Source organism: Physella acuta, unplaced genomic scaffold (genome assembly GCF_028476545.2).
Source record: "Physella acuta isolate Inbredline_101_S28 unplaced genomic scaffold, ASM2847654v3 ptg000362l, whole genome shotgun sequence".
Classification (NCBI taxonomy): domain Eukaryota; kingdom Metazoa; phylum Mollusca; class Gastropoda; family Physidae; genus Physella; species Physella acuta.
In genome coordinates, this window is record NW_026731881.1 from 734,806 (window position 1) to 860,000 (window position 125,195).

The following is a 125,195-nucleotide window of genomic DNA, read 5'->3' on the forward strand; positions in this document are numbered from 1 at the left end:
AACTCTGGTCTCTGTGGACTGATGTACTTGACGGTTATTCTAACCGTCAGGTCGGCCATTGATTTAGTTAGGTCATACAGGTCGTTGTCTTGGTAACCAGAAGGAAAATTTTCAATGCTCAATTTCTTTACAGGAACAAACCCAGCATGGGATTTCTTGCAGATTTTCTTGTAATTATCTAAATTAGATTCATCGTCCCCTTCAAGACATTCTTGTACCTCATGTGTACCTATACAGGTAAAAACATAACACATTTCATTACATTAAAGAATTGACATAAAACAAAATCAAGCACTCCAGAACCTCCTAATGTCTGAACCTAATGAATCACAGAATCACTGAACACAATGTCCCTTGGTTCCATAGCATTCAACACTCAAGCTAATGCCGATGTAATCAAACATTACCTTTAAAATACTCGGACACGTCTTCTTCACAGGCCATACTTTGGGATCAAACAAACAGCAACTTTACCTTTGGGATCAAACAAACAGCAACTTTACCTTTGGGATCAAACAAACAGCAACTTTACCGTTAGCCACACAATGACCAGCAAGTTCTGTCTAGAAATATAAGGAAAAATTGATGAATCGTTTAATACATGAAAGTGATTATTGGAAGCAATCATCATAGTCTTAATCTCTCATATCCTAGTCCTAATCTGATATATTGTGATGTTGTTTTAATAACTCTGACCCTCTAATTACGTCTTGTATTTTGGTAAATATGTTTGTTTAGAATCTTTGAATTTATAATAGAAAACGAAACAAAATGTGTCCATTTACCTCTTACCTGTTGCCTCTATACAGCTATATCAAAAACAAAATAAAGCGAGAGTCATCTCCTTTAAACTTTCTCGAATATTCTTATATAACACTACGGGGAATGGCAACTTGGGATATAGACATGATTTGTAATTATATTTTAAATATTTTTTTTAACAGATTATCACCAAGGAATTTATTTGATTATCATTTGTTTATGTAAAAACTATTAGGATGCCAATCAGTGCAGGCATGAACAAATTCCAGCTATTAATACAAGATGTTACGTGTAGAGTAGAGGCGTAGCGAGGGCGGGGCGGGGGGGGTGCGGACCGCACCGGGTGACACCATTTAAGGGGGTGACACCATGACAAAAAAATAGCAAAATGTACATAAGAAAAATACCTCTTTGTCAGATCTATTAATTAAAGTTAAATGAATAGTCTTTACAATACAGATCGACAATTGTTACTATAGTATACTTTGTTTCTTTTGTGGGGGGGGGGGGGGGTGACACCACGAAGTGCCGCAGCGACGCCACTGGTGTAGAGTGTAACCTCTCTATTACAACTAGCTTTTACCCAAGTAGCTTGTAACTCTAAACTCCAGACAAAGGACACTAAATCAATATTTCCAGTCAGCTAAATGTAACTTCTTATAAATAAACAGGTCAAGCATCATGTGATTTACAGTGTCCGTCAGATTAACACGAATTAACCATCAGATCATAAACTATAATTAGACTCGCGTGTATGCTGAGTTCAATGAAAAGAATGTACCAAACAGTTCTTTGCTTACATTTCAAAATGGCGCCGCTCAGTTGTTGTTGTGTTTCTATGCGTATCGATGGCGTAACGTTCTATAATTAGAACATTGATTTGTTGATTATTTGGACTAGACAAAAATCAATTCAATACTTTCATAATGGTTCGAGACTGAAGTTATTTTTAAACTACAAGTAGAACTATCAAGGATTAAATTTACCTATATATCTACTACTTGTTCGCAAATTAAAATATCTGATTTAGACATCATAGACTGTACCACACTTGTATATCATATCCCTCTAGATCAAACATCGACCTCTCTTCACGTTATTCTCGCCCAACTCTCGGACCTATGCCAACTTTACAACAGCCAAACGGCAACTACGTTCTTTTTAACATAATTCACTCAGGTAAACACGGCTAAAATCTTAGAACATTACAGGCTTGAAAAGTCTCTGTAATCTTACTAATTGTTTTTTAATCTTTTTAAACAATATGGCAACTGATAAAATTATGGTTACATTTTAAAAATTAAAGTTGTTTGGGAACCATCGATTACACTCATTTTCATAGTGTGTAATAATAATAAGTCATTGAAAAGCATTTTAGAATTATTTTATCAAATCAAATATTTTTTTTTTAAATTCTCAGCCTCAACCACTCCTTAAGGTCAACCGGAGGGGTCAGGGAAAGAAAAACAATGAAAATAATAATAATTGTTTTCTATTAAAAAATACATTATAGCGGTTAGTTAGAGAAAGCCTAGTTGTTTATTTAAATTAAATAATATAACACCCACTATCACCATAACAGACTCTACTAATCTATATATATAATTCTCTTCATGGAGACCATAGAAAACACCACGCAGCTCAGCCACCACCCTCATCCCCACCTGTCAGGTGAGCTGTGGTTCACCCCGAATTTTTACAATATTAGAGCCGGTTCGAATAAGTGACGACTATTAGGGGCAGGTAATTTAGTTTTTAAACGATTTGAAACTAAGGGGAGATAATAAGTTCTGCTTGATATTTTCATTGTCGTTTGTAAACGGCTGCTTTCACTGGGCGGGTTGGGGTGGGGATGGGGGAGGCAGTGGGGTGGGGTAGTGTCGAATTCACAAATTATGAATTGCTGATAACTAGAAAATAAAACAAGTAGATGGCGGCGTATGCTACGTCCCGCGTCAGCTCGTCCAAATTAAAAATGAAAGTGTTTTCTAAATTAATATTATATTACTATAATTATTTACTTGAAGATTTATATTTCTATTCGACAATTGAGACCTAAGCGTCCCATTTTTGATCAAACGTTTCAGGCAGAGAAGGCCTATAGGTGGGTAAAGTTATTCATCGTGAACATTTTTAAACTTAAGAATCCAGGACACTATGTTGACTCTCAGTGTTGAGAATGCAAACAGGCGGTCTAATCCTAACCTCATCAAAGATGGCTACCATATGTTGCTGTTTAAAAACGGGTATTTCCAATTTTTAAATATTCTGTTATTTTACTGAGCAAATAGAATGCTTACGTCATCACGTTGAGTTTAGCGCCATACCTGCGATGTCTTCTGTATTCATTCTTAGGATGTGCCCCATTCTTCGCCATCTTTTTTAATATTACGGAAAAAGATGTCATTTCTCCAAGTAATTTATTATTTGAGATATTTTTGGGTCATTTGTGTGCGTTTTATCCTCCGCAAGCACTTAGGGGGTCATCCATCAATTACGTCACGCTTCTTTTGACGATTTTTACCCCCCCCCCCCCCCTCCCCTCCGTCACACGTCGTCACAAAAAGCCAGACCCCCCCCCCCTCCTCCCCCCTACGAGTATGACGTCATTTATGGACGACCCCCTTAGTTTGGACAGAGTCCAGTGATCTGCTGATGGCGGTTGTTCCAGCATTCGCTGCCATAAAGTAGGACACTAAGTTCATTACTTTTTGGAAAGTCTGCATTTGGTCTTGGGGGAGATTTTCTTCGATGGCCATATATAGACTTACTTGTCCTTTTTTTTTTTTACACCCGCTAATGCATTTCTACGACATCCACCAGTCATGGAAATGTAATTGTTGAGTCTCATGTGTGTAGATAATGCAAGGTACACGTTGTCTTTTTCTTTATAATAGCAGGAAGGATTTTTCAAAATTTGAAATAATGTTAGAAAACGTGTCAATCTATTGACATCGGCCGTAATAAGAAGGGACTCAATTTAAAGCAGAGTTTCTTCCAGGCATCTCTTCGGTGGGGGGGGGGGAGAGAGAATTTTTACCGCCCCCCCCCCCCCCCCCCCCCCGAACGAAATGAAATTTATATAATTTATATAGAAAATATACACTTTTAACAGTGTCCGCCCCCCCCCCCGAAGAAAGTTTACCGCCCCCCCCCCCCCGAAAATTTCAAGTGCCCCCCCCCCCCCCCCAGGAGAAAAAAGTCTGGAAGAAACACTGATTTAAAGTCATCCTGGTACGCATTGATAATGATTGATACATCGATTGTACTAAAGACATTATATTGATTTAGATGAACTACCTCTTGTGAAATATTCAGTCTAAAAGAAATATCAATCTAAATATATTTTTTTTCTGAATAGAAATTGTTTTTCTTCGTTTGTTTAGAGTGCTCGAGGGAATCAGTCAAAGAACTTGAGACTATTTCTATAGTGTGTACCCTGTTCAAACCTTTCTGAATAGATCTTGTAAACAATAAAACACCATCCACCCCACATCAACAACCAAAGATTTAGAAAGCGCCATCTTTATCATAGCTTTAATTCAAAATTATATCAACCTTCTCCTGAACTTTAATTAGTGTTTGTTTTCTTGAAAGTTTTTTTTTTCGATTTAAAAATTGTCCTTGATTCAACAAATCACTCTACACTAATTTAAATAAAACATAAAATTATATTGAAATTTATTGGCTATCAAACAAAAAATAATTTATAAAAGATCATTTGCCTACTTATATTATTCAGATGTACATCTTTATTACATGCTAATAAGACACAAATTAATGAGTTTTTAATTGTATTATTGTAATCGACGGTTGTAGAACGTTGAAATTTTTTTTTCATGCCGCTAAAAACAAGATCTATGAACGTTTGCTTATCTTAACAGAATATGTAAACAACAAACGCCATGTTTGTTTACATTGAGACATGGGCAGACAACTACCAATCAGTGTCACCAGCCAACCCACTGTAATTTAATCCACCAGAGTTGGCGTTAGCTCCACTGTGGGTATGGGCAGACCACCCCCACCCCACCCTGTACACCTGAGCCCCACTGCTACCTGGGCAGGTACAGGCTGTGTACGAGTACCGGATCTGTTTTAGCATGCCCACCTCCTGTCTGTGTACCCAGTGACCCACAGAGACCTGCTTAGAACAGCCATGAGGATGTGACACTATGATGGTCAGCTTGTCCACATCTCTACGACTCTCGTACTTGTCCCGTACTACAGCACACAGATCCTCGTAACGTCCCAGCATCTCATCCAGTTTATCAGCGGTCCTCGTGTCGTGGGTCCAACAAAACATCATGCACAGGTCGCCATCGACGTTTGATCCCGGCACCTCCCGTCCATAAATGTTGACCTTTGGACATCTCTCCCTATCAAACCACAGCCGACAGCTGGACTGTCTCGCCTCACTGGTGTCATACACCACGTGTTTGGCTGTCACCACGTGAACCACCCACCACACCTTGCTGGGCGTGGCCGAGTGCTCACACTCAGGACATGGACAATGTCTGGAGCCGTTCGTACCCTCGGTGTCTTTGATTAGTTCACACACCCTCCCAGTCCCTGTCCGGAGTAAACTGGTGCCCCTGGAGTTGTAGAACGGATATGGGTCTTGAGTGCCTGGAATAAACTCTGGTCTGTCTGGACTGGTGAACTTAACGGCTATCCTGACGGTTAGGTCAGCCACAGCTTTTGTAAACTTATATAGGTCGTTGTCATGGTAACCAGAAGGGAAATGTTCATTAGTTAATCTATTGACAGGTATAAACCCCAGGTGACCAGGAGTTTTCTTGCAATGTGCCATCTGCGTGTGTAGATCTGCCTCACCTTGACCTTCAGCACATTCTTGTACTTCGTGTGTACCTGTACAGGAGAGGAAAACAATTTTAGAACTGTACATCTTTTAGAAGCTATTCAACTTGGACAAAATAGAACATTTTAAAATCCTAACAATTTCCACAACCATCTCAGCCATCACCACCACAAGCCGCTCGTGACGTCAACAAATAAAGTTTCAACACAACAACATCAGCACGTCCTGTCGTCATTGGTTCCCTGGACCAGGATTGTTTTTACTTTCTCGTTTATACGAAGTATAGAGAAAGTATTGTAATCGTGCACAAAAATCACTTGAAATTTTAACAATTTTCACCGTATTACACCTCAGTCCTTCATCACATCCGAAGTATAGAGGACTTATTTTAATCGGGCAAAAAATATCAATCCAGATTTATCAAAATTAAGAGGTTTTATGCGTAATCCAGTCTGAAAAACTGAGCTTTGCAATTCTGTCCGTATGTCTGTGTGTCTGTCTGTGTGTGTGTCTGTGTGTAAACACGATAACTTGAGTACCGTTACAGCTAGGTTGATGAAATTTCATATATAGGTATTTTATCAAAATCGTAGATCCGTATCAACTTTTGAGCGATTTCCGACAACCGGAAGTGGTACTTTTTCTACTTTGAATTTTTCAAAAGCCTATAACTTGAGTACTATTTCAGATAGATAAATGAAATTTCACATGTAAGTAAAAGATCTAATTCTCTACCTTCTATCAAATTTTGAGTAATTTCCGTTGACCGGAAGTACTAATTTACGCTATTTCCGATTTCTCAAAAAACTCATGTAAATTTATAAAGAACTAATAATATTGCGCACTATTATGCGCTTTTTGCTTTGGCGTTCACTTGGTGCGCAATTCTTTTTTCTACTAGATTTTATTCTATTTTTAAAAGTTTAAGTAAACAAAAATCATGTCTATATTCCGAGTTGCCATCCCACGTAGTGTTATATTAGAATATTCGAGAAAGTTTAGGGGAGATCACTCCCGGTTTATTTTATTTAAAGACAAGACAATAAATGGACATTACCTGTAAAATATTTGGATATGTCCTCTTGACTGGCCATACTGTTGTGTTCAGATAGACGACTGAATTTATTTACTGGCAATATAAAACAGCAAAATGTAGGCCTATTTAGTCAAGTAATAACGGTGAGAAAATGTACAAATAAATTATTTTGATAAATCATTAGTGACTTTCGCAGTATCAGCGGTTTACCTTTTAAGTTGATATTCATCAGATTTTAATGGGTGATTGTACGCTACCGTTGGTAACACATTTTTGAGAATGTTAAAAAAACTTTTTAGATGTGCTAAATCTGGGTATTTTCATGAAACGTGTGAGGTTAGTTTTGTTTATCATCTGTACGTCCCAGGGTAAAAATCTATGTAAATTATTTACGGTAGTGTATTAGATTTGTGGACACGTCTGGGTTAGGGTTATATATTTGGACGCAAACATAATCTATAAAACATGATCTATAAAACATGATCTATAAAACATGATCTATAAAACATGATCTACAAAACATGATCTATAAAACATGATCTATAAAACATGATCTATAAAACATGATCTTACTAAACTTTAAAGCGAATGCCTGACAATAATTCAAACAATTATAAATAACATTAATGACAAACTAAAGATAGCAATACACACGATCCCAAGACTAATCATTAACTTTACACGATCCCATTTTTTGAAAAGTTTAACCGACTTCTAGCTACAGCACAAAATAATAAACATGAGCAAATAAATAGGCCTAGCACAAAATATAAACTTAAGTATAATCTTTAACGAAACCTTAAACATAACATTTATCCAACATTACAAATACAGCGTTGTTACCTTCCCCAAATGTAGTAAAATAGAAATATAACTAGTAAAGCCTACCATAGCAGGCTTCATATGAATATGTTTTGTTTGTTGTCAACATATGTCGCCAGTCACGTGATTGGGATAAGCTATGACGTCACATAACGATCGCTGAGCATGTGAGGGTGACTGGAAGGTTGTCAACAGGTGAGGATGTGTGAGGACAAATTGTGTGGGGACAAAATATGTGAGGACATATTGTGTGGGGACAAAACATGTGGGGATAAAACATTTGGGGACAAATTGTGTGGGGACAAATTGTGTGGGGACAAAATGTGTGGGGACAAAATATGTGGGGGGAAATATATGTGGACAAAATATGTGGGAGGAAATATATGTGGGCAAAATATGTGGGGGGAAAAATTTGTGGTGGGACAAAATATGTGGGGATAAAAAAAATTAAATCACCGATACTGGGAAGTGTTAAAAGCGATTAAAAATAAAACTAGTGCAGATTATTATTGTTTTTCCCTTTTTTTTTTGCAACTCTTTTTGACTTGTTCTGTATTCGGTACATCATTGGCTGTTCCCCTGACGAGTTATAGACTAACTTAGCCAATTATTTTATATGATTTATCTAATCGAGATCCACAAGAATATTTTATTTTTATTATGTGCAGACAACTCTGGTTTACTGCTGTAGAAAAATATTTTACCGGTAGCCTCCCTTTGACCGCAAAATCATCAGAATGAAATTATTTGTTAAATAATCACTGACTGAAGGCTACTGGACCTCCAGAAATGTTTACATTATTGTGTTGACATCCCAACAGAGGCGTAGCGAGGGGGGGGGCGGGGGGTGCGGACCGCACCGGGTGACACCATTTAGGGGGGTGACACCAAGGCAAAAAATAGCAAAATACATAGAGAAAAACTTGAGGGAGGGGTGCAAATCGAAAGTTTGAGGGGGAGGGGGGTGCAAATCGAAAACTTGAGGGGGAGGGGTGCTAATCGAAAGTTTGAGGGGGGTGCAAATTGAAAATGTGTCCCCAGGAAGGGTCGCTACGCCTCTGGGGGGTGACACCATTAAGTGCTGCACCGGGTGACACCCGACCTCGCTACGCCACTGCATCCCAAGATTCACTAAAAATAGATTGATCAAAATTATTAAAACTGATCTAAAGATGTGATCATAAAAAACCGATACAGTCACACACACACACACACACACACCACGCACACTGTAAAAAAAAAAGTTAGTAAAACAAGTGAAATATTTGTTTATTTAAAAAAAAACACAAAACAAGGGACACAATTAGAAAGATCACAACTGTTTTACGAGTTAGTGACTATTTCTTGTTTATGTCCCTTGGATAAATGCAATTAACGTCGTATCTGCCTGTGGCATAGCTTTTGTTTCATAACCTCGGTGGGAGGTGGGGGGAAGGGAAGAAGGGGGCAGCTCCCTATTTTTGACACCCTCTGGGGAGGAGGGGTGTAGCTCCCTATTTTTGACACCCCTATATGTCACACGTCACCTATGCCACTGGTGTTTGGAATGTGTTGAGCTCATTATACCATAACAGGTACAATTAACATTGTAACTTTTGATTGCCGGTATGTACAATATTTATCTTTGGTTGTTGATTGCCGGTACAATAACATTTTAACGTGTGCAAATCTGTGATATGTTAACAAATCTGTTAACAAATCTGTTAACAAATCTGGGACATGTTAACAAATCTGTTAACAAATCTGGGACATGTTAACAAATCTGTTAACAAATCTGGGACATGTTAACAAATCTGGGACATGTTAACAAATCTGTTAACAAATCTGGGACATGTTAACAAATCTGTTAACAAATCTGGGACATGTTAACAAATCTGTTAACAAATCAGGGACATGTTAACAAATCTGGGACATGTTAACAAATCTGTTAACAAATCAGGGACATGTTAACAAATCTGTTAACAAATATGGGACATATTAACAAATCTGGGACATGTTAACAAATCTGTTAACAAATCAGGGACATGTTAACAAATCTGTTAACAAATATGGGACATATTAACAAATCTGGGACATGTTAACAAATCTGTTAACAAATCTGGGACATGTTAACAAATCTGGGACATGTTAACAAATCTGGGACATGTTAACAAATCTGTTAACAAATCAGGGACATGTTAACAAATCTGTTAACAAATATGGGACATATTAACAAATCTGGGACATGTTAACAAATCTGTTAACAAATCAGGGACATGTTAACAAATCTGTTAACAAATATGGGACATATTAACAAATCTGGGACATGTTAACAAATCTGTTAACAAATCTGGGACATGTTAACAAATCTGGGACATGTTAACAAATCTGTTAACAAATCTGGGACATGTTAACAAATCTGGGACATGTTAACAAATCTGGGACATGTTAACAAATCTGGGACATGTTAACAAATCTGTTAACAAATCTGGGACATGTTAACAAATCTGTTAACAAATCAGGGACATGTTAACAAATCTGTTAACAAATATGGGACATATTAACAAATCTGGGACATGTTAACAAATCTGTTAACAAATCTGGGACATGTTAACAAATCTGTTAACAAATCTGGGAAATGTTAACAAATCTGGGAAATGTTAACAAATCTGGGAAATGTTAACAAATCTGGGACATGTTAACAAAATTGGGACATGTTAACAAATCTGGGAAATGTTAACAAATCTGGGAAATGTTAACAAATCTGGGAAATGTTAACAAATCTGGGACATGTTAACTCTGAAACGAGGCACGCACGCGCCGTCCGTTGAGTGGCTGAGGTGGGCGGAAGTTGTCCGCCATGAACCCGTCGTCCCCTGGGTGGGGGTGATCGCCCTTGACAAATGTACACAGGCGGCGAAAGTTCTCCATCTGAAATAAAAGGGGAGGTTATTGATGATTTTGGCTGAGTGAGGTTACGGCCCTTGTAAGAGCTATTGGAAGGGACGCAGTTCTCCAGCTTTCTCTCCCTGATCTGAGATAAACTGAGTACTTTCAATTAGAGCAATTGTTGCTGTTGTGATCAGAAGATGAAACTTACCTGTGGTAGTGACGTCATCAGTGGGTACCTAAGGACGATCCACGTGACATTCTCAGAACAAGGGGGCGTGGTCAGTGACCCCTCGTAGGTCCAGAAGTCCCAGAGAGCTGGGTCTGGCGGAGAGTGGAAAGGTCAAGGTCATTACATGGGGTTGTGAGTGGTGGTGCTACACAGACACACACAGACAAACACACAGACAAACACACAGACAAACACACAGACAAACACACAGACACACACAGACAAACACAGACAAACACACAGACAAACACACAGACATGCGCATTAACAAACACACAGACATGCATACACTCAGACACACAGAACCACACAACTCACAGACACACACACACACTGAGAACCACACAACACACACAGACACACACAGACACACACAGACAACTCACCAGGCAGGAATGTTGACGGATTGAATGGACCGTTTAAGGTTTTTTGTCGACCCTGGAATTTATTTCAGATTTTAAAATACATTTTATTAAGTTATCGTTTAAACGACAAAATTTAAAAATAAAAGAATTCACCCACTTGGTTGTACAATTTGTAGACACTGAAACACGTTGTAAAGTTTGACTATACGTGTCAAATTATCTCCCTTTCTAATAGATCAACATTGTGTTACTTCCCTTGTGTGGATGTCGTATGATTTAAGACCACGTGACACCTTCAAATCACGTGGTGTAGTCTACTTGTCACGTTATTTAACTAACGTGATTTTACACTGACCAGGACTTGATGTCAACGTTTGACAACGTCATACAGCCCACTCACTACTGTGACGTCATTGTTCAGGTAAGTGACGTCAGACTCACCTTGTACAAGACGTCCTCCAGAGCATCAGCCACGATTCTCAGACCGTTGTGTTCACGTCCAATCTGGGGACACATTAGGTGGGGGGAGGGGGGGGTACAGCTCTATGAGACACAGAAATATTTTAATGCATTGCAGTCAAAATACATTGTTGAGAAATAAAATGTAGACAAAAGGGCAAATGTAGTTGATTAAAGAAAAATGGTTGGCCATAAATTTGACATCACACCTACGGTCAGAGCTGTGAGTACACGTAGTATCTATACTGACGTCACAGTTAAAACTGACCAGGTGTTGGGTCATGGACAGGTGACCTTGACCTGGATCATTACCTGTCCAAACATGGCGACTATAGCTATCCCATGTCGACTGCCCACAGCGTCCTCAATGCTTGTGTACAGCTTAGAGTTCCAATGGACAAACTGGATCTGCTCATGTGGACAGTAATTAGGTTAATTAGCAATAGGTAAACACTCCTCCGCGATACTAACTAAATTTTTAAAGTTGAGACAATGTTAAGACTAAAGATTTTTTTTACCTAAGTATTAACACACCACCATGTACAAATGGACAAACAACACAATCTAGACAACAATCCCCCACTCCTGCCCCAATGATTGAAACGAGGCTGACCTCCATAGGAAACGCCCCCCCTCCCCCACATGAGACTGACCTCCATAGGAAACGCCTTATGGTTGACCAGGTGCCCTGACCCCCCCCCCACGCCTGCCCCCCCACCCCCCCCCCCACCCCCCACATGAGACTGACCTCCATAGGAAACGCCTTATGGTTGACCAGGTGCTCTGACCCCCCCACCCCCCCACCCCCTGCCCCCCCCCACCCCCCCACCCCCCCCAACCCCCCACATAAGACTGACCTCCATAGGAAACGCCTTGTGGTTGACCAGGTGCTCTGACCCCCTCCCCCACCCCCCCCCACCCCCTGCCCCCACGCCCCACCCCCTGCCCCCACCCCTGCCCCCCCCCCCCCACATGAGACTGACCTCCATAGGAAACGCCTTATGGTTGACCAGGTGCTCTGACCCCCACCCCCACCGCCTGCCTCCCCCCCTGCCCCCCACCCCCTGCCCCCCCCCCCCCCCCCACATGAGACTGACCTCCATAGGAAACGCCTTATGGTTGACCAGGTGCTCTGACCCCCTCCCCCACCCCCCCCCCACCCCCTGCCCCCACGCCCCACCCCCTGCCCCCACCCCTGCCCCCCCCCCCCACATGAGACTGACCTCCATAGGAAACGCCTTATGGTTGACCAGGTGCTCTGACCCCCCCACCCCCCCACCCCCTGCCCCCCACCCCCCACATGAGACTGACCTCCATAGGAAACGCCTTATGGTTGACCAGGTGCTCTGACCCCCCCACCCCCCCACCCCCTGTCCCCCCCCCCCCCCCCCACCCCCCACATAAGACTGACCTCCATAGGAAACGCCTTGTGGTTGACCAGATGCTCTGACCCCCACCCCCTGCCCCCCCCCCACCCCCTGCCCCCACCCCTGCCCCCCCCCCCCCACATGAGACTGACCTCCATAGGAAACGCCTTGTGGTTGACCAGGTGCTCTGACCCCCGGTCACAGTCCTTACCCCAGTGGAACCGGATCTCTGACAGCTCGTACTCGCTGCCGTCTCGTAGTGGGCCGCCGGACAGCACTGTCGGCAAGATAGGCAATACGTTAGGCAAGACAGGAAATACGTTAGACAAGACAGGAAATACGTTAGGCAAGACAGGAAATACGTTAGGCAAGACAGGAAATACGTTAGGCAAGACAGGAAATACGTTAGACAACACAACATTGTAGGCAAGACAGGCAATACGTTAGGCAAGACTGTTGTGACGATCTTTTTATCGGTCACAGTCTTGTCGGGAGAGGACATATTTATTTTTATTTATTTAGAAACCTGTTAACTGTTATGTTGGTAAGTATGTTAAGCCCCGCCCCTCCTTACGACGTGGCTAGCCTATCACAACTATTGATTTCAACAACTAGACAATATTGTCTACTTTGTTTTATTGCCCACACCATCCTAAGATAAATCCTTGCCTTTGTTTCTATAACCCAGCACACACAACTGTGTATTACCACATTAAGTGATGGGTGTTTGTGTGAACTAGCTCGTGTAGATGGTGTTGTGGAGTGCCATATGTAGATTGTGTTGTGTCGTGCCATATGTGGTGTGCCATATGTGGTGTGCCATATGTGGTGTGCCATATGTGGTGTGCCATATGTGGTGTGCCATATGTGGTGTGCCATATGTGGTGTGCCATATGTATATTGTGTTAGGGTGTGCCATATGTAGATTGTGTTGTGGTGTGCTATATGTAGATTGTGTTGTGGTGTGCTATATGTAGATTGTGTTGTGGAGTGCCATGTGGTGTGCCATATGTAGATTGTGTTGTGGTATGCCATATGTAGATGGTGTTGTGGCGTACCATATCTAGACTGTGTTCTGGCGTGCCGTGTCATGTATGATATGCACATCGCTCGACATGTACATGGTAAACTAATCCCAAGCTATTGATTCCCAACTTCTCTCTCGGCTACAACAGTCTAATCGCATCATTTGTTAACTGGTTACCATGGCAACAGGCTTACATCGACCTTTGTTTTATTTATCTCTCACGACATTTGCTGTTGTTGGCGGGGTTGTCAGTTAGGTTGTCAGTTAGGTTGTCAATTGGGTTGTCAGTTAGGTTGTCAATTGGGTTGTCAGTTAGGTTGTCAGTTAGGTTGTCAGTTGGGTTGTCAGTTAGGTTGTCAGTTGGGTTGTCAGTTGGGTTGTCAGTTGGGTTGTCAGTTAGGTTGTCAGTTAGGTTGTCAGTTGGGTTGTCAGTTAGGTTGTCAGTTGGGTTGTCAGTTAGGTTGTCAGTTAGGTTGTCAGTTGGGTTGTCAGTTGGGTTGTCAGTTGGGTTGTCAGTTAGGTTGTCAGGTTGTCAGTTGGATTGTCGCTTGGTAACATTTTTTCTCCTCTACATGAGGTCACTTTCTTGGCCATTTGTTCAGTTTGTATTTGCTAATTGGCTATTTTTTCTTGATTATTTGTTCAGTTTTTATTTTCTAATTGGCTATTTTTTCTTGGCCAACGGATTTATTTGATTAGCAACTGTAATCAAGATTCAAGTAGAGCCGACTATACCACAACCTTTACGTACCCAGCCCAGCCCACCTCCTCCCCCCACCCCCACCCCCACCCCCACCCCACACTAACCGAACCACGTACAAGAACTTCATGTGTTTCACTACGAGCTTATCCCAACGTAATTTAAATGTGAGGAAACGTTTGGAAGAAATACTTCTATCGGTTCTCCCAGGTTTCACGACAAGACGTATTTCATTAAAGTCAACTTTAAAGTTGCAAGTCTAGACAGTTGCATTCAAACAAGTTAAAACCCGTGCCTTCATGTTCACTAACATAGAATAAGAGACAACGTGTCTTGTGATAGTGTACAATATGAAATGTCAAAACAAAGATTGTCATTTGTCAGTTAATTAATTTAAAAAAATGTATCTTCATTACATGGGATCAACTCCACAGAAATATTTTTAACTGGAGTTGAGAAATCAATAAAGTTATGGAGGCTGGTCTGGTTATCTGTTGTTTTACTTTGTTGGTTATAATTATCTACAATTTTCTGTCGTTGTCTTGTGTGGTCTGTACAGTAACCAGGCTAGCTGTTTCATATGTCAAACACATACAACTTACCGCTCCAAATGTCAAACACACACAACTTACCGCTCCAAATGTCAAACACCCACAACTTACCGCTCCAAATGTCAAACACATACAACTTACCGCTCCAAATGTCAAACACACACAACTTACCGCTCCAAATGTCAAACACACACAACTTACCGCTCCAAATGTCAAACACACACAACGTACCGCTCCAAATGTCAAACACACACAACTTACCGCTCCAAATGTCAAACACACACAACTTACCGCTCCAAATGTCAAACACACACAACTTACCGCTCCAAATGTCAAACACATACAACTTACTGCTCCAAATGTCAAACACACACAACTTACCGCTCCAAATGTCAAACACCCACAACTTACCGCTCCAAATGTCAAACACATACAACTTACCGCTCAAAATGTCAAACACACACAACTTACCGCTCCAAATGTCAAACACACACAACTTACCGCTCCAAATGTCAAACACACACAACTTACCGCTCCAAATGTCAAACACACACAACTTACCGCTCCAAATGTCAAACACATACAACTTACCGCTCCAAATGTCAAACACCCACAACTTACCGCTCCAAATGTCAAACACATACAACTTACCGCTCCAAATGTCAAACACACACAACTTACCGCTCCAAATGTCAAACACCCACAACTTACCGCTCCAAATGTCAAACACACAAAACTTACCGCTCCAAATGTCAAACACACACAACTTACCGCTCCAAATGTCAAACACACACAACTTACCGCTCCAAATGTCAAACACACACAACTTACCGCTCCAAATGTCAAACACATACAACTTACCGCTCCAAATGTCAAACACACACAACTTACCGCTCCAAATGTCAAACACCCACAACTTACCGCTCCAAATGTCAAACACACACAACTTACCGCTCCAAATGTCATACACCCACAACTTACCGCTCCAAATGTCAAACACACACAACTTACCGCTCCAAATGTCAAACACCCACAACTTACCGCTCCAAATGTCAAACACCCACAACTTACCGCTCCAAATGTCATACACCCACAACTTACCGCTCCAAATGTCAAACACCCACAACTTACCGCTCCAAATGTCAAACACCCACAACTTACCGCTCCAAATGTCATACACCCACAACTTACCGCTTCAAATGTCAAACACATACAACTTACCGCTCCAAATGTCAAACACACACAACTTACCGCTCCAAATGTCAAACACCCACAACTTACCGCTCCAAATGTCAAACACCCACAACTCACCGCTCCAAATGCCATACACCCACAACTTACCGCTCCAAATGTCAAACACCCACAACTTACCGCTCCAAATGTCAAACACACACAACTTACCGCTCCAAATGTCAAACACACACAACTTACCGCTCCAAATGTCAAACACCCACAACTTACCGCTCCAAATGTCAAACACCCACAACTTACCGCTCCAAATGTCATACACCCACAACTTACCGCTCCAAATGTCAAACACCCACAACTTACCGCTCCAAATGTCAAACACCCACAACTTACCGCTCCAAATGTCAAACACACACAACTTACCGCTGCGTCCGATGGATTCGATCCTAAGTCCCGAGTCGACTGAAACCAAAACCAAAGATCGTGTTAGTTGAGAGATTTGTACATCTGTACGCATGAGGTTATATTTGTTGAGAGGTGTGTGCATCTGTACGCATGAGGTTATATTTGTTGAGAGGTGTGTATATCTGTACACATGAGGTCAAGTTTGGGTCTGTCAGCTGATAAAGTAGAAACAAACTCTTACAGGTTTTGTTAAATATTCGTGTTTTTGGACAGCTGAAGTAGAGTTAGTCCATAACAAACCAATAGTAAATTAAAACTTATATCACTTAGGCAACCTTCTACAGCCATAGTTGATCCCCTCTAAAACAGACCCTACTACAACTGAGCCCCTCTACCACTGACCCCCTCTACCACTGACCCCTCTACCACTGACCCCCTCTACCACTGACCCCCTCTACCACTGACCCCCTCTACCACTGACCCCCTCTACCACTGACCCCTCTACCACTGACCCCCTCTACCACTGACCCCCTCTACCACTGACCCCTCTACCATTGACCCCCTCTACCACTGACCCCCTCTACCATTGACCCCTCTACCACTGACCCCCCCACCACCGACCCCTACTACCACTGACCCCCTCTACTACCGACCCCTCTACCACTGACCCCCTCTACCATTGACCCCTCTACCACTGACCCCCTCTACCACTGACCCCCTCTACCATTGACCCCTCTACCACTGACCCCCCCCCCCACCACCTACCCCTACTACCACTGACCCCCTCTACTACCGACCCCTCTACCACTGACTCCTCTAACACTGACCCCTCTATCACTGACCCCCTCTACCACTAACCCCCTCTACCACTGACCCCCTCTACCACTTACCCCCTCTACCACTGACCCCCTCTACCACTGACCCCCTCTACTACCGACCCCTCTACCACTGACTCCTCTAACACTGACCCCTCTATCACTGACCCCCTCTACCACTAACCCCCTCTACCACTGACCCCCTCTACCACTAACCCCCTCTACCACTGACCCTCTCTACCACTAACCCCCTCTACCACTGACCCCTCTGTTACTGACACCCCTACCACCGACCTCTACTACCACCGACCCCCCCCCCCACCACTGACCCCCCCCCCCACCACAGACCCCCCCCCCCCCACCACAGACCCCTATGACCCACCTTGTTTAGGCCGAGGAAAGACGACCAGCGTATAGCCGTTGTTGAGTACCTCAGTCTCGCGTGACGTGGAGTAGTTAAATTTTAACGGTTTCTCTGCCAGAGTTTTGTCGAAGAGGGCGTCGTTGGAGATGAGGTCAATGGGGGACTGGTTACTTCCGCTGGCCTCTGGGTAATACATGCCCCATTCCGAGCACTCTGTGGAACATGGGGGGGGGTCAAATGTTTATTTCGGTGTCAAGATTTACATTTTCTTGAACTTCTAAGAATAGTTTTTCTAAATTAAAAAATACGTTTTGCATTCATCTAGAAATAATTTGGCCAATATTTTATACATTTGGCCATCATTTTAAAATATTTGGCCAACATTTAGAAACAATGGGCCATTATTTGAAAACGTTTGGCCAATATTTTCAAATATTTAGTCAGCACCCTCTAAGTCAAGATTTAAGAACAATGACTCACACAGAGAACACCAGCATCAACATTTGTCAATCATGACAAAAAAATGTATTGTGTTGAGATGTGGAGACCAAATATGTAAATTAAACTTGGAAAAGCGCGCGTCTACTTTTAAAAATAGATAAGCGGAAAAAAAAAACGTGTCTGTTTATTCAGTCAATTTAATACTTCTATTTGATCAGGAGAAACGACACTAGAGCCTAGATGTAACAACAACAACAGCTTATTGCCCACAAATGTTTAGTGGAATCAAAGGAAAATAAATTGAAATACTTAACCAGACAGGTGTAACTAACGTTCACGTGCATGAAACAGGTAGTTAGGCGATCATGGAACGTCAACACATTGATAAATTAAAAGGTTGGCAATCTGGTAATTAGTAGACCCTGCGGTAGTCAGCTATAGGTCATCACAACACTACCTACACAATATAACTCACACAACACTACCAACACAACCCACACAAGAAAACACACACTACCCACACAAAACTACCCACACAACACAACTCACACACAAAAAAATCAGCAGCTACCTACCCTTATTCTTAGGGTCGTGAAAAACCTTCCTGTTGACCGCTTTATCTGGCCAGTACATGGGGCTGGGGTTGGGACTGGGGTCCCCCTCCCCACTGTCCACGACCCTGCTCCTCTGCAGCAGGCCCCGACCCCGGTGTTTTAACGAATCCATGTTTTAACCTAATTAATCAGCAACCAGCATGTACGTCATCACACACGTGAGCTGTACCTGTTTTTGTGACGTCACATCAGTTCTCTAAACACAACCTCCAGGTTGGGTTAGGTTTTAAACTTCCACAAGCACACGAGAATTCAATAGTGCCTTTAGTTTGGGTTCGTTTATAAATACACTGAGCTAAACCCTAGCTAATACAAATCGCTTAATTTATTTATTTCAGACACGACGCATACATTAGAAACCATGTTAACACTTTACAATCCACACGTATCACTCCAAACTTAGAAATATGGTTCAGACACAGTGGGTTAAAGATCTGCTTACATAGGTCTAGTTCCTGTAAGACAGATCTGCTTACATAGGTCTAGTTCCTGTACAGCTAATGAATGAGACCTGTGATTGAGAGGTGGAGGTCTATTTATAGAACACATTGCGAAATGATGGACATATTGATTACGTCATCCACTTATGCCACGGGTCAATACATGTATCCAGATAGACGCTTGACGGTCACGTTCAACTTGTCACGTCATGACGTCACGCCATGACGTCACAATTCGTAACATCCTGGACGTCCACAAGTATCTGAATGACGTCAAAATGTTGAAAGAAGTGTCTGAATGACGTCACATAAAAAACAGCAGTATTTAAGTGACGTCCCACAAACGACAGCAGTATCAAACAAAACCCAACTCTGGAACTCGCTGCCAGACAGACGAGGCTGGGTGGAGGGTGGAACAACAAATGTCAGCGAGAAGGGTGAGTACAGCAGATATTTGAAGGTTTCCAAAGATAGGAGCTGACACCTTGCTCAATACGACACGATGGATCGATGCCAAATTGTCAGTGACAGACAATGTGGCAAATTGTGAGTGACAGACAATATGGCAAATCAAGGACTCGCCTGGCCAATTTTGTCTTGCTCCAGATAAGAATCCAATAAACACAATCTGGGCGTAAATAACAACCTTGTCAACTCACGCCCAAAACTGCTGAGTTTTAGAATCTTACAGCAAACATTATTTTTTAATTGAAGGTGGGTGTTGGAACTGACCACTAATCCAACAACTAAGAACTGACCACTAATCCAACAACTAAGAACTGACCACTAATCCAGCAACTCAGAACTTACCACTGATACAACAACAAAGAACTGACCACTAATCCAACAACTAAGAACTGACCACTAATCCAACAACTAAGAACTGACCACTAATCCAGCAACTCAGAACTTACCACTGATACAACAACAAAGAACTGACCACTAATCCAACAACTAAGAACTGACCACTAATCCAACAACTAAGAACGGACCACTAATCCAACAACTAAGAACTGACCACTAATCCAGCATTTAACGAGAGGGCACACAGGGTCAGGTAAATCACAATTCTGCTAACCAACAGGTTAGGTAAATCACGATTCATCTAACCAACAGGTCAGGTAAATCACGATTCTGCTAACCATGTTTACCGGCACAAATTTGTCCACAAACTGATTATTGATTTCTTTTCCCATTGGTCGATCATGATAACACACAAGTTACCCCCCTTGTAAAATTAACATCGGTTTATTACATTATTATCTGCCCTTGTAGAACTAACAGCTAAGTTCGTCGAGTTTATTAAGACCTGACTTTGACGAATTAACACTGTCATTTTTATCCTTCAAACATTTGCATTTTGCATGAAAATTAACGTGCTAACAACAATAAATGCATGTATATTTTTAAATACAGTTAGTCAAATTTATTATAATTTATTAAATGCCATATTGCACACGCTAACATAAGGCAACATATGGTATCAGAAACATAAGGCACAAAGTAACGGGGATGACAATAGCCTAGAGGTGCTATGATCATCAAACAGCCTGTCCTAGACTCAAGCATTGAATGTGAACTACATAACACCACTGGAGACACAAACAAGACAAAGTAGATGGATGCCGACAGTGATTAGACCAACACACACGTTTCATAGATTACATGTATAAATATAGATCTGTTATTAAATAGATGTCTCCATGTTCACGAATATCTGTTACCAATTGGTTTCGAGCTTTCAAATGTGTAAGCACCATGAAATAAGTAGTTTTAATATCGTGAGCTATCGTCAGCCAGCATTAATTTGAGAAATTTTTTTTTAGCCTACAAAAACCACTTGCAAATTTAATCAAAATCTTTTTAGTGCTTCAGGGTTTTTTGAGGAAAACAATAGGATGTTTTCTAATCAAAGTCTCATATATATATATATATATATATATATATATATATATATATATATATATATATATATATATATATATATATATATATATATATATATATATATAAGGAGACTAAGTTATTTATTTATTTATTATTATCGGTAGGTTACCGTGAAGGAATGTTAGTTTACAGCGACAGTGGGGTTCCTTCTTTGGGTGCAGCTAGTGCGGTAGTATTATGGGGTGAAGAAATGTACTAAGGACTTGAGGCCTTCCTATCTATGTTCAGAGGCCTCAGGAACCAATTCTTTATCTCGCACTTCTTGGAGTTTATTGTCACAGCTAACAGTTAATTTTAAAAATAAAGCGGGAGTATATCCCCTAAACTTTTTCGAATATTGTTATATATATATTCTTATATAACACTACGGGGGATGGCAACTCGGGATACAGACAATATTTTTAGTTACTTAAACTTTTTAAAATAGAATAGAATCTCGTAGAAAAAAGATTTGCACACCAAAGTGTGTATAATATGTGCGAAATATTATTAGTAAATTCATATGCGTTTTTTGAAAAATCTGAAATAGCGTGAAGTACTAATTAAGGTCAACGGAAATTACTCAGAACTCGATACAGGTAGAAAATTAGATATATTACTTATGTGTGATTTTTTTGTACGATTACAATATTTCCTCTGTACTTCAAGAAAGTTAAAGATATGTCTTCACGTTAAAAGTTAAGGCTGAAATGGATTGGTCTATGTAGGAGACAGAGGCGTCGCAAGGCGGGGATTGCGTACCGCACCAGGTGACACCATTTAGAGGGTGACACCAGGACAAAAAAAAAAGTGCAAAATATATAGAAGAAATATGCTTTTTGCTAAGTCACACACACACACACACACATATATATATATATATATATATATATATATATATATACATATATATATACATATATATATATATATATATATATATATATATATATATATATATATATATATATATATATATATATATATATATATATATATATATATATATATATACTATTTTCCATTTGGTTGGGGGGGGGGGGGGGGTTGTGACACCATGATGTTCCGCACCGGGTGACACTGGACCTAACGACGCCACTACAACGTGGTATGCTAGTTGCTACATTTAACCTAGGAGCTACATTTTGTTAACGGTAAAATAAAGTATATTCGTAGCGTATTAATTGGGATAATCTGTAAAATGCGTGAATTCAACCGGTGGGAGGGTCTGTGCCACTCCTCTACTGGGAATATAAACTCTAGTATAGGATAACTAGACGTACTTTCATTAAGGTCTGATGACTAAGTGTCAATTCAATGCACAAAGTTTACAGCCTTAGTAGACATTTTACCTAAGTGCTACATTTTACCTAGGTGCTACAATTTACCTAGTTTCTTTGAACCCATGCAACCCCCCCTCCCCCCTTACATTCTAGGTTATCGAACAACCATGTGACATTTTGAGCGCGAAATTTTTTTCTTGACATTTACTGTAGCAGTTATCCTGAAAACTAAACATTTCAACATACCAAATATTTCAACATACCAAACATTTGTTAAAATGAGATATTACACTTCAGGAACTAGAGAATTAGTGCATGTAACGGTGTATGATTCACTGTATAAATGTTATGTCAATTTTTGGGTGTAGAGACTATGATACGTGTTTACAATCACCATACACAACAATGTCACCAGTCACCATTGTTGTCATGGTTACCGTCTCTAGTCACCACTCACAACGTTGTCACCATTGTTGCCATGGTTACCGTCTCTAGTCACCACTCACAACGTTGTCACCATTGTTGCCATGGTTACCACCTCCAGTCACCACACACAACACTGTCACCATAGTTGCCATGGTTACCGTCTCCAGTCACCACACACAACACTGTCACCATTGTTGTCATTACCGCCTCCAGTCATTTAGCCACAGTCGTGCACAATTTATCGAACAAAGGGCGGTAACTATGGCAACAAGCTTGATACGGATATGTCGTTCGTCGATACATCAGTTGGTTGTGATGTCGCCATGTTGATGTGATGATGTTGTCATGTAGATGTGATGATGTTGTCATGTAGATGTGGCGATGTCGCTATGTTGATGTGATGATGTCGCCATGTTGATGTGATGATGTCGCCATGTTGATGTGATGATGTCGCCATGTTGATGTGATGATGTCGCCATGTTGATGTGATGATGTCGCCATGTTGATGTGATGATGTTGTCATGTAGATGTGGCGATGTCGCTATGTTGATGTGATGATGTCGCCATGTTGATGTGATGATGTCGCCATGTTGATGTGATGATGTCGCCATGTTGATGTTGTGATATCGCCATGTTGATGTGATGATGTCGCCATGTTGATGTGATGATGTCGCCATGTTGATGTTGTGATGTCGCCATGTTGATGTTGTGATGTCACCATGTTGTAATGTCGCCATGTTGTGATGTCGCTAAGCTGAAGTTGTCAAGTTGTCATGTTGATGTGATGATGTCGCCATGTTGATGTGATGATGTCGCCATGTTGATGTGATGATGTCGCCATGTTGATGTTGTGATATCGCCATGTTGATGTGATGATGTCGCCATGTTGATGTGATGATGTCGCCATGTTGATGTTGTGATGTCGCCATGTTGATGTTGTGATGTCACCATGTTGTAATGTCGCCATGTTGTGATGTCGCTAAGCTGAAGTTGCGATGATGTCATGTAGATGTGGAGATGTCGCTATGTTGTAAGGACAATCGCACCAGATACATGAGTCAGCCGTAGGTTGGTCTCCATCAACGCAATTTATCAATTTAAAATTTAACAACATGTAACCTTTTCACTCTTCACCCACATATAAGTGGCTGGGATAGGTGAGGTAGAGTTTTTCTGGAAGCGTCTGGTATTACACACATTTTCTATATGACAAAAAAAAACCTTGAGCTCTCCAAAAATATCAGCAAACTCGAGTACCCAGGCTTTACGCTTTAAGCCAGATTTAGGACAATGCTAAGGTCTGGTGTAGTGTTTAAATACTGAACTACACACCCTCACACACATACACACCTATAATGCTACACTAAGGTTGCGAAGACAAATCTACATCAACCTCATGTGGAACATTTCTTGCGGAAACTATTTTAGCCTAGTGTGTGTGTGTGTTTCAGGCTGTGTATTTGTGTGTTTGTGTATGTGTGTGTCAGGGTGTGTGTATTAGCGAAGAAGCAAATGTTTTATTCAACGAATCCAACGGCCAAAACTCTACCGACTGTAGAGCCAGTTTATTGTGTAAATTAATTGTTTTATTTACAGCACTGTTAACATGGGGGGAGGGTCTACTTCAGTTGCTAAAGGTCCCGGACAAGTAGCAGACGAGAGGTGAGGGGGCGGGGCTAGCAAGCTGTACGGTCTGGGGTTTATTTGTTTGATTTGACCCAGCAGGAGAGAAATGTCGCGTGGACAAATATTGCGGTAATATCGAGATAAGGGGAACAAAAGCTGGAACAGATTTCAAGCAGGATTTTTTTTTAACTTTCGTTGTTTTTTTTTTTTTACGCCAGCAGGCTCGTATACACGTCTGTCTATTGTTTTAAAAAATGTCAATTAGGCCTATAAAGACATTTTTTCTGTCGCTTGTAAAAACACAAAAGTTTTTAAAAAAGTGTTTATTTATTATTCTATTATATCCGCAACTTAATGCTATTTATAGTTGTGACACAAAGTTAAAAAAAAAATTAATGCCCACCCCCTCCCCCCATCTGACATTAAAATCGTGTTTAAAATCTTTTCAGTGTGGCTTGTAAAATTTGTAATGCATTTTAATAAAGCACGACAAATTAAATTCTAATTAATAATTAAGCCTTTCTTTGTGAGCTAGGAACATCAACAATCAATTATTGCTCTATTATTCTGTTTAATTTTATTCCCGCTATCTGCTAGAAAAACAAATCGATGTCAACAAAGCAACGGAAAAAATGTCAAGAGAAAGCAAGTTTGATTGGCTAATTAACAAAGTACTCACTGTTTCTTGTAGCGGCCAACAAATTCCCGGTAAATTTAATCATGGCGGAACAACTGGCAAGATCTTATCAAAAAGACGAACAGTGGCCAGATAAGCCAAGAATCTCCATGTAAATAACGACAGTGTGAAATTTAACATCAATAGTCGTCGTGGCCACAGTCAACACGCTTTTTTCTTGTAACATTAGCATCGAGCGGGGAGCTCAACTCTATTTTTAGATCCTTGAACAATGACGTAAATTAAAGTTTTATTTTTTTAAGACGGGATAATTGCTGGGCGCTGGTTGAAACTAATCAATAGCGCTAAATTTGTCGAAATGGTTTTGTTGTCTTCGGCGGTAATTAACTGATAATTAACATGTTATTTTGTGTTTTAATTAGATGTTTTACAGTCAGGGTAAACTCAAGGTGATAGAGGCAAAGGTTGCAGGGGGAGGGGTGTGAAGGGGGTGAGTAGAGTTGATACTGGTAGCGTGGGGGAGGGGGTGTGAAGGGGGGGTGAGTAGAGTTGATACTGGTAGGGTGGGGGAGGGGTGTGAAGGGGGGTGAGTAGAGTTGATACTGGTGGGTGGGGGAAGGGGGGTGAAGGGGGGGTGAAGGGGGGGGGGGTGAGTAGAGTTGATACTGGTAGGGTGGGAGAGGGGGTGTGAAGGGGGGTGAGTAGAGTTGATACTGGTAGCGTGGGGGGAGGGGAAAGATGTGAGAATAAATGGGGGGGGGGGATAGGACAGGTAAAGGACTTGGGTAAGACCCTATTGTTGTGATGATTGACTGGGGAAAATTTTCTCTGCCTTACATGTGTGCGCGTGTTAGACATTGATCCAGCGTTTAGCGGGCAGGTGCGACACAGTGCGACACGGTGCGACACACTGATGTATGATAAAGTTATGCGCGTTTGTTTTATCGACAAAACACAATGGTAAAATGTCAGGCCGCGAAAGTAGGACACTATTAGCTTGTGGGTGGGGAGTAATTGGTGGTAGTAGCTGGTTCAAATCATGGTCAGATATATATTTTTGTCGTTATGCTAATTTCTCTTATCGTAATGGATGAGTCTGTCGTAGAGAATGAAGGGGGGGGGGGTGTAAATATTTCTTAAAATACAAATATGCAGTCGCATGAGCCACATATTCTAACAAACTCCACTTGGTGTGGTTTGGTATTAGTATGTGCCTTAATATGGGTCGAAAGTAGGTTAGATGAAATTTCGTCTGTCTGTGTAGAGGTTTAGTGAGATGAAATGTCGTCTGTCTGTGTAGAGGTTTAGTGAGATGAAATGTCGTCTGTCTGTGTAGAGGTTTAGTGAGATGAAATGTCGTCTGTCTGTGTACAGGTTTAGATAGATGAAATGTCGTCTGTGTAGATGTACCCAGCATCCATCTCTCCTTACATGACGCCGAGTGTGTTTCGCTGTGTCAACGGCACGTAGATAGGGGGGGGGGGGGGGTCATGTAACTACTGGCGTGAGGGGAAGCTGGTGGTGAGGCCATATGGCTATAGTGTTAACTAGCAGATGATGGGCGTCATATAGCTGGTGGGGGAGAGGGTCATGTATCTGTGGGGTCAGGTAGAGGTCATGAAGCTGCTGGTGGGGTCTTGTAGCTGGTGGGGTCATGTAGCTGGTGGGGTCATGTAGCTGGTGGGGTCATGTAGGTGGTGGGGTCATGTAGCTGGTGGTGGGGTCATGTAGGTGGTGGGGTCATGTAGCTGGTGGGGTCATGTAGGTGGTGGGGTCATGTAGCTGGTGGGGTCATGTAGCTGGTGGGGTCATGTAGCTGGTGGGGTCATGTAGCTGGTGGGGTCATGTAGCTGGTTGGGTCATGTAGCTGGTGGGGTCATGTAGCTGGTGGGGTCATGTAGGTGGTGGGGTCATGTAGCTGGTGGGGTCATGTAGCTGGTGGGGTCATGTAGCTGGTGGGGTCATGTAGGTGGTGGGGTCATGTAGCTGGTGGGGTCATGTAGGTGGTGGGGTCATGTAGGTGGTGATAGGGGTCATGTAGGTGGTGATAGGGGTCATGTAGCTGGTGGGGTCATGTAGCTGGTGGGGTCATGTAGCTGGTTGGGTCATGTAGCTGCGGGGGTCATGTAGCTGGTGGGGTCATGTAGCTGGTGGGGTCATGTAGCTGGTGGGGTCATGTAGCTGGTTGGGTCATGTAGCTGGTGGGGTCATGTAGCTGGTGGGGTCATGTAGCTGGTTGGGTCATGTAGCTGCGGGGTCATGTAGCTGGTGGGGTCATGTAGGTGGTGGGGTCATGTAGGTGGTGATAGGGGTCATGTAGGTGGTGATAGGGGTCATGTAGCTGGTGGGGTCATGTAGCTGGTGGGGTCATGTAGCTGGTTGGGTCATGTAGCTGCGGGGGTCATGTAGCTGGTGGGGTCATGTAGCTGGTGGGGTCATGTAGCTGGTGGGGTCATGTAGCTGGTTGGGTCATGTAGCTGGTTGGGTCATGTAGCTGGTGGGGTCATGTAGCTGGTGGGGTCATGTAGCTGGTGGTGGGGTCATGTAGCTGGTGGGGTCATGTAGCTGGTGGGGTCATGTAGCTGGTGGGGTCATCTAGCTGGTGGGGTCATCTAGCTGGTTATTGGGGTCATGTAGCTGGTTGGGTCATGTAGGTGGTGGGGTCATGTAGCTGGTGGTGTCATGTAGCTGGTGGGGTCATGTAGCTGGTGGGGTCATCTAGCTGGTGGGGTCATGTAGCTGGTGGGGTCATGTAGCTGGTGGGGTCATGTAGCTGGTGGGGTCATGTAGGTGGTGGGGTCATGTAGGTGGTGATAGGGGTCATGTAGCTGGTGGGGTCATGTAGCTGGTGGGGTCATGTAGCTGGTGGGGTCATGTAGCTGGTGGGGTCATGTAGCTGGTTGGGTCATGTAGCTGCGGGGTCATGTAGCTGGTGGGGTCATGTAGGTGGTGGGGTCATGTAGGTGGTGATAGGGGTCATGTAGGTGGTGATAGGGGTCATGTAGCTGGTGGGGTCATGTAGCTGGTGGGGTCATGTAGCTGGTTGGGTCATGTAGCTGCGGGGGTCATGTAGCTGGTGGGGTCATGTAGCTGGTGGGGTCATGTAGCTGGTGGGGTCATGTAGCTGGTTGGGTCATGTAGCTGGTTGGGTCATGTAGCTGGTGGGGTCATGTAGCTGGTGGGGTCATGTAGCTGGTGGTGGGGTCATGTAGCTGGTGGGGTCATGTAGCTGGTGGGGTCATGTAGCTGGTGGGGTCATCTAGCTGGTGGGGTCATCTAGCTGGTTATTGGGGTCATGTAGCTGGTTGGGTCATGTAGGTGGTGGGGTCATGTAGCTGGTGGTGTCATGTAGCTGGTGGGGTCATGTAGCTGGTGGGGTCATGTAGCTGGTGGGGTCATGTAGCTGGTGGGGTCATGTAGCTGGTGGGGTCATGTAGCTGGTGGTGTCATGTAGCTGGTGGTGTCATGTAGCTGGTGGGGTCATGTAGCTGGTGGGGTCATGTAGCTGGTGGGGGTCATGTAGCTGGTGGGGTCATGGTGGTGTCATGTAGCTGGTTGGGTCATGTAGCTGGTTGGGTCATGTAGGTGGTGGGGTCATGTAGTTGGTGGGGTCATATAGGTGGTGGGGTCATGTAGGTGGTGATAGGGGTCATGTAGCTGGTGGGGTCATGTAGCTGGTGGGGTCAAGTAGCTGGTGGGGTCATGTAGCTGGTTGGGTCATGTAGCTGCGGGGGTCATGTAGCTGGTGGGGTCATGTAGCTGGTGGGGTCATGTAGCTGGTTGGGTCATGTAGCTGGTTGGGTCATGTAGCTGGTGGGGTCATGTAGCTGGTGGGGTCATGTAGCTGGTGGTGGGGTCATGTAGCTGGTGGGGTCATGTAGCTGGTTATTGGGGTCATGTAGCTGGTGGGGTCATCTAGCTGGTGGGGTCATCTAGCTGGTTATTGGGGTCATGTAGCTGGTGGGGTCATGTAGCTGGTTGGGTCATGTAGCTGGTTGGGTCATGTAGCTGGTGGGGTCATGTAGCTGGTGGTGGGGGTCATGTAGCTGTTGGTGGGGGTCATGTAGCTGGTGGTGGGGTCATGTAGCTGGTGGGGTCATGTAGCTGTGGGGTCATGTAGCTGGTGGGGTCATGTAGCTGTTGGGGTCAGGTAGCTGGTGGGGTCATGTAGCTGGTGGGGTCATGTAGCTGATGGGGTCATGTAGCTGGTGGGGTCATGTAGCTGGTGGGGTCATGTAGCTGGTGGTGTCATGTAGCTGGTGGTGTCATGTAGCTGGTGGGGTCATGTAGCTGGTGGGGTCATGTAGCTGGTGGGGGTCATGTAGCTGGTGGGGTCATGGTGGTGTCATGTAGCTGGTTGGGTCATGTAGCTGGTTGGGTCATGTAGGTGGTGGGGTCATGTAGCTGGTGGGGTCATGTAGCTGGTGGGGTCATGTAGCTGGTGGGGTCATGTAGTTGGTGGGGTCATGTAGGTGGTGGGGTCATGTAGGTGGTGATAGGGGTCATGTAGCTGGTGGGGTCATGTAGCTGGTGGGGTCAGGTAGCTGGTGGGGTCATGTAGCTGGTGGGGTCATGTAGCTGGTTGGGTCATGTAGCTGGTGGGGTCATGTAGCTGGTGGGGTCATGTAGGTGGTGGGGTCATGTAGCTGGTGGGGTCATGTAGCTGGTGGGGTCATGTAGCTGGTGGGGTCATGTAGTTGGTGGGGTCATGTAGCTGGTGGGGTCATGTAGCTGGTGGGGTCATGTAGCTGGTGGGGTCATGTAGCTGGTTGGGTCATGTAGCTGCGGGGGTCATGTAGCTGGTGGGGTCATGTAGGTGGTGGGGTCATGTAGGTGGTGATAGGGGTCATGTAGCTGGTGGGGTCATGTAGCTGGTGGGGTCAGGTAGCTGGTGGGGTCATGTAGCTGGTGGGGTCATGTAGCTGAAGGGGTCATGTAGCTGTTGGGGTCAGGTAGCTGGTGGGGTCATGTAGCTGGTGGGGTCATGTAGCTGGTGGGGTCATGTAGATGGGAAATGTCCTTTAGCTGGTTGTGTTGAGCGACATACAACCTGACCCTATCACCACACCTGTCCATGAAGCCAGGTATTGTGGCGTGTACAGCCTATCGCTAGCACCAGCTAACTACTGTTTCACACACGTCTGACGCCCACCTTCACGTCGTAACGGTATTTGATCTAGAGCAAACACCACAAAGGTCAGCCTGTAGACCCAATGTCACGTGACACAGTAACATTTCAGTTTCAATAGGAAGCTTCTAGACAATCTACACCGTGTTGTTGACCCCCCCCCCCCCACCCCACCCCACTGTTAAGCTGCTAACGGACAAATATTGAGAACACTACAAGACACTAATACTTCTAGATTTAAAAAAAAAACAGTAAAATCAAATCCTATGTAAATAATTGATAAAGAAGTCTTTGGGAATTTAGACGTGTACAGCTTTATAACAGACTAGTAACTCCTTTATTCATTGTTATCTCCCTTTATGGACCAGTCCATTAAAGGAGAGACCAATACCCAACAAATAGACCAGCATTTACTTGTTCATGTCAAACAAATAAGTTTAGTTTAATATCAAACATTTCATGTCAAATATTAAATACCAAACATTTATTGAAATTATTTTTTTAATTCATCATCAACAGCATCAACAGCATCAACAGCATCAACAGCATCAACATCATCAACAGCATCAACAGCATCAACAGCATCAACAGCATCAACAGCATCAACAGCATCAACAGCATCAACAGCATCAACAGCATCAACAGCATCAACAGCATCAACAGCATCAACAGCATCAACAGCATCAACAGCATCAACAGCATCAACAGCATCAACAGCATCAACAGCATCATCAACAGCATCATCAACAGCATCATCAACAGCATCATCAACAGCATCATCAACAGCATCATCAACAGCATCATCAACAGCATCATCAACAGCATCATCAACAGCATCATCAACAGCATCATCAACAGCATCATCAACAGCATCATCAACAGCATCATCAACAGCATCATCAACAGCATCATCAACAGCATCATCAACAGCATCATCAACAGCATCATCAACAGCATCATCAACAGCATCATCAACAGCATCATCAACAGCATCATCAACAGCATCATCAACAGCATCATCAACAGCATCATCAACAGCATCATCAACAGCATCATCAACAGCATCATCAACAGCATTATCAACAGCATCATCAACAGCATCATCAACAGCATCATCAACAGCATCATCAACAGCATCATCAACAGCATCATCAACAGCATCATCAACAGCATCATCAACAGCATCATCAACAGCATCATCAACAGCATCATCAACAGCATCATCAACAGCATTATCAACAGCATCATCAACAGCATTATCAACAGCATCATCAACAGCATCATCAACAGCATCATCAACAGCATCATCAACAGCATCATCAACAGCATCATCAACAGCATCATCAACAGCATCATCAACAGCATCATCAACAGCATCATCAACAGCATCATCAACAGCATCATCAACAGCATCATCAACAGCATCATCAACAGCATCATCAACAGCATCATCAACAGCATCATCAACAGCATCATCAACAGCATCATCAACAGCATCATCAACAGCATCATCAACAGCATCATCAACAGCATCATCAACAGCATCATCAACAGCATCATCAACAGCATCATCAACAGCATCATCAACAGCATCATCAACAGCATCATCAACAGCATCATCAACAGCATCATCAACAGCATCATCAACAGCATCATCAACAGCATCATCAACAGCATCATCAACAGCATCATCAACAGCATCATCAACAGCATCATCAACAGCATCATCAACAGCATCATCAACAGCATCATCAACAGCATCATCAACAGCATCATCAACAGCATCATCAACAGCATCATCAACAGCATCATCAACAGCATCATCAACAGCATCATCAACAGCATCATCAACAGCATCACCCTTTCTGGTTTGTGCTCAAGACACATAGGGTAGATGAAGTAGAGTTTTTCTTTTTCAATGACCTCGGGGATAGTGTGGTCAGCACTAAGCCCAGCCGCCTTTGTTTCTCTAACGTGAGTCGGGTACCCATCAAAGCTGAGTTGGCTCATTGACGCCCTAAAGTCTCAAGCCCGGGATCCGAACTCGAAACTTTCGTGTTAGTAGTCTAGAGGCAGTGGCGTAGGCAGGGGGGGGGGGGTTAGGGGGGGTCATAACCCCCCCCCCCCCATAGACCCCTCGGTATATATAAAAAGTATGAGGGGGGGGGTGCAAATCGAAAGTTTGAAGGGGGGGGTGCAAATCGAAAGTTTGAGGGGGGGGGGGGTGCAAATCGAAAGTTTGAGGGGGGGGGTGCAAATCGAAAGTTTGAGGGGGGGTGCAAATCGAAAGTTTGTCCCCTGGTAAAAATTGGAACCCCCCCCTTGAGACGATCCTGGCTACGCCACTGTCTAGAGGTTTTTAAAAAGTTAGTAGTCTAGAGGTTTTTAAAAAGTTAGTAGTCTAGAGGTTTTTAAAAAGTTAGTCTAGAGGTTTTTAAAAAGTTAGTAGTCTAGAGGTTTTTAAAAAGTTAGTAGTCTAGAGGTTTTTAAAAAGTTAGTAGTCTAGAGGTTTTTAAAAAGTTAGTAGTCTAGAGGTTTTTAAAAAGTTAGTAGTCTAGAGGTTTTTAAAAAGTTAGTAGTCTAGAGGTTTTTAAAAAGTTAGTAGTCTAGAGGTTTTTAAAAAGTTAGTAGTCTAGAGGTTTTTAAAAAGTTAGTAGTCTAGAGGTTTTTAAAAAGTTAGTAGTCTAGAGGTTTTTAAAAAGTTAGTAGTCTAGAGGTTTTTAAAAAGTTAGTAGTCTAGAGGTTTTTAAAAAGTTAGTAGTCTAGAGGTTTTTAAAAAGTTAGTAGTCTAGAGGTTTTTAAAAAGTTAGTAGTCTAGAGGTTTTTAAAAAGTTAGTAGTCTAGAGGTTTTTAAAAAGTTAGTAGTCTAGAGGTTTTTAAAAAGTTAGTAGTCTAGAGGTTTTTAAAAAGTTAGTAGTCTAGAGGTTTTTAAAAAGTTAGTAGTCTAGAGGTTTTTAAAAAGTTAGTAGTCTAGAGGTTTTTAAAAAGTTAGTAGTCTAGAGGTTTTTAAAAAGTTAGTAGTCTAGAGGTTTTTAAAAAGTTAGTAGTCTAGAGGTTTTTAAAAAGTTAGTAGTCTAGAGGTTTTTAAAAAGTTAGTAGTCTAGAGGTTTTTAAAAAGTTAGTAGTCTAGAGGTTTTTAAAAAGTTAGTAGTCTAGAGGTTTTTAAAAAGTTAGTAGTCTAGAGGTTTTTAAAAAGTTAGTAGTCTAGAGGTTTTTAAAAAGTTAGTAGTCTAGAGGTTTTTAAAAAGTTAGTAGTCTAGAGGTTTTTAAAAAGTTAGTAGTCTAGAGGTTTTTAAAAAGTTAGTAGTCTAGAGGTTTTTAAAAAGTTAGTAGTCTAGAGGTTTTTAAAAAGTTAGTAGTCTAGAGGTTTTTAAAAAGTTAGTAGTCTAGAGGTTTTTAAAAAGTTAGTAGTCTAGAGGTTTTTAAAAAGTTAGTAGTCTAGAGGTTTTTAAAAAGTTAGTAGTCTAGAGGTTTTTAAAAAGTTAGTAGTCTAGAGGTTTTTAAAAAGTTAGTAGTCTAGAGGTTTTTAAAAAGTTAGTAGTCTAGAGGTTTTTAAAAAGTTAGTAGTCTAGAGGTTTTTAAAAAGTTAGTAGTCTAGAGGTTTTTAAAAAGTTAGTAGTCTAGAGGTTTTTAAAAAGTTAGTAGTCTAGAGGTTTTTAAAAAGTTAGTAGTCTAGAGGTTTTTAAAAAGTTAGTAGTCTAGAGGTTTTTAAAAAGTTAGTAGTCTAGAGGTTTTACAAAAGTTAGTAGTCTAGAGGTTTTACAAAAGTTAGTAGTCTAGAGGTTTTTAAAAAGTTAGTAGTCTAGAGGTTTTTAAAAAGTTAGTAGTCTAGAGGTTTTTAAAAAGTTAGTAGTCTAGAGGTTTTTAAAAAGTTAGTAGTCTAGAGGTTTTTAAAAAGTTAGTAGTCTAGAGGTTTTTAAAAAGTTAGTAGTCTAGAGGTTTTTAAAAAGTTAGTAGTCTAGAGGTTTTTAAAAAGTTAGTAGTCTAGAGGTTTTTAAAAAGTTAGTAGTCTAGAGGTTTTTAAAAAGTTAGTAGTCTAGAGGTTTTTAAAAAGTTAGTAGTCTAGAGGTTTTTAAAAAGTTAGTAGTCTAGAGGTTTTTAAAAAGTTAGTAGTCTAGAGGTTTTTAAAAAGTTAGTAGTCTAGAGGTTTTTAAAAAGTTAGTAGTCTAGAGGTTTTTAAAAAGTTAGTAGTCTAGAGGTTTTTAAAAAGTTAGTAGTCTAGAGGTTTTTAAAAAGTTAGTAGTCTAGAGGTTTTTAAAAAGTTAGTAGTCTAGAGGTTTTTAAAAAGTTAGTAGTCTAGAGGTTTTTAAAAAGTTAGTAGTCTAGAGGTTTTTAAAAAGTTAGTAGTCTAGAGGTTTTTAAAAAGTTAGTAGTCTAGAGGTTTTTAAAAAGTTAGTAGTCTAGAGGTTTTTAAAAAGTTAGTAGTCTAGAGGTTTTTAAAAAGTTAGTAGTCTAGAGGTTTTTAAAAAGTTAGTAGTCTAGAGGTTTTTAAAAAGTTAGTAGTCTAGAGGTTTTTAAAAAGTTAGTAGTCTAGAGGTTTTACAAAAGTTAGTAGTCTAGAGGTTTTACAAAAGTTAGTAGTCTAGAGGTTTTTAAAAAGTTAGTAGTCTAGAGGTTTTTAAAAAGTTAGTAGTCTAGAGGTTTTACAAAAGTTAGTAGTCTAGAGGTTTTACAAAAGTTAGTAGTTTAGAGGTTTTACAAAAGTTAGTAGTCTAGAGGTTTTACAAAAGTTAGTAGTCTAGAGGTTTTTAAAAAGTTAGTAGTCTAGAGGTTTTTTTTAAAAGTTAGTAGTCTAGAGGTTTTTAAAAAGTTAGTAGTCTAGAGGTTTTTAAAAAGTTAGTAGTCTAGAGGTTTTTAAAAAGTTAGTGCTTGAATTATGATGGCTTACACTTGTTCATTAGGCTATCAAGTACGGAGTGCCAATTTATTTGGCATGAACATCCAGTTGACCAACCATGCTGCTAGCCTTATTAGTTCTCGTGCAACAAATACAAAGTAGCAAATGTGTTCCCACGAAGTGGATCTACTTACTCTGGTACATGTTGGACTTGGGTATGATGACGTCATTAATCCGGACCGTCCAAGCACTCCACGGTGAGGACATTACTGGCAGGTTGTCTACCTTTAACTTATTACAGCAACTGGGGTGGTTTCCCTTAAACGTGTTACAGCAGCTAGGTTGTCTCCCTCTAACGTGTTAATCCCTGACTGTCAAGTTGAAACAGATTATCTCCCTCCATCTATCCGCATGTTATCCCGCCACACACTCACTCCTCGCTCACCACAGATTAGATTACACCTTTTATGACTCCCACCCACACACACCACACCCAGCTCCACACACACACACAATCAATAATAAAACTCAAACTCTGCTAAGTTGTCAGAATGTCTGTATAGATCAAAGAAATGTGTCCACATAAAAAACAAAATATACGTATATAAGCAGCAGAGATTCACAGTATAAATATTTGTGTTGGATGGAAACATTGTTAAAAAGGCATAACTTGAAGGCCAAAAACAGTATTAGTTATCTACCCTGAGTGAAGCAATCTTACAGCTAAAACTTCCAGTTTAAGATCAATTCAACCATTTAGGGTCAGAGACCCAGTCAGGTTAGGGGTCAGCGGACCCAGTCTGGTTAGGGGTCAGAGGACCCACTCCGGTTAGGGTCAGAGACCCAGCCTGGTTAGGGGTCAGAGACCCACTCCGGTTAGGGTCAGAGGAGCCACTCCGGTTAGGGTCAGAGACCCAGTCAGGTTAGGGGTCAGAGACCCACTCCGGTTAGGGTCAGAGGAGCCACTCCGGTTAGGGTCAGAGGACCCACTCCGGTCAGCTTTAGCAATTGCTAGATCCCCTGCCAGATAAGTAGGTCATGAAAATTAGATGTCATAAAATATCTGGCCAAGTTAATGACAAAAACAGAAGAATTAACTCCCTTGGCAGGTGGAATCAATAGCAGGCTAGTTTCACCAGCACAATGTAAATTTAAATCAGATACAGCGACTTTCATAGTTATTAAGTGTTCATTTAAAATTATTTTAAAACAAGAAATAAAAAATCATCAAAAGAAATGTAAGAATGAGTAGAGTTAAAACAAGTGTAGACAATCTCATGGATGAGAGCAACTAAAAAACTGAACACTGAAGCAAAAGATGAACATCTCAATACTGGTGCTAACATTGGGTACACTGGGTCAGGTGAACTGACACATCATGGGGGCTTTGTTACAGTTACTGACACTGAGTGAGTGGACTGTCCAGTGTGGGGGTGAGTGAACTGTCCAGTGTGTGGGTGAGTGTACTGTTCAGTGTGTGGGTGAGTGAGTGGACTGTCCAGTGTGTGGGTGAGTGGACTGTCCAGTGTGTGGGTGAGTGGACTGTCCAGTGTGTGGGTGAGTGGACTGTCCAGTGTGTGGGTGAGTGGACTGTCCAGTGTGTGGGTGAGTGGACTGTCCAGTGTGTGGGTGAGTGGACTGTCCAGTGTGTGGGTGAGTGGACTGTCCAGTGTGTGGGTGAGTGGACTGTCCAGTGTGTGGGTGAGTGGACTGTCCAGTGTGTGGGTGAGTGGACTGTCCAGTGTGTGGGTGAGTGGACTGTCCAGTGTGTGGGTGAGTGGACTGTCCAGTGTGTGGGTGAGTGGACTGTCCAGTGTGTGGGTGAGTGGACTGTCCAGTGTGTGGGTGAGTGAGTGGACTGTCCAGTGTGTGGGTGAGTGGACTGTCCAGTGTGTGGGTGAGTGGACTGTCCAGTGTGTGGGTGAGTGAGTGGACTGTCCAGTGTGTGGGTGAGTGGACTGTCCAGTGTGTGGGTGAGTGGACTGTCCAGTGTGTGGATGAGTGGACTGTCTAGTGTGTGGGTGAGTGGACTGTTCAGTGTGTGGGTGAATGGTCAGCATGAGTGCAGGTGATGTGGTGTTGTGGTTTAATTGGTCAATAAGAGAAGCCATGTCAAGGAATGTTTCTTTTTAAAACACAGTTTTACATAAAATATTGCTAGTTGCATCAAATCTTTAAAAAATGTTGAATGTCCATCAAATGTTGAATAAGTCCATCAAATGTTGAATAAGTCCATCAAATGTTGAATAAGTCCATCAAATGTTGAATAAGTCCATCAAATGTTGAATAAGTCCATCAAAATTTGTATCTTTCTTGCTCTAGTCTTCCTTCAGCTCCTCGTGGACAGAATAAAACAACTTCTGAGATAGCTGAGAGAATTTATCTGGAAGAGAAAAATATTTCTGTCATGAAACTTGCGCGGACTGTGACCATCACAACCCACACACCCCAACTCTACCCTCACTCAGAGCAGGGGAGAGAACTAGATCCAGATGTCAAGATTATTCGCATACTCCGTCCACAACTTGCACCAATGACAGAAGGGGACTGAACTTTAAAAAAAAAATTCTACTGTCCAAAAAGCTTGAACCTTCCCCCCTCCCCATCCAATTTTTGTTTATGTGGTAATGAGATTTTGAAAAATCAGTGTGGTTTTATAAGTGATTCCAATATTTTCTTTACACTTCCTTCATTAACTCTTTACAGAGGTCACCCAAAAAATGTGTGTGTGGTACAGTCCAGTGCGCCAGCGGTCACCCTACTATGTATAGTACGTTTATTTACATGTTGTTGCAGAAGTCTCATTGGTGACAAGATTTAGAAGATCCGGTGAAAGCTGGAATAATCTATATATATAATTCTCTTCTTGGATACCATAGAAAACACCAAGCTGTAATGCGCGCCTAGCAGCCCCCTCTCTTCCTTTCTAAGCATATCGCTACAACCCCCACCCCCACATGGTCTGGTGAGCTGTGGTTCACGTTGAATGTTTACAATCGTAGAGCCGGGTTTAGTGACAGCTATTAGGGGCAGATAATTTAGTTTGAAACGATTTTAAACTTAGGGGAGGTAGCTAAGAGGAGGCTGCTTTCACTGGGGTGGGGGGGATGGGGTAGGGGTTGGGGGAAAGTAGGGTTTTAGTGTTTTAAAGCAAATATTTTCAGTGGCATTATGGTACTGTCGAATTCACAAATTATGAATTACTGAAAAGTAGAAAATAAAACAACCAAAAAGCGGCGTATGATACACCGCGGGTCGGCTCGTAAATTTTAATCAAGTTGTTTTCTTGTTGTTCTATCACTAGTGGTCCATTTTCTATGATTTTTCTAAAGTTAAGCTTTTTTTCCTCAAAATTATGGGCAATATGATTAGTGAAATTAAATGTAATTAAAATGCTTCTGCCATTGAATCGGCCTTTATTTATAATTAATTATTAAAAAAGAAAGTAGCTCCAAAGACTACGTTGGATTTTTTTTTATAAGCTGAATAAGCTAAGACTATTTTCCTGATAAAGTTAACGTTTTATGCTGGTAAAGTGTAGGATTACAATGCTACTCTAAACCCTCTTGTTTTCCACTTTCACATTTAATCTCTTAAATTATGTAGCTGGAGCTTTAACATGTAGTTGCAAGGGAGCGAACTTACTAACAGTCTTAAATCTCCCATAAAGTACTATAGAAACAAGGGAGAGAACTTACTAAATGCAATCCTGAATCCTCTTGGTTTCCTCTCCCACATGACCCCCAGCATGTAGATGGGGATGCCCGTGGCTATCATCACCAATCCCATAAGGCACTCCATGGGGCTTGAGGTCAGGGGTGTAATGATTAGAAACACACAGATCACAAAGTAAAACACTGGGAAAAATAAATTCACCTGAGGAGAGAGAGAAAGGTGTAGTCAAGCAATACAATTGTTTGAGTGTAGATTACTTATACAATTTGTATCACTTTCTATTGTTAACTTTCCCCATAGACTAGTTGACAATTTAAAATCATGTTCATTTCCAGTTGCCTATCTTTTTGTCATTGAAACAACTTATTCCTTCCTCTCTTGACTTATGGTAAAACAACATTGAATTTTTTTACTTTTAAAAAATATAATTTTCTGATAGATTTAGTTTTGTTTCTGTTAGTCATTAAGCTTATAGACAATAAACTAACCTTGTTCAAATTTAACTAAGCATTAACTATTTTGAAGCTATATGTTGTGGATGTCAGTATTACAACAGACTAGAATGATGTCAGACTGATGACCTACTTTAATTGGACGTTCTAGATGAGGCTGAGTGACCCTGAGTATGAGTAGCCCAGTGACAGACATCCCAATAAACAAAGTCTCTACAAAACTGGCGTAGTTGATCAGAGCATAGATGTCGTTTGATGACAGCATAATTAGTGAAGTCACACACTGGGAACACATGATATAAGGTAGGAATAGGTTATAAATATTTATGCTGCAGTGAGAGCTATAAATAGAAGGTTATAAACCTACCCTAATAAAAGGCTATAAACCTACCCACATACAAGCTATAAACATACCCAAATAAGAGGTTATAAACCTACCCAAATAGAAGGTTATAAACCTACCTAAATAGAAGGTTATAAACCTACCCAAATAGAAGGTTATAAACCTACCCAAATAGAAGGCTATAAACCTACCCAAATAGAAGGCTATAAACCTACCCAAATAGAAGGTTATAAACCTACCCAAAAAGAATGTTATAAACCTACCCAAATAAAAGGTTATAAACCTACCCAAATAAAAGGTTATAAACCTACCCAAAAAGAATGTTATAAACCTACCCAAATAGAAGGCTGTAAACCTACTCAAATAAAAGCTTATAAACCTACCCAAATAAAAGGTTATAAACCTACCCAAAAAGAATGTTATAAACCTACCCAAATAGAAGGCTGTAAACCTACCCAAATAGAAGGCTATAAACCTACCCAAATAGAAGGCTATAAACCTACCTAAATAGAAGGCTATAAACCTACCCAAATAGAAGGCTATAAACCTACCCCAAAGAGCAGTGCAGGCAGTGGTGTCATGTGCTTCATGGTGATGGTGGCCAAAAAACCTGGCAAGTGGCCATGACGGGCACCAACAAAAAACAGCCTGAAACAAAACAGGAGGCAACTGTGACACCTGACTTATAAATAGAATCTTTTTACTGGGACTCTTCAACTTACACAAAATTAAATGAATTAAAAAATATTTTAACTTAGAAACAATCAAATAAAAATACCAATTAAAATTATCTAATTATACAACTAAATCCTATCATGTGATGAAATAGAAACAACATGAGCCTCATAAACAGAGGGCCTTTAGCAAGCAGGTGAGGGTGACTTGGGTCTCAAAAATTGTAGTATTTAAAGAAAACGTCAGCCACCAAAAATGCTCATACAAAAAAAAAATCATACAGCTGATGCGAATATTTTTCTCAAAAAAAAAAATTCTAATTTTAAAATACTTAAAAATAGGTCAAGTCCCATCTCTTCACCAAACATGAAGGTGACGGTTTCAATAAAAAGTCAATTAACTTTTTCTATGCCTTGTGTTTTACCCAGGGGCGTAGCGAGGGGGGGGGGGGGGGGGGTGCGGACCGCACCGGGTGACACCATTTAGGGGGGAGGGGGGTGACACCAAGGCAAAAAATAGCAAAATGTATAGAGAAAAACTCGAGGGGGGGTGCAAATCGAAAGTTTGAGGGGGGTGCAAATTGAAAAACTTGAGGGTGGGGGGGGGGGGGGGCAAATCGAAAGTTTGTCCCTGGAAAGGGTCTCTATGCCTCTGGGGGGGGGTGACGCCATTAAGTGCCGCACCGGGTGACACCCGACCTCGCTACGCCACTGGTTTTACCAGACTACAAAACTAGTCATTTACCAAACAAAACACCTTTTGACTGAACTAGAGATTTACCAAACAAAACACCCTTTGATTAACCAAACGGCTGATGGTGAACTAACCTGGAGGAAGTGAAGATGGCACCATTGAGTGAGCCAAATGTGGAGCAGGCAACAAACACTGGCATGATCCAGGACATGACCCCAAGTGTTCTGTCAGCAAATGTCTAGTGGCAACAAGAAATACAGTATAAAGTTGTGCGTCTTAAAAATTGTTTTATAAAGGACAGTATAAATTAGTGCTATTTAAAAAATTATTTAATGAAGTATAAGAGTAGTGTATATGAGTATTATCTCCCCTTGTGAACATCTGCCTGAGTAACAGATGGCTACCACCTAATTAATTAATTTTACCTAATTAATTACTCTTTTGTTATTATGTGTAGAGTACTCATTTATTACAATAGATGAAAAAATTTCACAATCCAGGTTTGAAAGAAATCTCGACTGAAAGTGTTTTTATTTCACCACATCCATTTAGCACAGATCAAAAAGTTGTATCAAAAGAATCAACCCCTGACTCACCACAGATCAAAAAGTTGTATCAAAAGAATCAAACCCTCACTCACCACAGCAACAGCATCAGATGCCAACATCTCCGCTGGTGTCATGACAGCAAAGTAGGCCACATTGGCAAGGATATAGATGACAGTGACAAGTGGCAGGGAGATCCAGATGGCACGAGGAAGATTTCTGAAATTTTTAGTTTCATTCATCTCTTAGCGCTTCACAAAAACATATTGTAGATACAATGTTTAAATTAAGTGGTGGTGCTTAAAAATCTAGCATGACTAAACAGGATATTTTGGATGTTTTGTTGAGATGGATAATAGGGGCAGGATGACCTTACCAGCAAATAACATCCTCAATTTGGACTACAAAATTAATAAAAAAATTAATGAAATAAAAGATTTTCTGTTAGTTTAATAAAATGAAACTTACTTGTATGGTTCTTTCATTTCTTCAGTAACAAAGTTTAAATAATTCCTGAAATTGGAGAAGGCAAAATATAGTGCTAATAAGTTAGGCAAGTTGATAATTTAAATACAAGATTAAACTGTTAATTTAACACAGCATATTAAGGTTCCATCAAGAGTTTAGTAAGAACTGTAACCTATGATAGGGCATGATATTAAAATTTATTTGCATTACTTCCCTTGGCTAGCAAAAAAACTAAATTCTATAAGTACAAGTCTGTCAAGCTAGGGTGTAATACAGATGTTAAGTGGGGACCAACAAGGTGAAGGCTGCCAGTGGGAACCAACAAGGTGAAGGCTGCCAGCGGGAACCAACAAGGTGAAGGCTGCCAGTGGGAACCAACAAGGTGAAGGCTGCCAGTGGGGACCAACAAGGTGCAGGCTGCCAGTGGAGTGATATAAGGAGACTCACCAGCCAGAGAATATAAGGAGACTTACCAGCCAGAGTAAGAGAATAAACCGGAATAAAAAGCTAGAGCAATTCTCCCAGGTTGTGTTGTAGAGCCTTCAAAAACATTCTGGAAGTTTTCTGTGGAACCTGGGGGCAAACATGTTTCAGGTCAGAGGTCATGGGATTACTTCAATGCTCAACATTGGAACAACAAAGTATAAACAAATAATCTTTATATACTTTATAAATAATCTTTATAAAATTTATATGGTAAATTAACACAACAATTAGCCCTTTACTTAACAAACAAAATTTCTCTACCTAATCTTCAACACACACAACCTATCCAATCTTGACCACCCACAACCTACCCAATCTTGACCACCCACAACCTACCCATGCCATCTTGACCACACACAACCTACCCAATCTTGACCACACACAACCTACCCAATCTTGACCACACACAATCTAGACAACCCACAACCTACCCAATCTTGACCACACACAATCTAGACAACCCACAACCTACCCAATCTTGACCACACACAATCTAGACAATCCACAACCTACCCATGCCTATCTTGACGATGCCAGTGATGATGATGATGACTAAAGCTAAGATCTTGGTGAATGTGAAAATATCCTGGACTCTGGTCGCCCATGCTACATTGGTACAGTTGATGAAGGTCAGCAAACCTGAGGTCAGAAGGTCAGCACATTAAATTAATGACACAAATATTTGGTACAGTTGATGAAGGTCAGCACATTAAATTAATGACACAAACATTTGGTACAGTTGATGAAGGTCAGCACATTAAATTAATGACACAAATATTTGGTACAGTTAATGAAGGTCAGCACATTAAATTAATGACACAAATATTTGGTACAGTTAATGAAGGTCAGCACATTAAATTAATGACACAAATAATTGGTACAGTTGATGAAGGTCAGCACATTAAATTAATGACACAAATATTTGGTACAGTTGATGAAGGTCAGCACATTAAATTAATGACACAAATATTTGGTACAGTTAATGAAGGTCAGCACATTAAATTAATGACACAAATAATTGGTACAGTTGATGAAGGTCAGCACATTAAATTAATGACACAAATAATTGGTACAGTTAATGAAGGTCAGCACATTAAATTAATGACACAAATATTTGGTACAGTTAATGAAGGTCAGCACATTAAATTAATGACACAAATATTTGGTACAGTTAATGAAGGTCAGCACATTAAATTAATGACACAAATATTTGGTACAGTTGATGAAGGTCAGCAGACCTGTGTAACAGAAGATGGACACATTAAATGATAAAACTACAGATAAAAATGACCAGAACATTCAGTAATACTTTTGTTAATTGAACCAATCTATGCCAATCAGTTTCAAGGTCAGTTGTTATTTGTTCTGTCAGTTTCTAGGATTGTCTCTCTACACACCCAGTAATTTGTACTGTAAATCAGGGGTCCCAAGTCCATAATGTGGTCACAAGTTTGAACATAATGAGAAACCCACCTAAGCACCTAACAAAGTTTGAACATTATGAGAAGCCCACCTATGCACCTAACAAAGTTTTAATGTAATGAGAAGCCCACCTAAGCAAATAACAAAGTTTGAACATTATGATAAGCCCACCTAAGCACCTAACAAAGTTGGATGAGATGGCACATCAAATAAACAGACCTAACTTTTTAGTCTAGGCCAACTTGAGCAAGTCAACAGCTGGATTACATGGGTCCAACCTAATCACTATTACACCACAGGCATATAGCAGGCCCATAAAAGTACACACAAAACACCTAATGACTACCACACCACAGGCATATAGCAGGCCCATACACCACAGGCAGATAGCAGGCCCATACACCACAGGCAGATAGCGGGCCCATACACCACAGGCAGATAGCGGGCCCATAAAAGTGCACACAAAAACAGATGACAGGTACTCCTGCACTTGCAGTCAGATACAACATGGAGATAACCTTTACAGTGCATATGAGGGACTGATTGATAACCTTTACAGTGCATATGAGGGACTGACTGCTAACCTTTACCCTAACTTTACCAATGGACAACTTATTTGATAATACTTGTCTTACAGCCTGTGGGAGATAATGCTTTCTCTTTTAGACTCCATAATGTCACGTCAGTTCCACACAGCTAGTGGAACTCACTGTCATGTAATTCAATAACCTACTTGTATCAATAACCTAAGCTCTCTCACCTTTAACCCTGTGTCCCTATCACCTCTAACCCCATGACCCTGAATGTGCTGAGACATGAACTTTTGCCCATTTCTCTCCCTCCACTGTTCTCACTGTTGTCCAACCCCCATGACCTGGTACCATTTACTGGCCCAGGGAATTCCCCCGGTGGGAACATAACACCAGACATATCCAGTTTCCCAGGCCGCAATTACCCAGAGAAAAGTTTCAAGTCACATGGATCATACACTAGATACCACAATTACCCAGAGTAAAGTTTCAATTCACATGGATCATACACTAGATACCACAATTACCCAGACAAAAGTTTCAAGTCACATGGATCATACACTAGATACCACAATTACCCAGAGTTTCAAGTCACATGGATCATACACTAGACACCACAATTACCCAGACAAAAGTTTCAACTCACATGGATCATACACTAGATACCACAATTACCCGGAGTAAAGTTTCAATTCACATGGATCATACACTAGATACCACAATTACCCGGAGTAAAGTTTCAATTCACATGGATCATACACTAGATACCACAATTACCCAGACAAAAGTTTCAAGTCACATGGCTCATACACTAGATACCACAATTACCCAGAGTTTCAAGTCACATGGCTCATACACTAGATAACTTTTAAAGCATTTGGAGTATAATTAAACTAATTAACAGCTTCAAAGTCCCTTGGGCAGTTACACAAATCACAAACAACCTCCAGCAATTGTTGTGGGGGTGGGGGTCTGACAGTCTACCTCCACCATTTGTTGAGGGGAGTGGGGTGGGGGGCAGTGCTAGATACATCAGTCTACATCTGCTACATGTTAAAGTTTGGTGATGGATGTTTGTGTAAATTAAAGTACATAAACAACCCCCCCCCCCCTGCAGCACAGGATGTATTGCTGTACCAACATAAAGACAAAAGAACAAGTGTTTTCAACACAGGACATGTAACTCCACAAATAAGAGGTCAAGTTCTGAGAACAGGACACCTCTAATTCCACAAATAAAAGGTCAAATTCTGAGAACAGGACACCTAACTCCACAAATAAAAGGTCAAATTCTGAGAACAGGACACCTAATTCCACAAATACAAGGTCAAGTTCTGAGAATGGTAAATTGAGGAGTAGCTGACTAGCTAGGTCAAGTTGCCAAACTTAACATGGGCCGTGGAATGCTAAAAATAAATATGATACAGGCTGAACTCAGACTACTGTCCTTCCTGTCAATATGCAGAAGCTCAGCTCTATAACAGATCATGTGGGTCTTAGCTCAGCTCTATAACAGATCATGTGGGTCTTAGCTCAGCTCTATAACAGATCATGTGGGTCTTAGCTCAGCTTATAACAGATCCTGTGGGTCTTAGCTCAGCTCTATAACAGATCATGTGGGTCTTAGCTCAGCTCTATAACAGATCATGTGGGTCTTAGCTCAGCTCTATAACAGATCATGTGGGTCTTAGCTCAGCTCTGTAACAGATCATGTGGGTCTTAGCTCAGCTCTGTAACACAGCTTGAGTCAACTGGGATATGACTAATTGGGTGGGGTCAAACTAATCAAGCATGACCCCCCCTCCCCGGGGTTGCTTTGGTCATTGACGAGTGGCCATAAAATGCTGCCCTCTAAAGAACGGGCCAAACACGACCCCACCAGCTACAACAATAACAGTTCAACAGCAGAAACTAGGGGAGATAAACGGTGTAAAAGCCTCAACACCGAGTGACGGGTCCTACAGACCGCACTACGGAAGGCAAGAGTCGACGACACGGCCTATTTGTTGAACACAAATACAACGCGAATAGGCACGTCTAGTCGGCCGCGTTATGGACACGTATTCTATGTACACCAGCGACTAAAGCAGATTGCTTCTATTCTAACTGGGGGTATCTTATGGACACGTATTCTATGTACACCAGCGGCTAAAGCAGATTGCCTCCATTCTAACTGGGGATATCAACGACTTGAACACAGTCCAACACACCCACACACTGCATGTGGCTGACATGCTTCACCACACAACACTAAACACGGGAAAGTATTTTCACACGTCGACATCAAGATTTTTCTTTCATACTTTTTCCTCACCGAGGAGAGGGGGTCGGACACTGGTAAGGGCAAGGGTATACATTTTATGTATTAATTCTATTTCTTTCGGTGACCGGTAGGGGTGGGGGATCAAAGAAATGTCTGGAAAAAACTCAGTATAGCATTAACAGACAGGTGTACTTACAGGGGAAAAGGGCAAGACTATCAGGTCTTAAAGGATAACAGGAACATAGATCTATAGGCTACATGAAAAGGGAATTGATCCATCGAACACTAGCAAGGTAATGTTGCTACATGACCACAACACATGTTTAACGCCCCCCCCCCCCCCCAGCTGTGACCAGAGGCAAACGTCTTGTCACTTAAGTGGTGTAACCCGAGCTGTAGAATGAGGTCAAGGCCGTCACTGTCTAACAACATACACTAGCAGCCAACACAAAATGTCGTGCACGGTTTGACCTACTCACAGGGTCACGTGGTTCCCGACATGTGCACACCACGGGGATTATAGGCCGTGTATCTAAATAAGCAAACTAAATCCACGATAGATGAAGGTCTGCTGTAAAAAAAATTAATGAAATGAAACAAAAACGCATGTACGCAGTGACGTAACGTATGACGTCAACTGTGTCCACGTATGTTAATGATAGACTCGGCCACTCCCCGCATCAAAGGAGAAAGTGACGGCCACATTTCGAACAGCTCCAGGCCCTGTTTTAGCCCACACACGAATATGGGTCATTATTCGACCCGATACAGGCACTGTTTTAGCCCACACACGAACATGGGTCATTACTCGACCCGATACAGGCACTGTTTTAGCCCACACACGAATATGGGTCATTATTCGACCCGATACAGGCACTGTTTTAGCCCACACACGAACATGGGTCATTATTCGACCCGATACAGGCACTGTTTTAGCCCACACACGAACATGGGTCATTATTCGACCCGATACAGGCACTGTTTTAGCCCACACACGAACATGGGTCATTATTCGACCCGATACAGGCCCTGTTTTAGCCCACACACGAATATGGGTCATTATTCGACCCGATAAACGTAACGGCCGGCAACCTTACCGGAACAAAAACAACGACTGACCAAATCTTGGCCTATTGTCTGTATGTGATCAACCCCGTAATGAGCCTGACCAGTGGAACAGAAGCGCCGCCCGGCCGTTAATGTGAGAGACCGCTGGCCCAGATAACCCCGTTACACGCTCCGTTACGGCCCTCGGTCGCTCAAACGTCCCGTCAACACAATTTCTCAGCCCCGCCAATTACACCCCCCCCCCCCCACACACACACCGTGGCGTGAGAACGCTGAACTTTATGATCACAGATACAAGTGACCGACCTGTTACGTGATTTGTAAAGGTCGTCTGTGAATGACCTGTGAGCCACGTGAAATCAATGGTGAGTAGGTGCAGGTGAAGTAGATCAATATCTAGAGGTGAACACAGGACTCATGAGAGGACGGTACACCACGTCTACAGTCAACATAGATGTACAGGTGAAGTAGATCAGTACCTAGAGGTGACAGGACGTGTTTAATGAGAGGACAGTACTACCACGTCTACAGGCAACATAGCACGAAATAAACAGGATATTACTTCTATAATCAGCCTTGAGATCTCAAGTAATACGCACGAGAAACCCGACAGAAGTTGTAGGCGGTGTTTGTAGACAATAAACCAATTCAATAGCCGCAGTACACTCCCAACGGAGAATTCGCGGAACGGTGACGTCATTTCCAGGTCATGTGAGGAGTGAGCGGTTAGATAAAACATGTGGAGCAACTAGCAGCTTGTTAGAAAACAAGGGATATATTATATTCACATGTACTACATCTAAAGATGGCTATTTATCGACTCCATCTATTGGAGGAGTTAGTTTGACGTCATATCGCGACAATCTTCTTTTGTATTTACAACACCAGAACAATGACAGTTTGCAGGGCTTCTCTAAGGCTTTGTTTTAGCTGGGAGCTGGGGGTCATGAAGTACTTCTTTATTATATAAAAGATATATATTTTTATATTTTGACTGTGGCGGGGGGGGGGGGGGGGGTCCCCAGAAATGCATGACTAGAACGATGTCAGCCACAGTTGATACTTCCAGCCATCCAACACTAAAACAGAGGTCATACAGTCAACTCCTCACTCACCACTAGGGTTATGAGATATAGACTGCTTCATCTACAAGTACAGGGGTAACAGGGGAACAAACCCACGCAGGCTTTCTGTCAACATTGTCACGTTGTACAGTTAGCCTGTCAGATCAAATCTGCTTCATGGGAACATTTTTAATTAACTGTCAAACTCATTAGTCAAACTCCGCAATAATTCAAAATAATGACATGGTTAAAACAGTGAGGCTTGCATCATTAATTAATTCAGCCAATTACTATACCAACTTTTTAATTAACTTTATTGATTACAAACCTCTTTCATCTTTGGACAGAATAAATAAGAGGATACCAATGATAGATATCACGGATCAAAGGCAACTAGTTTGCCAGACATTAAGACCAGCGCAATTAATTTAAGCATAATCCACTGCTGTCAATGTTGCTACACCATAAATAGTTAGTTTAAAAAAAAATACAAATTTTGAGAGACAGGCATTGATTAATAAAAGACAATGTAAGATAGGAAGACAGACAGGCAAATAAAAATGCAAATGATAATGTAATAAGAAAGCAAGAGTTAGTTAAATAAATGACACAATTATGTAAAGAAAGAAAGACTTAGGCAAATAAATGATAATTTAAGAAGAAAGCTAGAGTTAGTTAATATAAATGACAATAATGTAAGAAAGACTTAGGCAAATAAATGATAATGTAATATAAGAAAGTAAGAGTTAGTTAAATAAATGAGAATAATGTAAGAAAGACTTAGGCAAATAAATGATAATGTAATATAAGAAAGTAAGAGTTAGATAAATAAATGAGAATAATGTAAGAAAGACTTAGGCAAATAAATGATAATGTAATATAAGAAAGTAAGAGTTAGATAAATAAATGAGAATAATGTAAGAAAGACTTAGGCAAATAAATGATAATGTAATATAAGAAAGTAAGAGTTAGATAAATAAATGAGAATAATGTAAGAAAGACTTACACAAACACAGCGCTGCCAACAATGTCACTGCCGCATCTGGCGACCCACAGTTAGGGAAGCCAGGTTGTAAAATGTAATTAGCAAATGTCAAGGCCGTTATGGCATTGCCAGTTGGAACAATGACCGCGAGACAAACCCACAGGTATAAAAACGCAGGTAGATCCCCTATAGACTCCTTGATGTAGCTGTAATCAGCGCCAGACTTTGTAATGCATGTCCCCAACTCTGCATAGCACATGGCTCCTATACCACACACGACGCCAGTGATGGCCCAGATTAGCAGACATGACCCGACTGACCCGGCCTCCAGCAGGACACCTTTAGGTGAGACGAAGATGCCACTGCCCACAATTATACCAACAATCATGGCCACTCCGTTGAACACACCCAACTGTTTCTTTAACCTCACTGGCCCATCATGGGACTCTATGGCGATTTCCTTTTCTTTGGACATGGTGGTGGATGAGATGCCTTGATTCTCAGAGTATTAAGACAAAAGATTTGCCTGATCAGCAGGTTTTGTGGCTGGTACTTGCTTGAACAGTTGCAGTAGAGTTTTTGTTTGCTTGTACACAATACATTTTATATGAGCTTGTCACAAACACCATTCAACGACCCCTAGACCAAAAATATTCAAATAAAACATTGGGTACTGAACTTCAACGACCCTAGACCAAAATATTTAAATAAAACATTGGGTACTGAACTTCAACACAACTATTTCTGTGACTTAGACTAACTCAGATCTACAAAACCTTATATTTCTATACAGTTGATTAGGTGCGTGTTAATTAAAAACCAAAGATGTAGATAGGCCTACGGATCTAATGGTAAATGATAAAAACATTTTGAGTTTTAAAAAATTAGGTAGTTGCTGAAAAAAGCGTAGACACCTACAACAAGCCCTATCTACCTACAACAAGCCCTATCTACTAGTATCTACCCATAACAAGAAATTAGGCCTATAGAAATTGTCATAGTAGGCTGTACTATTATACTAATTATACTATATTAGGCCTAACTATATTAGTAACTTTTAATATGGTACAAAATTCTAGAACTAGATTCACCTCCTCTAAATTATGTAACATTAGACAATAATACATTTTAAAAATTAGGCCCTAAATAAAAGTAAATATGCTTGCCTTAGAATTTAAATCGTGGGTCTAATTAGTTAGAATATATCGGATTATTTAGGCCTATCTATAGGCTAATAAAATTAAAGTTTAATAAATTATGCTATGGATTTTTCTACTTTCTAGCTTAAGGTTTAAAGTTTAAGGCTTAAGGTACAACTACAGACAAGTGCTGTGAAAAGTGACTAACATCTAAACTCAAAAGTCTAAACAAACTGGTCTAAGAAACTTTGACATTTTTAATAGGGGGCCTACTTAATGTCACTTATCATCACTCAGAGTCAGATAAATAACTGATTTTTACCTACAACTACAACGACCACTGTACACTACTACACAGTAGTGTAGTACACAGTATCTAAATCTAGATCTAGCTAGAGAAGTTGCTGAACAGAACACTCGTTATCACTTAGATCTAGATTCTAGATCTAGATCTAGATGAAATCTAGAATAGATCTATCACAATATGTGTAAGTTAAAAAACTATAACTGCTAAGACTAGTTAGATTCTAGTTACCAAGTAGTTTACTATGACACATGATTTCATCATACACGAAAACCTGTTTAACGCGAATCAGAAGTTCAGGTGTATTAGAAAAACCAGCAACGGTCCAACAATGTGCTAGTGAGCGGTTCTTAACATCCCAAGAACAGCTGACAAAATGTTGCGACAGAAAGTTTGGAATTTGTCAGCGAGAACATGAGGCGTCGCAGTATCACTACACTAATGGTACACGCGCGTTTCTTCGTATCTGTTGTCAACTGGGAAAACGTGCCAGATAAATTTTCCTGTTACTATTTTCGCTTACTAATTTATAATGGTGCGTTCTATCATGGTGATTTAAAGCGTACAGGATGAAATTACTTGTGTTTAAAAAAATATTCTAAATTATTTTAAACATTTGTACCATTACACTTTGATTGTTTTTAATAATTGAAAATTTTCTTCTAAAATATATGAACTTAGCTGCCACCAGAGAAACGGCTTGCCGCTGTCATATTTTGTTAGTGTTTTTACATTTTATCTACAACAACTTGACAAAGCGTGATCTACTATATCCCTCTTACATTCCACAGCGATTAACTGTTATTGCATTAATTATTTTCAAACGGTTCTTTTTTTTTAAGTACCTGATATGCAATAATTTCTATTCAAATTGCCCAGACAAATATTTAACCAACTTTTAAAGATTCAGTGAAACTAACTTTGTTTAGATTATTAAAACATAAAGATCTAGAAATCTAGGTATGGTTTATAAAATCTTCACAACGAAAAGCTTTAAAAAGCACTGAAGTAAGAAAATTAAACACGCTTTTGATTTAGTTTAGAAATAAAAGTCAAAGCGTTTGGTAAGTAAAAAGATAACAGTGATCGGTATTTTACTTTTCATAACAATTAGTAGGTCGACAATAGATTTATTTATCATTATAATTCAGTTGTACTAATGAGGTCGACACCTAACACGCACACAAATATTTGTATTAGAATCATATCATTAGAGAAATTTTGTTATCCCTAAATAAAATAACAATTATCTGCTCATTATGGTAGCGTAGGCCTACCGTCTCGAAAATACGATTAATATACATTGCGGCTTAAAAAATGGGGATAAATAGGGATAGTGTCATGGGGGGGGGGGGGGGTAAGTGGGGGGTAAATTGGGATAGTGTCGTGGGGGGGGGGATGAGGATAGTTTGACATAAGGTGGGATAAATGGGGATGCTAAAACCACTTGGAATAAATCGAAATGTGTATACTTGTTTTAAAGATACATAACATTAAATCGGTGACTGCATATTTGGATTGATTAACCTTGAATGACACAAATTATTGTCTGGTGTGGGACGGGGGGGGGGGGGGTGATTGATTAAGGTCATTCGCGGAGTGACAGAATCCTAAGTACACATATTTGGGTCAAAACTTTCTTATATGAAGGGTTAAATAATCCACCGTCGTTTTGTTCTTAAATTGTAGATGATCTTATTAAATGAATACAACAGATTTTAATGCGAGTACAAGTGGTCAATAGTTCAGTCGCTAGGTCGGACATTCTTGCAAGTATAGTGATGTACAACAATTACACGAAATCTGTAATAAGCATACAGTATACTAGACACTGACAGAGATCCCAGTAGATATTACAACTACTGACAGACGTGAGTACTGACAGAGGTGGTGATACATGATACAACTACTGACAGAAGTGGAAGCTCATGATATGACTAGTGACAGAGGCGGAACTACATGACACAACTACTGACAGACGTGAGTACTGACAGATACATGACACAACTACTGACAGAGGTGGTGATACATGATACAACTACTGACAGACGTGAGTACTGACAGAGGTGGTAATACATGATACAACTACTGACAGAAGTGGAAGCTCATGATATGACTAGTGACAGAGGCGGAACTACATGACACAACTACTGACAGGCGGTGATACATGATACAACTACTGACAGAGGTGGTGATACATGATACAACTACTGACAGAGGTGGTGATACATGCTACAACTACTGACAGAGGTGGTGATACATGATACAACTACTGACAGGCGGTGATACATGATACAACTACTCACAGAGGTGGTAATACATGACACAACTACTGACAGGCGGTGATACATGATACAACTACTCACAGAGGTGGTAATACATGATACAACTACTGACAGGCGGTGATACATGATACAACTACTGACAGAGGTGGTGATACATGCTACAACTACTGACAGAGGTGGTGATACATGATACAACTACTGACAGGCGGTGATACATGATACAACTACTCACAGAGGTGGTAATACATGATACAACTACTGACAGGCGGTGATACATGATACAACTACTCACAGAGGTGGTAATACATGATACAACTACTGACAGGCGGTGATACATGATACAACTACTGACAGAGGTGGTGATACATGTTACAACTACTGACAGAGGTGGAAATACGATGCAAGCAACTACTCACACAGACAAAGGGCCGCGGTCAGGCTGATCAAATTGTCCGGTGGTCCACAGTCAGTGAACAATGGCTGGAGGACGTAGTTGGCGAAGGTCAAGGCCGTGATGGCGTTTCCTGTCGGCAGGATGATGACCACAGCCACCCACAAGTAAAGGAATGCCGGGAAGTTGCCAAAAGCTTCGTTAATGTAGGCATAGTCGGCACCCGATCTGAAATATGGACACACTATTTTATGTAGGCATAGTCGGCACCCGATCTGAAATATGGACACAGTATTTTATGTAGGCATAGTCGGCACCCGATCTGAAATATGGACAAAGTATTTTATGTAGGCATAGTCGGCACCCGATCTGAAATATAGACACAGTATTTTATGTAGGCATAGTCGGCATCCGATGTGGACACAGTATTTTATGTAGGCATAGTCGGCACCCGATCTGAAATATGGACACAGTATTTTATGTAGGCATAGTCGGCACCCGATCTGAAATATGGACACAGTATTTTATGTAGGCATAGTCGGCACCCGATCTGAAATAAAGACACAGTATTTTATGTAGGCATAGTCGGCACACGATCTGAAATATGGACACAGTATTTTATGTAGGCATAGTCGGCACCCGATCTGAAATATGGACACAGTATTTTATGTAGGCATAGTCGGCACACGATCTGAAATATGGACACAGTATTTTATGTAGGCATAGTCGGCACACGATCTGAAATAAAGACACAGTATTTTATGTAGGCATAGTCGGCACCCGATCTGAAATAAAGACACAGTATTTTATGTAGGCATAGTCGGCACCCGATCTGAAATAAAGACACAGTATTTTATGTAGGCATAGTCGGCACACGATCTGAAATATGGACACAGTATTTTATGTAGGCATAGTCGGCACCCGATCTGAAATAAAGACACAGTATTTTATGTAGGCATAGTCGGCACCCGATCTGAAATAAAGACACAGTATTTTATGTAGGCATAGTCGGCACCCGATCTGAAATATGGACACAGTATTTTATGTAGGCATAGTCGGCACCCGATCTGAAATATGGACACAGTATTTTATGTAGGCATAGTCGGCACCCGATCTGAAATATGGACACAGTATTTTATGTAGGCATAGTCGGCACCCGATCTGAAATAAAGACACAGTATTTTATGTAGGCATAGTCGGCACCCGATCTGAAATATAGACACAGTATGTTATGTAGGGATAGTCGGCATTGCGGCAACCGATGTAAAATGTGGGCATGTTGTTGACTGAACAAACAGCTGAAGCTAAAACATTGTATGTACTACATTTGTTAGGTAACAAAAGCCGAGCAACATTTACAACTATATTTAGCCGTCCCGTGGTGTTCCATGTTCCTAGCGTGTGTCCACCTCCCTCTAAAAGCCAAAAACCTAGGGTTAACTGCAAAACCATATTCACTGGTAGGTGTTCTGAGGTTGTACCTGTACCAAACATTGTGACACACTTTACAAAAACCTAGGGTCAACTGTAACCCATATTCGCTGGTAGATGTTCTGAGATTGTACCTGTACCAAACATTGTGTCACACTATGAACGGTACATGAGTAGAATGAAAGAAAAGTTAATTAATTATGCAAGCTACCCAAATATAGCGGGTGTGTATGTACATGTGTACGTGCACACTGCTTTGTTCGCTCCTCTCTAAGACAGCTATGATGAAGTTTAGATCTTTATGATTACAGCTGTTTGAAAGGAAAGAATGTTTCATTTATTGTGTCTCATTTTACTCTTATAATATTTATATTCTTCTTTGATCCCACTTTTATTTCAGCTCTAGGTATAAGCCAATACCCCTTCAATCCACTGCAGCAAAAAAATAATTGCCCTTTTACTTTATTTTTCTTTTGGTACTTTTAATTAATTAATTTATATTTTATTTTTATGTTTTAATTTTCTTCTTTTTTAAAGAGAACATTGAATCCCCATTAGAATTTGCATTTTAGGTTTGAAAATACAATTGTATTTTTCTTTTTTTTGCCTCAAACAAGTTATTTACAGCGTCAGTTTGACTGGCTATGTTCGCTTTAGTATTACAGTTTTTAACATCGGTTTAAGAGGACTGATACAGATTTATAATGGTAATACTTCTTTCTTACATGTAGCATACTTTCATTCGTTAGACGGTTTACTTATACATAGATCTAATACAAAACGTCTAATAGCAATTATATTATTAAACCTGAAAATGCAGATGTGTATTTAAAAGATAAATCGAGGGATTTTTTCTCGGCTTGTATGTGGTATCCGGCTAATATAATACATATTTTTTTTTTTTACTGAAAGACTTTGAGTGCAGTTTAATACATTTCATCAGCACATTTTGTTTAAATAATTATTTAATTTATAAAAATGGTATTGTGTTTCTGTTTAAATTGCGTCAGTTTTTCATTATTATTTTTAAAAATATAAAGAATAAAGAAATTACTGATGATGTATAATATTTTTAGTAATTAAATTTAATAAAAATAAAACTAGTCATTTTTTTAATTTAATGTTATTGAATCACTATTTAGTTTTATATATTTTTAGGAAAACAACAGTAAGTTGTATCCCTTGGTTAAGTAAATTTCTATAAATGGGGAGTAATAGAATTTAATATTCAATGTAAAACATTTCTATACAAATTTGTAGTAGTTTTAGGATATTGTTAAGGTCTACGTATTAATTATATATATATTTACTTTTAATATTTCACTTTTTTTTCGGCGATGATAGTTTTCGAATACTGCTGGTACGGGTGCTGGAACAATCTAAAACTTACTTGAGTATCGCAGTCCCTAGTTCAGCGTAACACATGGCGCCTAGCAAACACACCATTCCACACAGGCCCCAGATGATGAGGGAGAACCCCACTCCCCCGGAGTACAAGATGACGCCCTTGGGGGAGATGAAGATGCCGCTGCCCACGATGATACCGACGATGATGGCGACGCCGTTAGAGAGACCCAGATGTTTACGTAGACGAATCTCTTCAACGATGCTGACAGACGACTGGGTAGATAAAGAAGCGGAAGACGACGATGATGATATGGAGAACTTTTCTGGGGTTGGTTGGCCACCCCCGGTCTGCAGGGCGTCCATCTTGAGGCCGCCCTCGGCTTGTGGGGCGTCCATCTTGAGGCTGGTCTGGCGTCCTAGCGGCGACAGTGAAATGTATTCCCTGTAGTCACTGCGCATCAAGGCAGGTGATCGCCGCAGCTAAGGGAAACAACTGAAATCAACAGTGAGTAATGGTTATTGTTGGTGTACAATGATGACCCCAAAAGGTCAGTAGACAGAAGTAGTGTAAATAGGTTTGTACTGTGTACAGTCAACAAAGTTTGTACACACGTTAGGCTACTAGTTCTGTCGACGGTGGGTGTGTGAGGGGTCTACATCACGGGCCTTAGGTCGAGGTCACGTGAACGTCGTGCTCGTGTCAGACTGACATAACGCAAAGACTGGCGCATAGTAAAAAGTCGCCAGAGTAGTACAACGTAGAATCATCGCCATACTGGCGTGTGGCAAACAGTCGCCAGACTGGCATAACGTATAACACTCGCCAAGCTAACATGACGGCGAACATGACACCACCAGTGAACCAAGAAGAAGAACTCCAGGTGTGAGTTACCTGACTTTTGGTTACTGTGACGCTGGAGAGGTCAGAGTGGGGGGTGGTGTACTATATCCGGTTAATCTTTAATCATGTGAATTATCGCTAAGACAGTAAGAATAAGACGGGAAGGTTAACATACATTACCCTGCTATCACACTCTATATCCTCTAAGTCACGTGAGGAAAAATGGCTTGTTTTGATTGGCCGATTTATTTATTTATTTGTTTGTTGAATTGATTTAATTTAATTCAGCCGTCAAGTCAAAGATAATAATTTGCGTCGAACCTGACTCTATTCACGTTGTTTGCTGGATTTCGACTCGAGTATTTTTTTAAAGAGCCTCCCCCCTTTCCCTCCCCCCCCCCTTCTCCCACCCTAACACTCACTCGGTCACAATATCCACGGTTTCTAATGACATTAGTCGTAATGTCAGTCTTCATAGATTCGGTAAATGGAGTAAATGGCTAGGTGGCGGGTTGATGTATGGACACATAGCGTATTACAGGATAACTCTGTCGGAACTGATGATGTTGTCAGTGGTTCTACGTAGGTATACACACACAGTAGATCTAGAGCTGTGGAGCTGTAGAGCCGGATCTGACAGCTGTAGAGCCGGATCTGGCAGCTGTAGAGCCGGATCTGGCAGCTGTAGAGCCGGATCTGGCAGCTGTAGAGCCGGATCTGGCAGCTGTAGAGCCGGATCTGGCAGCTGTAGAGCCGGATCTGGCAGCTGTAGAGCCGGATCTGACAGGTCAGGGTATACAACTATAACGTGACGTACACAACTGATGCTGTAGTTCAGGAACCAGACCTTGTGATCAGTTTCTTTCAGGCCTCTTTTTGCGCCCCAACCCTCAGAAGCAGATCTACACCCATCTCTCTCTCCCCCCACCCGAAAGTTTCAACTGCTCCCCAGTAAAAAAAAAAAGTCTGAAAGAAACACTGCATGAGACTAATAATGTAAAACCTGAAAATCTAAAGCCACTCATTACCAATGATGAATAAAACAAATCGATAATCTATTTAGTGTAAGTTCGTTGTTGGCGGCATTCGACCTGGTGCGAACATTTCATCATGACTCGTCCCTCAATTGGTTTATAACTTGCAATTTTAAACATAAGTTTGTCAAGAAATAAAATTCTTAAGTCTAGAGAACTAAAACGATAAAGGAACAGTCAGGAAATGGGGGGGGGGGGGGGGCGATGAGCAAGTCGTTGTATGGCCTAACTTTGAATCCTGATTTCCAGAAATCTTCGAGTTGAGCTGGAATCATGCCAGCAGTTTCAGTGTGCTGTTAATCAGAGAGATAAATTAGTCAATTAAACTCTCACTTATTACACGTGTACGAACAAGACGTTGTACCACGTGACTATCCCCGTCCGTGGGGCATTAACCTCCCCAGCCAGAAAGACAACTAAGCTTTGACTGATCTCCCGATGTATCGTGTCCAGTTCCGGTGTTTAGACCGCTACCTGCGCGACAAATTACTGGCTGAATTCCCCGGCGTCGAAAAGGTCAAACCTCTTCATTTCACTTAGCCTGACGTAAGAAAGTCGGGATGGCGAGTTCTCTGTGACGTTCGCTAGACTGAGCCCAGAAAGTCTGGAACTAAATTTGGAGACAAAAGCCGCACTAATCGGGTCAAGTGCTGTTGCCGAGGGTGTCACGTGGGTAATCTGATTGGCCGCTGGAGGGGGAGGAAAACTACGGGTGTCACGTGATACAGCTGTCATGCGCGACGGCTGTGCGTCACAGTTATACGGGTGTCACGTGCTAACGACTGGCGGTAGGTGTAGATAAAACTCCTGTATATTTTGTAAGTCTCCCCCCCCCCCCCCATTCGGTGGAGGCAGATTGTTGGTGATTTTTACTTTGAAAAAAAAACATGAGCGAGTTGGTTTTTATTGTTTTTAGCCTAATTCATGAGTGTAAATGTACTACAATCAAATATATATATATATATATATATATATATATATATATATATATATATATATATATATATATATATATATATATATATATATAGGAATATCAGTGTGAATAATTAAAAAAAAAGCTAAAACTGCTTCCCGTTCACAACATACCAAGGACTTTACATTAAATATGTGTAACCCTAAATTTAGTATTTAGACCGAAAATGTGCCTGTTTACCCACCATGTTATTGATTAAACCACGGTTGAATCAACCGCATGTAAAATGTTTCGCTGACCAGATTGATTAAGATTACAAACTGAATCAAGCTGATCCCCCCCCCCTTCGTCTTTTAAAGGAACGCAACTCAGGCAGACAAGCAAATTACTTCCCCTTACACTGGATCTAATGGAGCTCAATAGCCTCTTGCAGCTCATTGTGGCGTGTTATGTCAAACAGTTAGGGGTTTGGGGGGGGGGGGGGAGAGAGAGTTGCGGAATAAACTGTGACGTTCTGTGACGCAGAGAGGGGTGTGTGGGGGTATGTAACAATCAAGCCGAGTTTTTGTGGTTCCAATATGAAACTTTGAAACTTCCTGCAGTTGGGAACTTAAGGATCATCAATAAGTGACGTCACACCGCTAGGGGTGGGGGATTGTATGGGGTTTAATGATACCTGGCGATGGGAAAGGTCAATAAGTGTAACGTTAAATGTTTTCGTTTTTTAACTTAAACATTTGAAACTCAATTTTAGAAAGGCTTTTTTCCCCCGTATTTTTTTCTATGAATTGTTTCTAAAATTGATCACAATAGCTAATGTTGAAATAGTTCAGTTAATGTATTGGAAACAATTTTATGTGTACAAAAAATTCCAACTGGTGAGGTGTCTGACTTTTTGTGCCGATGTGGCGGGGAATAAAGTGTGACGTAGTTTGTAGATGACGTCAGACTGTAGCTCACTGCGACTAGTGAGAAACAGAACAGCTCCGCCCCTAGCCCTACAGTGACCAGTGAGAAACAGAACAGCTCCGCCCCTAGACCTACAATGACCAATGAGAAACAGAAGAGTTCACCCCCTATCCCTACAGTGACCAATGAGAAACAGAACAGCTCCGCCCCTAGACCTACAATGACCAATGAGAAACAGAAGAGTTCCGCCCCTAGCCCTACAGTGACCAATGAGAAACAGAAGAGTTCACCCCCTAGCCCTACAGTTACCACCCTTGAGCTACAAACAATGGTTTGTTTAGCAAACATTACAACCAGAAGGATGAGACGTTGTGGTCGGGTGTTAGAGTGCTCGACTGCTAGCCCGAAGGTCCGGGCTCTAGACTGCAGAAAGTCCCAGAGTCAACCCAGCTTTGATGGGTACCCGACTCACGCTTGGGAAAGTAAAGTCGGCTGCAGTGTTTCTTCCAGACTTTTTTCTCCGGGGGAGCACTTGAAATTTTCGGGGGGGGGGGGGGGGGGGGGGGCGGTAGACTTTCTTCGGGGGGGGGGGGGGGCGAACACTGTTAAAAGTATATATTTTCTATATAAATTATATAAATTTCATTTCGTTCGGGGGGGGGGGGGTCGGTAGAATTTGTTCGGGGGGGGGGGGGCATAGCACATTCTTGTGTGTTTGTGTAGGTGTATGTGAGTGAGTGAGGGAGATATAGAGGGGGGGGGTAGATGAATGTGACACTTAGAGTAGTGGTGTCTGACAAAATGTGACAGCGTGACATCAGAGAACGTGACACCGTTCACGAAAGTTGATCTTTGATGTCGCTCAACTCCGTCAACTATTTCTCATGAAAAAAAACCTTAAACAAACAAAACTACGTGATGTAATACGCAATGTAATATGAGTTGGTTGGAGTTGTATTCGATCCCTAGACTCTAGACAATGTAAAGTAGTTATCATGAGTAGAGCATTAGTTGACCAAAAGATTTAAACACGTTAAATCGAGGTTACAAGTACTCACTGTGTTTTGTTGAACCGCCCAAATCTCGCGTGAAACCAACGTGATGTCACGGCTGCTGTGACGTCACAAGCCTGGGATTCCCCTAACGACGACAACAAATGTGTTGACGTCAACTTTAGTACCCCGACCTGCAGCAGGCAAATAAACCTCGACCAATCAAAACGCTTCGGGGTGTCTCACTCGTCCAATCAAATCTCTTCAGGGTGTTCCAAACCAGCCAATGAAATTCGTCCAGGGTGTTTCTGCCCTTGCCCATTAGAATAGAACCTAATCTACCGTGGCCGCTCAAATGGCGATTGAGTTACCCATCTTGCATGCGGATGAAGGCTACTTAGCATAGCCCCCTCTCTGCCAGCCCCTGTTGACCACAAGCATTTAACTTGTCCAGTAATGTGAGCCACGGTCTCATGACTCAGGCCTCACCTGGAACCAGATAGCCACTAGCCTGGCCTATGATAGCCACTAGCCTGGCCTATGATAGCCACTAGCCTGGCCTATGATAGCCACTAGCCTGGCCTATGGTAGCCACTAGCCTGGCCTATGATAGCCTGTAGCCTGGCCTATGTATTTCACTGCATGATGAAACCAGGCAAGGACATGGGGGTGGGGGGTAGAGCTTTGATTTGAAAGAATGCAAAATGTATAACAGCTACAGGACAATAACACGATTCTACGTTGTTTTTTACTTTCTCGTATATACGAAGTATAAAGAAAGTATTGTAATCGTGCAAAAAAAAAAAAATCGAGAATTTTACAAATCTCGACGTTTTACACCTCACTGATACGGAAAAACATAATTTTGCAATCTTGTCCGTATGTCTGTGTGTGTGTGTATTTTATCAAAATCGTAGATCCGTATCAACTTTTGAGCGATTTCCGATAGCCGGAAGTGGTACTTTTTCTACTTTGAAATTTTAAAAAGCCTATATCTTGAGTACTATTTCACATGTAAGTAAAAGATCTAATTCTCTACCTTCTGTCAAATTTTGAGTAATTTCCGTTGACCGGAAGTACTAATTTACGCTATTTCCGATTTCTCAAAAAACGCATGTAAATTTAAAAAGTATTAATAATATTGTGCACTATTATGCACATTTTGTTTTGGCGTTCGCTTGGTGCGCAATTCTTTTTTCTACGAGATTCTATTCTATTTTCAAAAGTTTAAGTAATTAAAAATTAAGTCTATATTCCGAGTTATATAAGAATATTCGAGAAAGTTTAGGAGGGATCACTCCCGGTTTATTTTTATTCAGCTTTTGTTCCTAAATCAGTTTGATTCAAACAATAAACAAATAGTTTTCTACTGCACTCAGTAAAATATTGGTAGCCTGCACAAACAGTTACTAATAAAATACAACAGAAATGTCTTAACCCTATCCCTACAAGGCGGGTCAAATTGACCCGACACTGCTACATTTTAGTTAATTACTGGTCAACCACTGGACCAATTGTTTTGAGCTTCTAGATATGCTACCTACACATACAATGCTTGATTTCAGCATAAAAATGAATGTTTAATTTTGCACGTGTGCATGAGGGTGAGCAGGTTTAGGTTCACTATTCCTCTCCCTACTAACATGGGTCAAATTGACCCGTATACTTTTATATAGAGAAAAACTCTACTAGAGCAGGGGAAAGTGGTATAAATCTATAGAAGTTTCAAACAACTTCCCTTGGAGCTAGACCTTTTGGGCTCATAAGTTTGTATCCCTTCCTGCCTTACTGAAGACAGCAATAAGAAACATTTTTTTCAGCGCCGAAGCGCAACAATCCTTTGTTCAACATTGTTGATAGCATGTTTTTAGACTCAACCTTGTTGTTACAAATGAAACTAGTGGATTGCTAGGTTTGGGCCTACTCATTGAGAAGTTGTAAGGAAAGATGTACCAACTGATGACTGCATGGGTTCATTGGCTACTGTATAATTTCAAAAGCGATGAATCAGACCTGAACTTATTTTTGCTGCTGAATTTGGAAATTAGGGCCATACTGTCAATAAAGTATTTAGGATATAATCAAGATACAGCAGGAAGCCAATATTGATTTGTATCTATGCAGTCTTTTGCGACAAAAGCCATCTGATGAGGTCAGTTTTCTGGTCCATAGATGTTAGACCATGTCACCTCAGACAGTCCAACCATAGTTGGGTAAAATAGGACCAACTCCTTGACCAGCTTTCACATGGAAAGTACATGGAACCATATTTCGATAAATCAATGGATATTGATATAGAGATAACTAATGTATAAATCTCTGGTAACTTTGTACTTTACATTGAACTAAGTTTGGCTACTAATCTGTGTCAAGCATGCATATTGATGCAAAAATGATGACATCAAAATGGAAAGACTGCATAAAATCATCCATGTATGGCTCTAGCAACATGCCCCAATGGGCAAACTAAGTGGTAGCTAATGACCATATTTTTCAATTTCCAACTAATGTCTCCAATAAGTTGAAATACAAAGTGACAGCTATTACAAATAGACAGCAGCAGATTTACAAAATTTGTATATTGTCAAAAAAGTTGGTTCTGCCCCAAGTTGAGCATTGAGTATAGAGAACTATGTCCAAGCTACTGCAATTCACATTAGATCAAATAAGAAGCCTTCTGAAACCACCCACTGATTGTTGGGCCCAATAGCGTCATCCAAAAGTTATTATGCAAGATACATGTTAGATGGGAAAATAACTATTTGTTAAATATATAGATTCTATCTCTAGTCTATATAGCTTTACTGTGCAAACTGATAATAATTGTGATTAAGTTTTCTTGCATATGAAAAATAAATTGATAGTAAAGGTATACAATTTTATATTTAGTAACGTCTAGTTTTATTTATGCCTAAAAAGTATAATAATAAATTACCTAAAACTAAAATTTAGTGTAGAAATGTATAAACTATAATTTTAGTGTCCATCTATCATTGAAATAATAGTTATGCTATAAAAAATATACATATGCAATAATAGATTCTTATATAAAAAGTATACGGGTCAAAATGACCCGCCTTGTAGTCGAATACAGTGAAATAGGGTTGTAGGGATAGGGTTAATAAAAAAAATTAAATCCTTCTATATCGATCACACACGACCGTGATTTTAGAAGTCTTGAGCTCAGTTTCCAGAACGTGATTTTAAAAGTCTTGAGCTCAGTTTCCAGAACGTGATTTTAAAAGTCTTGAGCTCAGTTTACGGACTTGAGTTAAGTACTTGTTAACCAATGAGCCCACTAATAGATTAAATTGTTACGCATCCCCCCCCCCCACACACACATAGGTATTGCTGCTGGGGCACGTGAGTAAGGCTTGACACAAATTCTTCTAGTCCAATCAAACATGGCCAACTTCGCCTTCTATCTTAGGTAATGTTTCAGTGTTTGTTTTTTATTTTGGTGCTTTTCCATGCTTCTACCAATCTTGTGGTTTCTTGGACTCATTTCAACGATCACAAACATCTTTTGATTAACTGGCAAGTCAGGAAGTAAACAAGGCATCTCATCATGTATAGATTAATTTAATCCTAGCTTTTTCCCATCAATCATATAGTACATAACAATAACATACAGCTGACATACATTTCTAACTACACACATAGAACTATGATAACAGATAACTAGCATCCACTAACATGACACTGAACTAACGATAACAATTACATACCAGCAGTTATATTCTATATACACCTGTAAATAGATCAATTTGTTCTGAAATTAAAACATACACAAATATAAAAAACAAACAAACATGGTCTAGCAGTGTGTTAACTAGTGGTATGGACAGTCACACCATAGGTGGAGTAGAGTGGACAGCCACAATGTAGGTGGAGTAGAGTGGACAGCCACAATGTAGGTGGAGTAGAGTGGACAGCCACAATGTAGGTGGAGTAGAGTGGACAGCCACACCATAGGTGGAGTAGAGTGGACAGCCACAATGTAGGTGGAGTAGAGTGGACAGCCACAATGTAGGTGGAGTAGAGTGGACAGCCACAATGTAGATGGAGTCGAGTGGACAGCCACAATGTAGGTGGAGTAGAGTGGACAGCCACAATGAAGAGTGGACAGCCACAATGTAGGTGGAGTAGAGCAGACAGCCACAATGTAGGTGGAGTAAAGTGGACAGCCACAATGTAGGTGGAGTAGAGTGGACAGCCACAATGTAGATGGAGTAGAGTGGACAGCCACAATGTAGGTGGAGTAGAGTGGACAGCCACAATGTAGGTGGAGTAGAGTGGACAGCCACAATGAAGAGTGGACAGCCACAATGTAGGTGGAGTAGAGCAGACAGCCACAATGTAGGTGGAGTAGAGTGGAATGCCACAATGTAGGTGGAGTAGAGTGGAATGCCACAATGTAGGTGGAGTAGAGTGGACAGTCACAATGTAGTTGGAGTAGAGTGGTGTGGCTAGCAGTTGAGTGGTGTGGCTGCAGGCTAATTTATTCACCAACCAAGTGGAATGGTGATGGCAAAAGTTAGGATTTATAAATCTTCATTTACTGGCCTAGATAAGTAGGTCACTGGCCTCATTCTGGCACTAGAGTGCAAGATAAACAACAGTACAAGCTGTTACTGAGTCACTCAAACACTGACAGATAACAGACTACAAGATATGACTGACATCACTGACAAATACAGATATGACTGACATCACTGACAAATACAGATATGACTGACACTCATCTATATACTTTTCTTTGATTACATAAAAAATACATGATGGTTATTTAAAAAATGGTAAAAAACGTGCATTCTGGGATGTAGATTTATAAAAAGCACTAATGGTGCAGATTTGTATATAAAGTTCTATGGCTTATTAAGGGTTAGTAAAGATTCATATTGTTAGTTTTGTTCTGTTTACAGATGCCACAACATACATCAAAGGAGCCATGCCATGTAAGATAAAAGTCTCACACCTTATAAAGTAAGGGCCTTAATCCAAAAAAAGTAAGGGCCTTAATCCAAAAATAGTAAGGGCCTCATATAAGGTCTCGCATCTTATAAGGAAGGGGCATCGCCTAGAATTAGGTAATGGCATCTGACTATCTAAAGTTGAACGTCTGACCCCAGCTACTTGTAAGCATGGGCAGACCTAAGCTAACTACACAGGGGTATAGGGGACATCAGGGGACCTGGCGCCATGAAGGACCAGGACATTACAGGACCAGTGGGTAACATAACCTGATGGCAGGGTTACATCAGGGTTGAGAAAATATTGCATATTACAGACAGTACCATCATGTGGTACACCAACTGTTATTCATCATGTGTTAAACATTCTATGTTAAACATGATGTTAAACACCATGCTAAATATGTTATATTAAATAAAATGTACAGTTCAGTCAGTACAACCTAGCTAAGGCCCATCAATAAAAACTATGTATAAAAAACCACCTGAAGTACAGCTGGACCAGAATAAAACAACCAAAGTATTTCTGTATCCAACAAGGTACACAACTCTTTTAAAGACCAACAGAAATGTTTCTTTCATCTTGTAAACAGCTGTAAAGTATTACCTCTAAAACAAATTCATGTTGTAATTAATAAAAAAAATAAATAAGAAATTACATTTGGTTTCACTAACAAAAAAATCTGGCCATGTCTGAAGTAAATAAAGAACTCTTCTGTATAAAAAAAAATTAAAAAATATAAAACAATGGCAAAGGAATGATTTTTAACATAAATTCAGAACTACAAAGATGAGTCATGGAATGTAAAGAATTTTTTTTAAAAGTTGAGCTAGTGTTCTACAGCTATGTACAATAAATTAACCTGACCAGAAAGTCAGGGGTACAAGTGTATGTTGACATCCACTGTTACTGGTACAATATCAAAGTACACTTAAAGAAGAATCTCTTCATACACAACATAACCACATCCAAATAATTATGGTACAATTTAAAATAAATAAGCATGCAAGAAACAAAATTGAGCTGAGACATACCATCTTACAATTTAAAATACTTGAAAAAAATTGTATAATTATGTAAAAAAATGTATATGGCAGGGAGTGTTTCTACAAGTCTAGTTGCTAAAGAATCAGTACAAACACTGTAAACTTGTAATATCTCTTAAAGAGGAAAGCAAGGGCATCTACATTTTACAAAACAATTTGAAAGATTTCACTGAGAGACTACAGGGAAGAACTAAACTTACGCGAAACAATTACTTTCACCCAAGCTGAGCCTATTTTAAATAATTACTTTCACCCAAGCTGAAGCTATTTTAAATTACATATACAAACCAAGAACTGATTTCCCGGGCTGATAATTTTTTTGTACTTTCATTAAAAAGCTACAAGTGTAATTTGGTGAGAAATGTTTCTCAGGGACTGGTAGCCAGATCAATTAAGTATGGTGGAAACAAGCTAAACTTAAATACATTTCAGGGATATCAAATTCCATTAAAATAATATTAAAATAAAACACAACAAAATCTTCTAGAATAGGAATGTGTAGGGGTAAATAACTCTAAAACAATGCATGGGAATGAAAGAAGCAGCCAAAAAAAAATAATTAAAATGAGCCAAGGGGCTTTGAACTGGAATGTCTAGGGGCAAACAATACCAGAAGACCATGCATGGCATAGTAACCAGAAGAAATCTTTCTGAATGTTTGGCCTCTAAAAGATTTTATGAGATTCTATACCCCGAATGCCACACACAAAAAACTTAATTGTAGCAGAAATGGAACTGGCTTTCACAAAAAACAAAACAGGATGCTAGAAATGGGTGCACATTTTCCCTAACCATTTCGACCAAGGTCCTGGGGGTGGGAAGTGGAAATGTTTGTATAAAACAATACAACCATAGCTTGAGCATAGTGTGCTCATTGGCTAAAGAGGGGGTCACATGGTGTAAACTTCTTTCAAACAGGAACACCAAAATTGTAGGAACAAATCTTTTTACCAAATCCATCAAACAAATCACAACACACAAAGTTTGGTAAATTACAACATGACCCTTGATACAACTACAACATACAAATTTTGGTAAATTACAACTACTGCCATTCCTATGAACTAAGTTACTTCTTATCTAGAGACACATACACTTGCTGAACTACTCCAGTATTTAATGAATGCCACTGATCAAAGTATCATCCACTACATCCGTCACAAACAATTGCATGACTTAATGGACTGACACACTACCTACACACAGCTAGTGCTGGGTGGGTCTACTGCCTGACACCTATGTACAACTGTACAACAAAACATTGGACAAATTTAAAGCTTTTACATCACCACCTCCAAACATCAGAGAAAAAAAGGTCAGCAGTTATGGCATCATTGAGGATAGTTCAAGGTCATTATTGCTTGTCAGAATAACTTTGGCACCCAAGACGGTTGTGTCTGCTAGAACTAGAAACATGGGGTGGCAATACAGAGGTTCAGACAGTTTTTTCTGTAGACAGGTCGTGTGAGGTATTTAGCAGGATTATGCTAATTAAGATATTTTCTTTAAAAAAAAATCATGTTAGCTGAAGTCAAACAGACTTATATTGGCATTGTAAGTATGAAGTTGTGCTGAAGTGTCCCTATACTAGGACAGACATGAGTGAAGTTTGTGCAGGAGCTGATGTATCGAGCATAATTTCTCAATAATCAATGTATAATAATAGCCAGGAGAAAGCATCAAGGCAGGGGAATTGCAGGTGTGCTATGAAATGAAATGCCGTCAAACTGTAGACTCCATGCCGTAGGCAGCGTCGCTATGGTTACTGTAGAGGGAAGGCTGAGATGAGTACAAGCTGTCTTTCTGCTTGAGTGGCTCGGCCTCCGGCACTTCCTCGTCTTCAGTTGTGTCCATCTCCTCAGGGTCAGTGACCAGGTGGTCAAAGTAGTGGCGGAACACAAAGTTGTGGTCAGAGTGGGTCAGAGAGTTTCTATCACAGTTGGGGAGGGGCGGGACCTTGGAGTCCTCGTCTATGACGTGTGAGCTTTCTGCTTCTGACGTGGTGCACATCTTCTTCAGCTGGTGGCCCGTCTTCTCCCGGCGCCAGATGTAGATGCTGATGATCAGCAGGACGATGGCGAAACCCATGCACGAAGCAACTATGGCGCCTTGAGTGCTTGCAGGTAAAGCGGAGGAGCTGGCCTGTTGGCATACTAGCAGGTCAGTGTCTTTCAACTCTGAGATTTGAACGTTGGGTAACGTTGGCGCCACACAGTGGAACTGCTGGCAGTCTTGTTGGCTGCTAGATGTGCAGCTGAGTTTCTCTAGGCTGCTGGCTTTTGTCAGCCAGTCCCTCAAGTATTTTATTTTACAGTCACACACCCACTGGTTGGACTGCAGGTAAAGCTTCTTCAGCACATTCAACACACTAAACAGGTCCTCCGGCAGGTAATGGAGGGTATTTTGGGACAAGTCCAACTCTTTCAACTCAGTCAGACTATTGAAGGCATCAAACCGTACCTCCAGTAGGGAGCACCCTGATAAATTTAAAATTCTCATTTGTTTCAAGTCTGAAAATGTGCCGGGGAGTAGATGTCTGAGTGGGTTGCCAGCCAAGTTCAGGTTCTCCAACTCTCCAGCCAAAGGTTTCAGCGTGCCTTCTTCTATCTTTAAAATCAAATTAAACGAGAGGTCAACGGTCCTGATAGAAGCTGCGACCAAGGCCGAGGCATCAATTTTGCTGATGCGGTTGTATGAAAGGTCCAGGGTCTGGAGGTGGGTTTCTGGAAAACTTTTCTCCGGGATGACCTGGATCTCGTTGTTGTCCAGGTAAATGACCTTCAGGTACATGAGCTTAGACAGGGCGTCAGGGGAGGGGAGGGAGCTCAAGCGGTTGTGACCTAGATCTATGAGAGAGAGCAGCACCATGGAGTGGAAGACATCTGGGTCAACCTGCACCAGGCTACAGTCCCTGGCACGCAGCTCCTTCAGCTTGTTCAGGCCCTTGAAGGAGTCGCCAGATAAACTTCTCAGGGGGTTGCGGTCAAGCCTGAGTGATGTCAGGGAGTTCTGGGTACTGAACACATTGGCTGATAGCTCCTGTATAACAAATGTCAAAGGTTATTCCCATTATAGTTATCAAAAAACATCAAAAGAATATAGTCTATTACAGTATTAAACAGCACATACTTATTCTACATTTGGTAAAAATATCTGTTTTTAACTATTTAAAAAAGAAAAGTAAAATTTGATTGATCAAATTTCTAATGCGGAAATTCTGAACTGAAGAAGTTTGTGTTCAGGTAAAGTGGTCCAAACCATTTGAAAAATGTTTTAGGGTCCTATCTTACTTTAAGTAAAATATTTCTGTTAAGATCTAGCTATCTTTACTCCTAAGTAAGTGTTAAGGTCTAATTGTCCCACATTAAAAAACAATTCATGGTTGAGACCTAATTGTCCCGAGGGTCCCTACCTTCAAGAAGTTAGTGTTGAAATCTAATTGTCCCTACCTTCAAGAAGTTAGTGTTGAGGTCCAGACTACGAAGCTGCCCCAGGGGGGTGAAGATGCCGTCCAGCCTGGAGAGCTGGTTGTGGGACAGGTTGAGGTACAGCAGGTGCCCCAGGCTGGAGAAGGCGCTGGGGTTGATGGTGGTCACCTCGTTCTGGCTCAGGTCGAGGTACTCCAGGTTAGGGAATTTGTGGAAAGCTTCCGCCCCAATGTCCTGCAACACATCAGCTGGAGTTAACCATCACTGAACATACAACCAATGTGGAGTTAACCATCACTGAACATACAGCCAATGTGCACTGAATACATCAGCTGGAGTTAACCATCACTGAACATACAGCCAATGTGCACTGAATACATCAGCTGGAGTTAACCATCACTGAACATACAGCCAATGTGGAGTTAACCATCACTGAACATACAGCCAATGTGCACTGAATACATCAGCTGGAGTTAACCATCACTGAACATACAACCAATTTTATTAACACAAATAGCTTACAATGAAGAATGACTCGCTACGGCTGTTTATAATATTTCTCAAAGCATTATTTGTTACATAAAACAATAACATATTTTGAGAATAAGAATCATGCATAACTGATGTCAAGCTTTATTACACTTTTTACCCAACAGCCCATATCATCACATGACATGCTAAAAAAACCAGACCACCAAACACCTAGAATGATGATTATCTCCCATATTCAAGCATAGTAGCTAAAATTTACAAACACTTATTTGTAAATTGTTATTGTTTTAAGTAACATATAATGCTTTGAGAAATATTAAGAAATAGCTGTAGCCATTTAAATGTTAAGTACAATAAATTGAACTTAGTATGGAGCCTGATTGTACAGGGTTGAGGACAACATTTTCAGCACTTGCCTTTACAGAACAGGAAACTATGGTCATTTCTATCAGAGTGGTTCCATTTGTGTGCATGTCAGACATGCGGGCTGCATCCAATCTCTGCAGGCTGGTTATGCTATCCAGGGTCAAGGTCACCAGGTCTGGCTTCATCCGTGTGAAAATGTCCAGCACTTGTCCATCTTTGCATTTGACGTCCACCGGGGGTAAGGAGCAGGCGCAAGAAGGGGGACATCCCTGAGCGTGTGACTGCCAGGGTGCCAGCAGGCCCACCAGGACCAACACTACAGCTGCACTGTCTCTTCTCACCAACAAGGCAGCACTGATCTTTCTTGAAGGTGCTTTTCTTCTCCGCAACATGAGTGATGGGATTATCTTCCTCTTGGCTTACAACTTTTTACAAGTTAAAATTCTGACATGGTACCTGACACTGGCATGACCAAAAGACTGTGGGAATAAAAAAAATTTCTGTCTGTGACAAATTGTAATAGTGTCACTTTAACTTTAAATCATGGCACAATTATTCCCAAATGCCACAATCAGTCAAGTAATAAATGTATTTTTCAAAAGGATGATGGACAGAAAGGAGTCTGACAGTACTTTTATAACTATTAACTAAACTAATATCAAAGTATCACATATATTGTATTGGTGCACACAAATTTTATATTGTTAGTAAATTACCGCCGGCTACATTTCATCATATAAATATTAATTTGTGAAGATTTTAAAAATGTTTATAATTAATCTAATATATAAAGCTCAATTCTGTATGTAAAAATACATATGTTTGTTGTTGACATACTTCGATGGATTAAAGTGTTAGATAATTAAAGTCCTTATGGTCTAAAATTATGAGTTAAAAAATTAATATTGAAAGTTTTGGGAAATAATTTTCATTTATCAAACTGAAAGTAATAATTTTCGGCATGTTCATTAAACACAAGTTTTAAAAAAAATATCATCTTTTACAAAAATTCTAATTATGTCTTTATTTAGTCCTATAACACTTACTTCCCTTTGATAAATTAGGAAAACACAATTACTTCCCTTTATAAAACCATTGCATTAGTGGAAAATAATTTACTTTTTATTACTTTGTTTTGGTGTTGGGAAAAAAAATAATTACATAATTAGCGGGGATTGATCAAGTGCAAATGTTGTAGGTATTTTACGGATAAGCTTGGAGTATTATAATTGTTCATTAAATTGAAACAGGTGCGTTCGTTTAAGTGAATGCAAAAGACTATGAATAAGTTGGGGTACTATAGTCGTTCATTAAGCTAAAACAGGTGATTCCGCCCCGGGCGTTTATGTTCGCGTTAGTGTTTTCTTTGTGTTTAGGTGGGTTTGCGTTAGTGGTTGCGTTTTGATTTGGTTCGTTTTTGTTCTTTCTTTTTTCGTTTTTGTTTGTGTTTTTTTCTTTGGGTTTGTATTTGTGTTTTTGGTTGGTTTTGCGTTTGGATTTGGTTTGTTTTTGTTTGCTTTTTCGTTGTTTTTTTTGTGTTGGTATTGGTGTTTATGGTTGTGGTTGGGTTTGTTGTTAGGTTTTTGTTTTCATTTGCTTTTTTTTTTGCTTTTTTGTTTGTTTTTTCTTTGTGTTTGTATTGGTGTTTGTGGTTGTGGTTGGGTTTGTTGTTAGGTTTTTGTTTTCATTTGCTTTTTTTTTGCTTTTTTGTTTGTTTTTTCTTTGTGTTTGTATTGGTGTTTGTGGTTGTGGTTGGGTTTGTTGTTAGGTTTTTGTTTTCGTTTGTATTTGTAATTGTATTAGCGTTATGTTTGCGTTTTGTTGTTTTGGTTTTGGTTGGTTGTGGTTTGGGTGGGCAATGCCGGGTTTATGATGATTACTAAACACACAGGTAATGGTCTTTAACAGAAAGGTTTTTCACAGAAGCCAGAGCAGGGCCTGGCCGGGATGGCTAGTATTATTTAACCATTAATGTCCCGTAACGCCCGCTGCCGCCCGCTTACAATACGCATAGAAAAATTAAATTTGTTTCATTAAAATTTGGCCTACAAATCCTAATTTTTAACTAAACAGGAAGTCGGATAGTTCCAGCATCCTTTTCCGGTCTTCTAATTTCAATGGCGCATTTGAAAGTTAAAAAATAATAGTTTCTTTCTATCTCGAAATTCTATAACTAGATCTATATATTCTATTTAATACTGTTGGAAAGCCAGGTTTATTCCCAACATTAAGCAGTAGTTTTTATCTTAATTTTCAATTTCATTTAGACAAAAACAAATATTTTGTGAAACTATTCACTTGATCATACAGAGTTATGCTCCTTACATTGGGCCATCATGGGTGGAGTTTTGGTAGACTGAATGGGACATTAATGGTTAAATTTAATAAAAAATGAAATTATACTTTTGAAATTGTTTTTTTTTATACTTCTAAGCTTATCACTAGTTCAACAGTACAAAGTGCTAAAGGTCAGAAGGCATTGCCCTTACATTAACAATGTGGCTGAATATTTCTCTCACTGACAAGTTTAAATGCCCCAAGCATGTGTGTGTCATATTGCTATTGCAATATGCTATAACATATGTTAAAGTTTTATATGCACTGACTGTGACCCCTCAAACTGTAGTATTCTTCTCACTGACAAGAAAATGTGAAAGTGAACAGGAGAGAAGCAGGCAACAATGTTAAGAATTTTAAATATGGATCTAGATATTGATTTAAAAAAAATATGATCTAAAATAATATTCTCTTTACGGTTACGAACTCATAGTGACCAGTTGAAAGAGATGACATTTATTGCAGCAGTCTAGATTTCAGTACCCCGCCTGTTTAATAGTCATCACATGAACTGTAATGTGACATATATCACACACACCACCGCCAGCCAAGCAGTAACAACTACATACTTTGGGTCATGGTGAGTTCACTGTCAGTCACGTAACAAAATATCTCTTCCCTCCCCCTTCAAATGATGTAGTAACTGAGGAAACTGGTTTATTCTGCAAAACAGCTATAAAACAGCACAACACATTACAGTGTAAACTGTAAACCCAATATAGCATGGATAGTGCAGGGGGCAAAATAGAGTAAATTCACAAAGTAAGTAGTCTAAGTAGGCCTATCTACTATAGGCTTTTAGTTAGTCGGAAAATATGGACTTCGTGGAAAAGTTTTGTTTTAAAAACTAGATTCCAAAATTTGTCCAGATTTCTAAAACCTCCAGCCCAAAAACTAGTGATTTTACAGACTTTTTAAGTCTGAAATTCACTTTTCTAAATTCAAGACTTTTTCCAGACTGAGTACTAACCCCTGCCCTAACGCCTAACGGTGACGGTAACCCTGTACTCAGTAGTCGTCAGTCACTAAACTAATGGGCTATTAGTACTATTAGTATCTATTAGTAATAGTAATAGCTAATCTAACTTAAAACTTATTTAATTTTATTTAGTTAGGGCTAGAGATCCAGTATTCTTAGTTAATTTTAGTAATTTTAATAGTAAGTAGGCTTTTTGATGAGAATTACAAAATAATTTTTTATTAAAAATGTATCAATAATAGCTAGAACACTAGTAAACTAAGCTAATTTAGCATATTTTAACTTTCTGTTCAAACTCATTATTACTGAAAAAAATTCCAAAGTCAGGTCAGCCTGTGGCACCCTCCACTGAACTTGACAGAAGGAAAAAAAAACTTGACCCGTGACCTTCATTAAAACAGAATTTGCTTTGTTTTCTTTTTATTTTTAGTAAACATGTGCTTAATCTTACCCAATATGTGATAAAAATTTGAAAATTTATTTTAATTACTGTTGTAAAGTGAGATAAACAGCTTAATAAACACGTGTTTTCTTGAGGGGGTGTGACCCGGATGTGGCACATCGCAATTGGAACTTTATATTTCTGTGTTTTATGACTATATTTGTTTACAATCAGCATGCTATGCTTTTAAAATTGATAAAGGGTAAGTATACCAAGTTACAAAATCTGCAATCTAACTAATAATTCACACTTTCAGTTTAAAAAATAATAAAAACGATCATCAATGAAGAAAGCGTAAATATTCTATTTTTAGGTGTGACATAAAAAAAACAGTCATAAATCTAGCCAAATGATTGGATTCTTGCGCGGCACACATTTTCCCGCGTCTCGTTTTCACCAAACAAGATTATAATAAAATGGCATTATTGGGGGGTGATCGTATTCCCACGAACACATCTCATAAACCCAAGAAATTATTACCAGTTAATTGTAATGTGAGTTATTTGATTTAAAAGACAAGAATTCATAGAGCTATTTTCACTTACGCGCCGCTTGCGAGACAAACAAAGAAATTAGGTCAAAAGTACATCTGAGAATTCTTAAATAACAGACTGAAATAGAAACGGATAGTTCAGTTTTCTAAAATGAACTATGGCATCGTAATCAATAGTTTTATCCCTCTACCGTTTAGTGAAAGCGAAACTGGTTGCCATTTTAGTAAGCGCATGAGCCGTGAGATGCCACGAAAATGACAAACCCGGAAGTGTTGAACCGAACGGCCTATAGTCCCTATAATAAGTAATAGAATCTAGCTCTAGATCTAGTAGACTCTAGATCTAGATGTAGAATGAAATAGTATTCCGGTCTAGAATCTAGATCTAGATCTAATTTACTACTAATTTAGTCTAATATTGATATTCTAGTAGTAGGCCTAATAATTGAAAGGCAGATGCTAGCCGGAATAAGATACGCATGCGATACTCATGCGCAATGGAGAGAAACTGCGACTTGCCTTCGCGGCGATGTTTTCGATGGTACTGCGCATGCATGTGTTTACAACCGCAGAACCCTAACACCAACCCTAATCCTAACCCTAACCCTAATCCTACCCCTAACCCTAGCCATCTTTTGCCGACTAAGTGAAGACGTTAGGGAGAAAAATCTTCTTCCGAGTAGACACTTCGTAATTGAAATTGCCTGCCAGTGCAATTAATTGGGATTGGCCAGGGTAGTCTATAAGGTAAACGGAAAAAAAGTCACAGGAAAAAAAACACAGAAAAAAAGTCACAGTTTTTGCTAGGAAAAAAAGTCACAGAAAAAAAGTCACAGTGGAAAAATTTTATCGGAAAAAAAGTCACAGAAATAAAGTCACAGAAAATAAGTCACAAAAATCTTTTTAGAAATATTTTTATTAATTTGTTAAGAATTGTAAAATTTTGTATGTTTATTGTTGTGGGTTGTATTTTTTGATAGCATAAATTATTTATAGACGTTAAAAGCATTATGATTTATAACAATTGTAAGTAAAAATACTCTAAGATAATTAACATAACAATCTCAACTTTTGTTACGTATTTAGTTAAATATGTGGTAGAAAAGTTAATTATAAAAGAAATTTAGGCACATTTTGCTGTAGGCTATTCTCTGGTCGGCCTCTCCTCAGTAGGCATTGTCCGAACATATTTGTGTTGTTGACGTTATGCGTCAATGACAGCCTTTGAACCTTGTCGGCTTTCTGTTTTGATCCTAAGTTTTGTTATGTAATGAGCGTGATAAATGTGGGCAGTAAAGGTGGTTGAACTAAACATAACTATTGTTGCCATGAGTTGAGGGCAGCAAGTCCGACGAACTTACCATTTCACGGTAATTTAATATTGGTATTTAAAAAAAAAAACACGATGAAAAACGTGGACTTTGGAGCATTCTATTAAATGCTACTAATCTTAAGTTTAAAATAATTACAATCTACATACTTCATAATAAATATTTTTAGATGAATTATAAAAATTCCTATGCGTATACAGTAGTATTTCTCGCTAACCCGGAGGCGTGGCAGGTTGCTAACAACAACATGGCGTACGGACCGGATGCATGACTTCCGACGATTTTTCGTCTTAGTTCCAGAGACCTTCTTAGAATTACTTTTAAAAATGTTTATCACGAGTAAAATGGCGGGTTTTCACGCTATAAAAACATGCTAAAGGTGGCAAGGCTAAATATGCCAGAAAAGCATTTTAAAATTTGCTTTGGAGAATGAAGGCTAAATTTAAAAGTCGGTCTCATTAAAATTAATAGAACTTCTAAAATATCAGCCTGGAGGTCACAAAAATGAATTGGAGGTTGTAGAACTATTAGGTTTATCATTATATGAAGAAATAAATCAAATATTGCATGCGCTTTTTAAAATAAGACACGACTTTTGAATGACAACCAAATTTATTTATTTTTTTAAACCACGTGACCGCTATTTGATGATCACTAGTGGGGAACTTCCGGTACATAGCTAGGCCAATGCCGCTGCCGAGAAAATCGGACAAATCGGCTTTTCCCTACCCCCTGCATGTTCAACTCTATTTTTTGCATGCTTTTATTGTGTTTATATTAACATGTTATACACCATTCTGTTCGTAATTGAATAACCTTTTAAACTGTATACGTTTGATTTTAATATGATTTCAAACGTTGAAGAAATCGCCGATTGAATCGCATTTTTTACCCCCCGCGGCGACGTGCCGATTAAGGGGGAGGCTTTTTCACTTTTTTAAAACAGGGGTGTTACTTTGAGTCTATAGACTCTTCGAGTTTTCGCCCTTCAACAGTGAAACTTAGCAGATATACAGATTAGATGCAGACGTATACAGCGCAGGGTTCGTCGTTAAAATATATTAAATACTTTCAGAGATATCGTACAGCAAAGTTGAACCAAGTTTCCCGCGTTATTTATAGACCGATTTTTAATTTGAACCCTGCGCTGTATTGCTGAAATCTGGACGTTTATTAATATGTATGATTTGTACTATAATGCCCTAAGATAGAGACGTCTATAGACTTTGAAGTGGACCGAAAATCAAAACATAACGCGCCGACCGCTGTCCGACTGAACCGCTCGGCTGTGCTTCGAATCGCCGTCTTTAAACAGACGACGCGTTACAAAATTTTTATACACGAATCGAGTTTACATACTACAACAGTGAAACTTGGCAGAAATACATATTAGATGTAGAGGTATACAGCGCAGGGTTCGTCGTCATAATATATTAAATACTTTCGGAGATATCGTACAGCAAAGTTGAACCAAGTTTCCCGGGTTAGTTACAGACCAATTTTTAATTTGAACCCTGCGCTGCATTGCTTAAATCTGGAAGTTTATTTATATGTATGATTTTTTCTACAATACCCCCAAATAAAACCGCCCATACATTTTAAAATGGAGCAAAAATTAAAATTAACGCGCCGACCGCTGTCCGACTGCTTGCTCTGCTGTGTCGATCCACACACCGTGTGGCACATCCGAATGCCTGGTCACGTGACGCTAGGCGGTCGATCCGATTGGATGATACTGTAAACAATTTCTAAAGATAGATAGGCCTGCATGTGTTCCCGTGTTAGACTCGACGGCTATTTCTATTTTATATGGATTAGATCTATAAGCCGACAGGCATGTTTCATAATTTTGTCCTTACCCATTTAAACGGGAAAAAAAGTCTTATTAATATTTACGGCTCAGGATTAAAATTTATCTTGTTTTTTAAATTAATCCAGATGGTTACTGTCCGATTATAACAATTGTGCGTTTCGCGCACCCTAATTTCATTTAAAATTAGAGCATTTCTTTTTCATAAAAACGGCTTTAAATTTTTTTCCCGGTCCCCCTTTTTTTCACTACACATTTAAATACGCTTAACAACGTGGAGGATACTAGCCTGCCAAATTGACCAAAAAGGGGTGGGGTGGGTGTGGGTGGGCATTCTGTATAACACCCAATGTAACACCCATAGCCTACGTAAGCCTCACCCCGCCCCCACTAGTCCGTGACGCGACGAGCCGACGGTTGTAGCCTTTGATGTTGTACAACACCCGTACGGTACCTACTCAGTTCGTGGTGGTTTCATACTCCACCTCCCTCCCCTTTCACTTTGTGGAGTTGATGTTACTAACCCTCGGGCAAAGATCAAGAAATCTTGCCAGACTTTTGTCTCTGAAATTACATAATATTCGTCTGACACGTTCATCGGGTTGGCCGACTAGCCTATCCAGCGGTCGTGTTTACGTAATAGGGCAATAAAATTCGTTGGTCAGAAGATCTGGCTAGTCAGAGTAAACAAAATCTAGGCAAAAGCTTGTGGTGGTATACGTGTCTGTGTATAGGCAAACACGGTAATCTTACACAATTTCTAGAATCTACAAGATCTACACAGTCAAGCACTCAAACACGTGCTTTTTTTTAAAGAAAATTTTTAATTGTAAAAGGCCTACTGGTAGGCCTACAAAATACAAAAGCCTACTTACTACTAGCATAAACATTGGGCTTAAATAAAATTTATGTTATAGACCTATAACTTACACTAGATCTATACCTTGTGCAAGTTTTAAAAAAAATATTTTCCTCCAAAAATTATTTTATTGAAATTGTAAAAATTATTAATTTTAATATGGGTAATAATATTACGTAATTATCATAAAGCACACTCTGATTCCGATCTGACACATTTGTAACTAGACTAATTCTATAGAAAAAAGTTGTATGATATTTAAAATAAGAAATAAAATTATAATGAAATAGGCCTACATTTTTGGAATAGAGTAGGCCTTTAGTATTGGACATAGATTACATAACATCTTTTAAGAAGTTACATAATCACAAATTTACTATTGTAATAGCATTCTTCTCTTTGTATTGTAAAACTTGATTAGTTATATTTTCTTTTAGTAGGCTATTAACTTGAAGTTAACTGACAAAAGTGATTTCAAAACTAATTCATGGTATATTTTGAGCAAAGGGTGGTATTACATAACCTTAACATTTGATAGTTATGTAACAATGTTGGACCATTTTAAATACTACCATTATCTTCAGCATATATAAATATCATATTATAGATTAAAACAGTGTTACATTTAAACAATGACTTCTTATCACATTGATTATTAGATGTTTTAAAAAAATTTAAAGGGGGGTATTACATAATCTATGAGATTAGTCAATTATGTAATTGAAGGACACTTTTTAAAATAGCGTCATTGGATTCGGCATACAAAAATCTATAAAATATCCTAAAATGATATCAATTGGTGAAGTCTACTTGCTTTTATACCACTTTTAGTGAAAAACTCTTAAAAATTTGGTCCATACCCTCCCAGTATTTTTCCTCTTTCAGGGTCTACCCCGGTTGTCTGAAAAAATGACTGTTTTTTAATGACAAAAAAATTCATAACTTTTTTGTTTATGGTCAGATTTTGAAAATTCAAACTGATCTGTAATCAGATTGACAGCCCCTATCCAAATATGTAACTATTATATTGTTTTACTGAAATTAAATTTTTGCATTGGCCTAGCTACGGTACATGGCCACTTTAAAAGTCTAACCTATTTGTGGTTTTCTTTAGCTTCAAGCGTAAGAAGAGTTGTCATGGAGAGGTGTGTTGTGCATTTTTGTGAGTGTCAATAAATATTAAATTAAGTAATTTCGTTTAAAACGAACTAAAACGTCAAATTAGTGCCTAATGGATTGAATATGGATGTCTATCATTCAGGAGTCATGTTTAATTTGAAATTTGGGTAAATTCTAGATTTAGTAAGAAAAACTAGTATACAGCCTACACACATATTACATTACATTTAATTAATCCTAAGTTAATTTGCACTCTCTATATATTTAATACATAAAAGTATTAACAAATATCATGCAAATATATAGATCTATTTGTGACTTTTTTTCTGTGTTTTTTTTTCCTGTGTTTTTTTTTCCTGTGACTTTTTTTCCTACAATCGTCTCTATAAAACAGGGCCAATCCCTGTTAAATTATTGAGTAACTAGATCGACTTAGATATAGATTCTAAATATACCTTACAACTAGATCTAATATAGATCTAGATCCAGATTCGAGACCAAGTCTAGATTTATAGTTTAATGTTTTTTTAAGGCTACTTCACTTGACACAAAATGATTCCTCAAAATAGTAATATTAAGAAGTACATAATAACGATAAAGCAGTATGGTTTAAAATTACTTTTTTCTCAGAAAAGATCCTGTAATTAAGTCCCTTTGGTCTTGAATCAATGTTTTATTTTTAATCGGATGCCACATTATTTAAAAAGCGAAGCACAGTAGATCTACAACTGATGGGGAATAAAAATTAAAAGCATTTCATTATTTTCATTTCATTACATAACAAATCAGAAATATTAAAAAGAAAATCATCTGAGGGGGGGGGGTGCGCTTAAATTTACCGGGGGCGGAGGGATGGATTTTCTTATTTGCTCATATTTCGTTGTGTGCATATTTCTGTTTGCGCTTTTTCTTTTGCGCTATTTTTCCGATGCGCTTTTTTTTGTTCGTTGTGTGCATTCCACTGTTGCGCCTTTTTTTGGTACGCATGTTCCTGCTGCGCTTTTTTTTTGGGGTACCGTTTAAATTATATTTTGTAAATAAATTGTATAGCCTAGTTTTTATATTTTGTCTGGGGGGATATAGACGTTCTCCGTGGGTAAGGGGATGGGTGGGGTGAAGAGTTGCCTTAAAGAAAAAGTAGGCGTTAAGCTACGTCAAATATATTTTATCGCCATCCCCACGTTACAAATATCAGAACGACCCGCTTTCATTACAGAGATGCATTATAAAAAAAATACAGGCTATAGGCCTAATGTTTTACTAGCCACTAGATTGTGACTAGATCTAGATCTATATCTAAAACTATAATGTAGCCTGATTTAAAAATTATTTTAGAGGATATTAAAAGACGAGTCATTATCAAGTTAAAATTATGAATATTATGTACTTGCAGTGTGTATATTACGGTTTAGCCTATGTCTTGATAAAAACAAGCTGCAGTCAGCCATAAAATGTCCTGATGTGTTTATTTCACTTTCATTAAATTTTTCCATATTCTCTCAGTGTATCTGAAGATTAAGGTATCAATGTTGATTCTAGAATAATATTGTTAACTAGATCTAGATCTAAGTAATAGATTCAGATTAGAATTTTTGGTAATCTATCGTTTTGGGTACGTAAAATCGCCCGCGATTTGTAATGTGAAAAACAGGTGACTCCTTAAATTTTAATAATTATTTCACATTTTGAGGAGGATTTATGTTTTAAAAAATTCAAAAATGTTTCCTTGATTCATTTATGTACCTGTTTTTAAACAATTGAATAAAAACTTTTCCGTAATAAATAAAGACTAGCGATGTTTCCAACAGATGCAATCATGCTCATTTACTATAGCAGCCATCTTGTCTAAGTTTTATTTTTATAAGCTTTTAGCGCCAGATTCAGGGGGAAGTCACTCTATTTTACAAATGGCTGCTGTTTATATAGCAAATCTTGCTCTCAGACACTGCTGTTTAAAGTTAATTTCTGGCCTATTTCGATATATTTAGCCATTGATTTATGTTTTTTATTCATTTATCTATAATATTTGACACAAAAGTATGACAATATACTTCTATTAAAGCCTTCACAATGAGGTAACGTTTTCGTACATAAATAGCCGCGGGCGATTTTACGTACCCAAAACGATAGATTACCGAATTTTTATGTGACTTGTTTGAGTAATCAATTGTTTTAGAATCTAGGAAGTGGCTATTATTCGGACCAGGGTCCCAATAGCCACGGCCGCTATTGGGATCCGGGTCCTAATAGCCTCGGCAGCTATTGGGACCCGGCATTAAGTTCGTTAAGCACTTATACAATCTGTTTTAAAATTATACCTTTTATATTTATTTGATTTTTTCGTGTGGATTTGTTTGTATTTTGTTGTCTTTTATTGTAATTAGTTATGCGGATTAGCTAGCGTTAGTTCTTGTATTGCTATTTCTAAATACCCTATATATAGCTCTATATACAAAATAATTAAATATTTAGTAAATGTCGTAAGACGTCGTGGTCGAGTGGAGAACGCAGATCATCCCGATTCTCGATCAGTTACGGGATCGGAACCTATCAAAGTTCTCGTTTTAGTGTGAAGTGAAGTGTATTTATCTAAGTTTAACATTCCATTGATTTGTTTGTTAAGTGTCTTTTTTAAATTGTTTTTTTTAAATAGATTATATTTTTTTTTCTACATTTAGGTTTTTAAACACGCCAATTATAAAAACATCGTTGCTTCATTGATCGCCTCTCGCGACATGGTGTAGCCAGGGTCACTGAGTTCACTTTGGTTTAGATGAGAACAGTGTAGGGGTATAGCATACGTCATAGTAAGACCATTGCTATGAGCTTTTCGTAGTCGTAGTCCCTTCCCCCCCCCCCCCCTCCCAACCCAGCAAGAGGGAAAAACGGATTTGGGGTCATTGTGAGGTCAAATGTTACATATTGCTTCTATTAAAGCGTACTACAACACATGCGAGATATTCGTGTTCAAGAAAACTGACCCGGGAGCTGTAGTCTGCAGCCTATAGAGCTTTTTTTATACACTTATATATATATATATATATATATATATATATATATATATATATATATATATATATATATATATATATATATATATATATATATATATATATATATATATATATATATATATATTTGGACAGATAAACCTATGAGATCAAATTACGTTCAACAGAAGAAAAAAAAACACATTTTAACATGCGCGCTCAACATTCGCTCGGCCCCAGAAGTTCATACCATAGGCCATAATTATGTTATAGACCTAACGACTCCCGCTCATCATAACATTTGTTAGTAATAATATCGGGTATTTAAAGCAAGATCTCAATATATCATTTAGAATTACAAGGAAAAAAAATCACAACAGAAAAGCAATATTCTGCATCTTAAAAGAATTTTTGTATAACTAAATCTAAACAATTCTATTGGCTGTTCCCAATAGAGGCAGAGGCTATTAGGACCCGGGTCCGAATAGATGCATCCATTGTTTTAGGTAGACCTACGTTATGTAAAATCGCCCGCGACTAGATCTAGTAATGTGAAAAACAGGTGACTCCTTAAATTTTAATAATTATTTCACATTTTGAGGAGGATTTATGTTTTGAAAAATACAAAAATGTTTCCTTGTTTCATTTGTGTAGGCCTACCTGTGTTTTTAAACAACTGAATAAAAAAATTTCAGTAATAAATGAAGACTAGCGATGTTTCCAACAGATGCAACCATGCTTATTTACTATAGCAGCCATCTTGTTTATTTTTTTTTATTGTCAACTTATAGCACAAGATTCAGGGGAAGCCACTCTAACTTACAGATGGCCGCTTTTTATATAGCAAATCCTGCTCGCAAACACTGCTGTTTAAAGTTAATTTCTTGCCTATATTGATATATTTAACCATTGATTTAGCTTTATTATATATTTATCTATAATATTTGACACAAATATATCACAATATACTTCTATTAAAGCCTTGACAATGAGGTAACTTTTTCCGGACATTACTAGCCGGGGACGATTTTACGTACCTAAAACGATAGATTACCCCATGTTTGAAATATTCAGATCGGTAGGCCCTAAAAGGAAAAACGGCCTAAGGCCTTATCTATTGTTATAGCGTAAACTGGCCAAGACTAGTAATGTGAAAAAAGGTGACTCCTTAAATTTTAGTAGTTATTTCACATTTATAGGAGGATTTATGTCTAAAATCACGATATAGCGTTGGAAAGTTTCTGGTAATGTTTGTTGAGTTTCTGTAACATTCGTTTCTGTAAATCATAGGTTTTTTTACCGTTGAAATAAAAATAGATTCAAGTGCATTAAATTAATGATTTAATTTAATGTTTAATTGACAGAAAATTAGCAGCAATTAGTAAATCTAATTATTATTAATAGTCGAGTGTAGTAGGCCTAATTAATGTTTTAATACAAAATAATTAGCAAAACAGTATTTAAAATGCAACTAAAATCAATCGTTGCACATTTTAAAACATTATTTATTAAAAATAATATGGCGGCAAATAAATGATTTTTTACAGTATTTCTGGTGGTTTCCAGAACGGCTCAACAGACTACGCCATTGTTTTACTGTTTTTTACTGCTGTACAGTTCCGGAATAATAACAGACGCTATATCGTGATTTTACCACTTAAAAATGGTTCAAAGATTAACAATAAAGACTAGCGATGCTTTTATCAGATGCAACCAAGCTCATTTACTTAGGCAGCCATCTTGTTTAATTTTTTTTTGTAAACTTATAGTGGGAGATAAGGGGAAGCCACTCTATTTTACAAATGGTTGCTGTTTATGTAGCAAATATTGCTATCAAACACTGCTGTTTAAAGTTAATTTCTGGCCTATATTGAATATATTAAGCCATTGATTTTGGCTTATTTTTCAATTATCTATGATATTTGACACAAATATATCACAATATAATATACTTCTATTAAAGCCTTAACAATAAGGCAACTTTGTCGCACATTACTAGCCTCGGACGATTTTATGTACCTGAAACAATAGATTACTGAAATTTAAACTATTTCAATTTGACTATTTATATTTTCATTAGGCCTAATCATGTTCTAATGATTAGTCAATCATTAATTAATGATTAATGAATCTATCCTAATGAAATATTATTTAATTTAATAGAACTAGATCTAGTTTGGTTCAGTATTAAAATTTATTTAGGCCTATAATTTGATATTTATTATTATCTTTGTGTTGCGGTTAGTCTGCTTGAGTTGTTGCTGTTGGTTGAGTACTGTTAAAGTTGAGGTACCTTTAATGATGATAATGGATCCGCAAATATCATAATAATATTATTACATTTTGATTGAAGTGGAGCATTATACAGGTTACAAGATTCATGCTGAAAAATAACAGCAGAGTCATAATGATAATTTATCTCACTGAACTTATACTTCTATTATTTCATTTAAACCGATTTTCAGAAATTGTATGTTTGAATAAAGTCAATTTTTTGTCTTTTTAAAGGTAAGTAAAATGGTGTCCAGGTACAGCCACCAAGAGCCCAGTGAAATTAACCGTAAAGTCTCTTACTCAACCGAGAAGTACATTGTGACCAAACTAATAGATGAACAGATCAGGTCCAGCCACTACCTCGCAGAGACTGAATACACTGGGGATTTGTTTGAACCTCTGGTCATTTTAGAATTTAATGAATCCACTAACCAGGCCGCACAGGAATGGCTGACTGCCAAACTGCAGGCACAAAAGTCACAAGGAGGAGCGGAGCTTATAGTGAAGACAAATTACAGGGATGACAATAAGGTACATTCCACTTCATACCATTTTTATTCTGTACAGCTTAAACTTCTTTTTGAGACTTCTTAATGTGCAGACTTATCAACAGTATATCAAATATTGAACAGACTAGTCAACTGTATTTTAGATAATGTTCACATTTGTAAACAGTATATCAAATAATGAACAGACTTAGTAGTCAACTGGGCACCCCGTCAAAAGAGCGCACGACAAAAGAGCGCCGACATAAGAGCGCAGACAAAAGAGTGCCGACATAAGAGCGCCGACATAAGAGCGCACTAATTTCCCGACAAAAGAGTGCCAACATAAGAGCGCCGACATAAGAGCGCACTAATTTCCCGACAAAAGAGCGCCGACATAAGAGCGCAAACTGAAGATTGAAAAACCATATTTAATAAATAGGAACAAGAAAATTAACTCAGATCAGAAGGCATCGTTTGATGTTAACTCTTTATTGTTTCATTAAAAAACTAATTGTTCAGTTTCTTAAACTAAAAAAGTGATAAAATCAACGTGAAGTCCAATGATTCAAAACGCAATCTAATAACACATAAAAAGATTTTAAATGTTAGGCCTAAATTTAGAATATTAACTGAAATGAAATGTAACAAAATGAAAATATATTTCAAATGAATAAAACGTTTCTTTATAGTTTCATTTATATTGCTTCCACCAGCATTTGCTCTGTCCTTTCCACATCTGTAGCCTTCGACCAATATAATAACTTTCCCTTTCTGTGATTCGATCTTCTCCATGTTACTTGAGTTAGAAATATTGTCAAACTGCATTAAAACATATTAAACATAATATATAAATAAGCACGTCGTTTTATCGTACCGCCGATTGTTTAATTAAAACAAGTGTTAAACATGTCATATTCGTTTAGCGTACAACATGTGTTTTTTTAATTGACTGCGCTCTTTTGTCTGCGCTCTTTTGTCGGCGCTCTTATGTCGGCGCTCTTTTGTCGTGTGCTCTTTTGACGGGTCACCAGTCAACTGTATATTAGATAATGTTCACACTTATCAACAGTATATCAAATAATGGAAGTAGCTAGTCTGGTCATACATTGGTGCTCCTTATAGTTAGCTATGTGTAACAATATTTTTGACTGCTGAAACTGACTGCTAAACTGGTAAATCTAATATTTTTGACTTCTAAACTGGTAAATCTAATATTTTTTACTTCTAAAGTGGTAAATCTCATATTTTTGACTGTTGAAACTGATGAATATTTTTGACTGGTAATTCGATTATTTTTGACTGTTGAAACTGATGAATATTTTTGACTGCTGTAAACTGGTTAATCTAATATTTTTGACTGCTGTAAACTGGTGAATCTAATATTTTTGACTGCTGTATACTGGTGAATCTAATATTTTTGACTGCTGTAAACTGGTTAATCTAATATTTTTGACTGCTGTAAACTGGTGAATCCAATGTTGTACAGGAGACCATCTTGTTCATTGGCTCCTCTCTGGTGAGGCTACTGATGGGTGCAGAGGAAATCAAGATCAACAAAAAATACAAAGATGGATCCCTGAGAGAGCTGCTCGTCACAGATATATTGAACTATGAATATACAGGTCAGTTGGTCATAGTCACAGATATATTGAACTATGAATATACAGGTCAGTTGGTCATAGTCACAGATATATTGAACTATGAATATACAGGTCAGTTGGTCATAGTCACAGATATATTGAACTATGAATATACAGGCCAGTTGGTCATAGTCACAGATATATTGAACTATGAATATACAGGTCAGTTGGTCATAGTCACAGATATATTGAACTATGAATATACAGGTCAGTTGGTCATACACACAACTTACATGGAACTTTCAGATGTTTCCACTAGCAAAATGTTGGATTTTTCATTTAATAATATTCAGATATAATTTTATCTTGGCTTAGAGGTACCTTGTCGGTAGTGTGTTTCTTTTGTTCTTGTAGATGACCTGACCAAGTATTTTAATATTTGTTCCTTTAGATGACCTGACCAAGTATTTTAATATTTGTTCCTTTAGATGACCTGACCAAGTATTTTAATATTTGTTCCTTTAGATGAGCTGACCAAGTATTTTAATATTTGTTCCTTTAGATGACCTGACCAAGTACTTTAATATTTGTCTGTTTAGATGACCTGACCAGGTTTTTAACCAAAGCTGAGAAACATCGGGTCATACTGAAGGCTATAGAGAGCATGAGGGCAGAGGCAGACGAGACCTTCATCCCCGGCTATCCCAAGTACACACTTTACCCTGGCAAGAGCATCAGTAAGTGTGTTTGTTTGTTTGTGTGTAAACCATTCATTAGATTATTAGTGTACTGTGTTTGTATGTCTGTAAGTCTGTATTTGTAAGTTTGTACCTGTAAGTCTAGATTATTAGTGTACTGTGTTTGTATGTCTGTAAGTCTGTATTTGTAAGTTTGTACCTGTAAGTCTAGATTATTAGTGTACTGTGTTTGTATTTGGATGTAGATGAGTGTAAGTCTGTATCTGTAAGTCTAGATTATTAGTGTACTGTGTTTGTATTTGGATGTAGATGAGTGTAAGTTTAAGCCTCTAATCTAACCCGGCATGTTTTTTATCCAGTCAAAAAGTACTTGAGTCGTCACATCATCAAGAGTTTGTTCCCTTTACACGAGGAAGAGAAACTGAAAAGATTAGGCAACTCTTGGTACACACTCAGAAATTATTTCAGTCCTCAACCACTGGGTCAGTCTCTCAAGTTTTTAAAATGTGTTAAAACATGTTTACAAATCTTGTACCTGCTAGCCACTGAATAGAATAACAGACATTAGTTCATAAAGTTAAAATAGCATTACACATCCTCAGGAATTGAAAAATTTGAAATTTTCTTCTAAAAATTTGTATCATCTTAAATTTTGTTGAATGTCTTCAACATATGTTGGTGAATTTAAATTTAATGCCCTCAAACAATTGGGGAAATTGTCTTTAAGATTGTCTCTACGGTTGTTTCTAAGATAAGAGGAAAAAAAGAATCACACTCAGTTATCTTGTTATACCTTTCTTATAATGAATTGGTCCTCCGTATTGTTTCCTCAGAACAAATTGAAGAATATTTTGGTGTGAAGATAGCCCTGTACTTCTCTTTCCTTGGCCTGTACACCATCTCCCTCATCCCACCTGCACTCATCGGGGTCATCTACTTCTTCTTCCCCTGGCACAGCGTGTACCGCGAGGCCACGTTTGCCGTCTTCAACCTGATCTGGTCCACAGTGTTCCTGGAGGGCTGGAAGAGGTACTGCAACTCCCTGTGCTACCAGTGGGGCACAGTCAGCAGTGGCATGAGCACTTCCAGGTTAGTTAATTTAACACAGTTTGTTCAGGCACTTGTATGTAGTTGTGGCATGAGCACTTCCAGGTCAGTTAATTTAACACAGTTTGTTCAGGCACTTGTATGTAGTTGTGGCATGAGCACTTCCAGGTCAGTTAATTTAACACAGTTTGTTCAGGCACTTGTGTGTAGTTGTGGCATGAGCACTTCCAGGTTAGTTAATTTAACAGTTTGTTCAGGCACTTGTATGTAGTTGTGGCATGAGCACTTCCAGGTTAGTTAATTTAACAGTTTGTTCAGGCACTTGTATGTAGTTGTGGCATGAGCACTTCCAGGTCAGTTAATTTAACACAGTTTGTTCAGGCACTTGTGTGTAGTTGTGGCATGAGCACTTCCAGGTTAGTTAATTTAACAGTTTGTTCAGGCACTTGTATGTAGTTGTGGCATGAGCACTTCCAGGTTAGTTAATTTAACAGTTTGTTCAGGCACTTGTATGTAGTTGTGGCATGAGCACTTCCAGGTTAGTTAATTTAACACAGTTTGTTCAGGCACTTGTATGTAGTTGTGGCATGAGCACTTCCAGGTTAGTTAATTTAACAGTTTGTTCAGGCACTTGTATGTAGTTGTGGCATGAGCACTTCCAGGTCAGTTAATTTAACAGCTTGTTCAGGCACTTGAATGTAGTTGTGGCCTGAGCACTTCCAGGTTAGTTAATTTAACAGTTTGTTCAGGCACTTGTATGTAGTTGTGGCATGAGCACTTCCAGGTCAGTTAATTTAACACAGTTTGTTCAGGCACTTGTATGTAGTTGTGGCATGAGCACTTCCAGGTTAGTTAATTTAACAGTTTGTTCAGGCACTTGTATGTAGTTGTGGCATGAGCACTTCCAGGTTAGTTAATTTAACACAGTTTGTTCAGGCACTTGTATGTAGTTGTGGCATGAGCACTTCCAGGTCAGTTAATTTAACACAGTTTATTCAGGCACTTGTGTGTAGTTGTGGCATGAGCACTTCCAGGTTAGTTAATTTAACAGTTTGTTCAGGCACTTGTATGTAGTTGTGGCATGAGCACTTCCAGGTTAGTTAATTTAACAGTTTGTTCAGGCACTTGTATGTAGTTGTGGCATGAGCACTTCCAGGTTAGTTAATTTAACACAGTTTGTTCAGGCACTTGTATGTAGTTGTGGCATGAGCACTTCCAGGTTAGTTAATTTAACAGTTTGTTCAGGCACTTGTATGTAGTTGTGGCATGAGCACTTCCAGGTCAGTTAATTTAACAGCTTGTTCAGGCACTTGAATGTAGTTGTGGCCTGAGCACTTCCAGGTTAGTTAATTTAACAGTTTGTTCAGGCACTTGTATGTAGTTGTGGCATGAGCACTTCCAGGTCAGTTAATTTAACACAGTTTGTTCAGGCACTTGTATGTAGTTGTGGCATGAGCACTTCCAGGTTAGTTAATTTAACAGTTTGTTCAGGCACTTGTATGTAGTTGTGGCATGAGCACTTCCAGGTTAGTTAATTTAACACAGTTTGTTCAGGCACTTGTATGTAGTTGTGGCATGAGCACTTCCAGGTCAGTTAATTTAACACAGTTTATTCAGGCACTTGTATGTAGTTGTGGCATGAGCACTTCCAGGTTAGTTAATTTAACACAGTTTGTTCAGGCACTTGTATGTAGTTGTGGCATGAGCACTTCCAGGTTAGTTAATTTAACACAGTTTGTTCAGGCACTTGTATGTAGTTGTGGCATGAGCACTTCCAGGTTAGTTAATTTAACACAGTTTGTTCAGGCACTTGTATGTAGTTGTGGCATGAGCACTTCCAGGTCAGTTAATTTAACACAGTTTGTTCAGGCACTTGTATGTAGTTGTGGCATGAGCACTTCCAGGTTAGTTAATTTAACACAGTTTGTTCAGGCACTTGTATGTAGTTGTGGCATGAGCACTTCCAGGTTAGTTAATTTAACAGTTTGTTCAGGCACTTGTATGTAGTTGTGGCATGAGCACTTCCAGGTCAGTTAATTTAACACAGTTTGTTCAGGCACTTGTATGTAGTTGTGGCATGAGCACTTCCAGGTTAGTTAATTTAACAGTTTGTTCAGGCACTTGTATGTAGTTGTGGCATGAGCACTTCCAGGTTAGTTAATTTAACACAGTTTGTTCAGGCACTTGTATGTAGTTGTGGCATGAGCACTTCCAGGTTAGTTAATTTAACAGTTTGTTCAGGCACTTGTATGTAGTTGTGGCATGAGCACTTCCAGGTCAGTTAATTTAACAGTTTGTTCAGGCACTTGTGTATAGTTGTGGCATGAGCACTTCCAGGTTAGTTAATTTAACACAGTTTGTTCAGGCACTTGTATGTAGTTGTGGCATGAGCACTTCCAGGTCAGTTAATTTAACAGTTTGTTCAGGCACTTGAATGTAGTTGTGGCCTGAGCACTTCCAGGTTAGTTAATTTAACACAGTTTGTTCAGGCACTTGTATGTAGTTGTGGCATGAGCACTTCCAGGTTAGTTAATTTAACACAGTTTGTTCAGGCACTTGTATGTAGTTGTGGCATGAGCACTTCCAGGTTAGTTACTTTAACACAGTTTGTTCAGGCACTTGTATGTAGTTGTGGCATGAGCACTTCCAGGTTAGTTAATTTAACACAGTTTGTTCAGGCACTTGTATGTAGTTGTGGCATGAGCACTTCCAGGTTAGTTAATTTAACACAGTTTGTTCAGGCACTTGTGTGTAGTTGTGGCATGAGCACTTTCAGGTTAGTTAATTTAACACAGTTTGTTCAGGCACTTGTATGTAGTTGTGGCATGAGCACTTCCAGGTTAGTTAATTTAACACAGTTTTTTCAGGCACTTGTGTGTAGTTGTGGCATGAGCACTTCCAGGTCAGTTAATTTAACAGTTTGTTCAGGCACTTGTGTGTAGTTGTGGCATGAGCACACCTCAGTTCAGCACGACATAGAGGTTTTAAAACTCTAATGTACTGGGGCACTTGTATGTAGTTAGTGAACAAATTGGCTACTGTTGTGTGGGTAGTATACACAGTGGTAAATTACATAACTTTTTATAGTATATAATTCCATTGGTAAATTACATACCTTTTTATAGTATATAATTCCATTGGTAAATTACATACCTTTTTATAGTATATTATTCCATTGGTAAATTACATAACTTTTTATAGTATATAATTCCATTGGTAAATTACATACCTTTTTATAGTATATAATTCCATTGGTAAATTACATAACTTTTTATAGTATATAATTCCATTGGTAAATTACATAACTTTTTATAGTATATAATTCCATTGGTAAATTACATAACTTTTTATAGTATATAATTCCATTGGTAAATTACATAATTTTTTATAGTATATAATTCCATTGGTAAATTACATAACTTTTTATAGTATATAATTCCATTGGTAAATTACATAACTTTTTATAGTATATAATTCCATTGGTAAATTACATAACTTTATGTGTACTACCATTCCATTTTTAAAATGCATTGATTTTTGGTTGTTTTTTTTTTTTATTAAAAAAGAATCATCCCAGTTTCTGTTTATATCTGTGTAATCCAAATTACAATGGTAACATATTTATATGTGTTTGTGTAATAGTTTTTTTGACAATTTTCCCTTCAATTTTCCATTAAAAGTAAGTAAAGTTTCCCTTTCAAACCTGACGGTCTATGGGGCAAGTGAAGTAGAGTTCACTTGTTTCTGTGACCTCGGCAAATGAAGGGATAGTGTGGTCAGCACTATGCCCAGCCGCCTTTACTTTCCCTAACGTGAGTTAGGTACCCATCAGAGTTGGGTGGACTCAGGGACGGTCTACTAATTGAACCCGGATTCGAACTCGAGACTTACGGGTTAGCAGTCCAGCTCTCTACCGCTAGACCACTCCGTCCCCCAATTTTCCATTGTCAGGGCAATATTCCCCCTTAAGAAATTATTTTCACATAAAAATTTGGATGTTTCATATTGTCCTAATTTTTGAATGACAACAGCTGCATTAAGAATGTTTTTCTGCTATCAAACTTTGTTTTGTAATTTATCCTTGTAACCTCCCGTAGATTCGAGGAACCAAGGGCAGACTACTACGGAACTATGAGCCAGAACCCTGTCACAGGCGAGCCAGAGCCTTCTTACCCCAAGTGGAAGAGGGTTCTCAAGTTTTATTTCGTCACCATCCCCGTCATCACCTTTTGCCTGACCTTGGCATTCTTCGTAATGTTGACCTACTTCTGGGCTGACTTCTGGATGAAGAAAAATGTGCCTGAAAATCCGGGGGTGTTGTCCAAGTTGGCCAGCTTCCTGCCCACTGTGGGCTATGCTGTGTCTATTGGAATACTCAATGGTGTCTACAGAATAATCGCGGCTAAGCTAAATAAGTTTGGTTAGTACCTGGATTACTTATTATAAAATAATTCCCAAGTTTTAAATGGTTTTATTGATTAAAATTGTTAATTTTTTATGATTTAACCAGTATGTTTACATTAATTGTAAACATTTGTTTAACTGTCTTTTAACTTTCTTGTTAACTGTCAACTTTTGTTGAGTTCCTTCTGTCAATTGTCAACTTTTTTGAGTTCCTTCTGTCAACTGTCAACTTTTGTTGCGTTCTGTCAACTGTCAACTTTGGTTGCGTTCTGTCAACTGTCAACTTTTGTTGCGTTCTGTCAACTGTCAACTTTTGTTGCGCTCTGTGAACTGTCAACTTTTATTTCCTGTCAGAAAATCACAAGCTCCAGTCAACTTTTGAGAATCATTTGATTGTCAAACAGATACTGGTATGTAGATATTGACAGATACTGTAGACACTGACAGATACTGTAGACAGATACTGTAGACATTAACAGATACTGTAGACATTCACAGATACTGTAGACACTGGCAGATACTGTAGACACTGACAGATACTGTAGACATTGCCAGATACTGTAGACATTGACAGATACTGTAGACATTGACAGATACTGTAGACACTGGCAGATACTGTAGACATTGAAAGATACTGTAGACATTGACAGATACTGTAGACATTGACAGATACTGTAGACATTGACATGGACAGATACTGTAGACATTGACAGATACTGTAGACACTGACATATACTGTAGATATTGACATGGACAGATACTGTAGACATTGACAGATACTGTAGACACTGACAGATACTGTAGATATTGACATGGACAGATACTGTAGACATTGACATGGACAGATACTGTAGACATTGACATGGACAGATACTGTAGACATTGACAGATACTGTAGACATTGACAGATACTGTAGACATTGACATGGACAGATACTGTAGACATTGACAGATACTGTAGACACTGACAGATACTGTAGATATTGACATGGACAGATACTGTAGACATTGACATGGACAGATACTGTAGACATTGACATGGACAGATACTGTAGACATTGACAGATACTGTAGACATTGACAGATACTGTAGACATTGACATGGACAGATACTGATATGTATATTTTCTAATTAAAGTATTCTTACAGCTAAAGAGAGATTTAATATTTTTAAATATTTAAAACATTATTAAATTGTCTATTTTATAAATAGAGCTATTTTGGTAATTTTTGTAGAAATAAATTATAGAACCACGTTGTCCAATATATTGCTGGAAAAATTGTTTGAACTACTGCAAGTATTCTACTAATATTAACAGATGCACCCATTTGTTAACAATATGTTTAAAGTACTGCAACTGCAAGGATTCTAATAGTCTTAACAGATGCACCTATTTGTTTCAGTTTGACTTTGTGAATTGCTTTATTTGTCTCTTCTATGTGGCCTTCTATCTACAAGACAGGGCCCTGCTCAAAAATGTAAGTCATGTCAGTTTTTGTTGGAGTCATGTCAGTTTTTGTTGGAGTCATGTCAGTTTTTGTTGGAGTCATGTCAGTTTTTGTTGGAGTCATGTCAGTTTTTGTTGGAGTCATGTCAGTTTTTGTTGGAGTCATGTCAGTTTTTGTTGGAGTCATGTCAGTTTTTGTTGGAGTCATGTCAGTTTTTGTTGGAGTCATGTCAGTTTTTGTTGGAGTCATGTCAGTTTTTGTTGGAGTCATGTCAGTTTTTGTTGGAGTCATGTCAGTTTTTGTTGAAGTCATGTCACACCTGTCACCCACCTGCTCCCCAAATGTCACACCTGTCACCCACCTGCTCCCCAAATGTCACACCTGTCACCCACCTGCTCCCCAAATGTCACACCTGTCACTCACCTGCTCCCCAAATGTCCCACCTGTCACCCACCTGCTCCCCAAATGTCACACCTGTCACCCACCTGCTCCCCAAATGTCACACCTGTCACTCACCTGCTCCCCAAATGTCACACCTGTCACCCACCTGCTCCCCAAATGTCACACCTGTCACCCACCTGCTCCCCAAATGTCACACCTGTCACTCACCTGCTCCCCAAATGTCACACCTGTCACCCACCTGCTCCCCAAATGTCACACCTGTCACCCACCTGCTCCCCAAATGTCACACCTGTCACTCACCTGCTCCCCAAATGTCACACCTGTCACCCACCTGCTCCCCAAATGTCACTCCTGTCACCCACCTGCCCCCCAAATGTCACACCTGTCACCCACCTGCTCCCCAAATGTCACACCTGTCATCCACCTGCTCCCCAAATGTCACACCTGTCACCCACCTGCTCCCCAAATGTCACACCTGTCACTCACCTGCTCCCCAAATGTCCCACCTGTCACCCACCTGCTCCCCAAATGTCACACCTGTCACCCACCTGCTCCCCAAATGTCACACCTGTCACTCACCTGCTCCCCAAATGTCACACCTGTCACCCACCTGCTCCCCAAATGTCACACCTGTCACCCACCTGCTCCCCAAATGTCACACCTGTCACTCACCTGCTCCCCAAATGTCTCACCTGTCACCCACCTGCTCCCCAAATGTCACACCTGTCACCCACCTGCTCCCCAAATGTCACACCTGTCACTCACCTGCTCCCCAAATGTCACACCTGTCACCCACCTGCTCCCCAAATGTCACTCCTGTCACCCACCTGCCCCCCAAATGTCACACCTGTCACCCACCTGCTCCCCAAATGTCACACCTGTCATCCACCTGCTCCCCAAATGTCACACCTGTCACCCACCTGCTCCCCAAATGTCACACCTGTCACCCACCTGCTCCCCAAATGTCACACCTGTCAGACACCTGTACCTGTCTGTTTACCTGCAGTTTCTGGGCACCATCCTGATCACCCAACAGATAGTAGGACAGATAGGAGAAGCCATGATCCCATTCTTCTTCATGCGGCGCAGACAGAAACAGGTAGACGAGGCGCTACAGAAGGCCCGTCTGTCTTCTACCAGCAGAGACACAGAGGACAGCGACATACCCAAGCACTACAAGAAGCAGGCAGCGCTAGAGTCTTCTATGGACAAGTTCTTGGTAGGGTTGGTTAGGGTTAGGTCTAGTGCTTGAGTCTTCTATGGACAAGTTCTTGGTAGGGTTGGTTAGGGTTAGGTCTAGTGCTTGAGTCTTCTATGGACAAGTTCTTGGTAGGGTTAGGGTTAGGTCTAGTGCTTTAGTATAAAGGGACAAGTTCTTGGTAGGGTTAGGTCTAGTGCTAGAGTCTTCTATGGACAAGTTCTTGGTAGGGCTGACCAGGGTTAGGTCTAGTGCTTGAGTCTTCTATGGACAAGTTCTTGGTAGGGTTGGTTAGGGTTAGGTCTAGTGCTTGAGTCTTCTATGGACAAGTTCTTGGTAGGGTTGACTCTAGGGTTAGGTCTAGTGCTTGAGTCTTCTATGGACAAGTTCTTGGTAGGGCTGGTTAGGGTTAGGTCTAGTGCTTGAGTCTTCTATGGACAAGTTCTTGGTAGGGTTGACTCTAGGGTTAGGTCTAGTGCTTGAGTCTTCTATGGACAAGTTCTTGGTAGGGCTGACTCTAGGGTTAGGTCTAGTGCTTGAGTCTTCTATGGACAAGTTCTTGGTAGGGTTGACTCTAGGGTTAGGTCTAGTGCTAGAGTCTTCTATGGACAAGTTCTTGGTAGGGTTGGTTAGGGTTAGGTCTAGTGCTTGAGTCTTCTATGGACAAGTTCTTGGTAGGGTTAGGGTTAGGTCTAGTGCTTTAGTATAAAGGGACAAGTTCTTGTTAGGGCTGACTCTAGGGTTAGGGTTAGGTCTAGTGCTTTAGTATAAAGGGACAAGTTCTTGTTAGGGCTGACTCTAGGGTTAGGTCTAGTGCTAGAGTCTTCTATGGACAAGTTCTTGGTAGGGTTGGTTAGGGTTAGGTCTAGTGCTTGAGTCTTCTATGGACAAGTTCTTGGTAGGGCTGGTTAGGGTTAGGTCTAGTGCTTGAGTCTTCTATGGACAAGTTCTTGGTAGGGTTGACTCTAGGGTTAGGTCTAGTGCTTGAGTCTTCTATGGACAAGTTCTTGGTAGGGCTGACTCTAGGGTTAGGTCTAGTGCTTGAGTCTTCTATGGACAAGTTCTTGGTAGGGTTGACTCTAGGGTTAGGTCTAGTGCTAGAGTCTTCTATGGACAAGTTCTTGGTAGGGTTGGTTAGGGTTAGGTCTAGTGCTTGAGTCTTCTATGGACAAGTTCTTGGTAGGGTTAGGGTTAGGTCTAGTGCTTTAGTATAAAGGGACAAGTTCTTGTTAGGGCTGACTCTAGGGTTAGGGTTAGGTCTAGTGCTTTAGTATAAAGGGACAAGTTCTTGTTAGGGCTGACTCTAGGGTTAGGTCTAGTGCTAGAGTCTTCTATGGACAAGTTCTTGGTAGGGTTGGTTAGGGTTAGGTCTAGTGCTTTAGTATAAAGGGACAAGTTCTTGTTAGGGCTAACTTTAGGGTTAGGGTTAGGTCTAGTGGTCTAGTATAAAGGGAAAAGTTCTTGGTAGGGCTGACTAGGGTTAGGGTTAGGTCTAGTGCTTTAGTATAAAGGTCTAAAAATAGTAAACTAGACATAGTAAAGTCTATCACCTGTCATAAAGATGATTGTGTCATGTATGTTGTTTGTCATGTCATCTGTCACATGTCATGTATCCCCAGGGGTCAAACTCTGAGTACCTGGAGCTATACATCCAGTTTGGCTATGTCTACCTCTTCTCATCAGCATTTCCCCTGGCCGCCCTGTGGGCACTCATCAACAACTTCATTGAGATACGCACCGACGCCTTCAAATTTTGTCGCATCTTTCAACGTCCTTTTGCCCAGACTGCCAGAAGTATTGGCGCGTGGCAGGTAATTGGGGCTTGATACACCTAGCAGGTAATGGGGGCTTGGTACACCAGTAGTGTGGGCTTGGTACACCTGGAAAGTAGTGTGGGCTTGGCACACCTGGAAAGTAGTGTGGGGCTTGGTACACCTGGTAGATAGTGTGGGGCTTGGTACACCTGGCAGGTAGTGTGGGCTTGGTACACCTGGCAGGTAGTGTGGGCTTGGTACACCTGGTAGATAGTGTGGGGCTTGGTACACCTGGCAGGTAGTGTGGGCTTGGTACACCTGGTAGATAGTGTGGGCTTTGTACATCTGGCAGGTAGTGTGGGGGCTTGGTACACCTGGCAGGTAGTGTGGGGCTTGGTACACCTGGCAGGTAGTGTGGGGCTTGATACACCTGGCAGGTAGTGTGGGGCTTGGTACACATGGCAGGTAGTGTGGGGGCTTGGTACACATGGCAGATAGTGTGGGGGCTTGGTACACCTAGTAGATAGTGTGGGGCTTGGTACACCTGGCAGGTAGTGTGGGCTTGGTACACCTGGAAAGTAGTGTGGGCTTGGTACACTTAGCAGGTAGTGTGGGCTTGGTACACCTGGCAGGTAGTGTGGGCTTGGTACACCTGGCAGGTAGTGTGGGCTTTGTACACCTAGAAAGTAGTGTGGGGCTTGGTACACCGGGCAGGTAGTGTGGGGCTTGGTACACCTGGTAGATAGTGTGGGGGCTTGGTACACCTAGTAGATAGTGTGGGGCTTGGTACACCTGGCAGGTAGTGTGGGGCTTGATACACCTGGAAAGTAGTGTGGGCTTGGTACACCTGGCAGGTAGTGTGGGGCTTGGTACACCTGGCAGGTAGTGTGGGGCTTGGTACACCTGGCAAGTAGTGGGGGGGGCATGAACTTGTGTTATTGGGTCACTAATTGTGTTGTTGTATCACCTATAGTATGTTTGTGTCACCTATAGTATGCTTGTGTCACCTTTAGTATGCTTGTGTCACCAGCCAGCCTTTGAGGTGATTGGCCTGATCTCTGTGATCACCAACTGTGCGCTGATAGGCATGGACCCAGAGATCCAGAAGCTTCTGCCCTCCAACATTTCACCCGTCAACATGGTTCTGCTCTTTGTAGCTGCAGAGGTTAGTGGGCTTGTCAAGTTGTTTGGTCTGGTCAGTGGGCTTGTCAAGTTGTTTGGTCTGGTCAGTGGGCTTGTCCAGTTGTTTGGGTCAGTTTGGTCTGGTCAGTGGGCTTGTCCAGTTGTTTGGGGTCAATTTGGTCTGGTCAGTGGGCTTGTCCAGTTGTTTGGGGTCAATTTGGTCTGGTCAGTGGGCTTGTCCAGTTGTTTGGGGTCAATTTGGTCTGGTCAGTGGGCTTGTCCAGTTGTTTGGGGTCAATTTGGTCTGGTCAGTGGGCTTGTCCAGTTGTTTGGGGTCAATTTGGTCTGGTCAGTGGGCTTGTCCAGTTGTTTGGGGTCAACTTGGTCTGGTCAGTGGGCTTGTCCAGTTGTTTGGGGTCAACTTGGTCTGGTCAGTGGGCTTGTCCAGTTGTTTGGGGTCAACTTGGTCTGGTCAGTGGGCTTGTCCAGTTGTTTGGGGTCAACTTGGTCTGGTCAGTGGGCTTGTCCAGTTGTTTGGGGTCAATTTGGTCTGGTCAGTGGGCTTGTCAAGTTGTTTGGGGTCAACTTGGTCTGGTCAGTGGGCTTGTCCAGTTGTTTGGGGTCAACTTGGTCTGGTCAGTGGGCTTGTCCAGTTGTTTGGGGTCAATTTGGTCTGGTCAGTGGGCTTGTCAAGTTGTTTGGGGTCAACTTGGTCTGGTCAGTGGGCTTGTCAATTTGGTCTGGTCAGTGGGCTTGTCCAGTTGTTTGGTCTGGTCAGTGGGCTTGTCCAGTTGTTTGGTCTGGTCAGTGGGCTTGTCCAGTTGTTTGGGGTCAATTTGGTCTGGTCAGTGGGCTTGTCCAGTTGTTTGGGGTCAACTTGGTCTGGTCAGTGGGCTTGTCAATTTGGTCTGGTCAGTGGGCTCGACCATTTGTTTGGGGTCAATTTGGTCTGGTCAGTGGGCTCGTCCATTTGTTTGGGGTCAACTTGGTCTGGTCAGTGGGCTCGTCAATTTGGTCTGGTCAGTTGGCTTGTCCAGTTGTTTGGGGTCAACTTGGTCTGGTCAGTGGGCTTGGCCAGTTGTTTGGGTCAACTTGGTCTGGTCAGTGGGCTTGTCCAGTTGTTTGGGGTCAACTTGGTCTGGTCAGTGGGCTTGTCCAGTTGTTTGGGGTCAACTTGGTCTGGTCAGTGGGCTTGTCCAGTTGTTTGGGGTCAACTTGGTCTGGTCAGTGGGCTTGTCCAGTTGTTTGGGGTCAATTTGGTCTGGTCAGTGGGCTTGTCAAGTTGTTTGGGGTCAACTTGGTCTGGTCAGTGGGCTTGTCCAGTTGTTTGGTCTGGTCAGTGGGCTTGTCCAGTTGTTTGGGGTCAACTTGGTCTGGTCAGTGGGCTTGTCAATTTGGTCTGGTCAGTGGGCTTGTCCAGTTGTTTGGTCTGGTCAGTGGGCTTGTCCAGTTGTTTGGTCTGGTCAGTGGGCTTGTCCAGTTGTTTGGGGTCAATTTGGTCTGGTCAGTGGGCTTGTCCAGTTGTTTGGGGTCAACTTGGTCTGGTCAGTGGGCTTGTCAATTTGGTCTGGTCAGTGGGCTCGACCATTTGTTTGGGGTCAATTTGGTCTGGTCAGTGGGCTCGTCCATTTGTTTGGGGTCAACTTGGTCTGGTCAGTGGGCTCGTCAATTTGGTCTGGTCAGTGGGCTTGTCCAGTTGTTTGGGGTCAACTTGGTCTGGTCAGTGGGCTTGGCCAGTTGTTTGGGTCAACTTGGTCTGGTCAGTGGGCTTGTCCAGTTGTTTGGGGTCAATTTGGTCTGGTCAGTGGGCTTGTCAAGTTGTTTGGGGTCAACTTGGTCTGGTCAGTGGGCTTGTCCAGTTGTTTGGTCTGGTCAGTGGGCTTGTCCAGTTGTTTGGGGTCAATTTGGTCTGGTCAGTGGGCTTGTCCAGTTGTTTGGGGTCAATTTGGTCTGGTCAGTGGGCTTGTCCAGTTGTTTGGGGTCAATTTGGTCTGGTCAGTGGGCTTGTCAATTTGTTTGTGTGGTCAGTGGTGTTAATCATGTGGTGTGGTCAGTGGTGTGGTCAGTGATGTGGTCAGTGGTGTGGTAAGTGGTTGGTTAGTGGTGTGGTCAGTGGTGTGGTCAGTGGTGTGGTTAGTGGTGTGGTCAGTGCTGTGGTCAGTGGTGTGGTCAGTGGTGTGGTTACACAGACATGTCCTCTTGCCCTCCGCAGCACATGGTGTTTGCCATCAAGGCCAGCCTAGCCTTCATGATTCCAGACATGCCCAAGTGGATCAGTCTGAAGATAGCCCAGCAGGAGCACGCTGCCAAGATGGCACTCAAGAATAAGGTTGGACGCTTGTTTCTTACCCTGGTCTGGTAGAACAGTCACTGTCTGTTTCTTCAGGTCGTCTCTTTCAATAACATTAACAAATTAATTCCCTTTAACAAAATGTGTACTGACATGAATGTGTTCTACTTCAGTCCCCTAATTTCAGTCCCCTAACTGTGTCATGGTTGTTACCTAGCCTGAGGTGAGTTTTAGACTAATTTTAGACAAGCCTGTCAGCGTCATAAATTATCATCTTAATCTTTTTCCTTTTGTGACCAAGACACATAAGACCGCTTCAGAAAGCTCTTTCTACTTTTGTTGGTCTCTGGCAATTTTCTCAGCAATCCCCCAAGATAGTCCTGCGTTTCTCAGTCGCTTTTGTCTGCTGTATCTCCACATCTCTCTTGACCTGCCCTGGTTTTGGTTTTCTTGAGGCATCCAGCGAAGCACCATACCTGTGATGTCATCTTATTTTTTCAATTATTTAAGAAACGGCTTCCATTTCCATTTCTCCTAGTAATCTTTCTCCCTAACCCAGTGATCTGCTGGTGATACTGGCCATCAACATTACTAGAAGGAAACATAATCATTCATTTGTTTGTTTGTTGGTTCGTTTGTTTGTTTGTTCGTTAGTTCATACACTCATAGCCCACAATACCTGCTCATTCAACAATCTCTTTATTCATTCATTCAGTTTTTTGTTTACTTAAAACTTCTTTAATTATTCCCTAACTGCTTTGTTTCTATTTCATGTTTTGCTTCCTCTAATGAATGAGCCCACCTTACTTGTGACTTACCTCCCTTCCCTAATGTTTTGCTTCCTCTAATGAATGATCCCACCTACTTGTCACTTACCTCCCTTCCCTTATGTTTTGCTTGTTTTCTCAGAGATATAAAGCAAACATGGCCAATAACTTTAGACTCTTGATGGTAGATTCTTTTTTTTTCATTCACTCACTTTACACATGTTTTTTTCACCTACTTTCCTTGTAGTCTGCATGTGGGCTTGTTGGTGTGTGGGCTTGGTGTGTGGGCTTGGTGTGTGGGCTTGCACTGTTTAACACATCAAATGCAACTTGCATCCTACCACATTTTTAATATTTTGGATTGTTACAGAAATATCATTAGGATAAGTTTGATAACTATTGAAGTCACACAAAGTCTAAATACTTTTTTTTAAAAATGTGGATGATGCTACACAAAGATTGCTTTGCCTTATTTAGCTCTTGTTTAATTTGTTTAAATCTTGATTGCTTTGCCTTATTTAGCTCTTGTTTAATTTGTTTAAATCTTGATTGCTTTGTTAAAGTTCTGCTTGCTCAGTCCAGCTTAGTTTATTTAATTCCCACTTTGTGGTTCATGATAGATTTGTTACTAGAAGGTTTAAAGACCCAGACATGACTGTTAAACCTACTGTTTAAAGTCCTTGTTAGTGCTTGCTTGATGCTTCGTCAGTCACTTTTAGGTGGAAACTGTGACCAATGTTCTTCCAATTCTCTAGACTGTGACCAATGTTCTTCCAATTCTCTAGACTGTGACCAATGTTCTTCCAATTCTCTAGACTGTGACCAATGTTCTTCCAATTCTCTAGACTGTGACCAATGTTCTTCCAATTCTCTAGACTGTGACCAATGTTCTTCCTATTCTCTAGACTGTGACCAATGTTCTTCCAATTCTCTAGACTGTGACCAATGTTCTTCCAATTCTCTAGACTGTGACCAATGTTCTTCCAATTCTCTAGACTGTGACCAATGTTCTTCCAATTCTCTAGACTGTGACCAATGTTCTTCCAATTCTCCAGACTGTGACCAATGTTCTTCCAATTCTCTAGACTGTGACCAATGTTCTTCCAATTCTCTAGACTGTGACCAATGTTCTTCCAATTCTCTAGACTGTGACCAATGTTCTTCCAATTCTCTAGACTGTGATATGCACCGTGACACAAGTAGATGTACTATTCATTTTGCAACAGTAATTTAAGATACATTTATGAAGTATTAACAGTGTCACACTAGTCATTTTGATTAGCCTTGTGGTTTTCTTATGAAAAAATAACAATACAAGTTTTCATATTACATGCAGTATAACCAAAAAATTAAATAGTTAAAATAAAAGTGGGATGCTTTAATGCATATTGAAAAAGGTTTTTCCAACTTCAAGTAAAAATCTACTCCTATTTGTTTCATTTTTTTTCCTTTACACATCTGTAATCATTATATTCTGTTGTAAGCAGTGGCGTATGTAGGCTTTTGCTGTGGGGGGAGGGGGGGGATGGAGGTGGCTTTTTAAAATATATTTTCCCATATGTATATATATATATATATATATATATATATATATATATATATATATATATATATATATATATATATATATATATATATATATATATATACACTTATGCACACATATTTTTCTCCATTTTCCATGCTGATTTTAATATTGTCAAATTGTTGGTTTAAAAGTGACACAAATCTACTGCCTTAATGTGTGACACCGTGTGTGTGTGGGAAAGGGGGAGGGGGCTAACTCCAGTTTATGCCACTCTTTTTATTTACATGTTTAACTCATGCACAAGATTTTTTTTAATTTGCTGGTCAAGGGACACAACTACAATAAAAGTGTACCAGAGTTATGATAGTATCATATTGTAACTAAATTTACACATCTAACTCTATCATTTATTTATTTTTAAGTTAATAGTTTTTTTTAAAGTCATAAGTTGCTTGTAATTGTTAAATAAAAAAAGAAAAACTTAAACATCATTTTAAAATTATAATGAAAACTAGACAAGGATATAATGCAACTAGATTTTGTTCTTTATCATAGAGTGACAGCTGGTTATAGCAACTCTGCTTGATGGATAAACATTCAGATGTTCAAACTGTGTATTGGTCAATGTAAACCATTTGATAGATCATCTTTAGCTATATGACAGACCAATCCTATGATAGGCCAACCCTATGATAGACCAACCCTATGATAGGCCAACCCTATGACAAACCCTATGATAGACTAACCCTATGATAGGCCAACCCTATGACAGACCAACCCTATGATAGGCCAACCCTATGATAGACCAACCCCATGACAGACCAGCCCTATGATAGACCAACCCTATGATAGACCAACCCTATGATAGACCAACCCTATGATAGACCAACCGTACAGACCAACCCTATGACAGACCAACCCTATGATAGACCAACCCTATGATAGACCAACCCTATGATAGACCAACCCTATGATAGACCAACCCTATGATAGACCAACCCTATGATAGACCAACCCTATGATAGACCAACCCTATGACAGACCAACCCTATGATAGACCAACTGTACAGACCAACCCTATGACAGACCAACCCTATGATAGACCAACCCTATGATAGACCAACCCTATGATAGACCAACCCTATGATAGACCAACCCTTTGACAGACCAACCCTATGATAGACCAGCCGTACAGACCAACCCTATGATTGACCAACCCTATGATAGACCAACCCTTTGACAGACCAACCCTATGACAGACCAACCCTATGATAGACCAACCCTATGATAGACCAACCCTATGATAGACCAACCCTATGATAGACCAACCGTACAGACCAACCCTATGATTGACCAACCCTATGATAGACCAACCCTTTGACAGACCAACCCTATGATAGACCAACCGTACAGACCAACCCTATGACAGACCAACCCTATGATAGACCAACCCTATGATAGACCAACCCTATGATAGACCAACCCTATGATAGACCAACCCTTTGACAGACCAACCCTATGATAGACCAGCCGTACAGACCAACCCTATGATTGACCAACCCTATGATAGACCAACCCTTTGACAGACCAACCCTATGACAGACCAACCCTATGATAGACCAACCCTATGATAGACCAACCCTATGATAGACCAACCGTACAGACCAACCCTATGATTGACCAACCCTATGATAGACCAACCCTATGATAGACCAACCCTTTGACAGACCAACCCTATGATAGACCAACCGTACAGACCAACCCTATGATAGACCAACCCTATGATAGACCAACCGTACAGACCAACCCTATGATAGACCAACCCTATGACAGACCAACCCTATGATAGACCAACTGTACAGACCAACCCTATGACAGACCAACCCTATGATAGACCAACCCTATGATAGACCAACCCTATGATAGACCAACCCTATGATAGACCAACCCTTTGACAGACCAACCCTATGATAGACCAGCCGTACAGACCAACCCTATGATTGACCAACCCTATGATAGACCAACCCTTTGACAGACCAACCCTATGACAGACCAACCCTATGATAGACCAACCCTATGATAGACCAACCCTATGATAGACCAACCCTATGATAGACCAACCGTACAGACCAACCCTATGATTGACCAACCCTATGATAGACCAACCCTTTGACAGACCAACCCTATGATAGACCAACCGTACAGACCAACCCTATGACAGACCAACCCTATGATAGACCAACCCTATGATAGACCAACCCTATGATAGACCAACCCTATGATAGACCAACCCTTTGACAGACCAACCCTATGATAGACCAGCCGTACAGACCAACCCTATGATTGACCAACCCTATGATAGACCAACCCTTTGACAGACCAACCCTATGACAGACCAACCCTATGATAGACCAACCCTATGATAGACCAACCCTATGATAGACCAACCGTACAGACCAACCCTATGATTGACCAACCCTATGATAGACCAACCCTATGATAGACCAACCCTTTGACAGACCAACCCTATGATAGACCAACCGTACAGACCAACCCTATGATAGACCAACCCTATGATAGACCAACCGTACAGACCAACCCTATGACAGACAACCCTATGAGACCAACCTTAAGACAGTGCATGCTTACCACAGACCAACCATACAGACCAACCATACAGAATAACCCTATGATAGACCAACCATACAGACCAACCCTATGAGAGACCCACCTTAAGACAGTCCATGCTTACAACTGGACCCCCACTGATCAGCCTAAATGACCACCTTCTGTCCACAGAGACAGACTGAGGCAGCTAGCAAGCGCAAGATGCTGATAGAGCAAATCCTCAACAAGCGTGCCCACGGCTCCCCCCACACCGCACACCTCCAGCCCCCATCTGACGAGGAGGACAATACAGAGGACAATACAGAGGACAATACAGAGGAATCTTTCACCCCCAAAGTTGACCTCAACTTCCCTCAAAGTGACAGCGGCACTGTAGTTTAGGGTTGTACTGGGGGACAGTGGCACTGTAGTTTAGGGTTGTACTGGGGGACAGCACTGTAGTTTAGGGTTGTACTGGGGGACAGCACTGTAGTTTAGGGTTGTACTGGGGGACAGCACTGTAGTTTAGGGTTGTACTGGGGGACAGCACTGTAGTTTAGGGTTGTACTGGGGGACAGCAGCACTGTAGTTTAGGGTTGCACTGGGGGACAGCAGCACTGTAGTTTAGGGTTGTACTGGGGGACAGCACTGTAGTTTAGTGTTGTACTGGGGGACAGCAGCACTGTAGTTTAGGGTTGCACTGGGGGACAGCAGCACTGTAGTTTAGGGTTGTACTGGGGGACAGTGGCACTGTAGTTTAGGGTTGTACTGGGGGACAGCACTGTAGTTTAGGGTTGTACTGGGGGACAGCACTGTAGTTTAGGGTTGTACTGGGGGACAGCACTGTAGTTTAGGGTTGTACTGGGGGACAGCACTGTAGTTTAGGGTTGTACTGGGGGACAGCAGCACTGTAGTTTAGGGTTGCACTGGGGGACAGCAGCACTGTAGTTTAGGGTTGTACTGGGGGACAGCACTGTAGTTTAGGGTTGTACTGGGGGACAGCAGCACTGTAGTTTAGGGTTGTACTGGGGGACAGCACTGTAGTTTAGTGTTGTACTGGGGGACAGCACTGTAGTTTAGGGTTGCACTGGGGGACAGCAGCACTGTAGTTTAGGGTTGTACTGGGGGACAGCACTGTAGTTTAGGGTTGTACTGGGGGACAGCACTGTAGTTTAGGGTTGTACTGGGGGACAGCAGCACTGTAGTTTAGGGTTGTACTGGGGGACAGCACTGTAGTTTAGGGTTGTACTGGGGGACAGCAGCACTGTAGTTTAGGGTTGCACTGGGGGACAGCAGCACTGTAGTTTAGGGTTGTACTGGGGGACAGCACTGTAGTTTAGGGTTGTACTGGGGGACAGCACTGTAGTTTAGGGTTGTACTGGGGGACAGCACTGTAGTTTAGGGTTGTACTGGGGGACAGCAGCACTGTAGTTTAGGGTTGCACTGGGGGACAGCAGCACTGTAGTTTAGGGTTGCACTGGGGGACAGCAGCACTGTAGTTTAGGGTTGTACTGGGGGACAGCAGCACTGTAGTTTAGGGTTGCACTGGGGGACAGCAGCACTGTAGTTTAGGGTTGCACTGGGGGACAGCAGCACTGTAGTTTAGGGTTGCACTGGGGGACAGCAGCACTGTAGTTTAGGGTTGCACTGGGGGACAGCAGCACTGTAGTTTAGGGTTGCACTGGGGGACAGCAGCACTGTAGTTTAGGGTTGCACTGGGGGACAGCAGCACTGTAGTTTAGGGTTGTACTGGGGGACAGCACTGTAGTTTAGGGTTGCACTGGGGGACAGCAGCACTGAAGTTTAGGGTTGTACTGGGGGACAGCAGCACTGTAGTTTAGGGTTGCACTGGGGGACAGCAGCACTGTAGTTTAGGGTTGCACTGGGGGACAGCACTGTAGTTTAGGGTTGTACTGGGGGACAGCACTGTAGTTTAGGGTTGTACTGGGGGACAGCACTGTAGTTTAGGGTTGTACTGGGGGACAGCAGCACTGTAGTTTAGGGTTGTACTGGGGGACAGCACTGTAGTTTAGGGTTGTACTGGGGGACAGCACTGTAGTTTAGGGTTGTACTGGGGGACAGCACTGTAGTTTAGGGTTGTACTGGGGGACAGCACTGTAGTTTAGGGTTGTACTGGGGGACAGCACTGTAGTTTAGGGTTGTACTGGGGGACAGCAGCACTGTAGTTTAGGGTTGCACTGGGGGACAGCAGCACTGTAGTTTAGGGTTGTACTGGGGGACAGCACTGTAGTTTAGGGTTGTACTGGGGGACAGCAGCACTGTAGTTTAGGGTTGTACTGGGGGACAGCAGCACTGTAGTTTAGGGTTGTACTGGGGGACAGCAGCACTGTAGTTTAGGGTTGTACTGGGGGACAGCACTGTAGTTTAGGGTTGTACTGGGGGACAGCAGCACTGTAGTTTAGGGTTGTACTGGGGGACAGCACTGTAGTTTAGGGTTGTACTGGGGGACAGCAGCACTGTAGTTTAGGGTTGTACTGGGGGACAGCAGCACTGTAGTTTAGGGTTGTACTGGGGGACAGCAGCACTGTAGTTTAGGGTTGTACTGGGGGACAGCACTGTAGTTTAGGGTTGTACTGGGGGACAGCAGCACTGTAGTTTAGGGTTGTACTGGGGGACAGCACTGTAGTTTAGGGTTGTACTGGGGGACAGCAGCACTGTAGTTTAGGGTTGTACTGGGGGACAGCAGCACTGTAGTTTAGGGTTGTACTGGGGGACAGCAGCACTGTAGTTTAGGGTTGTACTGGGGGACAGCAGCACTGTAGTTTAGGGTTGTACTGGGGGACAGCAGCACTGTAGTTTAGGGTTGCACTGGGGGACAGCAGCACTGTAGTTTAGGGTTGTACTGGGGGACAGCAGCACTGTAGTTTAGGGTTGTACTGGGGGACAGCACTGTAGTTTAGGGTTGTACTGGGGGACAGCAGCACTGTAGTTTAGGGTTGTACTGGGGGACAGCAGCACTGTAGTTTAGGGTTGCACTGGGGGACAGCAGCACTGTAGTTTAGGGTTGTACTGGGGGACAGCACTGTAGTTTAGGGTTGTACTGGGGGACAGCAGCACTGTAGTTTAGGGTTGCACTGGGGGACAGCAGCACTGTAGTTTAGGGTTGTACTGGGGGACAGCAGCACTGTAGTTTAGGGTTGTACTGGGGGACAGCACTGTAGTTTAGGGTTGTACTGGGGGACAGCACTGTAGTTTAGGGTTGCACTGGAATGGTCAAGACTTCCATTAACATCTAACAGCAACTGAAGAAATGGACAGTAAATCTATAATGTAGGTGATGATGACATCTAGGATTATTGTATTAGAAATGTTTAACCAACCAGATTTGATCACTCACTGGCCTGTTATTTAGGACAAGTTTACTTTTACCCTTGTCAATTTAACAAACTTTGCCATTGAAGTAACCATGACAGTTTATATATGCATTTATTTATTTTCATAGTACCAGCTCAGTCAAACCAACTAGTGAAAGTTTTACAGTTACAAAGCACAATAATTTCAGTGAAGTGCCAAGTTCTACAACCCCTCACTAACTAATACAATAGATTTATTTCCTTGACCCTTCAAAAACTAAAATAATTTTTTAAATTTTAGTTTTACCAATAAGAAAAGCTTGATTTTAGACAATAATTTTCTTATCCCATGAATTGTTTTTTGTGTAAAAGATCTCACCATTTGTGATTATACTATGTTTTATACCAATCATGATTATTATTATAACAATCATGATTATAACAATCATAATGATCAATCTGTTTTCAGCTGCTGATTTAGCTAGTACTTGTACTGTGATTGAATAGCTTTGTTGGCTAGAGAAAAAAATTGTTCTCTTTAGCTGCTTCTAGCAATACTGCCACAGGTCTTTTATTTACCTTAAACATCCATGCTGTGTCCACAGACTAAACTTTTATTCCCCTTCTTTCCAAAAACTACCATACACTCCCCATACACTAGACAATCTCCCCACTCCCCATACACTAGACTACCTCCCCACTCCCCATACACTAGACAATCTCCCCACTCCCCATACACTAGACTACCTCCCCACTCCCCATACACTAGACTACCTCCCCACTCCTCATACACTAGACTACCTCCCCACTCCCCATACACAAGACTACCTCCCCACTCCTCATACGCTAGACTGCCTCCCCACTACCCATACACTAGACTACCTCCCCACTCCCCTTACACTAGACTACCTCCCCACTCCCCATACACTAGACTACCTCCCCACTCCCACTTAGACATTACTTATAGGTACTGCCTTACCTGGAAATGCCTTCCTTGTACCTGAAGTAGAATTCTCCATCTACTACTAAATTGACCCCAAAGACAACATGTTTATTTGGTCTACCAGTATTGTATTGTTGTAGATTATAATTCTTACTTAAATCATGTATTAATATGTTGTTGATCCTAAAGACTGATGCAAATGGATTTATTTATATCTAAGTATTTTTAAAATAAGTCTATCAAGTTTAACATTTATCAATACTCATTGCTGGTGTCAGTTTTATCAAAACTTTGTACCTCTATCAAATATTTAACATATATACATATAAATATGCTTTTGTCTTTGGATTTATTAAGAATATTTATTATAACCTACCTTATTAGAACATGAAAAAGTGGTTTTGTCTGAGAAAAAGTGTTTTTGTCCTGGTATATTTGCTTAATCAACTTGGGTATCTGGTAATACGTAACCTTTTCACCTTGACCTTAAGCACAGGTGCATTAACTCTGTTAAAAATTGTTTCGCATAAATATGTATCTTCGTTCTTTTAGCACTATTGTTTAATTTAATAATTTTCAGCACTTTTTTTCATTTAATAATTTATGATCATCTTGCTAACAGCAGTAGCTTCCCTTTTGAAACCATTGTTCTAGCACATATCCCATAATTCTGTTAGGTGACCTAGTCAAGAGAATGTCCCAGTTTGGCATTTGTAGCATTTAGTTTAGAGAGTTCCAACACAATGGTGCTTTTGTTATTTATAATTTGTAGCATTTAGTTTAGAGAGTTCCAACACAATGGTGCTTTTGTTATTTATAATTTGTTTCATGTTCTCACTCAGCAGAGCATCCTGTTCAACTTTTTTTTTTTTTTACATTTATTTATTTTTAACCTTTTAATTTATTATTTTTATACAATTTCTTTAGACTATTTTTAACTGCACAAAACTGTATCAATCTGTCCCAAGGTGTTTGCTATGTTTTTAAATAGAATGTACACTAGAACTTGAAGGTTCGGGTTTAATGATAGAGTGGATTAGTTGACTCTCTTTTGGTGAATTAATATTTTATGTTACATGAGAGATGACACCACTAGATGAGACGTATGTCGTCATTTAAAGGTGACTTGAGTGATGTCACCACCTGTAAATTCAACGTGTATTAGATGCTATTATTATAGGGACATCTGGGTGCTGTCACTATACGTAGATATCACTATTGCCATGTGATGGTTGTTCAGCTTGTGTGATACCATCACTAGTAAGACACCCATGTAGTAGATCTCATCACTAGATGGTGACTTTAGTCACAGTTTAATGTCACCATTAGATGGTGGCCTGAATGATGTCACCAGTTGTAGATTTCCCATGTATCACCATTAGATGGTGACTTGTGTGATATCCCCACTTGTATGATCCCATTTAGTCACCAACTGCCCTATGCAACTCTGTCAAATATTGTCAGTACTTGCCCATGTCTATCTTGACCTCAGCATGTATGGCTGTGTGGTCATCTTGACCTCAGCGTGTATGGCTGTGTTGTCAACTTGACCTCAGCATGTATGTTTGTTTAAATATTTCATGTTATTTATTTACCACTGTTGTATGCTACCAGTATTTGTGATGACAATACAAAGATTTATTTTGCTAGATTTAATAATGGACTAACCATGTCTCCTGCTATCGATTGTACTAGTGTTAGATTTGTAGATGTGATTCAAGTCTCCATGTCATCCAATGTGATGGGGTGTTGAAACCTGAGAGATCTTGAATTGTTCAACTTGTAAGTGTACCAGCACTGAGGGTTTTACTTTTAAAAAATATCAACAATTATCTTAGTTTATAAAAGTCATTTGTTTTGAGAAATTATCGAATCTCCATCTATCATTTGGAATTACCAGCTGGAAAATGTTTGACAAATGTCTTGGCAGAAAATGAAGAGCAAACCAGACTTTGTTGATGAGACTTTTTAAAAAATTGACCGCTAGAGATGTTTCTCACTAACATTAAGCTTTTGTTTTGTGCTGTTGTTTTTGACAGGTTGTCCAACTTTTTAAATTTATTTTTTATGACCAATAGTAAATTTTGTTATTGGTTGGTTTGTCAGTGATAACTTTACATTGCTTAACATCTAATAAAATATTCTATACCTGCCTCATTTAGCCTTGGTGTTGGATGATTCTAATTAAATCAGTTAATTAAATGTGACTGTTGACATTGACAAAGTTTATACTTCTGCGGCTTGGGATAAATGAAACTGAAATTGAGGTCATTCCTGGCCTATGACAATATATTACTACTTACCCTATAGAAAATATTTTCAAAATTTTCTTTCCATATTAAAAAAAAGTTAAATACCTTGCATCTGTTTTTGATAAATACAAGACTACAATGTAATGTTAAAATAGCACCAAAATACTTATCATGAACTCATGCTTTCAAAAAATAATTGTATAGGCCTATTACTGAACACATTTTAAAATTAAATAACTCCAAAAAGAATGAATTAATCACTATAGAGATTTAAATATTGTAAACGCAATACATGTAGTTATAGGTTATGTTGGAGCATATTGTGGAAATATATGTTGTTATCCACATTGTGGGGAGGGGGGTGGGAGTCCTTGACTTCTGTTTTTGATGGCTGTCACAATAGTATGAGCCCAAGGTATAACTGAACAGTTGGAAATATAATTTTGATGGCCGTCACAATAGTATGAGCCCAAGGTATAAGTGAACAGTTGGAAATATAATTTTGATGGCTGTCACAATAGGATGAGCCCATGGTATAACTGAACAGTTGGAAATATAATTTTGATGGCCGTCACAATAGGATGAGCCCAAGGTTTAAGTGAACAGTTGGAAATATAATTCAATGATACAGCAAATATATTCCAGAATAAAATGAATATAAATTGGCCATAAACCAATGACTAAACCACATTGGTAAAGCTGTAGGTTATTCCACTAGCCAAATTATAAACTGACCCTTAAACACTGGTATTACTTTTAACGAGTATAACATACATATATAAAATATTAAATTGACAACCGAAAAAAATTCAATAATTCCATTTAATTCTGCTTTTTAATTTCACAAATGTTGATGAAAACTATTTTTGACATTTTCACAAAAACTCTATACTGACCATTATTGTCGAAATTGAGTTACCAAACAGGATTTCTTTGACTTTGAAATAATATCTAGCATTGAAAATAGTCTGGGGCTGAACGTTGTAAACACGTTCTGATACGTGTGGAGCAAATTAAATCTTTCGACGTGACGTCATGGTACTTAAAATCTGGCAAACAAAAGTATTGCACAATATGGAGGGAGTGGGGGTTGTAGGCCTTCGTCTATCTGGGAGGGTGTCTTGTATCTCTTCATCTATCTGGGTATCTTGTATCTCTTTATCTATCAGGCACGATATCTTAAAATTAATTTTTTTTTCAACAAGAAAAAATAAACAATGAAAATTTGGTAACAATTCTATTTTCCTAGATACCCAGGCCTATATTTTTGTTCTAATTTATCTTTTCTGTCGGGTTTTTGTCGTTTTGTCCATCTCGCTTGGCTGGTTCCACTGTCAAGTTTTGCGTCAAGTTTTGTGTCAAGTTTTGTGTAGGGTTTTGTGTCAAGTTTTGTGTAGGGTTTGTGCCGTTTGAGTCTGGCTAGGCTGGTACCGTTATCTCGATCACGTGACTTGGTGGCGAACGCCCTGAAGGTATAGAAGCCACGTGACTTGGCCGGCTGACCGTCTTGTCGCTTCCTCCGGTTTTCGTCGCTGATGTACGTCCGGAAAAATTCCGGTCTCTGGAAATTTTGCCGAAATTGTCCAGTTTTGGTCAACATTTTGTCACTCGTGGCTCTCTGTGGGGGTGACGTGTCGGTGAGAGGTGACTGGAAGGTTCTAGAACTTGCAGGAACAGGTTCCGTGTACCGACTGAGGTGAAGCATGAAGGCCTTTAGGCCGACCCACGTGTCCGACACGACAGACATGACGTCAGACTCGGGCAGAAGGAAGCCATATTTGGATGACTCATGGGGCGGAAGTTCCACCGTGTAGGAGTACTTGACCCCCACGCTGCCCCGCACATAATCATCTGAGCCGCCGGCCGCGGGATCTGAAAATCAAATATTTTTTTACAGTTTAATCTAAATTTTAAATACACTTTTAATCAAACTTGTATTTACAATTTTAATGAAGATTTTTAATATAACTTTTTATTTTCCAAGTTTGATTAAAAATCAATAATAAAGGAAGTATTGGAAATAGAAAACTGTTTAAAAAGTGTTATTGTGTGGTGACGAATTTGGTGAGGTCGCAGCATTGGTACTGCTGTTACTTAAACCACCCTGATCAACATACACCATCACTATTCTACAACATTACCATGTAACACTGGCATACATCAACCGCACCTCCCCCTACTTACACAGAACCTTGGCCGAACCCCCTACTTACACAGAACCTTGGCAGAACCCCCTACTTACACAGAACCTTGGCCGAACCCCCTACTTACACAGAACCTTGGCAGAACCCCCTACTTACACAGAACCTTGGCAGAACCCCCTACTTACACAGAACCTTGGCCGAACCCCCTACTTACACAGAACCTTGGCCGAACCCCCTACTTACACAGAACCTTGGCAGAACCCCCTACTTACACAGAACCTTGGCCGAACCCCCTACTTACACAGAACCTTGGCAGAACCCCCGATGTTGTACTGGTAGTTCCTCGCCTTCATCGTATCAGCAAACGCCAGCGCCACCTGATACTGGGGACACAGAACTGACCAATCAAAACTGGGGACACAGAACTGACCAATCAAAACTGGGGACACAGAACTGACCAATCAATACTGGGGACACAGAACTGACCAATCAAAACTGGGGACACACAACTGACCAATCAAAACTGGGGACACACAACTGACCAATCAAAACTGGGGACACAGAACTGACCAATCAAAACTGGGGACACACAACTGACCAATCAAAACATGGGACAGAGAACTGACCAATCAAAACTGGGGACACAGAACTGACCAATCAAAACTGGGGACACAGAACTGACCAATCAAAACTGGGGACACAGAACTGACCAATCAAAACTGAGGACACAGAACTGACCAATCAAAACTGAGGACACAGAACTGACCAATCAAAACTGGGGACACACAGCAGACCAATGACAATCTAACACATCACTTTTAAAAGAGATGTAAAAACAGTGAACATGAAATCAACAGACGTTCGAATTACGGTGTTTCATCTTGATCTACTTCTACATCGACAGCATGCTGAGCACGCTTTGTTCTACTAGTATTTAATTTTTTTATGAACTCACCAAACCGAGTGACTCGACTCACCAAACCGCGTGACTCCCCTTAGACTCACCAAACCTAGTGACTCCCCTTAGACTCACCAAATCGAGTGACTCCCCTTAGACTCACCAAACCGAGTGACTCCCCTTAGACTCACCAAACGAGTGACTCCCCTTAGACTCACCAAACGAGTGACTCCCCTTAGACTCACCAAACCGAGTGACTCCCCTTAGACTCACCAAACCGAGTGACTCCCCTTAGACTCACCAAACGAGTGACTCCCCTTAGACTCACCAAACCGAGTGACTCCCCTTGTACTCACCAAACCGAGTGACTCCCCTTAGACTCACCAAACCAAGTGACTCCCCTTAGACTCACCAAACCGAGTGACTCCCCTTAGACTCACCAAACCAAGTGACTCCCCTTAGACTCACCAAACGAGTGACTCCCCTTAGACTCACCAAACCGAGTGACTCCCCTTAGACTCACCAAACCGAGTGACTCCCCTTAGACTCACCAAACGAGTGACTCCCCTTAGACTCACCAAACCAAGTGACTCCCCTTAGACTCATCAAACGAGTGACTCCCCTTAGACTCACCAAACCAAGTGACTCCCTTAGACTCACCAAACGAGTGACTCCCCTTAGACTCACCAAACCGAGTGACCCCCCTTAGACTCACCAAATCGAGTGACTCCCCTTAGACTCACCAAACCGAGTGACTCCCCTTAGACTCACCAAACCAAGTGACTCCCCTTAGACTCACCAAACCGAGTGACTCCCCTTAGACTCACCAAACGAGTGACTCCCCTTAGACTCACCAAACGAGTGACTCCCCTTAGACTCACCAAACCGAGTGACTCCCCTTAGACTCACCAAACGAGTGACTCCCCTTAGACTCACCAAACGAGTGACTCCCCTTAGACTCACCAAACCGAGTGACTCCCCTTAGACTCACCAAACCGAGTGATCCCCCTTGTACTCACCAAATCATGCTCGTCCTCGAGTCTCGCGTCGATGCTGTAGCCCCAGGGGTAGAGGAAGAACTGACCGAAGCTGTGGAAGGACAGGTAGCCCTGGATCCTGTCTCTGTACCGGAGCAGCAACTGCTGCAGGTTACGGCTCTCCGGCTCCGAGAAGCTGCGCGGTCCGGAGAAAGTTCCAGAGCAGGGGTCGGCACTTCCGCCAGATTCTGGGAGCAAAGGGGGAAGGGTGTATGTAGGTGGGGGGAATGGTGTATGTAGGTGGGGGAATGGTGTCTGTAGGTGGGGGGAATGGTGTATGTAGGTGGGGGGAATAGTGTCTGTAGGTGGGGGGAATGGTGTATGTAGGTGGGGGAATGGTGTTGTCTGTAGGTGGGGGGAATGGTGTATGTAGGTGGGGGAATGGTGTCTGTAGGTGGGGGAATGGTGTCTGTAGGTGGGGGGAATGGTGTCTGTAGGTGGGGGGAATGGTGTCTGTAGGTGGGGGGAATGGTGTATGTAGGTGGGGGGAATGGTGTATGTAGGTGGGAGGAATGGTGTATGTAGGTGGGGGGAATGGTGTATGTAGGTGGGGGAATGGTGTTGTCTGTAGGTGGGGGAATGGTGTCTGTAGGTGGGGGGAATGGTGTATGTAGGTGGGGGGAATGGTGTATGTAGGTGGGGGGAATGGTATCTGTAGGTGGGGGAATGGTGTTGTCTGTAGGTGGGGGAATGGTGTCTGTAGGTGGGGGGAATGGTGTATGTAGGTGGGGGGAATGGTGTATGTAGGTGGGGGAATGGTGTATGTAGGTGGGGGAATGGTGTCTGTAGGTGGGGGAATGGTGTATGTAGGTGGGGGAATGGTGTATGTAGGTGGGGGAATGGTGTTTTAAAAGTCTGACAGTAGTTGAGGAAATGTAACGAAGTCTGGGATGGTCATAGTTAACATGTAGGCTACGTACTGTGTTGTTTTTCTGTTTTAATGTTTTATGTTGTAATATTCTATGTTTCAAAAATAAATAGTAAACACATAAGAAAAAAATATACGGAGAAGATTATTGATCTACTTTCAGGTTTTTTTTTAAATCCACACATTGTTCTGATTGAAGGCTTGATTGGTTTTTGAATGTTCTACTTACGAGGACTATTGTTCTACTTACGGGGACTATTGTTCTACTTACGAGGACTATTGTTCTACTTACGGGGACTATTGTTCTACTTACGTGGACTATTGTTCTACTTACGTGGACTATTGTTCTACTTACGAGGACTATTGTTCTACTTACGGGGACTATTGTTCTACTTACGGGGACTATTGTTCTACTTACGGGGACTATTGTTCTACTTACGGGGACTATTGTTCTACTTACTGGGACTATTGTTCTACTTACGGGGACTATTGTTCTACTTACGGGGACTATTGTTCTACTTACGGGGACTATTGTTCTACTTACGGGGACTATTGTTCTACTTACGGGGACTATTGTTCTACTTACGGGGACTATTGTTCTACTTACGGGGACTATTGTTCTACTTACTGGGACTATTGTTCTACTTACGGGGACTATTGTTCCACTCGTAGCCAAAGTTCCTGTTGAGATCCACACCATAGCACCGCGGGAGGTCTGAGTACATGGTGGACCGGCTTTTTCTCCACAGTCGGTTCTCAATCTGCAACATGGGACTTGTTGCATGAACATGTTACACGAACAACATGGGACTTGTTACAATCTCTCTAGATCTTTTAGGATGATGTAGCAACCAGCAGTATTTCCATTTTTAGTCTTTTTAAATCAGAAAAAAAAAATGTTCAGTGTCACGTGACCTACCCCCGGCTGGAACGTGAAGACGTAGCCATCAGGGTTGACAAGAGGCACAATGATCCAATCAAACAGGTTTAACAGGGCAGTTACAGCATTGTCGTTCTCCACGTTGTAGGCGAGCTACGACATAAAATATCAAACATGAGCAGGTGGTGCAAGGTAGGTGTATGGGGTGGTGGGGGGGGGGGGTCGTAGGGGAGGGGGTCGTATGGGGTGGGGGGGATCGTAGGATGCTGTTGTTTAAACGATTTATTTATCGAGCCCATGTGGTGAATGTTGGTTTCTTTACGCACAATGTCAGCTGAATGTTTTTATCGTCACAGTCGTCACCAAAAGACAACAAATTTTGTTATCGTCACAATGTTGATGACCTACCCTATGGATGACCTGTATGTGACCTACCCAGTATATGACCTACCCAGTAGATGACCTACCTTGTATATGACCTACCCTGTAAATGACCTACCCAGTAGATGACCTACCTTGTATATGACCTACTCAGTAGATGACCTACCCTGTATATGACCTACCCTGTGGATGACCTACCCTGTATATGACCTACCCTGTATATGACCTACCCTGTATATGACCTACCCTGTATATGACCTACCCTGTATATGACCTACCCTGTAGATGACCTACCCAGTAGATGACCTACCCTATGGATGACCTACCCAGTAGATGACCTACCCTGTATGACCCACCCTATGGATGACCTACCCTATGGATGACCTACCCTGTATATGACCTACCCTATGAATGATCTCTACCGTCATGGCTGGCGAGATCCACTCTCTACTGTGTACCCCAGCGTCTATAAAAATTGTTCCTTTCGCCGCTGTGTTGTTTCTTCCTGTGATCTGATGACGTCACAAACATTGTTACGTCACTGCCTCATAGACAAACGACCGTGATATTTTAATGATCGAGAAGTTGTTTACTTTCTTTAAGATTTTTATTTTCATAGTTAATTTAAAAATTGTCAAAAGCGATAGTAAAAAGCAGGAATATAAGATTTTCACTAGGTTGTTTACCCTGATACTATGAGCACGCCCCCCCCCCCCCCTTACCTTGACGTACGGGGTCATCCTGCCCTCAAACGAGTCTCCGATGGAACCAACCTCCACGTCAGCCTGGGTGCTGGTCAGTTCCACTTCTCGCAGGAACTCCAGGAGCTGATGGTTAGAGTCACGTGATAGCTAAATATAGAAGACAACCACAACTACCTCTATATCCCACATACGCCCCAACCATACACACTCACACACCACAAATGTATAACTATCTGTTCCCCCGCCCCCACACACCTCTGTATAACTCAGGTACCTGTTCCCCCACCCCCACACACCTCTGTATAACTCATGTATTTGTTCCCCCCACCCCCACCCCCACACACCTCTGTATAACTCAGGTACCTGTTCCCCCACCCCCACACACCTCTGTATAACTCATGTATTTGTTCCCCCCACCCCCACCCCCACACACCTCTGTATAACTCAGGTATCTGTTCCCCCCACCCCCACCCCTACCCACCTCTGTATAACTCAGGTATCTGTTCCCCCACCCCCACACACCTCTGTATAACTCAGGTATCTGTTCCCCCACCCCCACACACCTCTGTATAACTCAGGTATCTGTTCCCCCACCCCACACACCTCTGTATAACTCAGGTATCTGTTCCCCCACCCCCACACACCACACACCTCTGTATAACTCAGGTATCTGTTCCCCCACCCCCACACACCTCTGTATAACTCAGGTATCTGTTCCCCCACCCCCACACACCACACACCTCTGTATAACTCAGGTATCTGTTCCCCCACCCCCACACACCTCTGTATAACTCAGGTATCTGCTCCCCACACACCCACCCCACACCCACCCCCACACACCTCTGTATAACTCAGGTATCTGTTCCCCCCACACACCCACCCACCCCCACCCCCACACACCTCTGTATAACTCAGGTATCTGTTCCTGTAGTCTCCCCTTGACGTGGCCCTGGCCACTCTTGTCCTGTTGGCCAAAGGGTCGTTGACCTGGAGGAACCTGGGGACGGTAATCACGTGACCGCAACAGTTGCACAGACATTTTTTAAACGATGTTGCCACTAAGGTTAAAGACGATGAATGTAGCGATGAGAAATGTGAAGATGACACGATGTGGGATGACTAAAACATCAGACAACTTGCTCAGACCAGTGGAGAATAAGCTCCACCATATGATCCACTTAAGCTCCACCTTACTCCACCAGGTGTGAGATACAGTAGAAGGAGACAAGGGAAAACACTTTTAATTTTTTTCTGTTATTCTGCTTTGACCCTGACCTTGAAAGTTCACCAACTGACCTTTCTACGTCATGTATGATGACCTGATGCGGCAAGTTGAAGTCGTCCAGCAATTGCCTGATCTCGTGCTTGAGGTGGGGCGAGACGAGAATGTCCGAGAGTTGGTGGACACGTGAGGCCATTCTCCAAACGTCCAGCTGGTGACGTCACAGAGAGACAACTTTTTATACAACCGTAGTGGTCAACTTTTTACATAACTGTAGCGGTCAACATTTTACACAACTGTAGCGGTCAAATTTTTACATAACCGTAGTGGTGAACTTTTTACATAACCATAGCGGTCAACTTTTTACATAACTGTAGCGGTCAACATTTTACATAACCGTAGCGGTCAACTTTTTACACAACTGTAGCTGTCAACTTTTTACACAACTGTAGTGGTCAACTTTTTACATAACTGTAGTGGTCAACTTTTTACATAACTGTAGTGGTCAACTTTTTACATAACTGTAGTGGTCAACTTTTTACATAACTGTAGTGGTCAACTTTTTACATAACTGTAGTGGTCAACTTGTTACACTTCTGTAGTGGTCAACCTTTCACACAACCGTAGCGGTCAACATTTTACACAACTGTAGCGGTCAACATTTTACACAACCGTAGCGGTCAACATTTTACACAACCATAGCGGTCAACATTTTACACAACCATAGCTGTCAACTTTTAACATAACCGTAGCGGTCAACATTTTACACAACTGTAGCGGTCAACATTTTACACAACCATAGCGGTCAACATTTTACACAACTGTAGCGGTCAACATTTTACACGACCATAGCGGTCAACATTTTACACAACCGTAGCGGTCAACATTTTACACAACCATAACGGTCAACTTTTTACATAACCGTAGCGGTCAAAATTTAATGTTTAAGTGCACATACTGTAACCATCGTATCAAATACACGGCGAAGGAAATCTTTTTTTTTTTACTTGTTGCGTTTTGTGAAATGTCGATAACGTTTTTCACGTATCCGTTTGTTTCGATTAAACGTACATTCGTTATTAATGCAACCCCTATTACAGGGAGAGTGAATGTATAATTTAGACATTTTAAAGATACAACTAAAACTCCCAAACATGAACAGCTAGATACGATTTTATTATTGTAGTTGTTGTTTTAACTGATTTTTCATTCCATGCTCCTGGCCAGGGTAGGGCTGCCCATCACGTGACCAGACAGAATTGTTGTCACGTGACCAGACAGAACTGTTGTCACGTGACTAGACAGAATTGTTGTCACGTGACCAGACAGAATTGTTGTCACGTGACCAGACAGAACTGTTGTCACGTGACTAGACAGAATTGTTGTCACGTGACCAGACAGAATTGTTGTCACGTGACCAGACAGAATTGTTTACCAACCAGTTCTGATCCCCAACATTTACTTTAACCCTGGGTTCTAGACAATAGGGGGAGTGGGGCGGGGCACCGACATTTGGTCTAGACCTGACCTCTAACATTGTATGACTAGCCCCGCCCACCGGCCAATCAAAGTGACAGAACTAGTCATATTAATAACTAGTCACAGATCTAAATACCGACATCGCGTGCCAGGAAGGTGATTAAACCACTTTTTGTAAATCCTTAAACGTTCGGTTTAACGTATAACTCTCCCGGATATGACGTAGCAGCTAGGGAAGCCATACAAAACGGAAGTGCGCCATGTTGTATCTGTCACAATGGCGCGAGTTCCCCTAATCGTCTGCTTGCTAATCCAGAGCCAGATTAGCCGTTGGATTTGTGTGTCATTTGTTATTCTAACGCCGCGCATTAATATCTTAATCCGCAAGAAAATCTAGACCGTTTCTGATGTAGTCTTTGGTCTAGTAAACGTGTCTGTTTATAGACGGCCAGATTTAGAAAGGTTTAATGTAACAGTTGTCAGACCCACACAAAACAGACTGGCAATCTATCAGAGCTGAGACAATATGATGGCCTATACGTTATTTATGGGATCTATTCCTTCTATACCACTCTACGTATCACAACACGGGGGTGTTAGGTTTCTGAGTGTTAGCAGTAGGTCAGCTTGGGTTTTTCTCACGCGGTGGGGTGTGGGTGGGTGGAATGAGGGGTGGGGCTTTTCATTCTGTTAATGTGTTATTTTGGTATGGTGGGTGGGGAGTACAACATTTTTTTATGTAACAGTGCTTTGAAATTAATTATTTTTATCTTCACTCAATAAAGTCGGTTATACCAGTAAATTATCATCAAAGACATATATATATATATATATATATATATATGTATGTATATATATATATATATATATATATATATATATATATATATATATATATATATATATATATATATATATATATATATTTGAGTGAATAATAAAGTTTGACATTTTTAACTAAAGGTTATGTAGCAGTTTCACAGTCAGCAGAGTCGGGTTTTTTAAAAACTTATGTCAGAGGATGAATGGTATCAATCTAATTAATTACTCGAGTCCCGTGGGGGAAAGGGGGAGGGGGGGAGTACCTCCTCTTCCCTTCCTTTCCCCCGCCCCCGAAGATATGCCTGAAAGAAACTCAGATAAACTTAAACAAAATTGTGTGTCTCTACTGCAATATCTACTCCAGACTTGAGTGTGTCAGTCAGGGTCAAGGCCGCCACATACCTGGTATTTTCTTTGCAACTCCCGGAGAAACGTGACGTCATCGGCCGAGCTTGGACGAACTCGCAGCACCTGGTAGCTAAGGAAAACAAAATGACGTCATGGTTGTGACGTCAGTTCCATTAGTCAAACGACACTTGATAGTATAAATATTAGGTGAACTTTGATGTTAAAACTAT

At 40.7% G+C, this 125,195-nt stretch overlaps 6 protein-coding genes across 13 annotated transcripts in view; 1 reads left to right on the forward strand and 5 right to left on the reverse strand.

The window, feature by feature from the left end:
* Positions 1–4,322: 4,322 nt before the first annotated feature.
* Positions 4,323–7,587, reverse strand: LOC131941435 (uncharacterized). 2 transcript variants are annotated; one of them, XM_059300689.1, is made up of 3 exons: positions 7,509–7,587; positions 6,642–6,713; positions 4,323–5,634 (listed from the first exon to the last, which is right to left on the reverse strand). In XM_059300689.1, the coding sequence occupies exons 1-3, from the start codon at positions 7,549–7,551 to the stop codon at positions 4,700–4,702; spliced, it is 1,050 nt and encodes a 349-aa protein (XP_059156672.1). In that variant the 5' UTR covers positions 7,552–7,587; the 3' UTR covers positions 4,323–4,699. The 2 variants fall into 2 exon arrangements, with proteins under 2 accessions (XP_059156672.1, XP_059156673.1); XM_059300690.1 differs by having other exon boundaries at positions 7,464–7,538.
* Positions 7,588–10,166: 2,579 nt separating this feature from the next.
* Positions 10,167–18,950, reverse strand: LOC131941436 (carbonic anhydrase-related protein). The gene is made up of 9 exons (XM_059300691.1): positions 18,800–18,950; positions 17,802–17,996; positions 16,623–16,661; positions 12,886–13,010; positions 11,679–11,774; positions 11,349–11,411; positions 10,929–10,980; positions 10,522–10,634; positions 10,167–10,352 (listed from the first exon to the last, which is right to left on the reverse strand). Exons 1-9 carry the CDS (start codon positions 18,948–18,950, stop codon positions 10,215–10,217), a joined length of 972 nt encoding a protein of 323 aa, XP_059156674.1. The 3' UTR covers positions 10,167–10,214.
* A 16,730-nt stretch (positions 18,951–35,680) lies between these two features.
* LOC131941443 (large neutral amino acids transporter small subunit 2) lies at positions 35,681–61,548 on the reverse strand. Of its 5 annotated transcripts, XM_059300702.1 has the most exons (13): positions 61,466–61,548; positions 56,751–57,200; positions 53,955–54,157; positions 42,992–43,117; positions 42,466–42,565; positions 41,993–42,037; positions 41,620–41,743; positions 41,114–41,217; positions 40,163–40,259; positions 39,402–39,551; positions 38,840–39,017; positions 37,442–37,524; positions 35,681–37,402 (listed from the first exon to the last, which is right to left on the reverse strand). In XM_059300702.1, exons 2-12 carry the CDS (start codon positions 57,164–57,166, stop codon positions 37,460–37,462), a joined length of 1,608 nt encoding a protein of 535 aa, XP_059156685.1. In that variant the 5' UTR covers positions 57,167–57,200; positions 61,466–61,548; the 3' UTR covers positions 35,681–37,402; positions 37,442–37,459. The 5 variants fall into 5 exon arrangements, with proteins under 5 accessions (XP_059156685.1, XP_059156684.1, XP_059156687.1 ...); XM_059300701.1 differs by having other exon boundaries at positions 35,681–37,524; XM_059300704.1 differs by lacking the exons at positions 53,955–54,157; positions 56,751–57,200; positions 61,466–61,548 and adding exons at positions 49,832–50,449; positions 51,520–51,733 and having other exon boundaries at positions 35,681–37,524.
* A 3,419-nt stretch (positions 61,549–64,967) lies between these two features.
* LOC131941438 (carboxypeptidase N subunit 2) lies at positions 64,968–81,587 on the reverse strand. Of its 2 annotated transcripts, none has more exons than XM_059300694.1 (4): positions 81,536–81,587; positions 71,756–72,184; positions 70,869–71,081; positions 64,968–70,458 (listed from the first exon to the last, which is right to left on the reverse strand). In XM_059300694.1, the coding sequence occupies exons 2-4, from the start codon at positions 72,095–72,097 to the stop codon at positions 69,142–69,144; spliced, it is 1,872 nt and encodes a 623-aa protein (XP_059156677.1). In that variant the 5' UTR covers positions 72,098–72,184; positions 81,536–81,587; the 3' UTR covers positions 64,968–69,141. The 2 variants fall into 2 exon arrangements, with proteins under 2 accessions (XP_059156677.1, XP_059156676.1); XM_059300693.1 differs by having other exon boundaries at positions 81,531–81,587.
* An 890-nt stretch (positions 81,588–82,477) lies between these two features.
* On the forward strand, positions 82,478–108,116 carry LOC131941463 (anoctamin-10). 2 transcript variants are annotated; one of them, XM_059300738.1, is made up of 15 exons: positions 82,478–82,595; positions 86,574–86,870; positions 88,314–88,449; positions 89,007–89,144; positions 89,465–89,587; positions 89,939–90,194; positions 94,250–94,572; positions 94,911–94,966; positions 95,961–96,035; positions 97,414–97,626; positions 99,225–99,416; positions 100,390–100,524; positions 102,694–102,810; positions 103,681–103,722; positions 107,866–108,116. In XM_059300738.1, exons 2-15 carry the CDS (start codon positions 86,583–86,585, stop codon positions 108,073–108,075), a joined length of 2,304 nt encoding a protein of 767 aa, XP_059156721.1. In that variant the 5' UTR covers positions 82,478–82,595; positions 86,574–86,582; the 3' UTR covers positions 108,076–108,116. The 2 variants fall into 2 exon arrangements, with proteins under 2 accessions (XP_059156721.1, XP_059156722.1); XM_059300739.1 differs by lacking the exon at positions 103,681–103,722.
* Positions 108,117–115,007: 6,891 nt separating this feature from the next.
* The window catches only part of LOC131941425 (carboxypeptidase B1), a 10,770-nt gene continuing 582 nt past the window's right edge, over positions 115,008–125,195 (reverse strand). The window contains exons 2-11 of the mRNA XM_059300669.1: positions 125,020–125,095; positions 122,391–122,527; positions 121,995–122,091; positions 121,113–121,217; positions 120,795–120,902; positions 120,049–120,162; positions 119,779–119,890; positions 118,244–118,449; positions 116,628–116,709; positions 115,008–116,054 (exon numbers count right to left, since the gene is read on the reverse strand). Coding sequence (XP_059156652.1) covers positions 115,420–116,054; positions 116,628–116,709; positions 118,244–118,449; positions 119,779–119,890; positions 120,049–120,162; positions 120,795–120,902; positions 121,113–121,217; positions 121,995–122,091; positions 122,391–122,527; positions 125,020–125,095 — 1,672 coding nt within the window. The 3' untranslated portion in view covers positions 115,008–115,419. The remainder of the gene's footprint in view (positions 116,055–116,627; positions 116,710–118,243; positions 118,450–119,778; positions 119,891–120,048; positions 120,163–120,794; positions 120,903–121,112; positions 121,218–121,994; positions 122,092–122,390; positions 122,528–125,019; positions 125,096–125,195) is intronic.

Coding starts and splice junctions, on each gene's coding strand:
- LOC131941463 (XM_059300738.1), top strand. CDS start 86,583: ATGGTGTCCAGGTACAGCCACCAAGAGCCCAGTGAAATTAACCGTAAA. Junction 94,967..95,960: donor TGATTGTCAAACAGATACTG/GTATGTAGATAT, acceptor TATTTGTTTCAG/TTTGACTTTGTGAATTGCTT. Junction 96,036..97,413: donor ACAGGGCCCTGCTCAAAAAT/GTAAGTCATGTC, acceptor GTTTACCTGCAG/TTTCTGGGCACCATCCTGAT.
- LOC131941443 (XM_059300702.1), bottom strand. CDS start 57,166: ATGCGCAGTGACTACAGGGAATACATTTCACTGTCGCCGCTAGGACGC. Junction 43,118..53,954: donor GACCGCGGCCCTTTGTCTGT/GTGAGTAGTTGC, acceptor TTCTGACCTCAG/GTTTGCTGACCTTCATCAAC. Junction 40,260..41,113: donor GCCATCTTCACTTCCTCCAG/GTTAGTTCACCA, acceptor GTTTTGTTTCAG/GCTGTTTTTTGTTGGTGCCC.
- LOC131941438 (XM_059300694.1), bottom strand. CDS start 72,097: ATGTTGCGGAGAAGAAAAGCACCTTCAAGAAAGATCAGTGCTGCCTTG. Junction 71,082..71,755: donor TAGTTTCCTGTTCTGTAAAG/GCAAGTGCTGAA, acceptor GATGTGTTGCAG/GACATTGGGGCGGAAGCTTT. Junction 70,459..70,868: donor TCAACACTAACTTCTTGAAG/GTAGGGACAATT, acceptor TTTGTTATACAG/GAGCTATCAGCCAATGTGTT.
- LOC131941435 (XM_059300689.1), bottom strand. CDS start 7,551: ATGTTGACAACAAACAAAACATATTCATATGAAGCCTGCTATG. Junction 6,714..7,508: donor TTCATATGAAGCCTGCTATG/GTAGGCTTTACT, acceptor TTATATTGCCAG/TAAATAAATTCAGTCGTCTA. Junction 5,635..6,641: donor CATATCCAAATATTTTACAG/GTAATGTCCATT, acceptor TCTCCTGTACAG/GTACACACGAAGTACAAGAA.
- LOC131941436 (XM_059300691.1), bottom strand. CDS start 18,950: ATGGATTCGTTAAAACACCGGGGTCGGGGCCTGCTGCAGAGGAGCAGG. Junction 16,662..17,801: donor CTTTCCTCGGCCTAAACAAG/GTGGGTCATAGG, acceptor TTTTGGTTTCAG/TCGACTCGGGACTTAGGATC. Junction 13,011..16,622: donor CGAATCCATCGGACGCAGCG/GTAAGTTGTGTG, acceptor TCTTGCCGACAG/TGCTGTCCGGCGGCCCACTA.